The following is a 144,179-nucleotide window of genomic DNA, read 5'->3' on the forward strand; positions in this document are numbered from 1 at the left end:
CAGTGGGTATTTATGTTGCTTCCATGTCTGGGCTGTTGTAAATAGTACTGCAATGAACACTGGGGGTACAACTATCTTTTTGAATTATGGTTTTCTCCAGATATATGCCCAGGAGTGGGATTGCTGGATCATATGGTAGCTCTATTTTAGGGGTTTTTTAAATTTTCTGATTATTTTTGGCTGTGTTGGGTCTTCATTGCTGTGTGCAGGCTTTCTCCAGTTGCGGTGACCAGGGCTGCTCTTTGTTGCGGTACCCAGGCTTCTCATTGTGGTGGCTTCTCTTGTTGCAGAGCATGGGCTCTAGGCATGCAGGCTTCAGTAGTTGGGGCTTGTGGGCTCAGTAGTTGTGGCGCCCAGGCTTAGTTGCTCTGCAGCATGAGGGATCCTCCTGGACCAGGGATTGAACCCATATCTCCTGCATTGGCAGGCAGATTCTTAACCACTGCGCCACCAGGGAAATCCAATATTTTTAGTTTTTTAAGGAACTTCCAAAGTGTTCTCCATAGTGGTTGTACCAATTTACATTCCCACCAACAGTGTAGGAGGGTTCCCTTTTCTCCACACCTTCTCCAGTATTTATTGTTTGTAGACTTTTTTGATGATGGTCATTCTGACTGGCATGAGGGGATACCTCATTGTAGTTTTGATTTTCATTTCTCTAATAATTAGCGATGTTGAGCATATTTTCATGTGCCTTTTGGCTATCTGTATGTCTTCTTTGGAGAAACATCTATTTAGATCTTCTGCCTGTTTGATTGGGTTCTGTTTTTTTTGAGATTGAGCTACATGAGCTGTTTGAATACTTTGGAGATTAATCCCTTGTCAGTAGCATCCTTTGCAAATATTTTCTCCTATCCTCTAGGTTGTCTTTTCATTTTGTTTATGTTTTCCTTGGCTGTGCAAAAGATTTTAAGTTTAATTAGGTCCCATTTGTTTATTTTTGTTTTTATTTTCATTACTCTAGGTGGATCTAAAAAGATATTGCTGCAATTTATGTCAAAGAGCGTTCTGCCCATGTTTTCCTTTAAGAGTTTTATAGTATCCAGTCTTACATTTAGGTCGTTAATCCATTTTTAGTTTATTTTTGTGTATGATGTTAGAGAATGTTCTAATTTCATTCTTTTACATGTAGCTGTCCAGTTTTTCCAGTATCACTTATTGAAGAGACTGTTTTTTCTCCATTGTATACTCTTGCCTTTTTTGTCATAGATTAATTGACCATATGTGCGTGGGTTTATTTCTGGGCTTTCTGTCCTGTTTCATTGATGTATAAGTCTGTCTTGGTGCCAGCCTCATACTGTTTTGATTACTGTAGCTTTATACTATAGTTTGAAGTCAGGGAGTCTGATTCCTCCAGCTCCGTTTTTCTTTCTCAAGACTGCCTTGGCTGTTTGGGGTCTTTTGTGTTCCATAAAAATTGCAAAATGTTTTGTTCTAGTTCTGTGAAAAATGTCATTGGTAATTTGATAGTGATTGAATTGAATCTGTAGATTGCCTTGGGTAGTATAGTCATTTTGACAATATTGATTCTTCCAGTCCAAGAATATGGTATATCTTTCCATCTGTTTGTGTCATCTTCAGTTTCTTTCATCAGCGTCATATAGCTTTCAGAGTACAGGTCTTTTGTCTCCTTAGGTAGGTTTATTCCTACATATTTTATTCTTTTTGATGTGATGGTAAATGGGATTGTTTAATTTCTCTTTCTGATCTTTTGTTGTTAGTATATTTGAATGCAAGAGATTTCTGTGTATTAATTTTTTATCCTGCAACTTTACCAGATTCATTGACTAGCTCCAATAGTTTTCTGGTGGAATCTTTGGGATTTTCTATGTATAGTATCATGTCATCTGTGAACAGTAACAGTTTTACTTCTTCTTTTCCAAGTTATATTTATTTTATTTCTTTTTCTTATCTGATTGCCATGTCTAGGACTTCCAAAACTATGTTGAATAGATGTGGGGAGAGTGGACATCCTTGTCTTGTTCCTGATCTTAGAGGAAATGGTTTCAGCTTTTCACCGTTGAGTATGATGTCAGCTGTGATTTGTCATATATGGCCTTTGTTACGTTGAGGTAGTTTCCCTCTATGCCCACTTTCTGGAGAGGTTTTATCATAAATGGGTGTTGAATTTTGTCAAAAGCTTTTTCTGCATCTATTGAGATGATCATATTTTTTTTTATTCAATTTGTTAATGTGGTGTATCACACTGATTTGCGGATATTGAAAAATCCTTGCATCCCTGGGATAAATCTTACTTGACCATGGTGTATGACCCTTTGAATGTATTGTTGGATTCGGTTTGCTAGTGTTTTGCTGAGGATTTTTGCATCTATTTTCATCAGTGATATTGGCCTGTAATTTTCTTTTTTGTGGTATCTTTGTCAGGCACAGGTGTGCTGCTCCCAGCACTCCAGATCAAAGTGCCAGGTTCTTCACACAGTAAGCTGCTGCCATCTTGAAGTGTCCTGTGCAGTGCTTGTGCACACAGCCCACTGAGCTGAAATGCATGTTACCATTTTGCACTAGAAACTCCAGTCTGAAGCACTGAGTGCAAAGCTTCTGCACACAGTACCCTATGAGCAAGTGAAACTAGACTAAGTGCAGATTCTATTTTCATTTCCCAGGAACTGTTAATGGGCTTTGTTGGTGACATAGCTAGATGAAAATATCCAATGGGCTTCTAAAACAGCACTCTAGAGTTTGGGAGAGGTCACCATTACAATGCTGTGGAAACCATGCTCTGAAACATAGTACTTAAAGATAGGAAAGTCGATGGGATTGCCAAGGGAGAATGTGTCAAGAGAAAAAGGAGAGCTTTGTACATTTTTATGGATTTCAAACAGGGAAAGAGGTCTGAGATAAGGGAGATAAAACCTGCACTATGTAGCAGGCACTATTGTTTGCCTCTCAGGCACATTTTTCCTCTTTCACTTTTGCTGTCCAAGTCCCAGTTTATTCCATGTTGCCGTACTTCACTCAGGGAATGGTGAGCTACTGCCAGCTCCAGGGGTAAATTCTAAGTGATCTATGCTGATCATCATGCTCCATTCCTCTTGCCGTAGATTGATTTAGGCACATACACATACATATATACACATACATGTATACATACACACAAGTCTGGCCAATGCATTATGAGGGGAAACCTTCTGTGGAGGCTGCCAGGAAAGTTATATTTGCTACTAATAAAAAACAATGGAAAATGACGTCCCCTTCTCCTGTGGTTGTTGTGCCTCATTGAACTGCTACAACAACCTTGTAGCGATGAAGGAAACTAGCTCAAGGATGGCAGAGTAGAAAGTGGAAGGAATCTTGGCTCTTGATCACATCACTGAATTGTTGTTTACCCTAGAGACAAAATATTTCAGACCTATGGGAGGTAACTTCTCCCCAGCGTTTTTAAATCAGTTGAGTAAGATTTTCTGTTATTGTATTTGCAGCCAAAAGTGCAAATTAACATATGAATTACAGTCAGAGCCTTCGAATCAAGGTAAGGATCAACAGTGTCAAATGTTTCTGAAAATTCAAGAATAAGGAAAAAAAGTCATTGGTCTAGGTTCAAACTCAAAATGAAAAAATGAAAATCTAATTTTGTAAAATATACATGTGCTATATTAAATGAATGCAGGTTAGAAGTACATTTTAATCATACTTGTGTGAATAAATGAAAAATATATCAGTCAGAGTTTAATTAGAAAAGAAGAATGACTAGGAGGTAGATGATGGATGGATGGATGAATGATGAATAGGTAGGTAGATAGATAAAATAAGGGGATTTGGTACAAGGATTTGACCTTATTGATTGTGAGAGCTGGTTAAGTAGTCTCTATAAGGTTGTTGACTTTGCATCTGATGCTGTAGCTTGAAGTCCACATAGCAGACAGTTGGGAAGGGAAAATGGATATAAAGTGAGGAAGAGCAAAAACAATCTCAAACTCACAAGCATGAGCTAGAGCCCATGAGAACAGTCTGACAAATGTGTCAGTTCTTGTTGCCTCTCACCTTAATGGAATGAGTGTCCTGTGGGAACCAGGGCCCTTCATCAAGTCAAGGAGACAGAGACACTAACTCCAGGGGTGGCAGACTCCAGGGGTGCAGTCCTGGCCACTTCCTCACCCTAGGTGAGCCAGCAGATAAGCAACAAGATGTCTAACACACATATGGCTACTTCTTCACCTCTGCTCTCCAAATCCCCCACAGAAATATCCCTTGTGGCCCACCCTAACTGGCAACAAACAGGTAAAGGAATTTAGGGGAATGTAATGTAGCCTAGCCAAGGTGACACATTACAAAGTCATCAAAACTTGCCTGTTTTTCTTATGAAAGAAAGTGTCAATAATATCATTGTGTTACTTTTTGTAATCTAATAAGATGGCCTTTGGAAAGAACATTTAAATATTAACATGCATCCTTCCAGAGCCTTTTAGTAGCATCTGTTTTGCAAACTACTTGCACCTGCTCAGGTATCCTACTATTTCAATTAGAAGTTATAAATAAGAGAGCATTTACCACCACTGAACTTGGTGAATATGCAGATAGTAAGAATATATATTCTGAAAGCACTTACTTTTACAGACATATATTCCTTGCTCTGATGGCAAGAAATTTCTACCAAACTTCCATCCTCTAGTCTTAATTTTGCCCATATTTATCAAAAGTACTGTTATCCCCACACAGAAGATTTAACCCCATAATGAAGGTCATGTGGGAACAAAGTAAATGTAAAAAAGATATTATTTAATATCTGAAAAACCTATTTTGCCAAACATGTTTTTCTATGTTATAGTCAAACTAAAGTCTCAGTGGCAAATAAATCATAGATATATTCAGAACTATATAAAAGGCAAAGTCAAGAAGTATGTGTTTACTACTGATTTCACAATTAAATAGCCTGTATCCACCTGGGCAGGTCAGCTGACCTCTTTGTGTCTCTCTTATTTATTAATTGAAACACATGAACAAATTCTAAGATTAATCTCTGACTCTAATTCTTTATAAATAAAAACCTGTAGATGTATCCATATATTTCATTCCAAAATATTTAGGGAGTATAGAATAAAACAATTTAAAACATAAAAATACTTCTATTAACTCCTCTGACACTGGCATATATATAGTGTAAGCATATCATTAAAAGAGGTATTAACTATTTTGGTTTATTTGTATAGACCAAAAAACATTAATCCAGCCAGAGAAATTTTGCATCAACTGTATCATACATTTTTCCTTACACATTTTTATTTGTACAAATTAATTAGAAACGTTTAGTCCCCAATAAATAGACAATATGCAAAGAAAATATATATGGCTTAAAGATACATATGTGACCACATCAGCTTTGAGAACAGGAAAGAGGGTAGATTTTCCCTGCTACATAATAACACTTCTGTGATATAATAATGTGGTCAGATAAGTGGATGATGCAAAAAAAATTAGGAAGCACAAACTTAGACTCATGTCATGTATACATAGGAACTTGATATATCGCAAAGTTTACACCACGGATCAATGGGAATAGGAAGGACTGTCACCTGATAGTGTTAGAATGGAGAAAAGTAAAACTATATTCTCACCTAAAACTATGAACAAAGTAGCTTCTAAATGAATTAAAAACTTAAATGTGAAATCTAAAACTATAAGAAGTGAATAGAAGATAATGTAGGAAAACATTTTGTGACCAATGTGCAGATAAGGGACTTTTGTACCAAAAGTACAAACCATAAGGCAAGGAAAAGATAATGGACTTGATTATCATTAAGAATTTTTATTCAATAAAAAATACCATGAAAAAGTTAATGATAATAAATTGGGAGGTGATATTTACAATATTTTAAACCAATAAGGGACTAATATTCTGGCACCCCAAAGGAATTAAGAATCAACAAGAGAAAAGAAAAGCAATAGAAAAAAATGGTCAAAATATATGATCAGGCAATTCACAGAAGAAACATAAATGAATATGAGATATATGAAGGTATGTGAAGAGGATGCTCAAATTCACTGCTAATCCAGAGAAATGCAAAACAAAATTGAGAATTAAAAAAATAACATATGAAAAGATGTTCATCATCATGCATCATTAAGGAATTGCAAATAAAAATAATGATGAGATATTACTACACACTTACTAGTGTGACCAAAATCCAAAACACTGACACTACCAAATGATGGAAAGAATGTAAAGCAGCAGGAACTCTCATTCATTGCTGGTAAGAATACAAAATGGTAGCCACTTTGGAAGACCGTTTGGTAGTTTCTTACAAAACTAAACATACTCTTACTATACAGTCTCTTTGGTATTTACTCAAATGAGTTGAAACTTAGGTCCACACCAAAACCTGCACATGAATGTTTATATGAATGCTTCATTCATAATTGCCCAAACTTGGAAGCAACCAAGTTGTCCTTCAGTCTATCAAAGGATAAGTAAACTCTTACATCTAGAAAATGGATTATACTTCAGTACTAAAAACAAACAAACAAAAAATTATCAAGTCATGAAAAGATGGAGGAAACTTAAATGTATATTACAAAGTGAAAGAAGCCAATGTGAAAAGTCTACCTCCATAAGATTCCAAATGTATGATGCTCTAGAGATAGCGAAACTATGGAGAGAGTAAAAGGATCTATGGTTGCCAGGGGTTGGGGGAAGGGATGAGTTGGCAGAGCATAGGGAATTTTTAGGGCAGTGAAACTATTCTGTATATTATAATGGTGGATACATTTTATTATGCATTTGTCAAAACCCATAGAATGTAAACAACCAAGAGTGAACCCTAATGTGGACTATGGACTTTGGATGATAACAGTTGTGTCAATATAAGTTCATTGATTATAACAAACTTACCACTCTGGTGAGGGATTTTGGTAGTAGGGGAGACTGTGCATATGTAGAGGTAGGGAGTATATGGGAAATCTCTATACCCTCCAATCAGTTTTGCTGTGAAACTAAAATGGCTCTATAAAACAAAATCTTTTTTTTTTTTTTTTTTTTTTTTTTTTGCGGTATGCGGGCCTCTCACTGTTGTGGCCTCTCCCGTTGCGGAGCACAGGCTCCGGACGCGCAGGCCCAGCGGCCATGGCTCACGGGCTCAGTTGCTCCGCGGCATGTGGGATCTTCCTGGACCCGGGCACGAACCCGTGTCTCCTGCATCGGCAGGCGGATTCTCAACCACTGCGCCACCAGGGAAGCCCAAAATCTATTTTTTTAAAGGCAGACGCAAAAAAAAAAAAAAAAAAATCAATAAACCAAAAGCTGATTTTTTATTTTAAAGAGCAACAAAAATGGTAAACCTTTAGCTAGACTGAAGAAGAAAAGAAGCAGCTACAATGTTCCTGATTAATACCAGGAACAAAAGAAAAGGAAAACATTACTGCAGATCCTACAGACATTTAAAAGATAATAACTATAGGCCAAAAAATTTACAACTTAGAGAAAATGTACAAATTCCTTGAAAGACACAAAGTGGCAAAACTGAAAAAGTAGGAAATCTGAATAGTCCTATATCTACTAAAACCAGTCCACATGGCTTCTCTGGTAAAGTTCTATCAAACGTTTAAAGAAGAAATAATATGCCTACACAAACTGTTTTAGAAAACAAAGAAAAGGCACAGCAAAGGAAACCATCAACAAAATGGAAAGACAACCTACTGAATGGCAGAAAATATTTGCAAATGATATGACTGGTAAGGGATTAATATCCAGCATATATAAACAGCTCATACAACTCAACATCAAAAAAACAACCCAATTAAAAAATGGGCAGAAGAACTGAATAGACATTTTTCTAAAGAGGAAATGCAGATGGCCAACAGGCACGTGAAAAGTTGCCCAACACTGCTAATCATCAGGGAAATGCAAATCAAAATCACACTGAGATACCACTTCACATCTGTCAGAATGGCTATGATCAAAAAGAACACAAACAGCAAATGTTGGTGAGAATGTGGAGAAAAGGGAACCCTCGTACACTATAGATGGGAATGTAAATTGGTGCAGCCACTGTGGAAAACAGTATGAAGATTTCTCAAAAAACTAAAGATAGAACTACTATATAACCCAGCAATTCCACTCCTGGGTATAGATCTGAAAAAAAAAACAAAGACATTAATTTGAAAAGATATGTACACACCAGTGTTCATAGAAACAATATTTGTAAATGTAATTGCCAAGATACAGATGCAACCTAAGGGTCCCTCAACAGATGAATGGATAAAGAGGTTGTATATATATGGATGGACTTGGGGTGCATTATGCTAAGTGAAATAAGTCAGAGAAAGACAAATACTGTATGATATCACTCATATGTGGAATCTAAAAAATACAACAAACTAGTGAATAAAACAAAAAAGAAGCAGACTCACAGAGAACACACTAGTGGTTACCAGTGGGGAGAGGGAGGGGTAATACCGGGGTAGGGGATTAAGAGGTACAAACTATTAGATATGAAATAAGCTACAAGGATACATTGTATAACACAGGGAATATAACCCATATTAACTATAAATGATGTAAAACCTTAAAAAATTTAAATCACTATATTATACACCTGTAACTTATATATTGTACAGCAACTATACTTCAATGTTAAAGAAACTAAAAATTACACAACACCATAAACAAAATGACAAACGGTTAATACCCCTAATATGTAAGATCCCTTATAAACCTGTAAGAAAATGACAAAATATTCAAAATCAAAATGGGCAATTAAAAAATTAGCCAACATATTTTTAAAAATTTTCACCTTCACTATTTTCAGTCATCAAAAAAGGAAACAAGGATCTGCTGGTGGGAGTGGAAAATGATCTCTCAGAAAGGCAATTTGGAAATATTTGCCCAAAATCTTAAGACCCACAAATTCCACTTCTAAAAAGTTATAGTAAGGAAATAGTTATGTGCCAGGTACATTAAAGTTTTCTTTATAATAAGGAAAAATAGAGTCTATATGCCCAACAGTGGGGATTGGTTAAACAAATTTGCGTTATGCAGTTATTAAAAAATATATAAAACCCACTTTATCATATTGCTGTTATATCACATTGTAATATCACATTATTAAGTGAAAAGCAGGCTATAAATTAATACACATACACACATCGAACATATAAATACACATACATGTGTGACCACAATATTTTAAACATTATATTTAAAATATTTTAAAAAATATTAACAGCGGTTACCTATAGACAGTGGGGACAGTGCTGGAATTTTTTTACTCTTTGTATTTTCCACATTTTCTACCATGGGAAAAGATACTTTTTTTTCTGGGAGTCTGAACTTTGTCATTTTCACTATGTCTTATTTTCACAATTTTTGCCCTTTATTTTTGATCCCAAATAAACATTAATAGCTCAAAAAAAAAAAAAAAAGAGAAAAGGAATATACTTCTCACCTCAACCTACAAGATCAGTGTTATCCTACTCAAACTAGAAAAAAAAGTTATAAAATAATAGAACAAAACTACTGACAAATACCAACATGAATATAGATGTAAAATTTTAAACAAAATATTAGCAAGTTGAATCCAACAGTATATGAAGAAGGGCAATACACCTTGATAAAATAGGGTTTATCTGAGGAATGCCAGATTGGTTTGACATTTAAAAACCAATGTAATTCATATTAATAAGAAAGAATAAAGAACACATCTCAACAGACATTTATGATAAAATGTCTCCACAAACCAAGAAGAGAAGGTTAACTTACTAAGCCTGATAGAAGGCATCTATGAAAAACTTACAGCTATGATCATACTTAACAGAGCAAGACAAATGCTGAGATAAGGGATAAGCCAAGGATGTCCACTCCCACCCCCTCTCCCATATCAATGCTGTACTGGTGGTAAGGAAAGGAAAAAAGTATACAGTTAGGAATGAAGGTGTTAAAGCTGTTTTTATTTGCAAACAGGATCATGTACATGGAAAGACCTAAGGAAATTATCCTCCCCCTCCCCTGCAGTCTACTGGAATTAATAGTTTAGCACATTGGCAGAATGCAAGGTCAACACAAAAATCAACAGTATAACTATACACTAGAATCAAAAAATTGGTAATTGAAATAAAGTACTTGCAATAGCATCCAAAATACTAAATTTGGGATTTCCCTGGTGGTCCAGTGGTAAAGAATCCGCCTTACAATGCAGGGGATGCGGGTTCCATCCCTGGTCAGGGAACTAAGATCCCACATGCTGCGGGGCAACTAAGCCCGCGCACGACAACTACTGAGCTCAGGCGCGCCTCAACTAGAGCCCGCTCTGGACCCCCCGCACCACAACTACAGAGCCCACGTGCCCTGGAGCCTGTGTGCCACAACTAGAGAAGAGAAAACCCACACACCACAACTAGAGAGAAGCCCGCCCACCTCAACGAAGATCCCGCGTGCTGCAAGTAAGACCTGACGCAGCCAAAAGAAAAAAAAAAAACCCTATAAAAGTCATCTAAAAAGAAATACTAAATTTGTAGAGATAACTTTAACAAAATAAATGTAAATCCAATTCACTGACAACTAAAAAAACACTGCCGAGAGAAATTAAATACATAAATAATTGGAGAGATAAAGCATGTTTGTAAACTAGAAGATTCAGTGTTTTATTAAGATGCCAAGTCTTTCCAAATTAATCTATAGATTCAACACAATTTCAATAAAATCCTAAGATTTTTTTGTTAGAAATTTACAAGCTGACTAAATGTATAAAGAAATACAAAGGACCTAGAGTAGCCAAAACAGTTTGGAAAATATACAAAGTTGGAGTACTACTCTTAGTACCTGACTTCAAGAATTATTTATAAAGCTACAGTAATCAAGATCATTTTAGTTTGACCCAGGGATATTAGATATATAGTCAATAGAAAAGAAGAGAATGTCCAGAAATAGACACACACGTGGTCAATTTTTTTTTTAAATAAAGGAGTCAAAAAATTCAATGAGGAAAGTTTACTCTTTTCAATAAATGATGCTACAGAAACTGGACATCCATATGGAGGGAAAAAAATGAATCTCAACTCTTACTTCACATTGCACAGAAAAAATTAACTTGAACAGAAACAATGACCTAACAGAACAGTGAAAACTCTTCTAGGAAAAAAAAAGCTTTGAGATTTTAGGTTAGACAAAGATTTCTTTCATGGGATACAAAATGTATAAAATATTAAGGAAAAAAATTAGAAAATGGACTTTGTAAAGATTTAAAACTTCTCTTCTTTGCAAATTACTGTTAGGGAAAAAAAAGGCAGACCATAGATTTGGAGGAAATATTTACAATATACATATCTGATAAAGAACTGGTGTTCATAATATATTGAAAGTGCTTATGGAGGATGTTGGTAATGGGAGACGCTATACATGTGTGGGAGCAGAGGTATATGGGAAATCTCTGTAGCTTCTGCTCCATTTTGTTAACCTAAAACTGCTCTAAAAAATAAAATGTATTTAAAACTACAACAGAAAAAAAAGCTTACAACTCACTAGCAAGAAAAACTACAAAACAGGCAAAAGATTTGGCAGGTACTTTACATAAGACATACAAATGGCCAAAAAGCACATGAAAAGAGATCCATATCATCAGTTATCAATAAAATGCAAATTAAAACCATAATATGACTGCATTACACAATTACAATAGCTTAAAAAAGCTGACAATAATTCATGCTGACAAGGTTGCAGAACAACTGGAACTTTCATACATTGCAAAGTGACACAGCTGTTTTATGTAACAGTTTGGTAGTTTCTCTAAAAGTTCACTAAGTACTTACCATATGACTTACCAACTCTTTTCCAAGGTATTTACCCAAGAAATGAAAACATATGCAGAAAACAACTTGTAAAGGAATGTTCAAAGAAGTTTTATTCATATTAGCTAAACACTGGAAACCCATTTGTGAAGTGAGCAGTATATCCATACAATGGAATTTTACAAAGCCATAAAAAGGAACGAACCACGGATATATGCAACAACATGAACTAATCTCAAAAACACTGTGGAGCAAAAGACAAAGTGCATACACTGTATGACTTTTATTAATTTACGTACTAAACTTGTTAGACAAATCTAATATGTAGTATTTTAAAGCAGACCAGTAAGTAGCTTCCTGGGCTACCATTTAAGTATGGAGATTGACTGGAAAGGGGCAATGAAAATTTTTGGAGTGACGAAAATATTCTATGTCATGAGTATGTTATATATTTCTCAAACCTCACCGAACTGTACACTTACAGAGCATGCAACTTATTGTATGTATATTACACCCCAGTAAAGTTGGCTCAAAAAAACTCTCATCTTGAGTTTCTCTTCTCAGGATGTAAATAGCTGCAAGAGAACATTCCTCCTGTCCTAACAAGAAAAAAGATGGTTCAGCTAAAAAAAAAAAATCAGTTTTTCTTGAACCCATTAGAGAGCAGAGGTCACCAGGCAACCAAGTAAGCCAAATTATAAAGAATGACAAGACTCTCCATGAGGAGCTAATATACATTAACTGTATACTATATTTGACATATTATGACAGGAACAGAGAGTTTATAAAGCAGGTAAGAATAAATCAGTTCAGTTTGAATGAATTCTTAAAAGACTGTGTGTGGGCTACTGCTGTGGTTTGCAAATGCAGCAAAAACACAGGGATGCTGCAGGAAATTTTAAATTTTCAAGGGAAACACAGTGACAAATATCTATTGGCCCAAAACAACATTAACTACCAGCTTGAGATGGTTCAGTTTCATCATTATATCCCATTACATTGCAAAGCTGTTTTTTGATGGTTTCTCTGATAAACAAGTACTGGGAGAAAATCAGTATGAAACAGGTGATAAGGGTGGCTGTCTCCAATCTGATTCCATGATCTGAGAAGTTGTACAACAGGTGCACATATCCCATGAAAAAGTACTTAAGGTTATTTTAAGAATAAAAAACAAATATTTTTCTTTTAGTACTCCAAAACTAAGATTAGAAGGGAACTTCCTTAACATGACAAAGGTCATATACAAAAAACCTATGGCTCATACCATACTCAGTGGTGGAAGACTGAATTCTTACCTTTTCCAATCCAGATGGAAATAAAGTAAAGATGCCCATTTTTACCAACATTCTACTAGAGGTCATTGAAAGGACATTAAAGAAAGAAGAAAAGGCATCAAGATTGTGAAGATGCAATTTTTTTCTTTTCACAGATGTGTTTATCTACGTAGAAAATCTCAAAGAATCTGGAATTAGAACTAATTAGTGAGTATAGCAAGGTCACAAAATAAAGGTCAAATCCAAAAAACAATGAACACTTAAAAATTGAAATTAAAAAAACATAATAGTAGAAAAATATGAACTACTAAGGGGTAAATTTAACAATAGATGTGTAAGATTTGTACACTGAAAAGCCACAGCACCTGATAAAATTAAAGACCTAACAACAGACATATATACTGGGTTCATAAGTCAGAAGTCTCAATATTGTTAAATTGTCTATTCTCCAAATTGATTATAGATTTAATATAATCTCAATAAAGATCTCAGCAGGCTTTTTGGTAGAAATTGAGAACTTAATCCTAAAATGTATGTGAAAAAGCAAAGGAATTTAGAATGCCAAAACAATTTTGAAAAAAAACAAAATTTAGAATTCATACCACTTGATTTCATGATTTACTATAAAGTACAGTAATCAAGATAGTGTGGTGTTAGCATAAGGGCAGAAATATAAATAGGCCAGAATAGGGAGCCCAGAAACAGACACACACGTATATGTACAACTGATTTTCAACAAGGTGAAATAAAAATTCAGTGGAAGAGGACAGTCTTTTCAATAAGTGGTGCTGGAAAAGTGGGATATACATATTCCGAAAACAGAATACGAAAAACCCACCCCTACATGCAGTTTTGATCCATATCTCATACTACATATAAAAATCAACTTGAAGTGAATCGTAGACTTCAAAGCAGTTCCTAAAAGTATAATCCTTTTAGAAGAAATAATAGGAGAAAAAATCTTTGTGACCTCACGTTAGGCAAAGATTTCTACACAAAAGAATGAATTGTAAGAGAAAAATATAAACTGGACTTTATCAAAATTTTTTAAATTCTGCATTTCAAAAGAGACTGTTAAGAAAATGAAAACACAAGCCATAGGAGAAAATCTTTGCAGCTTATCTGATAGATGACTTGTATCAACAATTCTGTTTTATAAAGTTGGAAAAAATGTGAACAGATACTTTACCAAAGAGATAAGGATGGCAAATAAATACACTAAAAGATGTTATCACTAGTCACTAGGGAAACGCAAATTAAGTTACCACTGCACACTTATCAGAATGGCTAAAATGCTAAATGCTCACATGAGTAGAGAGTAATAAGAACTCTCATCTATATCTAGTGGGAACATAAAATGGTACATCCACTTTGGAAAATGGTTTCGCAGTTTTTTATAAAGTAAAACATGATTTACCATACCACCCAGCAATCCCACTCCAAGGTATTTACCGAAGAAAAATGAGAATATGTCTATCCAGAGACCCTTACATGAAATGTTTATAGCATCTTTATTCATAACCCAAAGACTGGAAACCCAGCTGGTGAATGGTTAGAAACAAACTGTAGTACATCCAATACAAGAAATGCTACTCAGTAATAAAAAGGAGGGGATTTTTTGATACTTCACTTGAAAAATATTGCAAATGAAACCTATTTCTCTTGCATTATAGTGTCTTTACAAGTTGTGTTCTTTGCTTGAGTAGGAAAAGATAGTGGCATGCCATCTAAAAACATATTTCCTCTCAAAAGATAGACAAATCAAAATGTTTTATATTTTCCTACTACATACCACATCTCTGAATATCTTTTCACAAAGTATCATTAAATTTCTTAAGTAGCCATAAATAACAGAAACCAATTTTTCATTCATATGTAAGCACATGCATATTATTTATAACAGTGGAATTAACCTCTATTATTCAAGTACTTGGGCCCTTCTCTGTCAATTTTAATTTATGGAAATGACAGTTGTTTCTCTATTTCTCAAGTGTCTCAAGTGATTTATTAGTCAGGTTTAAAAACTGGAAGATAGTAAACAGACTCTAGTAATAGAGATGCTGATAAGGCATACAAAAGTTTCCAATAATACTAACAGATCACGTAACAATGACAAGAAAGAAAAGTTTGGTAATGCTAGCCATTTATGGAACATAGCATTTCTGGGAAACATCAAAATAATGAAAAAAACCAGATATGTGAGGCACTGTTTTAGGTGCTGGGGATACAGCAATGAACAAAATAAAGGCCCTGCCCTACTGGAACTACATTCTAGTGAAGAGACAATGACAATTGAAAATAATAAAAGTCAAGTAATGGTTACGCGTTAGAAGAGAAAGCAAGATAAGGAATGTAAAAATAAGGGCAGGGTACTAATTTGGAGACCTGAGATGACATTTAAGCTGAGACCTGAATTAGGTGAGGGAACAAGTTTTCTGCAAATCAGGGATAAAAATATTCTTAATAGAGCAAACAACAATCCAAAGACCCAAGAGTATTCTCGGGTGTATTCTAAAAACAATGGAAGTAACACGAGTGAGCCAAAACACATAGCTAGGGGGAAAGTGTCATAGATTAGAGAGCTGTGAATGCTGAGTCCATTCATCAAAAATTATGGAACATTTGGAAGTTGGGTTTTTTTTTAACTGTCAGTGATGGAGAAGAGTTGAATCAAATTTTATTATTTTAAAATTAGGTATCTATTAGATATCTAAGTGGAGATGACTTCATGGGGAGTGGTTGAAGCTGAAGATACTCAGCACAGAAATGGAAGGAGAAGGAAAAACAGTAAAGCTGTTGAGACAGAGAAAAGAAATTCAAAAGTCGTATGCTAGCAATACCATAGGAATTCCAAAAAGTAAAAAGAACTGGGCAAGAGGCAAGACGTGAGCAAATAAATAATAAAACCACACCTAGACTTAGCACAGTGAAACTGCACAAGACCAGAGACAAAGCAAAGGTTTTAAAAGTAAAAAGAGAAAGCAGTAAGTGCCAATTCAATTCCATAGCTCATTATACAGATTGGAAACCTAATGGCAGCCTACAATAATGAAATTACAATGCAACCCACATTTCTGCATGTGAAGTATGTATGTTATCAATACAATCGATTATTCTTAGCTCATTTAATAGAATCATTATAAGCTAGGGAGCTTCTTGAAACTGTTTATACCTCTTCAATTTAATATTTAGATCAAAACTCGAATGTAGAATAGAATTTGGAATTAAATTAAGCATCTCCTTCATTTGGGAGTTTGAACTACCAATCCCATTTCAGATAAAGGTTGGGTTTTTGTTTTTTTGAAACTTAAGGACAAGATGGCTAAATGGCCTTTTACAATAGAAAATCTGGCACATGAAGTCCCAGTGGATAACTTGTATAGATACTTGAAAAAAAATCTGAAAAGTATTCTAAAAATTCTACTTTACCAAGTAATCTCATCTTTCATTATTTAACATAGGTACTATTTCCTAAATCTAGGTCTTTCTTTATAAAGAATCCAAAGGTTTTCTGTAATAAAATCTACCTATTAGGTAGGTGCTAAAAAAAAAAAAAAAAAAAAAAAAATTAGCATAAAGCATTTTGCAGAATCACTCACTATCAATATATAGTCATTTCCAGGAGAAAATGTAATTTCAATTGAATTATTTTCTTTTAAATGTCTAAAGTAAATGTCTTAAGAATTTAACACGTTAAAAAAAAATTTCACAGAAGTTGACAGTCTCAATATTTTTGTTGTTGCACTATTGCCTAGTTGCTTCCTTTTAAACATGTTACATCAATCTTGCATAAAGTGCTGCAACAATATGTAATAGGTTTTGTTTGTATTTTTGAATTGAGTTTTGAATGTAAATAATCTGATAGAGGTTATCTATGTTAATATGCTTGAATGTATCAATTCAGAAACATTAAAAAAATTTTTTTGCATTATTTGCTAAGTAATGAACTACTCAAAATTTTAACAGTTAAGCCACATTAAGCAGTTTACATTTAACTTTCAGATGAAGCTGGGAAAGTCTAGGAAAAAAATCCTATGTTTAATGTTTAGTTGCTTTTTCAAATACCCCCACCTTAAAAACCCTCATAAAGTTATTTATAGTCCAATGATCATTTTCTAGTCAGAAACAGTAATGTGGTGGAAAGACAGAATTATGCCATTTTACCCTTTATGCATACTCTTGATAAATTTCAAGGAAATGAAATCTGTGTAAACCAGCGTATAATCTACACAAAACTTTCATTACTTAACCTCAAAAACAGATCACAAAAGAGGAATTACATATGTAATCTATGTTTTATGCAACTTTAAGGTTCTAATTTTATTAAGCCCACTCACTGTGAAGTTAATGAATGAATCATTCACCCTCATTTTCCACAGCTTTCCAGTCTGAAAATTATCTTCTAACATACCCTAAGCAAAGAATATTTTCTTTATACGCAAACAGGCCATTGCTTTTAGTAAGAATCATTTATTGTATATTATTAAGGTGGAGGGTTAATTGGTACAGTACTATGCATAATCTCTCATTCTCGAAAAATTAAACATAAATGGATAAAAATGGCAGATCAGAATGAGCATGTAAAAAGACAAAAATTAAGCATATTTTATAGAGAATTTTTCCTGTTATATCTGTGTACTAATGCTCTTCTCCATGTGTCTTTAAAAATTTATGGCTTGTTCCTTTTCTACATAATTGCTGATTCTTAAAAATAATGAACATATTTTCCATCAATTAATAAACATTAGTTTTAGACTTTTCATTCAACTCAGCTATTAGTTGACTGAAATATTCAACTAAACGTAGCATTATTAAGAAAGTTAGAGCCCAGTCCATTGTCTCAAAAATGTAATACTGTTTTATGAAATTTCCACAATAGGATATAATGCAAATGTCCCAGCTACAAAGTGATGAATTAAAAATGCCAACCCTGATATGTTTGCTATGTTATTATGATTTTATTAAGCATTATAATTTTTTATTAATGCTATCTTGTAGAATAAAGTAATCATTTATACTAATAGTGGAAAAAAGTGAAAAAGCTTAAAAAATGTGTACCAGCACTAAACTGTTTTATCAGTTTTATATTTAATTATAATCAGATGTTTAAAAATTTGAGTTATTCCTCTTGTTACCTGACATACCAGGAAAAGACATTCAGGGTGTAACTGGGTCGGGGGTGGGTGGGGGATAAAGAAGCTCTGTTTTGTACACGTAGTGTAAATTTTAGACCTAACTGGATAAAAGGAAAATATTTAAAAATATATCTATGGATAAATTTCTGTACATCACTCCCCCAGCTAATCAACACATACATTTAAGAATATTATAGGAATATATCAATATATTTGTCAAAGCTAAGGTTCAAATTGTTACATCACAGCACACATCCAAGAATGTATGCCACATGATTAAAAAATTCCCACTGAATATAAAATAAAAAATCTGTAAATAAATATAAGGCATTCTAAAATAATATCTGCAGAAAATCAAGAGTCCAACAGAGATTTCTATGATCTAAATTTTACTTCATAGATTCATATATTCTTCAAAATAGATTTAATTGTAGTGCTACACATTAACAATATTCAATTGCTTATCAAAATATCCTTTTCTAGAAGCTAAATGTTACTACTTAAAAAAAAAGTTAAGTGCTTGAGGGAATAAGAATGCAGCAGAAAATTACAGGAGCCCACATATCCTTTTTCTTAAATTTAATTTGTCATATATAAGGTTTTTATATACAATCAGTGTGCATTGTAACAGTTTTTATTAAAAGTCAATCAAGTTTATCTAAAATGTTACCTGGCTGCATAGCACATTTGACATTATTGCCCACATGAAAAGGAAAACAAATGGATTTACAATAACTTTTGGCCATTTGGATTCTGAAAGTGTTCATACACCTACCCTTTTAAACCAAATGCATCTGAAAAAAATGTTTCCAGAGCATGCAGTTTAGATTTTACATTATCATCTCACCATTTTGTTACACAATATTGACTAAAAAAGGGAAAGGAAAGAAATAACATGTATCTAATAAAATAGTCAATATAAAAAGGACTAATGGAATTAAGTGGCCCCTTTCCCCATTTTTTTACATTCTAAACAATGATTCCATCAAGACAAATCATTAAAAAGTATTATTACACTGATATATATATTTTTAAATGATAAGAAGGCCTGAGTTGGTAGGGAAAGGAACAGTCAAAAAAAGCCTGAGAAGGGGAAGGAAGTAAGGAAAGCTCATTTAATCCATTTACAGTAATTTACAGCCATTGTTTGTGTGTGTAAAAAGGCATAATAATAGATCACAAACAGGAAATTCCTGGCTATTTTACAGATATAAGTACAGAATTTAAATATTCAAGCTTGTGATGAAAAGCGGCAAGGTGGTCGCAGTGTACATGTAAACAAGTAGCTTTGGAAAGTGAATAAAGTCCTTGAGTGTGTTTTCTTTATTAAGAAAAGAACTCTCTTTCATTCCTTCCTGAAACATGATCACAGGTCAGAGTAAAGTTCATATACAAACATAATTTAAATGGATGTCAGTCTAAAACCACTGACTTAAAAACAGTTTTATCCAGCCTATATGGAAGGGCAGTGTTGAGGTCCCTGTAATAGTAAACATTTTCCATTTCTTTAAAAAAGAAAAGAAAAAGTACTACAATATTTGTAGTACAGTGCAGCATAATCCTTAAATATAAAAATATTTTCTCTTCTGTTGGGATAATAGACCTTGCATCCTGGAAAGAAGTAACAATACTGCTACTGATAGAAGATCTGTTTATATCTTTCAAGTCATGTAAGGCAATTACTGTGTTGGTTTATGATATATGGCTAAAAGAAAAGTCCAGAAAGACACTATCAGTTTTTGTTATGTTTTCCGACTACTCCAGGTATGCTCAGGTGTACTTCTGTGTTCAATTGAGTGTTCAAATGGAGATCTGGAGCCATAAGGAGACCTCTGATCTAGTGGTGATCTAGAGCCACTACTGGAAGCTCTATGGTCCAATTGCCAATCTGAGTGATACCTATAATCCCTGGAAGATTTATGGTGTGTATATTCAGAACTTGACCGATGGTCTGAATGCAACCGATGATCTGAATGAGAACGATGATCAGAATGAGTTCTGTCTTTTAAACTTCCTTCCAAATTTGACCTGTGGTCTCTACTCCTGTGATCATCCAGTTTTCTGTGTTTCTCTCTATCACTATAGTATCTAACAAAAGAGAAATTAGGAATTTTAGTTAAATTAATAATGCTAATTAAATGTTTCCAAATAAAATCTTTTAAAAATAAAACAAAATTACTTTAAAGCATACTTTTAATTGTATACAAATTCAGTGTTTAATCACAAAACTTTATAAGTGAGCTTAAAAATCACTGGAAATATCTCTGCATGCCTTTGGGAAAACTATTCCATTCATTAAACTAAAGTGCAACCATACAAAGCATTTCGGGTAGCATCTAATTTCTCATGCTCATTTTAGATTGGTTGCTACTTTTTATTCTATGCATCATTTGTCTTAATACATCTTAACTATCTGAAAGGTGGAATTAAGATAACTACATGAATCTAAAATACCCCTGAAATCAGAGCCTTTTATGAGCCTGTAAGCAGGCAAAAAATTAAAAACCTCTAAAACAGTCTATGAAATAAATTTGTAAAAGAGAATTTCTATTGTTTGGTGATGCCTATTAAAAGCTTCCTTAATTTGATTACTTATACAGTAAGATTTGATATATAAGTCATTGTGAAATTTACTCCATACATAAATGCGGCAGTTGGCTAAAAAAAATTATGGCAGTTTAACGAAAAGTAATCTCTAAAATGTTTGCTTTTTCAGATAAAATACACCAAACATAATTTAATGGTTTTTGGTTCACAAAAGGTCCTTATTATAAACAATATAAATTGTTATGTAAATCTGTGAAATTACAAACATTTACCACTACAAATATGGCTTTTCCTTTTCACTGTGTGCCTTTTTCCAATTTTAAGAGCCATTATACAACTGACATGTTTACAAAGTGGCTGTGTATCTCAGAAGAAATTAATGCAGTGAGCACAACTAAAATACAAAAAAACCTAATTTCCTTATTTCTGATCTTTACTTTTACTCTTCTCAGTATTTTTGTTTGGCTTACAGTAATGATCACTATAGTGAAAATATTCCCTTACCAACAAAGGAGTAAAATATATTGTTATTATATTCCAGTTGTTTACTAAAGGCTTCAAAAAAATAATAATATATGGAGAAAACTTCCTGATTTCAGGACTATCTCAGATTGCTTTAAGTTTAACCTCAATGAATTGTTTTCACATAAATTATTCACATAAATATTAGGAGTTTTTTTTTTTAATGGAATAGAATATAGAATTCACCACCACCTCACTTCAGCCACAATCCATCAATCTTTTATTTTACCTTACTTACTGCATTTTGAAGAGTATTTGAGCCAATATTCTCCAAAACCATCAATAATGAATCCCATGACTTACAGAACTCCCTACACTAAACTTTTTCTTATTATATACTTTGATCTTAAGTTTATAATTAAAAATCCATTTTTATAGAGAAATTCAGCTCTTAATATTAACCAAAAGAACTGTATTTCAGTTTTTCTTATTTACAAACAAAACCTTTACCTTACATAAGACTTACTTTGATTACCTGAAGACTGAATTGGCCGATAAAGTCAAATACAGCAAATAAAATAAAGAAGATGTCAATAAGCAAAATTTTAAAACTGTCAAGTTTACCTGCTGTCTTGCTTGTAGTGATCCCAATCACGATGATCTTTACCATTACTAAAAGAAGAATAGGGTCTTTTCCTAGAGTCACTCTTTTTATAAGAATCTCCCTGATGTCGGTCTTTATGATGATCATGATATTGAGATAAGTGCCTATCAGATGAGTAACTGTCCCTGCTGCTATCATCATGATTTGTATTCTCTTTTAATCTTTCCACATCTGTTAGATAGAAGGGTCCAACCTTTGTTAATGACTTAAAAAAATACATGGTACATGGTAAACAAAAGTAACTTCACTGCTAGATTGTAAGAACTCCCATTTCAACTCCAACTAACAAAACCGGTTCTGAAATACAGGCAGTTAAAGCATTTAGAAATGGCTTTACAAAAGCCATACTAAGGCTTACAAATAGGTTACTTTAATCTGAAATATGAAAAATCACAACCGAAAAGTATAAGGCCCTTTTCCTTCTCAGACTATACTTTTGTGACTCTTACACAGAAAGAATACATTATTCCAAATAATTTTTTAAAAATATGTTCATTTCAACAATTATTCTATAATTTCTAGAAACTGGTAATAGGTTGATTTATGGGAAAGTTAATAATAAGCTAAAAAGGATTATTAAGATACTAGATTCGATATAATAACATGGTTATATATCATCTAAAACACCCTCCGCCAAAAAACACCCCAATTTTAAAATTTACTTTCCAAAACAATTAGCAAGACTTACTTACCTGGATTTCTAATCACTTGAGTATTCAAGTTGCTGTTCTGGTCATTATTTTGCTAAAATAAATGCACATATGTAAGAATCTTTTAAGTGGCTTCAAACACCCTTATAAAAAACAGAATACAGAAAATCCTTATGCTAAAAGAAGTTCTCACTTAAGATATTAGAATGTATAAATGTAACATTTGCAGATATTTTTTAAAAGCATAAACTATTTGTCCCATGACTTTTTAAAAAGTTTGACTTTGAAATAATTTTAGACTTATAGAAAAGCTACAAAAATAGTACTGAGGGTCCCCATATGCTTTTTACCAGCTTCTCCTACTGTTAATATCTAATATAACCATGGTATAATGATCAAAACTAAGTAATTAATACTGGTACAATACTATTAACTGAACTACAGACTTTATTCAGATTTCATTTTTCCACTGAGATCCTTTTCCTCCAGAATCCAATCTGGTACTCCATTACACTCAGTTTTCATGTCTTCATAGTTTCCTCCAAACTGGGACAGCTCTTTAGGTTTTTCTTATCTTCCATGACCTTGACACTTTTGAAGAATACTAGACAGCTATTTTATAGATTATTTCTCAATTGGGGTTTATCTGGTATGTTCTCATGACTGGATTGAAGTGATGCTTTTTTGCCAGGAATTCCACAGAAGTGGTGTACCTTTTTCAGTTCACAGTGCAGGGGGTTCATGATGTCAATGTCTTATTACTGGTGACATTAACTTTGATTGCTTGTTTAAGGTGGTGTGAGGCAGGTTTCTCCTCTACAGAGCTATTATTTTTCTCTTTGTAATCAATAAACATCTTGGAGGAGATACTTTTAGACTATACCAATATCTTGTTTTCTTGCCCACTAATTTTAGCTTCCCTTGGAGGATCTTACCTGCAACTATTTTTATTGTGAGATTTTCTATTTCCTTCATTCCTTCTACATTTATTAACTGAATTCTTCTGTAAGGAAAATGTTTCAATAACATAAAGAAAAAATGATTAATTAATTTACCTGACATTCCTGCCGTTTTTTAATAGCATGCTTATATAATTTATGTAATTTTCTTGCATCAAACTCAGTAAACTTAGATACAAAAATCCACAGGTTTCTAGAAGAAGAAAAGGCAAGTTAGTCTGGTGGAAAATATTTAGCTTTTTAATGAAATCCCTTCCCTCTACACAGAAATACACACATCTTAATCCTCTATGGAACAAGGTCTCAGGAGATTATTTCTACCATTTTTTTAAAACTTCATATATGGATAAGATTCCAAAAAAAACTGGACATTGTTAACTTTTACTTCTCTTTCAAATTCATTCATTTTACAATCTTTGGATTTGAAAAGTAGTAATCAATCCCAATTTGAAACCAAAGGGAAGATATCACATTATAAAGACTAATATTAGTGGGCTATTTTAAACTAATGGGACATTTTCATAATATATATGCATAGACTATTTTGTTTCTTAATTTTCAACATCATGAAAATTTTCATACATCAAAGATAAAAGAACTTTACAATGATCACCCATATACCTAATACCTAGATTCTCTTACTAGCATTTTACTGTGCTTGCTTTATCACATATAATTCCATATGTCCATCCCTCTGTCAATTCCTCTAGTTTTTGTTTGATACATTTCAAAGAAAAATTATAGGTATATCTCCCCCCTAAATACTTCAGCATGCATATCATTAACTAGAGTCAATATTATTTAGTTTTTTCTTTTGAAACACTCTTTAGATTTTACATCTAACTTAATTAGCCAAATCCTATTGTTATCCATTGTTTGACATTAAATTAGAACAGCTTATTTAAAAATTGAAATATCAAAACGCTGATTAAAAACGGGCAGAGGACCTGAGTAGGTATTTTTCTAAAGAAGACATACAGATGGCTGACAGGCACATGAAAAGATGCTCAACATCAGGGAAATGCAAATCAGAACCAAAACGAGATATGTCACTTCACACCTGTCAGAATGGCTATCATAAAAAAGGGAAAATAAGTGTTGACCAGGATGTGGAGGACATGGAGCCCTCATGCACTGTTGCTGGAAATGTAAATTGGTGCAGCCACTATGGAAAACAGCATGGAGGTTCCTCAAAAAATTAAAAATAGAGCTACCATATGATCCAGCAATTCCACTCCTCCGTACTTTTCTGAAGGAAATAAAAACACGAATTCGGAAAGATATATGTACCCCCATGTTCACTGTAGCATTACTTTTACAATAGCCAAGACATGGAAGCAACCTAAGTGTCCAACCATAGATGAATGGATAAAGAAGTGGAACACTCTCTCTCTCTCTCTCCCTCCCTCCCACACACACACACACACACACACACACACACACACACACACACACACACACACACACACAAATATTACACTGCCATAAAAAAGAATAAAATCTTGCCATTTGCAACAACACAGATGGACCCAGAGGGTATTATGCTAAATGAAATACGTCAGACAAAGACAAATACTATGTATTTCACTTACACGTGGAATCTAAAAAAACAAAACAAATGAACACATAACAAACAGAAACAGACTCACGGATACAAAGAACAAACTCACGCTTGCCAGAGGGAAGATGCGTAGGTGCATGGGCAAAATAGGTAAAGGGGATTAAGAGGTACAAACTACCAGTAGGAAAATAAATAAGTCACAGTGATGTAACGTATAGCACAGGGAATATAGTCAATAAATATAACAACTCTGTATATTTACAAATCACTATGTTATATACCTGAAATTAATAGTGTAAGTCAACTATATTTTAATAACAATAAAGTAAAATGCAAATTTGATCCTGTTTAAAAATAAATGAAATTAAAATTATGACTAATGTCAATGGGGTTCTATTAATTTATAAAATACTTGAGTTATTTATTAAAGATAAATGAGTGTAATCTGGTTTTCATTTTGTTACTACAACAAAAGGCTAAAAAGAAGTATGTCTTTAAATTGTTAAGAATTACTGTGTTAAGGGCAGTGGTCACCAGAAGATATTAAAACTTTCACTATAGGTATGACATTAACCTTGAAATAAAATTTATAAGCAAACCTAGAGAAAATTAATTAAATGATACCTGAGTGAAGTGAAATCCACAGCAGTTGAGAAAATTCATCACCTTTAAATGAATTTATAGACTATCTCTAGACTATCTACATTCTACAGTTAACTCAAAAGAGTAAAGAGGTAGGAATTAATAAACTGTGTTTTTGTTAGTAATTATATTTCTTTCTTTTTTTTTTTTTGCGTTACGTGGGCCCCTCACTGCTGTGGCCTCTCCCACCGCGGAGCACAGGCTCCGGACGCGCAGGCCCAGTGGCCACGGCTCACGGGTGCAGCCGCCCCGCAGCATGCAGGATCCTCCCGGACCGAGGCACGAACCCGCACCCCCTGCATCAGCAGGCGGACCCCCAAACACTGAGCCACCAGGGAAGGCCCTTAAATTTCTTTTTAAGAATACTTTTTCCCTAGAAAAAATCTAGTTGAAATTAGATTCTGGTCCTAATTATATCACCTGCTGAACTGTGTGATCTTGGGCAAAACTCCAGACCTGGAACTAGTGTAAGAGTGAGTGCCTTGTTAAAGTTCATGCCCTATGTGCCTCCTTGGCCATACCCCAGTCCCAACCCTGCAAAGCTGTTCAACTGAGTCCATTTTTTTCTTCTGTAAAAATGGAAGTATTAACTATTAAGATTTCCTAAATAACAGCATTTTTAAAAGGATCAATTAGAATGAAGCATATGAAATACTCTGATATACAAAAGAAACACAAATACACATTATGGTTATCATTTGATTGTAAGTGATTTTTAAATAAAAACTAGTGTTGCATTTCCTCACCATTTGGCCAAAATATTTATATATAAACATCTATAAGCAAGAAATAAAGCAGATAATTATGGTTACTGTAAAAATTTGCTTAATGTCAACTGCTGTATAATTATGGGTGAAGTACCTATCTTTAAAATTACAGGTAAGGTCTTGATCTTCCTTCCTTTTGTAGAATCAGTAACTGTAGCTGTGTTCTGTGGGGTAGAGTGGAGTAGGGCAGGGTAGTCAGAAGTTCAACCTTAACACAAGGGACTCTCCCTTGCTTCTACATTTTTCCCCAATCTCTAAAGACAGCACTCAGACCAGAGCAAAAACTAATTTGCTTTTGAAATATTTTTCAATTGGGGTCTTTTTGTTCTCCTTTCCCATTTAAAGGAATCTGGTATAACCAGAGACAGTGGCAGCAGGAATAAGTACCAAGGAATATGAAATCAAGGTAGATTGGGAGAAAAACAAAAGCTAATTTGCCCAGCTGTGTAAAAAGAGGAATAAAACCTTGGGAGGTAGGGTGAACACAAAGAAAAATGTCTCCTGGCTATCTGGTCTCTCTTCTTTTAAAGGTTTTTTTACCCCCCGCCCCCATTTCCTAACAACAACCTAAACCTGAAATAACATCCAGTTGTATTAGTTGACATGTAATTTCAACGAGATGCTGCTTATTTCTAATCTAGAAAGCAGGTAAAATAGATATTCTGCCTTCTTCCCAACCTCAAAAATCTAAACTCTAATTATATTAAGGTTTAAAAACTGGTATGTAGTACACAATTAAGTTTTGTCAGAGAGAAAATAAGCTCCTTTACACTAAAAAGTAGTAGAAAATAACCTTAATATAATCCTTTAAATTAACTAAATTTAGCTTTAAAAATAACTCACTGCATTTCCTTTTTTTCCCTAATTTTATCACAGACAAGCAACAATCAAGAATATGTCTGGGAGCCACTGACAGAGAACATTTATTTAACTTTGGATCTTGAATATAAAGAGGAATTTCGCTATATTCTCATTTAATCCTAGTATATATAATTAAACTCTACTGTATTCATGTCCTGTGGTTCTGTACTTTAGGGGTCCCTGTATGAGTTGATAAGAACTTGAGAAGGATGCAGTAATTCTATCTTATGGTATTTAAGGAAAGCATTAAGCTCCGGTGTATATATATATTCCAACCATAAATAAAAGATTCAGCTAGACACTATGAATAGTACTTGAGAATTACTGCCTCTCATTCTGCATAATATATCTTATCATTATCCTTCAATAACTGGAAAATATGCAGTGCCTTATCATTTTACAGATGATAATACTGGGGGGCTCATAGATATTGATAACTGTTTAAGGTCACAAAGCCAAAAATTAGCCAGGATGGAACTAAGCATGCATGTCTTGTGATGCCAACTCCAGTGATCATTCCATGTCATTATAGGCACATGACTTTAGGCTCTTCTTCATGTCCGTGAATGGCTTCAGTTTTAGACATGAGCTCAGTTTCACTTGTTTTCAAAAGCCTAGTGATCACGATCAACTTCTATCTCCTCTTTCTAAAATGGGGGTTCTGGTTGAGTTTAAGAAGAAAAGGGACAAGGATAGAAAGGTTTTTTTAACTTTTGTGTAATCATCATGCCTCCTCCAGAAATGTGTCATTAAAGTTTTTTGTTTTGATATGTAGCTGCACTACATGTAGCAAAGAAATCAGAAGGCTAATAAACAGATGTCAATGACTGGTTTATGCTTTTATTTTTTTCCTATCCTGTCTAGTAGTCTGGCTTAACAGTGTCCTGGATTTGGTAATCATTAAGTGATTAGTATCATAGTATAGCAGTTCAGATTTATAATTTAAAAATCAACTGTAATGGGGCTTCCCTGGTGGCGCAGTGGTTGCGAGTCCGCCTGCCGATGCGGGAGACGCGGGTTCGTGCCCCGGTCCGGGAGGATCCCACATGCCGCGGAGCGGCTGGGCCCGTAAGCCAAGGCCGCTGCGCCTGCGCGTCCGGAGCCTGTGCTCCGCAGTGGGAGAGGCCATAGCGGTGAGAGGCCCGCGTACAGCCAAAAAAAAAAAAAATCAACTGTAATTTTAAAATCAATCAAATTGCTGCCACTTCTAAGATGAAAACAGAAGTCTGAATTTTACATTGCTTGAGGACATTGAGTTTTACAAGGCTTTACAGTCATACTTAGAAGATGAATTGCTAAATTTATGTAACAAATTGGTACACCAACCTCTGAAGATATTACTGAGAATAATTTGGTAAATTGTGGAGATTTTTAAAAATAAAATGCAATTTGAATTTTAGTGAAATGCCTTTCACTATTTATTTAAAGGCAGAGATGCCACCTGTGGTTTATCATGATGCACAATTAAGTAATCAGTTATTTATAAAAAGCTTTAAAGTTACAGGAAAAAGTAAAAGCAATCATCCTCGGGTTACCTTTTAAACTCTTTGTTACCTAAACTTCAGAAGTAGAAAAATAATTGAAATACAAGAGACAAATAGATGGTTACAAAATTATAAATTTAACACTTCCTGATAAATACATCACTTACTTTCTCCACTGCTTGATTTGTTCAGGATTTGTATACTCTTTCAGACATTCCGTGATATGGTCTCCAATTTTTATTAAGCACTGTCTAGTATGTTCCAGTTGTTCTCTTTCTGAAAGGCCTTTCTCGGGCCTATCAAGTTGCTTCAAAGCTGCTTTGACAGGCCTCATTCTTTCTTTACACTTTAAAACAGGAAAATAAGAACACAAATACATGTATTAAAACCATGAATTCAACAAAGATCTACTTCTTTCAATGATACTTACTTACCTGAATAAATATAGCATTGTCTAATGCTAAAATGAGCATTACATCTCACCTCAAAGCTCTTAAACATCATTTTTCCTTCAGACTTTATTCAGAAAGCAAGGCTTTCCATTATCATTTAAAATCAGTCGTTGCCTAAGTAAAAGCCTTGGATTTTACTTACTTTTTATAAAAATGGTTACTTTTTACACTGTAGAACACCATTCTAAACAGACTTAAAGAATGTTAAAAGATAACAAAATATTTCACAGTATAACAATATTATGTATTGACTATAATATAGAATAAAATGTAAAAAAAGATCTTTATACAATATATTGGCAAAGCTATTTTTATATATAAATACATAAATAACAATCTTTATATAATATATTGGCAACACTATTAACATCAATATAGCTACAAGTATAAACTGTCTATTCTTGGGGCCAAAGTAGCTAATGATGAATTTTGCTTCTATCATATTTGGGCAGTCAGGGACGTGGGAGTGGTTGATGGAAACCAACCTCTTCCTTGGCCTACACAGCATTAGCATACTAGTAAAAGGACAACACACCCAAACTGTACCATTCAGTAAAGTCCAATTTGTATAATAAAAACTGTTAAACTTATACCAAAACCAGAATTAAAATATTACTAAAAAAGCAAACTGCAGATAAATTTTATTGTATACAAATGCAAAAACAACTTTATAGTAATTATATCCATGAGTAGCAAGTTGGGTTAGTTTGGGGAATGTAAGGATGGGTCAACTACAGACAATATATTTAGTTGACCCAATGCCACCATTTATTTGAAAAAAGAAATCCTTACATCACTGTTGTGAAGGGCCTTCCTTATTATCAATTAAGTGTCCATATTATATGTGCAAATTTATGAGTACTTTATGCTGTTTTATTGACCTATTTCTCCAGATCAGTTGGGAAACTTTCCAACTTTTGTCAGGAATTATTTAAGTAACACTGGAATCATTTACTCTTTAGTTAAAATTAGAACTCAACCAAGCCTAATGTCTTTTTTTAAAAAGGGAAAATTTTAATTTCCTTTCTAATTTTTAGTGTTACTCATATTTGTTCTCTACATTTTCTGTTTCTTGTCTAATTTTCTAGTTTATATTCTGCTAGAAAATTATTTATTCAACATATGTAGGCTGAATACATACTATATTCTAGGTGTTGTTCTAGACCCAGAAAACAGAATGGTAAATAAAACAGAGACCCTGCTTTTATGGAACCTGTAGTCTAGTAGGAGACTAGAGCCAATAAATAAACAAGACATACTGTTTAAGATGGTGAAAACCATGATAAAAAAAATAAAGCAAGAAAGAACAGGGAGCTTTTTACCTTACTTAAGATTTCAGAGAAGGGTGATGCTTGAGCAGGTATCTAAAGAAAACGAAGGAGTAAGCCATTTCAAGCAGAGGGAAGAGCAAGTAAAAATGTCCTATAACTTGTCTGACATGTTCAAGGGAACAGTATGAATTCCAGTGTCGCTGGAACCAAGTGAGTCAGGCAAACAGCAGGAGATGATGGGAGTAAACCAGATGCTGTATCTTTTAGACTACTGTTATGAATCTTTCATCCTGAACAAGAGGGAAAGCCATTCAAGGGTTTTAAACAGAAAAGTAACATGGGGTGACTTTATTATCCCTATAACAGTTATTGTCAGTCTGGGTTGCTGTGTGGAGTACAAACCGGGCCAGGAGAAGGGTATAGGGTGAGATGGGAAGGGTGAGAGCAGTGAGAACAGCTATGAAGCTACTGAAATAATCTAGGAAAGAGATGGCTGTGGCTTGAACCAGTGTGTTAGAGCCAATATGATTTACTCATTGACTGAATGTTACTGGAGAAAAAAGAGAGGAACTGATGACTCAAATCTATGCTAAGGTCAAGGCCTGAAGATGGGAACTGGAGCAATGATAACTAATATTTATAAAGCACTTATTAGGTACAGAGGCTGTGTGTTCGTTGCTTTAAATTTGATTCTGACAATAGACCTTTGCAATACCATTCACTCTATTTTACAGAAAAAGAAATTGAAGCTTAGAATGAAATGACATCTGTGAAACCCAGTTTTGACCTCAAACACTTTCTTGACTGCTAAATTATACTGCCATCTAGGAAGACAGATCAATAGACACAAGAAAATCCAGAGATGCTAAATGAGGCAAAGATGTCAAGGAAAATGAAGACTGAGAAAAGACCAGTGAATTTCTTAATAATCAGAGCTATTTCCCAAATACAATAAAATGTATATACCAAGAAAATCTTAATCATACAAGCTCAGAAAATCTGTCTCTGGAGTCCATGTTTAAAACTATTCCATTATTCCTTTCCATAATACAAGAGATTTTAAATCATTTATGAAGGTTAATGAAGAAGAAATTCATGCACTGGGCACAAAAGGAAACTTTCCATTTCACTGGTTATATGAATAAGTCAGATGGCTAAGGAGGAACTGTGGGCAAAGAAGAGGCAAGAAGTGCAATTTCACCTACCTCAGTAATGGAGCAGATAGTGTAGGGGAAGCAGTTCAGAAGAGTTCAGTGTTTTCACCTCAGAAAAGCAAAAGCACACCATCACCCATTCCCACCCAATACAGAGGGAGTTAAAAAATAATAAGTAAAAAACCAATAGAAAATGGATAGAGAGGCTAGATTAAGATCTAGGCCATAAATAGAAAGGTTAGCCTTAAAAGTTGCTAAGGAATCACAACATGTGAACCTGGAGAAAAGATAAAAATGAAAGTCAAGAGATAAGATATATGTTCATTCAAGTAAGTAAGATGGAAGACAGGAGCTGGAACAGCTTACTTGGGAATGTCCCCAATATTCTCAGAGATCAGAGGGATATAAACAGCCAAAAGTGAGGAGGACAAGAAAACTGTGGTAGGAACTATGTTATTTAAAGAGCATATCTGGAACTATATTAGGGCATGCAATGGAATCAGTAGGAAATGAATAAATATCTTAATATCATCTAGTCTGAGTACACAATAGGAGAAAATGGGACATGCAGGTGAGCTGGGGATCTAGAAGGATGTAGTAGGTCAAACACAAATATAATATTAGAAGGTGAAAATTTCCATCTTTCAGGTATAGCATTGGATTAGTATCAGTGATAAAACTGACTTAAGGTTACACCCTTAAGATTATTTGGGTTCCTGAATATATACAGTAAATAAACCCTTTGCAGAAAGGCCAAGATAGATTCTCCCTGACTTTGATGAATATAAAAGCATGGTAGCATGTAAAACCAGTACATTTTAGACCAGTGTTACTCGAAGTATGGTCTACGAACCTGTGTTAGTCCAAAGCAGGATAGGTACAGAAATTTTTATCAGTTTGACAGTGCAAATTTATACCTACTGAACCTAGTAATACAACACCAGGGCTTATATTTTATATTCTTTTTTTCCTATTTTCATTTTTATTTTATTTTCTAAAAACACGGGTCTGTAAAAGATTAGAAAAGAAGGGTCCTTCACACTGTAGATAAAAAGCTCTGTTATATGGATAATAGGCTCAGGAATTGAAAAGTTTAAAATTCTAAAGTTGGAGGAAAAAAAGTTTATTCCCTAAATACCTCTTCTTAAAATCTTTAATTTATGAAGAAGTTTTTCTAGGTTGATTCTAAATTTAGGATACCTTTCAAAATTTAAATCCATTGCTTTTGTCAACTTGAACTGCAATGCTACCAAATTCAAACACATTTCTAAAGTTAAAGTTTTAAAAGATGAATATAAATTAAATAAAATGTTATCTGAATTATTCCTAATTACCAGAAACTTTACTACTTACTATGCTGAATGTCTTCTGATCTAGCTCTTCAGATTCTTCAGATATGGGAACTGGTTCACCACTTGCAGTGATATGAACTGGAGCATCTGACACTGAAGATTTCTTAGATCTTTCCTTGTTATCAGACTTGGATTCACTCAACTGATGAAAAAGAGAAAATAAAACAAAAACACAACAACAACAAAGGCAAAAATGATTAACACTTCCAGAAGAATTATGGTCTCATTTCATTCTATAAAGTTTACTCACATTTAACATTCTTATCTATTTTATCTTTCCCCCATTTTATTTGGGGAAACCAAAAATAAAGCTATTCTGTAACATTACTTATTAGGTAAGGCATCTTAAAAAGGATTCAAACCTGTTCTTTTCCTCTACTAGATACCCATATGCATTTTTAAAGAACTCAGTTATTGAGACTAATTGGGCTGACAGGCAATTTATTCTCCTAAACTGTAAATATGCTGTTGTGTCACTTTCTAAATTTTATATTATTATTTGCATACCTTTTCTTCCTTTATGTCTTTTTCTTTCTGTATAGCTTCTTTTACTTTGTTTTCTCTTTTCTCTTTAAAATCTTTTTCCTTTATATCTTTCTTATCCTCTTTTTCTTTTATCTCCCTTTTAAGTTCTCTTTTATTTTCCTTTTCTTTCGCTTCCCTCTTTTCTTCTGGTTCCTTCTTTATACAAACATCTGGCTCAGGTTTTTCTTCACTGTCTCTTTCTGTTTTAACTTTTTTATTTGGATGTTTCACAGAAGTGATCTCATCCTGAAAAGTGCAAGTATGGCCAATGTATTACTAACCAAATCTCGACAAAGACTGATTTCTTTTCTTTGCATGACTATGGATTGCATGTATGTGGATTCTGAGAGAAGTAACTCAGAATCCCATTAGTAATGATACATGCAATATTTACCTTCCTATAAAAATTAAGGTAAGCCAATCCCATTCAAAATTCATAACAAGATTAAAGGAGACAGAATGTCTTCAAATGGCAAATGTTTGAAAAGGAAGGACCTTTGCTCTATCCCTCTAGTGAAATATTCTATTGGATGGGTAGAATTCTGTTCTGTAAATGAGACTACATAACAAACTATAAAAAAGAACTTCATTATCTAAAAGTAAAATTTCAAGCCTTACTTCAAACTTCAAACGTAAAGCATACGAAAAATACGCCATGTTCCCTTTCTATATAACAGGTTGCTTTTCTAAAACACATTCTTACCTTATCATCATCTTCATCAGACTTTTCTGAGGGCAGGGGAGAAGAATCGCTCTTTATTTCCTCTTTCATTTTTATAGACTTCATTGATTTATTCTTCTTAGCTCTTACTTTCCTCCTTTTTGAACCTCCCTAAAAATAATTATTTTTATTCTAACCAACCCCACAGATTCCATTAAAAAAAAATCTTACATACCACATCTATAAAGCTAAAGAACACACACGGCCAATCCAATCCTTAATCTGCTGGCACTAAGCTACACCAATCTTAGAAAGTTATTATCAACGAAAGTGATATAACTTAATGAATCAAGTACAAATTAACGTGAATAAATGCTAACCAACTGTAATTATTTCTTAAAAAAAAAGAGTAGAGAGAAATAGGGTTGTTCACCTTCCTAAATTATTATTATCTTCAACTAAATCCAATGTCACCAGAGATAGCCTTAGAAATTATTTTTAATAGTACATAGGTAGTTACTGACACTGTGGTCACAGGTAAACTTTCAAGGGTTGCTTTAGTTTCCAATCACCTCTCTTTTAGTGTCTTTTTCCTTCTTTTGTGAAACGCCCTCATAAATAAGCTTGGTGATCTTTAATGCTATTCCTTAAGCTGCCCAATGTCTCCAAATGAAACAATAATGGAAGCCTGTCCTCTCAAAAAGCACTCCACTCCACTCCAAAAGTTGCTCCCACTCTCTCTCTAAACACTAGGAAAAAACAGATCCCACTGTGAAAGACAGGACTCACTAGAGTTTTAACATGAATGCTGAGATCATTTAAGGCAAAATATTACCATATTCAAATAAAGCTAAATTACAGATAAACATACTGATGAGCCCATGCTAACCACAGGTGTCTAGGGTGATCAGAAAACTAGATTTATCTTATTCAAAAGTAAACTGCTCTTAAGCATATGTTATAACTTACTGCACCAGAAAGCCTCTGAGCTTCTTTTCTTGCAAGATCTTTACTAAGTAATTTGATGAGGTAGTCCGCACGTGTCTGTAACTGTTTTGCTTGTGGTTTTTTATCAGGATCATCTGGAAGAATCTGAAAAGCAATTAATTTTTTCATCTTGTCTTTAATAAATAACATGAGAAATAATAATCATTGTTTAAAAAAGGCTTACTCATTTAAAAAATATGTATAATTCACTAACAAGTTACAACTCTTAAAATCTGTAGGAATAAACAGCTTAGAATGCAAAATACATTTTTTTTATAGCTAGGCCACAAAGATTCAATTTCTCTGGGAATGAATTCTAAATATACGAGAAAAATATCCCTCTATTCAAAATGAGACTACACAGTATGAGGTTAGAAATTTCTTTCAAATATGTAATGGTGTATTGGCATTCAGTGTTATTAAACATCATAAGTATTCTTAGATTTCCTTCCTTCTCAACAGTATATTTTAAGTATAAAGTATATAAAAAGTCCTAGATTATAAAGTATCATCTATCAGGACTTCCAGGGTGGCGCAGTGGTTAAAAATCCTCCTGCCAGTGCGGGGGACATAGGTTCGATCCCTGGTCCAGGAAGATCCCACATGCTGTGGAGCGACTAAGCCTGTGCACCACAACTATTGAGCCTGCGTGCCACAACTACTGAAGCCCGTGTGCCTAGAGCCCGTGCTCTGCAACAAGAGAAGCCACCACAATGAGAAGCCCGCGCACCACAACAAAGAGTAGCCACCGCTCACCGCAACTAGAGAAAGCCTGCACACAGCAGTGAAGACCCAGCACAGCCAAAAATTAAAAAAAAAAAAAAAAAAAAAAAAAAAAAAAAAAAAAAAAGTATCATTCATGTAGAAGACAACCCAAAGCATGTACTGTGAGGAAACTCTTACAATGAAAATATTAACTAATTTTGTTTCACAGTAGCAAACGACAAATATCTGAAGGTTCCCACTTGTCCATGAAGAAGTAAAATATAAAAAGATAAATGATAAGCATAGGTCAATGCTTCCAATGTTTTCCATTCTAGGCAAAGAAATGATTATAACTAGTGTGGTGGCATCAAATCACCAAAACTCCTAAACATTGTTTGTTATTTTTAAAAAATATATAAACACACACACATAAAAAATCCTTTTTTGCTAGTGACTGAATGACAGACAGGTTTACTTTTAACCTGATACTATGAAGGAAAATATACCTATGCCTTAATAACAAAAATGTAATTTCTGAGGTAAAGCAGAATCTAGAGATCATTTAAATTCAATCCCTTCATGAAAAGCAGATTCCAAAGAAGCCAAGGTCACACAGCTAACTAGAGCCATGGTTTTCTGACTCCCAGTTGAGTTTATTTCTAACATAATTTAAAAGCAAAAAATTCAATTTAACATCAGTAGTCAACAGAATCAAGAAATATTTAAGTACCTTGTGTGTCAGACTGAGGTCAGGATCCATTTTAATCATTTCCCAGCTTCCATATCCGTATTCATAGATACCAATTAACAAATTGGAATCATCTTCTTTGCCCCAGTCTATATCAAAATGAGCTGCCTTCGTATGGCATGGGATGATATACCTATCATTAAAGTTAACAGCCACTGTCAAGTTATAGTTGCCTTATTAAAAATTAATTTTGAAAAACATATGAGTCATTACAACTTCAAAATACTATGCTTTATTTTATTTTTAAAAACATTTTATTCAAATTGGCCAATGGCATAAAAAACATTTTTAACATAAATTCATATCCAAATTATTGAATAACAACAAATATTTTACAATGGAAAAAGTAAACAACTCACTGCTTTCTTTCTTCTGGATCTGAAGGAATGGATTTGTGCAACGGTATTAATTCTTCTTCATGGGAGATGACTAGCTTGGCATTCACCTGTACTCCTGATATTCGGAATGTTGGACCCTTTACTTTTCCAAGTCTACCACCTTAATTTATTTGGAAAAGAATATTAAAAAGTATAAAATATCTACTACGAAACACAAAGCAAAATATGTTATTACTTATATAAAAAAGTACTATTACTTATTTACCTGTATTTTAAAGTATTACTTATTTGTGTTAAGGGGAGGCTTGCTGACAAACCCTAAATTTCACTCGAGATTTTTCAGTACATACTACTGATTATAATATAGCACATGAAGATTCACAAAAAGCATTTAATGTACTTTAGCAAATGCATAAGATACATCAATCTATTAATATGTCAGCTTTTCTAAATAAGAGTTCCAGTATTTTTTTCAGTACATCTAATTACTGAATCTTATCTATTTTTATTTAGATAGATGAATTACAAAATAAGTATAATGAAGTAACTATGCTAAAACCATTATCACATGTGTATACTTATAATATCTCATCTATACTAAAAATATAGTACAACTAACAATAATTCCTGATGTTACCTCCCAGCCAGAAAATATACCAGGCAGATGGATTCTACTGCCTTCAATAATACTACTCTGCTGCCCATTTTCTATTACCCAGAAATGGCCTTGCTTTGTTTTATAAAGCATCTTTTAAGACTAATGGAATAGGTAACTTAAGATATAATACCTAACTAACTCAATAAAAGCATATTCTGAAAATTCCATTTACCTTTCTTTAAATCACTTTCATTTTAGTATTACCTGTTCGTTCTGTTCCTGAAGAATTGTCCTTTAAAGCTTTAATGCAACCATTATGTACCAATTCTCCTAGTCGTCTGAGGTCTGTCTCTGACTTATCAACTAATTCAGCATCTCGAGCAATTGCATCTAATCTGTAATAAAATAATACAATTTTCAGGTAAATATGCAGAATAAAATGGAGCCATTTAAGACAGATATTATAACAGTAAAGTTCTATAATTTTTTTATTACTATACACTGAGAAAATATGAATAAATGTTCAAAACTTTTTTTCATCATCTGAAATAATTATGTAAGTATTTCATTGTAACTTCATGCAAGTCATCTCAAAATAAAACAGAAAATATCTCTATTTTAAGATGGAGTTTTGGGGAGAAAAACAGAATTAAACCAATTTGAGTCTCTGCCACTCTATAATTAAGATAGTGGTTATAACGGTTATTGAGAATAACTTAAACAAAATTGGTCTTTAAGTCAGAGGCTAGGTTAGCAACTTAGCTTCTCTACGGATGAATCTGCTATTTTATAAGCTTGTGATGAAAACGTAACAAAAAGCATATGAAAAGTAGCTTACAATTATAAAAATGCAAATGTTCTACAGGCCATGTATTTTATAGAAAACTTCATTTGTAGACAAAACTTTAGAGACTAGAAAGGATTAAGGATAGTACAAAAAGCTTTCAAAAATCTATCTGAAATTTGCTTTCTATAGGTTAACTTTGTAAAAACCTTTTACAGCAAATTTAACAATAGTATAAATAAAGCTGACAGCATGTGATACATTCTATAATTCTATTGAGAATGACAGATGTATTTACCTTTCCAGAGGGCCACCAAATTTCTTGTAACTCTTGATAAACCTAACAGAAAATAATTGTTTGGTTTAAATGTGGGCTTCACTATTCGTTAAAAAATAGATATAAATATACAGAAATAATACTTGTTAGTGTAAAAATTAACTCAAGGCACTGTTACTAACAAAAATGAATAAACTATGCTAGAATCAAAACATTAAAACATTAAGATAAACCAAGTAAGACAAGATATATCTTTTAACACCCAGGATGATGTTTAGAAACCAATATAAATAAAACAGAAGCTGAATTTTATTTTAGAAATTATTTTTTTCACAAGACAAAAAAGGTTCAAGGCTACCAGAGGAACTGTCTCCAGAATTATCAATCATATTACACCTCCTCACATTTCAAGTGCAGATAAAAGTTTACTGAATATAGCTTTAATTCAGATGTATGGTATTATACCAACAGTGGAAAAATAAACATTACTTAAGAACAAAGCTACCCAAGTGGGTGATGGATGAGGGAAAATATCCAGGAAAAGTAGAAGTTGAAATGCCTCTTCAACTAGAGACAGAAAGTCCAGCAAATCAGGTGGTCATAAAAGTACCCTAAACAGGGGCTTCCCTGGTGGTGCAGTGGTTGAGAGTCCGCCTGCTGATGCAGGGGACACGAGTTTGTGCCCTGGTCCGGGAAGATCCCACATGCCGCGGAGCGGCTGGGCCCATAAGCCATGGCCACTGAGCCTGTGCTCCGCAACAGGAGAGGCCACAACAGTGAGAGGCCCGCGTACCGCAATAAAAAAAAAAAAAAAAAAAAAAAAAAGTACCCTAAACAAAAGCTAACAATATATTTAGTTTTCTGGTAGAAGAAAATGAGGAAGAACTTTATCAGTCAGGTCTATGATTTAAAAGAAAAGAGTTACAATGGCTTGAAAGAAACAACAAACTCTCAAAATATAACAACAAACAACCTTTCACAAATTTCATATGCAAAAATATTACATAAACAAAGTAAGCTGCTATCCCATTCCCCTTAAATAAATCTGTATGTATGAACAAACATATTTTGAAAGAAGACTACAATTTATCCTGCCTGGCCAATCTTACCTCAACTCCTATTTGGACATATCAGAAACACTTTTAACATGGTTAGTTTCAAAAAACCAATCACCTCAGTGTAAAAAAAACTAGAAAAATATGGAACTAAATTACTCCCACGTAAAGAGTAATGTTGGGAATCATAAATACAGTCAGAATTTTTAATAAATAATCTAATGTACTGAAATATGCATTCATTATTCAAAAGGGCCACTATTCTGAATCACATTAATAAAACCAAAATAATTTAGCAGTCTAAATAGAGTACCAATAAATAACACAGCAAAGATTAATGCCAAACTCATTTTTTACCCATAGTCATAAAGAACAACCAAAAGCAGAACTACCCAATCCCTACACAATTATCATATATTTGCCTCCTCTAATACTTTCATCTTAATCTTTAAAATTTATGGAATTTGTTTTAATTTCACCCCCTACTAAAAGCAAGGTGAAGTAAAAGTGGTCTTATGTCATCTTACCGCCGAATTTCTGCATCACTAAATCCTTTAATATTTTCCCGAGGGATAGTTCGTGGTCTTCCACGTTTCTTTGGCCTTTTCCTTTCTGAGACTGAATCACTATCAGACCCAGAGTATCTCCTACTTCTACTGCGCCTCCCTTCACTTCCATTGAAACTAATCTGGAATGTGAAAATAAAATTTTGCCCAAGTTTAGGTAAAGCAGGCTTCTATGTTAAGGTCAAAGAAAACATTATAAAAGATTGACAAAATTAACAAATATGTATCAAAAATATTCTATAAACAAAATTAAAAAGCAAACAAAGCAGAAAAAATATAGTACATTAATGACAAAGAGTTATTAACAGCCTTAACACTTAACTTAAAACATTCTCATAAATCAGCAGGAAAATACCCATTGTCCTTTTGTAAAAATATATGAAAGGTTATTAAAAAGCAATTAATCAAATAACATAAACAGAATTATACAACCTCATTGGTATATTTCTTAAAATGTGAATTAAAGTTACAATGCAATGTAATTCTTTCTTTAATCCATCAACCTGACCAATACTAACTAAGCAATAATAGCCAATACTGGTACTGGTATGGAATAACAGTCAAACACCTCTGATGTGTATTTAAACCGGGACAGAGGGCAATTTGGCAATATTGTCTCAAACGTCTTAAAATTTATCATTCTGCTGACCCAGCAACATCCCTACTAGGCATTTTTCTTGATATCAGAAATGTAAAGGAACACTGGCCAAGTCATTTTTATCATAAAAAAAATTGCAAACAAGCTAAATGTTCATCAAAAATAAGATCAGACAAATTATCTATACAATAGAAAGCTGAGAAGCCATTAAAAATTTTGTAGAATGACTAACATTCATTATATACTGTCAAAAGGAAGAAAGCAAGTCCCAAATTAATGACTCCAATTAAACCTGGCAAATGATATGTATTAAAAAAATACTAGAATTATGTATACTATATACTGTAATAATATTATTACTTTGATATCTCGGAGTGGACAGACATTTTTCCTGCAAGTCTTTGGAGTTCTTCCAAAGCCTCAGGACATATTCTGAATCCCTAATATGCTGAAAGCTAATTGAAAGTCAATGATGGTATTTAGTTCTTATTTGTTCTAACCTTCTCCCATCCTTTCACTAGATCTAACATAATGCTGTGCTTCCCTTGCACTATAAAAAGAAACCACTAAGGGGTTTGCAGAAATAAACACAAACAAGAAACTACAAACAAGAAACTATACAATTACTCTCAGGCCAAATACTTGGCTCCATTTCTGCCTGGGATGTAAAAGTTGGTAGGCTGCTCCCGCCCTAACAACAAATCTAATCTACAAAATCATAACTTTTATTACACACATCAAAATCACAAGGCAATCCAGTAGTCTAAAATATAAGGAAACAAAGCAGATTATAAGCAGAGATGGAACTTGGACACTGGCTCACTTATGAAGAGCATGAATGGAAGACATCAAGTACCATTCAAGCAGGAAAGAGGAAAGTCAGCTAACATTTGCTAAAGACTGAGTGTGAGCTACCATCAGAGCAGAGGATCCCTGGGGACCAAAGACACGGGGAGAACCTATACCCACTCTCAGGCGCTTCTCCACAAACCTCCACCAGCTGCTCATGAGACAGAATGGAAACAGGGCTAGAGATTACAGAAAACTTTCCTTCATGGTGAAGGCCTAGAAAAAGAGAGTAGTCACCTTTGAGGGGACAGGCAGAAAGCCTGGCCAGACCCTTTTCACCTACTGAACCGAGGACACAGAAGACCTAATATGGTTGTAGGAAAAGAAAACGAAAACAAAAAACTAGCAGGGCAAGGATTAGGGTAGGGTGGGTTCCTCATTTCCCTCAGACTCAAAATTTAAGGAGATACCAAAAAATTCAGTAATCAGGACAAATAATCTTGTAATGCAACAGTAGTCTAAAAACAGAAGTTCATGCAAAGAGCTCTAACATTAAAGTTTTTCCTTTTGCCACAGGACCCAATACAGCTTGGCATCATGCTACCATTATTTAAAAATCTACCATTTTGTTCATTTGGGCCATAAAATAAACACCAACAAATTTCTAAAAATTCAAGTCACATAAGGTATGCTCTCTGACCATAAAAGAATTAAACTAGAAATCAATAGCAAAGATACTTGACAAATCTCCCAAATATCTGAAAATTAAACAACACACTTCTAAAAAAAACCCTATGGGTCAGAGAGGAAGTCACAAAAGATATAAGAAAATATTTTGAAATAAATGAAAATGAAAACACAACAAAAATCAGAATTTAGGAGATTCAGAAAAGGCAGTGCTTAGTGGGAAACTTGCAGCATTAAATGCTAATATTAGAAAAGGAAAGTCTTGATTTAATGATCCAAGCTTACACCTTTAGACACTTAAAGGCCTACATGGTTTCCCTAACACTGCCAAACATTTAACGAGAAAGTAATAACCTATCCTACACAAACTCTCCCCAAAAACAGAAGAGGAGGGAACACTTTGCAACTCATTTTATGAGACAGGCATTATTAAATCAGATGAGGTCATTACTATGAAAAAAAAAAAAAGCTAAGAATCAATATTTCTCTAAACAAAAAAGACAGTCCAGATGTAAATACTCTTACAATACAGAAATATCTTTTAAATTAAAAAGTCACCTGTTTTGCACAGTTTCTCATTCTGGGGAGCATATAAATTTCTTCAAGTTCCTTTTGTCTTTCTTCCTCTTCTAATCGTCTTCTTTGATCTTCAGGAATGATTTCTTCCCAATTCTTTGAATTTCTTTCAGGTTCCAACTCAATGTCATCCTCATCCATATTTGAAAAGTTGGCAACCTGATAAATTCCAGAATTTTAGCAGAATAAGATTAAAGAAGAACTCATCCTTAAATTATATTTTTCTTTTTTAGCGGGAAGGAAGAGGCATACCAGAATGAGATAATATAACTTAAATAGGCTCAGGATAATGAATATGACTATGCATTAAACGAAATATGACTGCTAAGTTTGTTTCTTCATGAGGTCAAAGTAGATCAAACCAAATGACTTCTAAAAATTCTCTTCCAGGAATGATTCTCTTTTGCCTTGCTTATCAACAAAATTATTACTAATAACAGAACTAGAGGAAGTTAACAGAGTAACAACAAAGTAATTTATAGAGTAATATGCGAAATCACCTTCTGCAGAAATTACCATACCACTCCATTAACTACAAAGTGCTATAGAACAACACAAAATTCTTATTTTTATGATCATAAACGAAGTACCTAAAGAGATAATGACAAGACACAAGGAGCTCTGAGACCATAGATAGATTTATTTAGGTTCCCTAAGCCCTAGTTTATTCAACTCTGAAAACAGGGGGCTAGTAAGAGCTCACTAACTTTTGTGAAGATTAAGTAAGATAATGCATTTAAAGAACTGTGCAGAGTCTGGTACACAGAAAGCACTCATTAAAGCTAACTGCCAATACTAGTACATTAAAGCTTACAGATAACTGAAAAGACAAGAAAACTATGCTCATGCTATACAAGGAATGGGGCTGAAAAAACAGTGCGTATTCTCTCATGTATGCTATCTAAATGTTGATGATAGCCTTAAAGCCAGCTGTGTATGAGTAGCAACTCACTGGTATAAACATAATCTGTATTTATTCAAGTTAACTTATCAGTGACTTTTTCAAATTGCCAATTAGTCAAATTAAAAGCAAACAGTATAACAATGTTTAAAAAAAACAAAAGTTCATTAGACAATACCCGGAGTGAGTGTCAGTTCCAGAAAACTTTACCTCTCACCAGGATTACTGAAATAGTCTTCTAACTTTTCTTCCTGCTTCAATTTTTGCCGACTACAGTAAAACCTCTGCATTGCAGCTGGAATGATCCTCTGCATTGCAGCCAGGGTGATCCATTAAAATTGCAAAAGTTTCTATTTACTGCTGTGTCTGTGTGTGGCACATTGCAGGTACACAATAAATATGTGTGAAATGAATGAGTGACATTAATTGACCCTTAAAAACCTCAGGTTGCAGGAAATGGCTAGGATATAGAGGAACCTGCTTCTTTATGCTAAACAACTGGCACACACTTTATGAGGCTGGTTGACTTTAGGACTCCTTGCAACCTTTTAGCCCTCACCTAACCAGGGATATTTGTCAGTGTTACTGCTTACTTTGCCTGACTGATTTGAGTCAAACTTGAAAACTTGAGTTTTCTTAGTTGTGATAATGCTTAAACTAATCTGATGTCAAAAACTGCTCCAATAAAGATTAGCTAAAGTCTTCAGTCATGAAAATGTAACTGTTCATAAATGATTTGGTCCCTTTCAAATCAGGTCACTACTGGTTTGTCAGAATAAGAAAGAAAAATTTTTATACACCATAGCAAATTTTAAGACAAAGATGTTTTTAATATTTTTTTAGATTATCATGCTGATCCTGCTTAAAGAAAGAAAAGTTGAATAAAACACTAAATGACAAAAAAAATCATCACTTATCAATTTATATAATTATAAAGAAAAATTTAAAAAGAAAACTACCTTGAACTGAGAAAGTAATTCATCTCCTACAGTTAAAGGTCCTGGTTCATTTTCATGAGTTTCAGCCCTCTTCAAGATTTCATCTATATCCATTTCCTAAAATAAGAAATCTTTATTTTAAATATGCTTTATGTTTTAAAATAAATATACTTTACATTTATAGCTTAAAAAATGACACATTTTGAGACAAGTTTGTTTTTGTTTGTTTTACCTGGGGCTCTTGTTCTTCTCCCTCAGGCTCCTTAAAAAGTTCCTCAGCACCAAACTTTAAAATGGCTGATAACTCTTCTTTATTGAAAGGAGTAGAACTAAAATCAGGAAAAACAAAAATACTTAACACTAACAGTCACAAATTTAACATTTACATAGCACTTCTATGAATTACTGACAAAGTCACCTTTACAATAGTTAATATGACATAGATAAGTGAGGCATTACTAGTATACTTATTTTAAAACTAAAGAACTTGAAGCTTAGGGTTTTCCCCCAAGATTAGAAAATTAGAGTGGTGAAACCATGTACTGAATGTATGCCACTGGCTAGAAATTAGCTCAGTGCTTTAAAAAATAAAATAACAACACTAAATATAGTACTTCAATAACCTGTTTACACTATGTAACATTTCAGAAAAATGAGTATAGTATGATTCTAAAAGGACTTTTTTTTAAGTAAAGTAACTACCTTGAGGGAGCAGAACCTGTGTGTAATACTGTCTTCCCAGTTGTGTCCATTCTTTGAATCACAAGATGATCTAAAACCATCTTCTTTTTGGCCCTTTCAAGAATATCCTCTTCAACTGATCCCTTTGTAACTAGACGATAAATGTTCACCTGTAAAGATACACATGATGAAACTTAAAGCGCAGTAAAAAGGATTCGTTTTGCTAATGTTTAAATGCCCAAATATTGGTACACAGACTGATGTTCATCTGACGTGAAATTTTCACTGGTCAAAAGCAATATGAAAATTTAAAAATATAAAACTAAGTTTCTTCAATTTAAAGACTGAGAATACATCTTTCCTTCTTACATTTTGGTTAACAGACTTTATTTACTTCTTTTTCTTTTTTTTAAAGGAATGACAGTAATTTTAAAATTATCTTTTAGCTAGGAAGGAGGGGGAACAGTAATAAACTTACGACAACCTTATACCAGTTCCCTTAATTCTGATTAATGTTTCATCATTCCAATAATCCAAAATTCCACATATCACTTGCCAAGTTAATAATGAAGCCCTGCCATTAAAAAACAGAAAGTTTTCCAAAATAGACAAAAATTGATGTGTAGTAATTCTGCCCTACTTCTCAAGGTCAGTGGTTCTATATCAAACAATACCACCATACAGGGATATTTTGAAAATTTATGGAAAGATTTTTAGTTTTCAGTAATTAGGTGGGCTTACCAGCATTTAGAGCACAGGGACCTGGGATACCAGGCATTCTTAATTAAACTGGACATTTTGGCTCAATGAAAAATTATCCTGTGCCCTTTGAGTCTTCCAAATGATTTTTAAAAACTGTTCTAGGGCTTCCCTGGTGGCGCAGTGGTTGAGAGTCTGCCTGCCGATGCAGGGGATGCGGGTTCGTGCCCTGGTCCGGGAGGATCCCACATGCCGTGCAGCGGCTGGGCCCGTGAGCCATGGCCGCTGAGCCTGCGCGTCCGGAGCCTGTGCTCCGCAACGGGAGAGGCCACAGCAGTGAGAGGCCCGTGTACCGCAAAAAAAACAAACAAACAAAAAAAAAACAACAAAAAACTGTTCTAAATTATCATGAGCCTAAATTATAACTATTTTAATATAAACATAAAGCGTTTTTACAAAGTTACAATACACACTAATTTTTTCAGGATTGGAACTACTGTGTAAATCAGTAGATAATTGGATATTATATTATTTGGATCCTTATCAAAAGTTATTTCTAAACATTTATAGTATTGGGTCACCAATAAAACTCATCTATATTAGTAACCTACAACTACTCACTTTGTAGTTGCTGCATGCAAGTATTTAAAAGGAGATCTTAGACTCCTTTGATCAGATTTACAACCAACTACTACTAAAATAGCAAGTACATGAAGCACAGGAATCTTATATGTCACTAATAATGAAATAGTAAAGAATTTATCTCATTAATAATAAAAATATATTTCATATATATACCTACGTTTAAAAATTTTTGTTAACACAATGGTAAGAAATCTGTATTGCATTATTTTGTGATCTTATTTAGGTATTCATCCCAGAGTTCTACCACACAGCTTTCTATAGTATCTTGTCTTACTGGTTCTTTTCCTAATATATATCCTCTATTTTCTATCCTGTATTAGAAAATGTGGTAGCCAAGGTCTTTAAGTAGTATAAGTGGAATGTTTAGGCTAGCCATGTGTTGAGGATTTCAATATAGTAGGTATCTGTTCAGTGCAATTAATCACTTTTCTCCATCTCATTCATAATACAGGAATATGCTGTCTTTTCACATATACATTAGGCCCAGCTCACCTGTGAGAATATCCTATTTCCTGACTTTCTCATCCTTGACAGTCTATAATTTGTCTTGGCATGTTGTTATCCCTACTTCAAGTTTCCCTCTCTTTTATAAGAATTATCTGAGTAAAACATTTTTTTAGTTTTATATTATGGATTTATTTTTCAGTAGAAAATATGAATGTTTAAAAAGTAAATAAAATGTGCCTTTTTGTGCTACTTGCTCGTATCTCCTGCTTCGAAGAAGTTTGAGAACACTACTCTATATGGAGGTAAATGAATTAAAATGACAAGGACCAAGACATCAAAAGGATGACAGATGGTTTTTCTCAAGGGCTATTACAACTGTGCCAGACAGTTGTACAAAACGGCTTTTTTGCTTAGAGAATCTTGTGGGCACATGGATAAAACACAGCCTAACAAAAAGGAAGCAATGTACTAAGCAAAACTCTCTCAATTGTTAAAATAAGTATATGAAGACATTTTAAAGTTTATATACTGAATGAAGAACATTGTATTCTATAGTTGTAAACAATTATGATTAAAAGAGAGTGCATGATCTTATTTAGGCATAATTTTCTCAGTTCTGTCAGAATTTACAGGTGATTCTGGTAAATTTGAGTTCCTCAGTACCCTATGTGTTCAATAGCAATATGACTGTTCCAACAATCTTACCAGAAGGAAAAACCAAAATCACTTCTAAACACTGATCATAAAAAAGATTCTAAAAGAGTAAGTAAACACAGGGCTTCCCTGGTGGTGCAAGAATCCACCTGCCACTGCAGGGGAAATGGGTTCAACCACTGGTCCGGGAAGATCCCACATGCCATGGAGCAACTAAGCCTGTGTGCCACAACTACCGAGCCTATGCTCTAGAGCCTGCGAGCCACAACTACTGAACCCACTGTGCCTAGAGCCTGTGCTCCGCAGCAAGAGAAGCCACCGCAATGAAGAGTAGCCCCCGCTTGCCGCAACTAGAGAAAGCCTGCATGCAGCAACGAAGACCCAACACAGCCAAAAGTAAATAAATAAAAAATTTATTTTTAAAAAACTTTAAAAAAAAAAGAGTAAAATAAGGAGAATAAAAAAATACCTGTTTCTTTTGCCCAATTCGATGAGCTCTAGCCTGTGCCTGAAGATCATTCTGTGGATTCCAATCAGAATCAAATATAACAACAGTGTCAGCTGAGGCTAAGTTAATTCCTAAACCTCCAGCTCTTGTGGAAAGCAAAAAGCAGAAATCCTGTAAGGAATTACAAATAGGCACAATTTTAAATTTTTCTAAACTGGGACTGTGAATAATCAATGTGAGAATTTTACAACTGAATTTCTGAATTTAAAAAGTATTTTACCAATAAAACTGAAAGGTAGTTTTAAAAATTGCTAATAAAAACATCTAGCAAAACCAATCAACAAGACTCCAAAATACAAATATATATATGAGAATAATAAACAATTCAAAAAGAATTCTAAATCAAAGTGGGCTAATTTATTTTGAAGCAAATCTAACTGTCCTATTGTAATAGTATTGATACGAAAGGGTAAAATTCCTCAGATTTAACACAGAATACTGATTTAAAAACCTCACTTGCAAATCGAAACTGGCTACCACCAATAAAAAACTACAAGTTATGTATGACTAAAATAATGACTAAAACAATTTATTTACAATTTTGAAAGCATTCATACCTCTGATCCTTCAGCATTAAAATGATCTAGAGCTTGTTTCCTCAGCTCCCCTTTTATTGATCCATCTAATCTCTGGAATAAAACATTAAAATACTACATTGTAACAGAATCAAAACTTTAAAAAGGAATTAATATCAATTATGAAATTAAGTATGAAAATGCAGCATCGCTTTTGCTAACACTAGAAGGTACTTATAGGTAGGAAAGCAACGCCCAGGAATTCTGTCTCCAGAATCTGTGCTCTTACCCACTGGAACTGCTTTCGCTAAGAGTAAATAATAGCACTGGCTGTCATTTTACCTGAGACCCACTGTAAGAATACATTTTACATGTGAATGAAGTATACAGCTATATGCCCAAAGCAAGTTTCATGACACAATGTACTGTGATATACCCTCATTATTTTATGATCTATTAAAAAAAAAAAGTTGGTACAACCCATTAAACTGATTTCCAGATCCATTAATGGGTTACAGCCCACAGTTTAAAAAACACTGAGTCCAGTGTGGTCATGGACCAACAAATTGATGTCGCCTGAGAACTTAGAAATGCAAATTACTGAGACCCATTTCAGATATACTGAATCAAAAACTGTGAGAGAGGGATCCAGCAAAAGCCCTCTGTTTTAAAGTATGAGAATCACTGACTTGGGGCACCATGGGCTCTAGATGAATAGCCCACATTTGAGTATATCGAGTATTCATGCCTTGGGCAAGTAATCTGCCTTTTTCTCCTTGTAAGTTTCCTTCTCAGTTAATGGACATAGGAAGTAGTGTACTTCCTTCATACAGAGGATTCAGTTAGAGAACACAGTAAAACACTTAGCACAGTGTCTGACATATTGAGTGTTTACTAAATATTACCTAAACAAGAATGTCCAAAACCAAAAAATTTATAAAGTATTATGTTTCTTTTTCACTAAAAATTACAATTAGTAAAACCTTTCATTTTTCCTACTTTTTCCCCTAAATGACTACATGTATCTCAATCAAGTTTATATCACCCAACACCTGCTCTTCATAGCACTTACCAGAGTCATAACATTACATTTATTTGTAATTACCTACTTAATGGCTATCTCCCACACCAGACTGTAAGCTCCAACAGAGCAGAGATTATGTGTATTGAGGTTCATCATTATAATTCTACTTCTATTTTACTGCCTGTACTAAATATACGTCATTTATTAGCTGTATATGCTGAGTGTTTGCTATGTTCCAGGTACTGTTCATAAAATTGCTCTAAGGATTAAATAAATTAGATGTAAAGTGCTAAGACTGACTCTAATATTAAACACTCATTCATATTAGCTGTAATTATATTGAATGAATTTCAAAATAAATATTGAATAAATGGAATATAAGCCCATTTTGGTCTTTGGTATATTTTCTAAAGTCATGTAAGTTTTATTCAGCAAACTATGCATTAGAATAACTATGAGTTCATAATCTTCAGAATCTCCAACAGTCCTGGCAACATTCACAAGAACTGCTCTCTCTTGTCCTTCCTAAGACTAAAGCCTACTACATAAGGCTGCCCCTTAGGATTTGAACACAGGAGAGGAATACAAACTTAAAAGAAAGACTGTTTTGCTATAAGGTCAAGAAGAAAAAAAAAAAAGAATGACAAAAATTTTTTTAACAGATCTATTTTCTTAAAAAGAGTATGATTTATATAAAATCTATTCTTCATTTACAAAAGAATTTCAAAGGTAATTTTGTAGAACACACCCAGGAATTAGATGAAATTTAAATCAACAAAAAAGACAAAATGAAATGCTTACTTGAAAGGGGAATTGACGATACTTCAAATATTCTGCAAGTATATCTAACATCCGCACCATTTGAGAAAAAATAAGAACTCTATTGCCTCGCTCTCTTAGGCGAATTAACAGTTTGTCAAGAAGAATTAATTTTCCGCTACTACGGATTAAGTGCTATAAAGAAACAATAAATTACAACTGTTATGACACGTTAAAAGAACTATATCAAATTAAACAAATGCCCCACAACACCTGTTTCTTTAATTATTTTAAATTGAGATTTTAAATCTTCATAATGTTGGAAATAGTTTATTTCAGTTTTTGAAATTTTCTAGAAGCTTTATCAATTTGCTCTATGACTTAAGCTAAATTTTCCTTGCCATTTAGCACCTAGGTTTTTGCTGTATTTTCTGGAGACAAAAAAACAAAAGCACTGTTTCACTCTATTTGCCAGTTATTACACCATTTCTCCAAAAATCTTAGCTGAAAAACAATACACTGAAAGAAGCAACAACTAAGTAATCAAAGGTCTTGAAAGAGTGCAAAAATGTATTCTAATTTATATATATAAGTCACTGATAGCACTTCAAAGCACTACTATGGCTGGATGACAACTGTTCCTTCTTCACACTCTTCATTTGTCTTCCAGAAGTGATAGGAAAGAAGACCTAAGGTCCAGATGCCCTTCTTAAGACTACCATTTGCCATGTCACGAATTCAGCACAATCACTATTAGTGCATTTTTTCCACAATGAAAAATACACTAAGGGGTTTTTGCTGGATAAAGTGTGACAGCCCATGGTTAGAGAGATCTGTTTTTAGAAAAATGATCAAAATGATTAAATGGATAAATTATAATTTTTTTTTTCTGTTTTTTTTTTTTTTTTTTTTTTTTTTTTTTGCGGTACGCGGGCCTTTCACTGTTGTGGCCTCTCCCTCTGCGGAGCATAGGCTCCGGACGCGCAGGCTCAGCGGCCATGGCTCACGGGCCCAGCCGCTCCTCGGCATGTGGGATCTTCCTGGACCGGGGCACGAACCCATGTCCCCTGCATCGGCAGGCAGACTCCCAACCACTGCGCCACCAGGGAAGCCCAATATAATTTTAAAATCTTTTTATAAAGACTAAAAAATAAGCAGCACCATTATTTAAATATACCATTAACCAAAGAGAACTTCTAGCCAATATATTAAAGCATTGTGCCATTTTCAGTTAAAACTGAAATAAACCTTTCTAGAATTTTGCTTTACCACTAAGTAATAAAATTTTTAAATTCTTACTTGTAAGGCCTCCTGTTTATTATAGAATTCATTATTATCTGGTGGTTTAATGAGGTAGCAATGGTTACAACATTTCTTTAGCTCCATCATAATATTCAAAAAGCCTGAGGTACTGCCCTTGGAACCTTTGCTGAGGGCTTTGTAATTCCTAGTTAATATCCATCTGTTTAGAAAAATGATTATGAAAATGATGTAGCAGAACAATTATCAGGATGAATTCTAAAACCATAAAAAAAGTCAATTAAGTACCAAAGCAAAACTGCACCATTAAGAAGTTCAACTGCATATACAATGGACCAAACTTTGTTCACAAGACTAATGAACCTCATTCATAAGACTCATGAAAACACATAACTTGTTATCCGAACCATTAACTATACAAAGTAAAGGCTTAACATAACACAGTGAATATAGTGTATTAATCCCTTACCCCCAAAATTTATTTTTAAAATGGTCAGCTGTATTATCTATCTTAACCTTCCTACAAATTTCACTACACTGGGCACCTAATACCTCATGAGGATATCTGGTTTAGCCCCATTGCCTTCTCTAAATTACAGTTACACAATACACATGCAACTTAGAGAAAAACTGTAAGTGGTTATTTTATTACTGCAAATTATACATAGCATTTCCTCTCACCATGACTAACTTGACTAACACCTTTTATTTTCTTCCCTTTTACATAGTTAGTCTTCAAAGGGACTTGAAACAATTACATCTGATTTGCCTCAAAATGACAGAAAATAGGGGAAGTGGGGGTGGCTAGAGATAAAATAAGACTGGCTATGAGCTGAAAACCAAGCTGAGTGATGGAGTTTAATATATTACCCTATTTTGCATGTTTGAAATTTTCCATAATAAAAATGTAAAATTCATATAATGAATGTATTTTTTAAGTGGATGACACAGATTTGTCATAAAATATGTTTCTAAGAATTCAAATGCATGTAGCAGTGCATTTTATGCAATTAAATGTTTAAACAGATATTAGGACAGATATTTCTTTTTGATTCTTTGAAGTGTTACTATATAGATCCAACATACATAACTTATACAAAATATGATTATTAACATTCTTCGAAAGGCAGGGGAGGCCTAAAATTTTGTTCTAAGTTTGTTTTTCTGGCTTCTACTTCTATCTGTCAATTATATAGTCATCATAATTACATAATAATGCCTTGGTATCATGGCAATCCTAACACTTAAAAAGAAACCCTCCATAATGTAACAATTACGAGAAAAACAATTAATGATGTGTTATAAGATGAATTATTTAGTCTTATATCACCCGTGATCTTGGACACGCCATTAAATCTCTCTGCCTCAATCAATATGCCATAGAATAAACCCATTCTAAAATTCAAGAATTGTTACTGCTCTAAGACCTAAATGAGGCTGGGGGGCACCTGGATGAGACAAGGACAGGGGTTATATACAATTAAATGTTCAGAACATGTGCTCTGTTTACAGCTTACTTGTAATATTGTTTCTGTAAAGCACTCATTTCCATTCTTAAAATCTGCTCAACCTTGGCAGGAAGAGATTTTTCCACATCTTTTTTAACCCTGCGTAACAGAAATGGCTCAAGCTCCTTGTGGAGGCTTGCATAACCATATTCTCTGCCTTTGCCATGTTCCTCTTCAAAATCTTCCCAGGAAGAAAACCTTAAAAATTTAAGCAAATGGAAGAATCACTAAAAGAAGTCAAATTGCATTTGAGATTTTTCAGGATAGTCAGATGTAAACAAAGTACAGATTTTTAGAAAAAAAATTAGCTAAAATTAATCACTTCTAATAACTATCCTTCCAAGAAATCTACTGTATTATCTATATATAGGTAAAATATAAGGAGTTGTTTTATAAATAATTTTTGACTTTCCTTGAGTTAAATAAAGATGAAGTATTTTCAAATACGGGAGTAATTATCACTAAAATATTTCTCAAAGAAAGTTCTGAATCTATTCAAAGAAAATATGTATGTGAACTTGGACAAGTTATTTATCCTTATTTAGCCTGGTTTTCCTCATTTAGAAAATGAAATTTTCTAAGAGCACCTTGTTACTGTTATTGCTACTGTTAAGTACTAAGAATGATACTATTTCCATTTTTTAAGCAAGGTATATTTTGAACCCAGGCAAAAGCAACTGTTGTAATATATTATACCTGGCTCAAGCTTATTTACAAAATTGAAAAATTAAAGTATTATTTCAAACATGAAATATTCCATTCATTTCCATTTCTTTTCTTCTTCATAATCCCTGGTCCAATGTTTGGGACAATAAAACCTCCTTCTGACCTTATTACCTACACAAATTATTTTCCTGCTAAACCTACCACACAAAACTAACACTAACATTGTATATCTCAATTTATCTTACTTTTCTGGCATAATGAAATGTAGCAAAGACCAGAGCTCTTTGAGGGAGTTTTGCAGAGGAGTTCCAGTGATAAGGAGACGGTGATTGGACTTAAAATCTATTAAAGTTTTATACAGAAGAGAATCATCATTCTTTAATCGATGTGCTTCGTCTACACCTATAAATGCCCAATTTAGACCTCCAAGGAATGCCTTAAAATGAACAGAAAAACATAGTTAATATTTCGAGAGAAACATTAAAATGGGAAAAATTTTAAAACAAACCTATGTCTAATATTCAGATAAAAATTATGTATTATTCTAAGATTTATTGGAATCTTCAAATCAAGTAATTCAACATGCAAAATAAAGTTCCTTCCATGACTAACTGAGCCATTAGAAAAACAAAGTATAATATAATAAAATGAAAGTTTTTTTTACCAGCTTACATATTGAAAATAAAAACTATAGCATCATTTAAAAATTTTACAGAAGATTTTTAAGCCTAAGACCAGTAGAAACCTCTATTAATGTTAACTTGCAGAAAATAAATTTGGAACAGTATCTTACTCTAAGTGTAGTTATAATTTACTATAAAATTTTTATGAATTGTATATCTCCAATATACAAACGTGGGTCTCCGACTTAAAACAGAGACAAACCTGATTCTGCTACTTAATAATTGCATGACCTTAAGCAAGTTCATTAAATTCCTTGAGACTTGACTTTTCTTCACAATAGGGACAGCAGTATATTATAAAGTATTTATGAAGAATTAAATAAGACAGTAGCTATAAAGCATTTACCCAGTGGTAGCGTAATCCTGTTAAGTATCTTCCTCCTCTTTAAAGACTTCACAAATCAACAGACACTACACCAAACTAGTTTCGTATTCTTTGGCTTGTGTTTACAACACTTTAAAAATGTAAAAATCATTCTTACTTCAAGGATCATAAAAAAAATAAACAGATAAGCCAGATTTGACTCACAGGCTTTAATTTGCTGACCCTTGATTTAAGTTATCTTCTCATCCTATCCACAACATATGGTAAAAGAAAAACTGATGTATACCAGAGAAACACAGATGATACACACCTTATCCTTCAATAAGATTTCATAAGTTGTTAACAGTATATTAAATTTTAACCGTTTGGTCTGGGGATGCATCCATTCATGAGTTCTTATCTATCAAGAAATTTCAAAGACAATTTTAAGACAAACAGTATAAACAAGTATACTGTTACTTGAATATCTAAAATAAAATCCATTCAAAAGACACAAAAAACTATGTCTATATGTTTATGTAATAAAATAATTTTAATTATTCTTTATATAGTCCAACAAGCTACACTGATCTTACTTATCATAAACAAAATATAAATACTCCAGCATATCAAAACCTTCTATAAAAAAAGACACATTTTTAATATATACTTTTTACTGAAGGAAGTTCTCATATGATGAAACAGAAGTGATTATTTTTTTTTTTTTTGAGGATGAAATATTATGTCTGGGGTTTGCTTCACAATAACTTGGAGGAAAGTACCATGTAGAGGTACAGATGAAACAAAACTGGCAAGAGTTAAAATTGTGAAGTTGGACCTATGCACATGGAAATTTATTATACTCTTCTGTAGGCTTTCATGTATATTTGAAACTTTCAATAAGGCAGGAAAAATATATATATAAAGTAACACTAAACCAAAAATTAATTTTTATTAAGCCAATCAAACACATATTGAATCTTCCTGTGTGGCAAGTTTAATCATAGAAACTAAGACTTTATAAAGACAAATCAAGATGTGTCCTCAAAGACAAGTTTGTCTAAATTTCTAAATTTGTGGCAAAACAACTTACCATGTTTCTGCTGTTGATGTCACCTAAATAAACCACAGCATTCATTTGAGAAGCCCATGTTTGAATTTCCCTTTGCCAGGAAGTGAGAGTGGAGAGTGGTACTACTAATAGAAAAGGTCCATACAATTGGTGTTCATGAAACAAATAGTTCAGAAATGAGATCGTCTGTATTGTTTTTCCAAGGCCCATCTCATCAGCAAGTATGCAACTATTTCCTCTACAAAGTTAAAAACAAAAATCATGTATGCAATAAAGATTCAAATTTACAAGAAACCTTTTTACATAATCCATGTACAAGTTTATATGAAGTTAAATTAAGATGAATCTGACAGTATTATAATATGCCACTTTTATTAACTATAAATAATAAATGTCAAGGCCATTATAATAGTGTAAGAGAAGAGTTCATCATTTTAGACCAGAAGCAGCTAAAAGATTAACAGCATTACCTATAATCAGATATGTAGACAAGAACACAACCCATCTACAAGTGGTAGAGCCCAGATAAAACTACAGCTATGGTAAAGTTTAAAAAAAAATTGCACCTCAGTCACCTATACTGCCAAGAACAGAGTAGGGGACATAGGAGAGAGGAAAGAAAAATAGAGGCCTAAATGGATATTAGAAATAACTGGAAGAGAAATAGTCCAGGACTACTGTGAAACAGAATGTATACATATTCTGATTTCAATGTCAATGAAAACTTATTTAAATACTGCAATGATCAAAAGGTTCTTTCTTCTTAATATGTAGTAAGTACTGTTTATATAATTGGAAATTCACAGACCTGCATATAAACACCAAAGGGTCTTATTCTTTACATTGGTAGAAATCTTTTCCAAACCCTGTATTTGTAAAATTTTTACCCTCTAAAATAGACAATTCAAAATATACTTACTTGCACCAAGAGTGAGCAAGCCAATTTAAGCCATTCAGTTGATAATCTCTTAATTCTAATCCCTCATGTCCTCCAATATAGGATGGCTGCTTCTTTAGGGCTACAAATCTTGGCCTTTGTTTTAAAACCTTTAGTAGAAATAAATGTTAATATGAAGAATTATTAAACATAAGAAATCATATTGAAAGATGAAGATCTTTTATCTTTTACCATAAATTTTTAAATTTCATTTCTGGGCTTCCCTGGTGGCTCAGTGGCTGAGAGTCAGCCTGCCAATGCAGGGGACACGGGTTCATGCCCCGGTCTGGGAGGATCCCACATGCCGCGGAGCGGCTAGGCCCGTGAGCCATGGCCGCTGAGCCTGCGCGTTGGAGCCTGTGCTCCCCAATGGAAGAGATCACAACAGTGAGAGGCCCGCGTACAGCAAAAAAAAAAAAAAAATCATTTCAAATCATCAAGCCCAGAAATTCCATGACTCAAAATATATCTGAGGATTCAGGCAAAGAAGACTGTTTTCTATTACTGTAACAATGTACAGTAAAATATTTTGCTCTCTTTTGTGAATAAAATGATAGATAAGTTCTTACTGAAATATTTGGGTATCACATGTTTCACAAACAAAAGCTATGTTAAATTCATTCATTTAACCATTGCTCCAGCCCTGACCTAGAAATAAACCATAAAACTTGTCTAACTTCCCATTTGATTTCTGATTTCTAAATTACCATTATGAATTTAATTCCACCTTCTAATAAGAAAACAAATTCTAGTAGTACAGACCCAAAACTATTACTAATAGTAATTTTAAGTACAGATATTATATTAGGCAAGGTAGTCCTGGATACTTTCTTATGGGGACATCCCTCTTTTCCTTTCCTACCATCATGGAAAATATTCACTACTTTTTTTAAACAAATAAATGAACAAATAAATAAATAAATTTATTTATTTATGGCTGCATTGGGTCTTCATTGCTGTGTGTGGGCTTTCTCTACTTGTGGTGAGTGGGGACTACTCTTTGTTGCGGTGCACGGGCTTCTCATTGCGGTGGCTTCTCATTGTGGAGCACAGGCTCTAGGCACACAGGCTTCAGTAGTTGTGGCAGCTGGGCTCAGTAGTTGTGGCGCACGGGCTTAGCTGCTCCGCGGCATGTGGGATCTTCCTGGTCCAGGGCTCGAACCCGTGTCCCCTGCACTGGCAGGTGGATTCTTAACCACTGCGCCACCAGGGAAGTCCTTCACTACCTTTTCAATCAAGCATATACATCTAGTTTCCAAGGAATTTTCCCTTTTTGATCTCCCTAATCCACTCCCCACAACTACCACCACCAATTTATTGTCTTTCTGACACAGATTCACTCACCAAGGCTAAAAGACAGTGCCACATGTAAGATGGCATAGCAATTACAGGAACATCATTTCCTGTAAGACCTACCATCCAAGCAGTTCTTTCTTTTAGCCTATGTGAAATCAGGATCCAACTCTCTATGTAGGCTTGTAATATTTATGATGCATAAATATATTTTCAGTAATTTAAAATGGCAAACAATACTCACTTTGCAGTCTTTAAAAGGAGTAGTTTTTGATTGATTTCTGCTGAAATACTCATCTATGCACGCTTGAAACTTTTTGGAAATGAGAGCTCCATCTTCCCAGCTGCACTCTGAGTATGGAAGGCCCTGCCATTTGCAATAATAATCAGGATAGCCAGCAGCTGACTTTTGATTGGAATGAGCTGTGAGATAAATCAGGTATTTATTTTACTTTTTACACTGAATCCTATCCAAGGAATAATTCTTGGTTAAAAACTATACAAGTAAAAATAAGCCATCTGATTTACAATACTCTATTATTATAGTAAGAGCAAGCTACTGTATTTGATGTATAAGCAGTAAATTTAAGATTTTTTTCAGATGACTTCAAGCATGGAAAGATAAATGTTTAATTAGAATCATTTATTACTAACCAATTATTCGCTCCACTATTTGATACTGCTTATGGAGATCATCTGTAAGTTCTTGCTGGCAATTATAATATTCCACATCTTCTGGAGAAGCATTTTTCAACCTGAAAGATTATTAATCCAAGAAAAGACTTAAAAATCTCCCCCAATAACCCATCCCCCAAATACCATCTGTGGCACAAAATCTCCCATTTTGCCACTCATCATGTGAATCAGTTTGAATAATGAAGAAACTGAAAAAGAAATAAAGTTAAGCATCATTAATTTTTAACTCTAATATAAAACATACCATCTTTTTGTTTCCTGATCTTTTTTCTTATAATTATCTAATTTTTTCATTCCTCTAACATTCTGCTGCTTAAGGGTTTCTTCTGTCTCCCAAGTATTGTGGATATGTGACCATCCTTTCCATTTAATTAAATACTGGATCTCTCCTGGTTCCTTGTTTTTTTCAAATCCTGCATTTGGGTCACCATCTGCTTCAACTGCATAGATGGTTGTAGTAGCACCAGTAGCTGAAAAAAAGAAAGCACAATACATTCCATGTAATTCTGTTATAGAAGCATTTCAACTCAAAAATTCAAGAATATAAATAGAAAAATATATGCTCTTTTAAGTAACAGGGTGTAAGAATTTATGGGAAATTATATTACACATTTATAAAAGAAACTGAATTCTAGAACAGAAAGATTATCTAATTTAATTCCCTCAGTTTTAAAATTAGAAAAAAAAAAAGGTCAAAAAGACAGCAGCTCACATGAGATCATACAGCAATTTATGATAACCAATGATTGAAACATTAATAATTGGAAATTAAAATAACTAAAAATCATCTTTAAAAACTACATGTCCAAAATCACTATGTGGAAAAGATATCTGCACCCCCATGTTCACTGCAGCATTACTTATAATAGCTAAGACACTTTGGAAACAGCCTGAGTGTCCACTGACAGATAACTGGATTTAAAAAAAACATGATACATACATATACATGTACATATATAATAGAATACTATTCAGGCATAAAAAAGGAGGAAATCTGCTATTTGTGACAACATAGATGGACCTTGAAGGCATAATGCTAAATGAAATAAGTCGTCAGAAAGATATGCTGTGTGATCACACATATATGGAAAAGGGAGGGAGGAAAGGGAAGAATTCATAGAAGGAGATTTCAGATTCATAGTTACCAGAGGTAGGGCAAGTATGATGAAGGTGGTCAAAAAGTACAAACTTCCAATTATGAGATAAGTAAGTACTGGGTATGTAATGTACAACATAATGACTATAGTAAACACTCCTGTATGGTATATCTGAAAGCTGCTAAGAGAGTAGATTTTAAAAGTTCTCATTACAAGGGAAAATTCTTAAAAAATTCTATCTATACTGAGATGACAGATGTTAACTAAACTTATTATGGTAATCATTTCACAATATATGTAAGTCAAATCATTATACTGCCCACCTTGAAACTTATACAGTTCTGCACTGTCAATTATGTCTTTAAAAAACTGAAAGGAAAAAAATGTATGTCAAGGTAACTAAAAAATAACTTACATATTTGATATGGAAGAAAGAAGTTTTAAAACAAACCATATGTCAAATTGAAAATACTTAAAAACCAACTATTTATTTAGGCATGGTAACAGAAAAACTCAAATGCACAGGTTAAAAATTCCCTATTATCCACAACGTATGATGAGATCAAATGGATACTTCCTGGGAAGAAAATATTCAGGCTAAGCAAAGTATATTTTATAGCAAATAAGTAAAAAGAAAATAATACACCCTCTTGGCTTTCAAAGTTGAAAAATCTTCAAGAAATACTTTACTCTAGTAAATATTACTGAAACAACCAAAAAAAATTTTTTTTAAAAATACCTCCTTTTCTCCCAATGCGACAATCCATAAACCGTTCTATTGTTTCAAATTCCTCTTCCTCGGGTTGAGGAACATCCTCTCCACAGACTTCAAGTAGGTCATCAGAATCTGTTTTCATTTCTTCGTCTTCCTTATAGCTAACATTGACAGTTGCTTGTCGACGAGAGCTTCTTTTATCATTATCATAGTCTTCTTCATCCTCCTCCTCTTCCTCAGATGAGTCAATCTGTCTCTTTTTTTGTCCAATAATCTTTTTTCCATTTTTTGACTTAGATCTAAGGAAGACCAGGGGAGAGAGGTGTTTTACAGAAATACTGGCATAAAACAAGATTTGAGAAACTGAGAAAAAGACCGAATACCTTCTATAACCAACAATTTTCAGAATCAAACCAAGAACATACTATACTTACCTATTTTGAGGTTTTCTACTTTTAACTTTGTTTTTTGGCTCATAATCAGATTCTGTTTCATCACAACTACTTTTATCTCTTTCTTCTTCAGATTCTGAATCTGAACCAGACTGAGATGGAGATCCTGACCCAGACATCTGCCAATCTTCACTGTATGTAAAATATATAAAGTATGTTTATTCATACTTATCATATAGCAAATTATGTCTGATAAGATATAAAAATAATCAGGCTAAATTACATTCCAGCTGATATCAAAAATATTGCTTTCACCCGTTATAAAAATATTCAAATGTCTATAGAATAAGAAAAATGCTAGAAAATATTCTTCATAGATTTCTCCAACTCCATAGTTTTCTGTTAATTATTTAGTTATACCTCAATGAAAGGCAAATTAAGTAGATCTATTTTGATTATTAGTATAGATTAAAACACAGTATGTTAATTTGAAGAGTCACAGTGTTTAATTCTGAAAATCTTGTATAATTATTATACTTGCCATTTCAAAAAGAGATTCTAATCCCTTTCATTTTAATTTTCTGGAGATTGTGATTTTTTAAAACATAGACTTCAAAAATGATTTTTAAAATACAACACGTTCATTAAGAAACTTAAAATAAGGTATCAGAAAATGGAAAAACAAACAAAAAATTCCATCTTAACCAACATTCAATTATTACCTTAACTTTATTACTATTTTTAGTCTATTTAATTCCAATTAACATGTAAAGAAAAAAATATTGGATGCACTGTTAATATTCTGCTATAATATAAACTTCACATGAAAGATACACATTGAGTTCTTACATATACACTACACCCTGTCTCACAGCTGCTGTTGCTACTCCATTGCTCTGCATGGCTTGCATCAATTAAACTATGTTAAGGGTTACACAAGCAAGCACACAAGATTAAATCTGGTTTATCATATAAAACATAATAAAGAAGCTAATTTTTTTATCTTGAGTATTTTTTCAGAGTTTGCACATTAGACAATAGCAATAGGCAGGATATATGAAAAAGTCTCTGTTTTACATTTTTATAATAAATATTATGATTTTTATATCCAACCAAATCTATCCATCATCCCAAATTACTTTTGTTTTAAAAATATTCTTTTGCTTGCACCCATGCTAAGTTCAGAAATTACTAACTCAGTGGAAGAGTTAAACAGTTGATGAGACACAGTAGTTGAAAATACACTTAGTAAAACAGAAGACAGATTTGAAGAAATCAGCCAGAATGTAGCATAGCAATAAAAGGATAAAAAACATGATACAGTAAGATTCATGGATAGGATAGATGATCCAACAAATATATACAACAGATATGATCCAGTAAGACAGATACAATATATATCCATTAACTGTAGTAACAGAGAAGATTTACAGAATGGGAAAGAGAAAATGCCTAGAGATACAATGACTGAATTTTCAGAAACTAGTAAAACTCATGAATCTTCACATTAAAGATGCATAAAATAAAGTGCATAAAGTGGGATAAATAAATAACAAATCCAAAGCTGGATGCACCAAAGTGAAAGTGCAGAATACTCAAGACAAAGAGAAAAGTAAGAGACAAGACAATGGAACAATGAGAAACGAGAGGAAAAAAACCTCAGACCATCTAAAATATCGGAACTGAGATCTGAGGTACTCTTAACACTTCCTGGGTCAAGATCTTTTTTTTTTTTTTTTTTTGCGGTATGAAGGCCTCTTACTGCTGTGGCCTCTCCCGTTGTGGAGCACAGGCTCCGGATGCACAGGCTCAGAGGCCATGGCCCACGGGCCTAGCCACTCCGCGGCATGTGGGATCTTCCCAGACCGGGGCACGAACCTGTGTCCCCTGCATCGGCAGGCGGACTCTCAACCACTGCTCCACCAGGGAAGCCCCCTGGGTCAAGATCTTTAAGAAATTACAGTGAGTTCTAAATGAGTTATACAGAAGAAGTAAATTTCATGTGCAGTTAAATAGTAAGGATAGCTGTGAACATCAGAATCACCTAAAATCTATCATCTGTTGGTCCCCTATACTCCTATATAGGTTTCTCAAGTTATCAAGATTTTCTGATATTGTGACTAAGAAGATCTTTGAAGTTTAAAAATATATAGGGGAGAGGGATTATAGGAGATAAACAAATGGCACAAAAAACTCAGGTTGTCACAGAAAGATAAAAGTTAAAAATTAATGGTTTAAATTAACCTAACAAAATGCCATGAACCAAGAAGTTCACTTTGGGCAACAATTGTTCATAAAGGAAGAAATACAAAATGATTAGGATTTTTTTGATATAAAAGTAATCAGTTGAACAAAACGGCATACTCTTTATGCTTTTTCCTTTTGACCTCACTCGATGAGTCATCGGAATCTTCACTGCTAGAAGAATCCTGTAGAGAAAAATATATAAAGTTAATAATGATTAGAATTTAACCATAATGCATTTTTATTACTTTTATTAACTTTTTATTACTTTACTACTTTTATTACTTTTTATTAACATTCACTTTAATAATAAAGGCTCTTTTTTTCCATGTTATGTTTATACCATTAATTAGCACATAAAGTAATTAATAACATTTTTATTGCAAATATATAACAGCCAGTGAAATTAGGTAAACATCACAATGCCAGCATTTTGTGTAAAATCTTATAATCTACTGTCTCTGGAGACTATTACTGTTGCCTATTATGGCCTCAAAAAGGAATCCTAATTGTTGGTATGTCAAATTTTCATTTAATATTTTTCTTCCTCATCAGGCAGTTTTTGATATACAAATATCCCCCACTCTTTGAAAGTTCAATTTCTATCACTTCACTTTTACAAAAAACCTTCATTAGTAGCCGTTTCACTAACTGAAAAAAATCCAAAGAGAATTTTTACTTTTACAAAAACCAGCAAAAAGCAAAAAACAGCATTCAGCATTTGTTTTGCAGAGAGCTGTTATAGAGGCGGCAAGGATGTGGAGCAGCGAGAACAGCACCTCCAAGCCCCGTCCCTGGGAACTACACTCCTCATCTCAGCACTAGCTGCCATAATTCTGAATTGTGTCTGTGAGCATCTGTGCTTTATCTCCATTTATTTTGCACAACAGTTAGCAAGATGTGTCCTAAGGAAATAGCTTCTCTGCTTTACACCATTTGGCTTAGGAAAGGAACACTCTACTTTCGGATAGTTGGAGGAACCTACAGTTCTTCCTGAATGTATTTGTGCAAACATACCTGCATGTGTGTTCATATGCACACAGGAACTACACTGTTTACAGTTGCAGCCTATTCTTTTAAAAACACATTGAGAATTCTCTTATTAATGTTCTGTATAAATATGATTTAACAGTACAGGATTTCTTCATTCATATATGTGAGTGCATACATGTGTGTGTTTGTGTATTTTCCTAGTATTCATATTTAGTTTATTCTAGTTTTGCTGTGATGAGCAAATGCACAAATTTCTGTTGTTTGTTTTAGAGACAAGAGGAAATTTGGATAAAAATATGTCTACATTTCAAGGCTATTGATACACATATTTAAATGTAGTTATTTTCCTATCCTTTTAAAACCCTGTTTCTAGTAATTTCATAAATAGCTACCTAAATGATTACATATCATGTCTACTTTTCAGATAAGAGTTTTCACAATGAAAACTCACCTCTTCTGATCCACTATTAGATGAAGCTTGATGTTGCTGCTGCTGCTGCTTCTTGAGCATTGCAGATCTCTGAACAGCCAGAATACTAGGGCTAGATTTCCAAAACTATAATAGAAATATAAACAAGTGAAGAACAAAGTTTTGAGAAAACTTGAAAAAGGTTAATTTATTGAAAAGTAGTACCAACATTTTCACTGCCTCCAAATAATAAATTAAGACTATTTTTCTTACTCACATTATATGTAATACAATATTATTGTAATATAATTAAAATAAAATGCTGAGCTTTAGTTGTATATAAATAATTTATGGTGTTTTGAGTTTCACAGACAATCAATATGTTCTTTGATATTAAGACTATTATTTTCGAAAATGATGTTTTAATATATGACACCAGTGCTACTGAAATTGCGGCTGCTATTTTTTTAATTGGTGTGAGGTAAAGATGAAGAGCTTGAGTCAGAATGCAAATCAACCAAGCACAGTTTTAGTTCAACTGACTTTTTGTTTTTGTTTGTGGTAGCAAGACTTCCTGAATGAAGGAAGCTGTATGTATATTCTGGCCCAAGCATCTCATCATGACTGGTATTCTAAGTTAACACTACTGTATACTATTCTGAGGTATAAACAAGTTTTAGTAAATCTTGTAACAGCCTTTTTTAAACAGAATGGCCCTTAGCCGATTCTACCATGTATCTTCAAGGAAGCAGAGTTCTATTAAAGTCTCCTATTAGCAATAAAGTAGCTCCTCTGAAGATCTTGAAAGTAGAGATCACACTGTAAGATTAACAAAAAGACCTCACAAAGCCTTAAATTTTTATCCGAGACAATGAATGTTTATGCAACAATTTCTGCCTCAAAAAGAGAAAGTTTTGTATGTGTTCATTTTTGTATGCGTTACAAAGTTTTGTACAGTTTTGTATAGTTACAAAGTTTTGTATGTGTTCCTATAGTTACACACTGCTTCTCTTCCTAGCCAATCAGTACACAGATACTGAAGCACAAGTTTGAGAATCACTTAAAGTGTATATTTGAAATTAACATTTTCTAAAAGCTAGATTAAGAATGCTCTAAACCAAAGCTATAAATTTTCCCAAAGTAATACAAGAAATCTATCTTTCATTGCATAGTTTATTTATTACCTCAGCTCCATCAACTTTCGGTGGTTTTGCTTGAACTTTATTTTCTCGGGAATTGTCTGACTCAGACTCTGACTGACTGCCCGATTCGGATCCAGAGTCAGAGTCACTGCTACCTGACTGGCTACTGCTTCCATCACTACTGCTTCCAGAACTTGAACCAGATCCAGAGCCTGACGCTGACCCAGAATCATCATCCGACTGGCTACAATTTGAAAATAAACAGATTTCAAACAAAATTCATTAAAAAATTTAGTTTTTCTTAACTCAGCAAAAAGCCCCAAATCATTAAACCTTGTTTAGTTCATATGTCAATTGTCTATAACCAAACAAATAGAAAAAGGAATTAATGTTAATCTCTGGTAATAACTGACAAACTAGATAGATTTAGTATAGTTTGGGATAAAACACAAGCAATCAGATCACAATCTTCCTCCAAGATAATGAACAAAACCTACCAAGTACAGAATCCTGGGCTAGAAAGTTGGGAAAACAAAAAGTTTAAGCTTCAGTCCCTATCTTTAAAAGGCTATTTGATGTTGTAAACATAAAGAATGAATTCTGTGAAGAAAAGGCTAAATGTGTTAAAAATTCTCATAGCAAAAGGTAGAAAACAAATTAATTTATAGTTTCAACTTGTTTTCAAGTTTACACTTTATGTTCTATCATCTCAGGGGAATGAATGTAAATTATTACCACTCAACTATGATAAAATAAAATTTACTAAAAAATAAGATCAGTAATTGCTTCTTTGAGAAAATTACTGAATCTTTTATGGTTCCTTAGTAATAAATCTGAAATAGCAAATTCTCACAATCTTTCCTAGCCTCTATACACACACATGTGAAAGTAATTAATAGTTCAATCAGAAACTATCTCATTCTCCAGTACTTATTTTCAGTCCAAAGTAGTCTACAGATGGTCTGTACTAAATAAATGATTGTATAAATTACTATTATCCAAAAGGCCATTTGTTCACTTGGTGTTTACATTTGAATTGTTGAAAACCAGGGCATTAAATTTTTGAAATACATGGTAGACTCAGCTTTTGATGTAATTTCATCTGGCTTCATGAGAAACAACAGGTAATATAATATACACCAACACACAGCAAAACTCAAGCTTCATGTTCTCTTGCTGTAATTTTCAGAACCACCAGATGGAGGTATTACTCTAAGAAAATCCTGCAATATCAAAAAGTAATCCCCTTCTAAAAGTAATTTCTCCTTTTCGAGAGCAAGACGTTTCTATATGGAAACACAGACATAAAAGTTTTCAAGAAGACTTTTGATTCCAAAAGTTAGATATAAATTAAAATGCTTAAGGTGTGAACAAACATATGCCTATTTTTAAAATCTGGGAATCTAGTGGAATATATGTTTTTCTACATTTCTGCCACAATTTCTACCCTCTAGACACCTGGTTCAAGAACAGCATAGTGTCTTTTAATTAAAAAACAAAAACAAAATTTACCATACTGTATTTTACTTGGGTCCCTTGAAATTTCAACAAGAATATCAGAGAAGATATTTTTCCTGACACACAATTTTATTTTTCCTTTAACCCACTAGGCAAGAGACATTTTTCATTTATTCAATAAACCTTACTGAGAACTTTCATTCGTTAGGCACTGGGAAGACTGAGATGAGACAAAGTCCTTACCATTAAAATAACTTCTAACCTGTTATGGAGAGACAGTCATGTCAACCAATAAATACCACTCTGGGCATATTTAAGATAACTGAACTAGGAGTATGCGGAGCACTGAAGATACAAACAAGTCAGGTACAGTAATCGGGGAACATTTAGAAGAAAGTGAAGATGAACTAATCCCTTAGGAAAGAAGAATTAAGCAGAGGAGTATCATTTTAATTGCTTACAAGCTTCTTGAGGGTACTGTTTATTTTTCCCAGCATACCTTACACAGGTGGGCACTCAGTAAATACCTGAAAAGTAAATGGACGGATGATTGAATTTGGGAACTATCATGAGCCTATATTGTTAATTATATCTTGATTAGTCATAAAGTAGCTAGTCAAAATTCCTTGTTAATAAATCAAAATTCTTAAGTGAATGTAGGAATCTTCCTTTCATACTCTCCAGGCAAAAGTTGGCTGGAGATAAAAGCTAACAGCCTGAGCCTAGACTACTCTAAAGGCATAGGTTTATTATTAGAATGTCTTCACCTTAGGTATTAAAAGTATAAAGTATTTATTTTATTTAGTTGTTTATAGCAGGATTAAGAATAGACAAAGAATTAACAAGGAATGTTTTACATACTGCCATAGAATGAACTACAGGATATAGTTAGGTAAAAAGAGCAAGATACAGAAGTGTTTATAGTATGCTTCCTTTGTATATGAAGGGGGAAATGTTTACACATAATTGCTTATGCTTCTGAAAAAAGCAATAATGGCAGCATAAAACAACAATTAAATTAAAAATGGTAACCTACAAAGGGAGGGAAGGGAAGAAGGAAGAGGGAACAAGGATTGAAATGAGTTGTCAGTTTCTGAATTATGTACATGCTTTACATAATTTATTTTAAAAGGAAATCCTAACAATTGAGAGAAAATATATATAGGTTCGGGGGGGGGGGGATCTATATTCAGACATAAAATTCTGAGCGAAAATAGGTAAAAAGCCTCTCCCTAATGAAGTAATTCTATTTCAGCCCACAGCTGCATATGCTCTTTCTAGAATAAAAATTAAACATGGCCTAACTTGATAAGTTTTCAGTGTTTCTGTAACAAAGGTCAAACACCTATGAGGTGCAGGAATTTGTCTCTGCCAACCTATCTCCAGCCACTTTCCCACTTAAACCCTTAGTTTTAGTGATGGCAAACTACTTGTAATTCTCTGTGAGTTTCTCTTCCCACTTTCTGCTCTTGCATAATTACTTCCCTTTTTTTCCCCACTATATAATTTCTACTTGAGCCTCACTTCATGGGTACTTCTCCAACAAATCTCTCTTGACTCCAACATTAAATCACCTGAACGTTAAATCAGGAATACTTACCTCAGCATTCCCACAGCATCCTTACCTATTACTATCTTGCCCATACACACATTATATAATAATCACTGTAGTTTTCTGTTTTCTTTTGTTTTTTTGGTATCCTAACCTTTGGTATTCTACCATATGTTCCTGGAGTGCTGGAATTCTTACTTGTTCTTTGTATAAATGAAGGGCTCAATATGTTTGGTGGGTGGATAGATGTATACATAAGCAAACAAATCAAAGATACATACGGATACAATGTCTTACATAAAATTCACAAATCGAGTTTGACTATAAAAAATATTTCTAAGCTCCAATTAACATTTTATTTATTTAGGTAATAATCAATAGCACTGATTTTTTAATACAACATAAGTATCTGTATACCACTTAAGAGTTATTACTTATATTAAATCTCACTAGCCCAACAGTAATAAGGTGGTAGATTATTAAAAACACTGAATTCTTTTCCTCATCTTTCTCAATTTACCAAAAAAATAAAACCCACCATCATATTTATGGGTACTTTGATAAACTTATAGTTTTCTTAGGGTAAATTAAGTAGAAATACAACATTTAAACATAAAATAGCAATTCAAATTAAAGTTTCTTTTCAAGCTTGTTTCTATGCTCAATTTCAAATATAAACAACAGAGCAATATAATGAATTACCATTTATCTAACAACCAGCTTCGCAATTAACAACTCATACCAATCTTGTTTCAAATAATTCAGCTTCCCACAAACACACAATCTCAAACATGTTAAAATTTCATCCATAAATACTTTAGTACTCATATGTAAAAACAAACAACAAAAAAACTCCTACTATTTTTAAACATCCACAAAATGAGTATCATTTTTACAACAAAATCACTTATACCTTAATGTTAAATATGATATTATTATTAAATAGTATTAAATATCCAGTTTAGTTTATCTCTTTAGTTGATTTTGTTTCTTCATGGACTAAATCCAAACACAATTCATACACTGCAACTGAATCACGTGTTTCTTAAGTCTCTTTCATTAACCTAACAGTTCCCTTTCCCTCTTTTTTTTTTCCCCTTGTAATTTATTTTGTGGAATAAATTAGGCAGTTTTTCCTGCAGACATTTCCTGCTTTACAGATTTTACTGACTGCATCTCTGTGGTATTATTTGACAGATTTTTCTGTCCCTTGTGTTTCTCGTAAACTGTTAAGATCTAGAGGCTCAGATTTAAATTCAGTTCTTGGCAAGAATGTATTTTAAGAGTTGTTGTGGCCTTCTATTAGAAAAAACAATGTTTGGTTGTCTCTTTTTGTATGAGGTTGTTTGATCTGTGTGTTCAGGTTTTTTTCAGCCTTATCCTTCCATTATACAGTTCCTCATAACCCCTACAGGGACTTCATCCACTATTTATTTAGAGGCAGTAAAATGGTGATATTATATCATTCTTTATTTACCCATTATATCATTTCTTCACTAGTAGGTGGAATACTTCTTCTATAAGGAGAAAATTTCCCTTACCATATTTGTTAACTTTGAGGTACAGTTCATACAGGAAATGCTCTTACATTTCTTTTCCTTCTTTTCCAGCTTTCAAAATGAGTTAAATTGCTAGCATCCTTTCAAAGTAAGTAGACCAGTAATTTTCTAAGTCTCATTATGAACTCATGGATTTGAAGTTATTTGATGAGTTTTAACAATCCATTATCATTGTTAATGCCCAAATTGTCCCCTCTTTAGTGAACAGGAAACCCTTTGCTACTTCCTGAATCCTTTTCACAAGACCTCAAGTCATCTTTGATAGCTTTCTCACTTTCTGGTCTGATGAGAGGAACCACGCTCATCTTGTATATTTCTTGCCTCAGACTGTAACTCAGGCATTTCATCAAAAAGCCCTGCTTCTGTTTAAGCTGGAAATTAATTGAAATCTGAGTACTAGGTGAGCCTATTACTACTGGATTGGTCATTGTTTTTAAGATTTTTTTTTAATAAGATGAGCTAGGATACGTGTATTTTTAGAGACAATGCATGAAGGATTTACACTGTATTTCCAAGTCAAATTTGTAGGTTTTTTACTTCTGATTTTATATTTATACCATCACTTGGGTTGAGTTTCTTGGTTCCAAATGACACTAATAAAATTACTTACTTGCTTTATCTTAGAATATACATGACAGTTTCAAAATAGCAATAACATTGATTAACAATGTTAACTAAAAGTTAAGATGTCTTAAATTTTAGTTAAGACGTCTTAACTAAAAGTTAAGATTTCTTCATATTCTTCTTGGCCTTCAGGAATACTCACCTCTATTATCAAATTATTGCTTTGAAGCCAACTAAAATAGTGATATTTTATTAGTGATATTAGTTTTGATCACCAAACTTCTGTATGGTCACTAATTTTGCTTAATTAGGGTCATTTGCTGTTTTTTCTTTTTTTCATTTTTAGGAACTGCTTTTTATTCACTTTGATCTAATGTTGCTTTATTATTTACTTGGATCCAACTTGAGAGCTACCAAAGTTATCATCAAAATCCAGCTTCCATCCTTCTCTCCTCTATACCATGACCTCTCTCCCCCTTCAGAAATTATTTTTTTAAGTTTTTCACCTTTTTCCCTTTTTCAGTATAAGCAAATTATAAGAGCATATTTATATTCCCTTTTCACAAATGATTATTAACATATTTACAATCTTATATAAATGTCAGATTATACACACATTGTATCCTGGAGGTCATTCCATAGCAGTGTAGGGGTATAGTCCCTTTTCCTTTATGCAACTGCATATACTCCATTTTGTAGATACACCATAGTTTCAACCTGTCCCTCAAAGATGAACCAGTCTTTTGATACCACAAACAATGATACAAAAAAATGACCCTCTGCATATATCTTTTTTGTATTTACGGCAGTGTATCTTCTTATTTGCTATTTATCAACCAATGTAAATATATCCCCTTTGAAGTTTTAAATTTACAATCACCTAGCACCCAGGTCTTGATTCCTAAATACAAATCCACACTTAAGTAAACTAGAAGTCCTTTGAGAAATGGCAGATTCTAAGGCTGGGACAGGGAAGGCACCAGATGAACCTAAACAAGCTTGCTGTGCCAAAAAGCAAAATACTAAAGATAAAAGAAGAAACAACAGGATATGGGAGGCAACTTGAAGGGGCTTCCATCAGCTCAATCTGATTTGAGCAACAAAACAGACAGTAAAGGATTATTACCTAGTAAATAAAACAGGAATCCTCAAGTCCATGCTGATGATAGGTAGGTAGGCAGAAAGACAGACAGACAGACAGATGGCAGATGACAGGCTGAAAGAATTCTGAATGCCAACTGGTACATGTGGACAGGATGGCAGTGTTAGAAAATTACCATTTTACAATCATCATAGAAAACACTGGTTCAGGCAAAAACCATTAAAAGATGCTAAATCTAGGGGGAGAGTTTGATGAGTAAGATTTTACACAGTCTCAAAGTATCTTCTCACAAATTGCTTATTAGCTGTATTAATGGATAAATTAGAAACTACAGTGGAAAAACCAGGTATCACCCTGTCCTGCTGATCAAAACGAATACCACCAATAGGGACAGACAGACATTATGAGCCTCCAGATTTGATACCTTTGTGAAAGACATATCATCTCTCACACAGTCCTCCAGCCAGGGGATGCAGAGTGCAGGGGATGTATAAATTGCATCAAATCATAAGTAAACATAAGATAAACCTAAATTGAGAAATATATTCTATAAAATAACTAGCCTATAACCTTCAAAATGCTAATGTCATGAAAGACAAAGAAAGAGGAACTGTTTCAGATTAAAGGAGATTAAAGAGACATGACAGCCAAATCCAATTTAGACTGAACCCTGTACTGAAAGATGACTGGGATGATTGACCAAACTGGAATACAGAATAAAGATTAAAGTATTATATTAATGTAAATTTTCCTGAATATAATAACTATACAGGGCATATATAAGGGAATTCCTTGGTTCTTAAATATATATATACTGAAGTTTTAAAAGCATAAATGGATATGACTTTTGCAACCTACTCTCAAATTATTCAGGAAAAATAAATACATATTACATAAATATCATGTATATAAACATACATGTATAAAAAGAAAGAATAAGGGCTTCCCTGGTGGCGCAGTGGTTGAGAATCCGCCTGCTGATGCAGAGGACACGGGCTCGTGCCCCGGTCCGGGAAGATCCCACATGCCGCGGAGTGGCTGGGCCCGTGAGCCATGGCCACTGAGTCTGCACGTCCGGAGTCTGTGCTCCGCAACGGGAGAGACCACAACAGTGAGAGGCCCGCGTACCACAAAAAAAAAAAAAAAAAAAAAAAAAAAAAAAAAAAAAAAAAAAAAAGAAAAGAAAAGAAAAGAAAAGAAAGAATAAAAGGGAAATGTGGCAAAAAGCTAAAAATCAGTGCATCCAGGCAGAAGCATATTACAGGAACTATTCTTGCAACTTTTCTATAATTTGAAATTCTTACAACTTTTCTGTAATTTGAAATTAATTCAAAATCAAAATGTTAATAAACAAAAATAATTTTTTACAATACCACAAGATTTTGTCACTAATATTCAATATTGTGGTATCTCATATTCAAGTAGTAGAAGGTACAAAGATGAGGAAATTTTAAAGTTGCAGAAGTCAAATGCATATGAAACAGGCAAGTAAGTAAACATTCAGTGGCATGAAAAATAAAAGTATCTAATATTCAGCCAATAAAATGGCCAAGCTGAATAGGTAAAAATATAAGAACTACATAAAGCTTCTCCTTAAGAGATATGGAAAGATAAAAACACTAAGGAAGGGAAATTAAAGACCAGCTGTATACAACAGCTGCCTCAGAAACTGCTAGTCACCCAACTCAGCATGTCTTCTTTTCCTTAGTAACAGAAATCCCAATGTTATGGTCTACACAGTGTAAAAAAGTGTACAGCAAAAACTCCTTGCAGCTAAGTATGGCTATTAGCTAAAAGTTCTGACAAATGAAACATAAGCAGAAATGTTGGGCTGTACTTCCCAGAAGGCTACTCAACCAGGCTGACTCAGCTAGGAGATGCTCCCTTTTTTGGCCCTTCTGATTTGCCTTCAAAATTTCCAGCTCTCTGACAGTAGGAAAAGTGCTCAAAATTCACATCTGCACAGATTCTTTTAGTATAAAAGCCAATATTCTTTTACAATATTCACAAGGTTATGGTAAGTGAATGTTCTTAATAACTTGAGTGACCATGAAAAATTAATATTCTGTTCAGTAAGACATTAAATCCATTTTTAAATTGTTTGATTCAAGTTAAGTTTTTAGGAGCTTTAGTGCAGCTACTGTCAATGGTTTACTTCCTCATGAGTTCCACATAACTAAAATGTAATGATTCTTTATCTGTGGATTGGCTCTGAGAAATGCTTTTCAAACTCTAACAAACATGAAGATGACCATCCCTCTCCAAGTTTTCAATTACATATGCCTTGGCCCCATCTCACAGCCTCTGGTAAAGCTAGCATCTTGAGGAGTTTTAATGACTCACTTTTGTTCTTGGGATAAAATGACTAAAATCTGATCTCTGCCTACCTCTCCAATTTATCTTAAATATCTCTATTCTGCACCCTAGTCTCACTAACCTCCTTTAGCCCTTGAATTTGCCATGCTTTCTCACCTCATAGCCTTGGTATAAAGCAATTCTCCATACCTGGAAAACTTGTTAATCTTCATCCCACCTTCTTCCCTAGTTCTAGACCTCTTCCCCCAGACTACATTAGACATCTAGCATGGTATCTGGCACTTAGTGTATGCTTAACATAAACTAGTATAAGCACAGGGGTGTTTTACTTAACAACTGTATCCTTACTTTCTAGCACTCTACCTGACATATTCTGAAAATATATTTGTGAATTAATAAATGGCTAATACTACCTCCTCATTACTTTTATTCAAAAACACCATAAGCCTAAGCCTTCCACAGAGATTTTCTTGTTCTTACTCCTGGTTTCTCTGCCTCTACTTTTCTCTTTCCGGTTTTTTCTTCCTCCAAGTCATCTAACTTAAAACTGTTTTGGAAAAAAAAAAAAAAAAAAACTGTTTCGGAGAAAATAATTTTAAAAGAAATTTTTTCTTCCTTTTTTTTATTTTGAAGAATCAGACGATCTGAAAACACCAGGTCCACTTCCCACATGGTCACAATTGTCTATATCTAAGTAGCACTGGTTCCTTTTGAAGAAGGATATGACCTCCAATTCACCAGTCGCCTCCTCTTAACAAATGTCTTATACCTGGACTGCTTCATTCATTTATGTTATCTGTTTAGCCCTTATGGCTCCTTTTATCATTTATACTCCAATTAAGACAAAATTTTTAATATCTCTTTATAGCTTTCAAAATATTTTGGTAAAACGAATTCCATTTTATCCTCACCACCAAAAAATGTCCTTGAAGGCACATATAGGGAGACTTTATAAACTGTTTTCAGAGAAGACAACCCTTCTAAGGTCCCAGCTTTAAGGAGACTTAATTCTGTAGTCAAATACTAAGTTCCAGTCCCAATCCCAGCACCCTGTCCAGAGGGCCTGTATCCTTCCAAATATCCTGCATTGCCCCGTTTGCTCAGAGCTTACTGCTCTGACTTTGAGTTCCATTCTGTTCCTGGCACATCAAAGTTTTCTCTAAAGTTCAGCTGCACATCTACTTTTTTTTCCCTTTGCTCTATATTATTTAGCATTTTCACGTGTTTGTGGGTAGGAAGTGCTTCAGAGTGAGAGTCTATGTTAGCTCAGCCCAGCCTATAACAGAATTGCATGACCTCCTTTCTCTATACTCAACTTTCCACTCTTATCAGTCCTTTGAACTAAAGAAAACACTACTACCTATACTGAGTACTTGAAAATGATGTATTCTCAAGTGAATAAACAAAGATTCTTCTATGTTACAAGGAAAAACATGCTTTTTTATCACAGGAATTGGAAACTAGCCTGCAATGGAACATAAAGAAAGAATGAATAAAATAATGACCTTCTAAGAAAGTGGTAGCAATGGACAGCTGCTTTCCTTACCACCAGATCGCCAACAGAAGAAACTGGCCCTGATAAATCTTGGACTAGATTGAAAAGTCAAAAGAAAGTAATACTGAAGTGGGTGTAGAAGTACTGAGGAGGAATGAAAAGAACATCTCAAAACAGTAGCACTAACGAAGAAGAAAAAAACACTGTGTATTTAAACATCATATGTAAATTAGACTACCTGTATCAAAGGCTTAAATCGACAATTTCATTTTTAAAACATATCCATTTGTTTACTTCTTTCCTTCCTAATATGTAAAGATTTTCTTTCTAATATATCACATTTCCATAATTTTTCTTTCCTTTTTTTAAACTGGTAGAATTTAGATGAATTAGACTCTGGGGAGGAGGAGGGGAAGAGAAGTTATAGTATACATTGATAAAAGGTAAACTGATTTTACACAGATATTATAATAGAGGCTTGTGTGCCTGACAATTACGGTAATAATTTATTTATTATATTACAATAAATAGAACTCTATTTGCAATCAAAAAACTGTATTTATTGTTCTAAAGAACAAGCATACTGCGCTAAATTCTCACTTTACGCCTTGCTCCCTTCCTCCTTAACTACTGCTTAATTGTCAATGCCATTCAAAAGGACTTCTTTGAGGGAGTTTTTGGAAGAATTTTTTGACAGACATTTGTGGGGAAATTCCGGACTAACTTGATGGTGTTCTGAAATTCAACTGACTTATTTTCTCCTCGCCTCCTAGCCCTTTTGTCTCATTATATGCATATATTTACACCCATTAGATAAGCCTCAGGTTTCTACCACATGGAAATAATAAACATACTTAAGGATTACTGTGAAGATTTAAAAAAATGTAAAGCATATTATCTTACATATACTAGGAGCTCAATATTAATAGCTATTAGAATTTTAAAAATTGATTTTTTTCCCCTGAGTTCAAGATCAGAATCATTACTTCAAACTTTCTGTTAGGTGTTCTTTGGACTGTCATAATTGTAAGTATAAATATATAAAATGTCTATGAATAAAACCTGTAGAAATACTAACATTTTCAAAACAAACTAATAAAAAAAGGAAGACATGGTGATTACTAACTGGTGCTATGTGCCAAACACTGGGTTCTCGTCTAATCCTTTCATTTTCATATAATAAACAAATAAACAAACAGGTTCAGAGAAGGCTAAGTGAAGAAAACAAATACTAATATTATGAAGAATTGAAAGAAAATTCAGAAAAATGAAAGCCACTAATTTCTTAGAATAGGAGTGATTTATTTTTAATATCCCTTTATGTTGTGCCATATGAATGCTGTCTACTTGCCCCTCCGCACTCACCCAGTACCCACTGTGCTTGCCCTTTGGTGTTACATAACTGGCACTCCAGTTTTAAATGGCACATGCCCACCCAGCTAAAGATTAGATTTCCCAGCATCTCTTTCAGCTAGGTGTGGCCATGTGAACAGGTTTTGGCCAATGGATTATGGCTAGATGTGATGTGAAATTTCTACATCTTAGCCTTAAACATTAACTGGCTTGCCTTAAATCCTCCCCATTCCCATTTTCTTCCTGTTGACTGAAGATGGCAATCACTGGAGCAATATTAGCCACATGTTACAGATAACAAAGCTGTCCTACTAGCCAGAGTACCTGGATAACCTCAAGAGGCAGAGCTCACTTACCTGATAATGAAAAGAAGTAACTATTTTTGAGTCCCTGTGTTTTGAGGACTTTAGTATATATGGCACCTTAATTGGTTCTCTAACTGATATGCTATGTTTTTGCAATAAACACTTTTGAAATAACAAGTTTTATACATATGTAATTTGAATTCGTTTGAACAAGAGTTTCTAGCAGGGACAAAATGCCACGGGAAAAGCAAAACTTGCGAGAAGCAAAGATATAAGGATGATGATTAAAAAAAGGAAAAAAAGATATAAGGATGGATCAGTTGTTGATTGAGGAACCGGAGGTAGGGCAAATGAAATTAGGTGCAAGGCTTCATGGAGGGAGTAATTTTAGAGCTGGGTATTGGTGTATTCCCCACACTTTCCCTCTAGAAAACACTTCTTCTCTGAAGCAACTGATAAAACTTCTCACTCTTTAAGATTACTCAAAAATATCCTATCCTTCACGTAACTTTCTTCAATTTATCTAGGGACAGGTCATTGTTCCAGCCCATGTGTTCACAAAATTTTGCTCATATGTTACTAATAATTCCTTCACAATATTACAAATTATGCTTATACATGTATCTCTCTTCTAACTACATCCTGGAATTCATTACGTTGGGGCCTTTAGTTATTTTTACAGACCATTATCCACTTCAACAGGGCTAGAGAAACAATATGGAAATTAGCAGGTATTGACCACTTACAATTTAAAAAAATACAAATTAGTGGTCAAAGGCAATGGCTTTTAAACTTTTTGGATCACGACTTAAATAATAAATACATTTTATATCATGATGTAGTATACACATGCACACATGTAACATAATAAAAGTTAGATGAAGTAATACTCAACAAAAGGAACACTTAGTTTACATTATTCTCTTTCATTAAAAAAAAATTCAGTTATGGTCCTCTAAGGTGGTGCAACTCACTATTCAAAATATATTAGCCTAGAAGCAGTCACTTAGCCAATGAGAAGGGTTCAGCTAGATGATAACTAAGATCAGATCACCTTCAAATTCTATAAAATTACATTGTATTAAAATTTGTTATCCTTATCTTTCACTACAGGCTATAAAATAACTATCAAAGGTTTGAGAAAATCTTAAAAGTATTCATCCTCATGGGTCTGAAAACCAGTTACTGCCTTTGTTAGGAACTAAAGAACACACACAACAGCTCCTTTTAGCATTCTGAATTACCAAACCAATGCAAAATTCTATCATAAACTCTTCTTAAAGTACAGTATTATTCTTAAAGTCTCTAACTGAATAAATGAGAATAAAACTGCTAGAAATAGATGCTAAGAAAGGTAACATTTAGCAAGACTAATTTCAAAGATGACTGGGTTTAGTCATGCTGAATCTGAGGTAAAGACAGTAAACTCAAAAGTTTCTCTAATAAGCATTCAGGGAATCAGATGAGAAATAAGGACTATGTATACATACACTTCAAAGTCACTTAACAAGTTTCATAAAACATGTATGAAATGTTATAATATCAGTGATATGTAAAACCCTCTAATTCTATTAGTGAAATTTGTTATAATATCAATGATATGATAAAACCCTCTAATTCTATTATTTATAATTATAACAAGTAGGCAAAACTTAACGTTTATATTTTTTCCCCATTAGTATTACCTATCATGCGGAAATCTAACACATGTAGAAATTATATGTTTCCAAACAATCCACAAAGTAATTGAGGGGAAGAGTAGTAGGCAGGATTAACAGATTAAACTAGATTGACCATGAGATGAAATATGTTGAAACTAGATGATGTATACACGAGGGTTCATTTTATTACTGTCACTACTTTTGCATATGTTTGAAATTATCCACAATTTTAAAATTAGCACAAAGAATAAAATAAATGTCTACATTTAAAAGTTCAATCTTTAAAAGATTAATCATTTGATTAATTTGTTTTAAAAAGGTTTTTAAAATACTTATATGCTTTTAAATTACTTTAATGAATACTCTCACAAGAAAACAAAGTTCCCAGCACTATATATTTTACTTTCTAACAAAATTATTTGTAATTTGGTATTTCATCACAGTCTGCAGATACCCATGAAAGTGTGCTGCACATAAGAACCTCCATCTACTGTGTCATTTAGTGAAAAAAAAAAGTGAAATGATCAATGTAGTACAGTATGACTGAGATAACCTACTGCACACTAGGTCAAACTTTTGGTATAAAATACATGCTAAAACTGGAATAAGGAGATTATTTACATTTTCAGCTCTCATGTACCCCTAATTGTAATCCTTTTCTTATAAAATTTCCTTTCAGATCAAACTTCTTCCTTTTATTAATGTAATTCAGGATTTAGTAATTTAGAACTGGAAATACTGTAGTATTTGCATCAGATGGCAATCATCATATTATAATCTACCTCAAGCACAAAAACAACAGCCTTCTTTGAGGGAATTTAGACTAACTCCATGCTTTTCCAATGGCCCCAATCCTTTACATAAAAACTCTTCAGCATAATGTATTGCCTTCTAACATCATTTTTCCTCAATATAAAAAATTATTCTTGGGCTTCCCTGGTGGCGCAGTGGTTGAGAATCCGCCTGCCGATGCAGGAGGCGCGGGTTCGTGCCCCGGTCCGGGAGGATCCCACGTGCCGCGGAGCGGCTGGACCCGTGAGCCATGGCCACTGCGCCTGCGCGTCCGGAGCCTGTGCTCTGCAACGGGAGAGGCCACAGCGGTGAGAGGCCCGCAAAAAAAAACAAAAACAACAACAACAACAAAAAAAAAAAAAAAAAAAAAAAAAAAATTATTCTTTGCTTTTTGTCTAAGCCTGTCAAACCACCTCACCACCGTAAAAGCCACATTACAAGGACTTTTAACATGAGTAAAATTTAAGGCTACCAGAGGTTTTAAATGATCTCTCAAAAACAAACAAAAAAAAGCACAACATTTCATTCTGATATTGGGTTTGATACAGAGATTAACCATCTGTCTTATGATCAAACTTCCTTGTCTCCTACCTTTGAACTGCTGTAGACTGTATCTCTATTTACCATACCCACCTGATACTCAGACATTTAAGGTTTAGGTCTGTCTCTTTCTTGATTTTAAGTTTTAGAGAATAATCTCAAATTTTAACATCTTATGATATTCATCACATAGTAGTTGCTCAATCATCTAAAATAAATAACTATCTGAGGACAGAGAACTGTATTTCTAAAAGCAGTAACAGGAGAGATGTGAAATAGCTAATGGGAATGGTTTTCATTTAGAAAACTGCTCCCCACTATTTTTGTGCCTTAAGCCACAGCTCTGATAGATACTGTAGACAGTAGATCCCATAAGCCAATACTGTTTAGCCAGAACTTTGTGTGTCTCTGTATTTTAACCTCAATAACTGAAATCTCAATCTATCCACACCAAAGAAACTTTCAAATTCAGTTTAACATTTATTTAAAGTTGACTTCTAAGTAGTCACCTCATATCACAATGACAGATAATATACTCCTAACTATAAACAGCAATTTTCTCAGTCATTAATACGTAAGAACTTGATTCTGGTACAAGAGATTCCTAGAGTCTCTCTCTGAAAACAGTGGGTCTGACCAGTCCATTCACATGGGTAATATACTCTCCCATGGGTATCTCTTAGTACACGTAGTGTTTATTCAGCTATGCTTCCTTTTTTTCCTCCTTCCTCCACCTGGGACTAAACCATACAAAAACTTCAATATGACACTAAACAAACCTCAGGGTAAAGAACTGCGAAACTAAGATGTCCAACACATTCTCTGCACTAGGGAACTTGTACTTCTTTTACTGGGGGACTATGAATCCTGTGAAAACCTTCCTCTCCATCATGTTTCTCGATATACACCATTTGTTCCTTTTCTTTCCAAACCACATCATTTCTGATCATTAAGATTACAAAAGTTCAAAAGCTCCATGAAGACTTCCCATATAGCCCATTACCTCACTCCAGTAATCTGCCCAATTCCATTTTCTTTCACCTCACCTGAAAGCCTATACGACCCCATGAGTTTGAGTATAGTCACTTGATTATGTATTTAAACTTGGCTATTCCATTATCACCTCTAGATCAAAATAATCTTTCTGCAACTTAATTTATAATTTCAAAACATGGCAAGATACTGAATGACTCCAGGTAAATAGTTTCATATATATGCATATAAATTTAACATGCCTATATATTTCGTTAGGAATTTTGTTAAAATGAAAATTCTGATTCAGTAGATCTGGGACACAGAGGGCAACTTTTAGGGTAAAGGAATCATTCTGTACAGTACTGGGGTGGAGGATAAATGATTCTATACATTTGTCAAAACCCATGAAACTGTATATCACAGAGTAAATGTAATATATGCAAGTTTAAAACATAAACCCATATGACTGAGGATCCCAGGATAGAATGAAAACTGATAAATGAATCTATCACAAATTTATGACATAACCACACTGAAGGGGATGAGGGGAAGAAAGCTACCTTGAGTAATTTTGGAAATCAGTGTTCTGACTAGAAACCATAAGGCTAAATATAATAGGAACTGTACACTGTACATAAACACTATTTTAGTTGGTAAATCTGTTTCTTCTGGGAGTATAGCCTAAAAATTCTGAAACTACTTTACTTGTATACTGAGGTTGGAGTGCGTGCATGGTGGATGGCAGATGGTGGGAGCCAGGTTTCTCTTTATTAGAGATGGAAGTTATGAAGGTACAAGAAAGGAAGATTAGGATGAATCCGGTAGTACAGGATTAGAATTGGAGACAACGGTACTAACTCATGTTTACCCTAATATGCACACAGATGGGGGCTTCCCTGGTGGCACAGTGGTTAAGAATCCACCTGCCAATGCAGGGGATATGGGTTTGAGCCCTGGTCCGGGAAGATCCCACATGCCGTGGAGCAACTAAGCCCGTGAGCCATAACTACTGAGCCTGTGATGTAGAGCCCACGAGCTACAACTACTGAGACCATGCGCCTCAACTATTGAAGCCCGCATGCCTAGAGCCCGTGCATTGCAATGAGAAGCCCGCGCACCACAACGAAGAGTAGCCCCTGGTCACCACAGCTAAAGAAAGCCCAAGTGCAGCAACGAGGACCCAATGCAGCCAAAAATAAACAAACAAACAAATAAAGAAAATTTTTTAAAATGCACACAGATGGACAGACACAGAAACAACTATAGATACACATGGTTTAGTATATATAAACATCTATAGATTGATATAACTCTGTCTGCTCTGTCTACTGAGAGGGCCTCAAAGCAGTGACACCTGAGTAGCAACCCAGTACCCAAATCTTGGTTTCTAATACCCTTTTCTCCAATAAAAGAAACCAGCCAGGGCTCTTTGGAGAAATGGTTGATTCTAGGGCAAAAGAATGGGAGGGTGTAAAAAGAACACAGAAGCCAACTTGAAAGAGTTCCCAATGGGCAAGGCTAAAACAATTTGAACAGTAAAATTAACCTACTGGATTATAACCCAAAGAATAAAATATACATACGCTTATATAAGTGAATGACGGAATTAATAAGGGAGAAATTATTTCTTTATAGAAGAATTCCATTTAATATTATGTAGTTACTCCCTCCCAGCAGGAGATAGAACTTAATTCCCACCCACGACACCACTCACCACATCCCTTGAGAGTGGGCTAGATATAGTGACTTACTTCCAAAGAATACAGTATGGAAAGAGAAAAACAGTAACTTTATAGTGGATAAACCTGGCCAATACTATCTTGGTCAAATGATAAAGGTTAACATCATCAGTAATGTCAAGTGGATATTCTGCTCCCCATATGATGTGACTAGTAGAGCACTTCATCTCTGTGATACTCTTTCTAAAAACTGGTAACTGATAACCCTAGTTTATCCTAGCAAAAAAAAGCAGACAAATCCAAATTGGGGGACGTTTTATAGGACTTCTCAAGACTGTTAAAGAAATTAAGGAAAGACTTAGAAACTCTCACAGATCAGAAGACACTGGGGAGAGTTAACAACTGAATGCAACATGGTACCCTGGACTGAATTCTGGAATAGAAAGAGGGCATTAATGGAAAAACAATAAAACCTAAGTAAAATCTGAAATTTGGTTAATAGTTGTTGGTTTTTTTAAAGACATTTAAAAAGGCTATAAATCTAGTTTCCCCTTCTGGAGAATGGGAAACATAGTACTAAATACATCATAGGAATTTTGGAAGGAATAGCTACAATAAATTAATGTAATGTACCATGTACACCATGGCTCAGTCAGAGTAAGAGCTCAATAATTACTGGTTGCCATTATTATTGAGAAATGAAAAGTACCCAGCTTCTTGCTTGCATGGCCTATGATGCAGTTCTCTGGGGGGTTCCCAGAAAATAAAAAGCATGTGTAATAACATCAATAACAACAAGTAGCAAGGTGGTGAATGACTCCATGCAAATAGCTTCATATATATGCATATGAATTTATTATGAATACATATCACTTGAGAATCTTGTTAAAAAGAAGATTCTGATTCAGGAGGTCTGGGGTGAGGTCCAAGGTTGAACATTACAAACAAGCTCCCAGGTGATGCCAATGCTGCTAGACCAAGTACCACAACTGGAGCTATAACTTTTCTACTTCTGTAATGTTTTAAAATTTTTCATAAAAAATACACACAAAAAAGTTTTCTCCATCAAACTTTATGTCTTCCCCACAAATACTGGTATTTTTAAACACAGAACTGTGCCAGCTATAACCCACAAGTCATCAATATCTTAAATAAACAATGACTTAATCAGTATAAAAAAGAAGCAACTACACATTAATATTTGCCCCCACATTATCTCACGCCTGTGAAGATAAAAGTAATGTCTTTGAAAGTCAAATCACATACAATTCTCTTATCTTTACCAATTAAAAATTAGTCTAAATACATTACAATAATCTAGATTAACCACAATTTTCAGAAGTTCCAGGAAAATTTTAATTCCGTGAATTGTTTGGAGAGAGTAACCTATTACCAAAGCTCCTGATTAACAGTTTATTGAGTTTTCAAAGCATAAAAAATGATCTTCATAAATGATCTGAGATTCAGTAGCATGTACAAGATATTTGAGGAAAGAAAAAACTAGTAGGAAAAGATGAAGAAAGTACATACTGAATCAAGAAATAGGGATTAACAAAAAGATGAGATGTAAAACAGTCATACTTTCCTACAATTAATGACATCAAGTTAATTTTAAAAACCAATTTCTTTAACTCAATGATTTCTAGCCATTCTGGCTTTGTGATTTCACATTTTCCTGTCTTCCTTAAAATGCTTCTTCGCAAAAACTTTTGAAATTTAAGAATAAATTGAACCTTTTTAAAAACACTCTGAGGACTTCTCTGGTGGCGCAGTGGTTAAGAATCCGCCTGCCAATGCAGGGGACATAGGTTCAAACCCTGGTCTGGGAAGATCCCACATGCCACAGATCAACTAAGCCCGTGCACCACAACTATTGAGCCTGCGCTCTAGAGCCCGCACTCCACAACTACTGAGCCCACGTGCCACAACTACTGAAGCCTGCACGCCTACAGTCTGTGCTCCGCAACAAGAGAAGACACCGCAATGAGAATCCCACACACCGTAACGAAGAGTAGTCCCCGCTCACCGCAACTAGAGAAAGCCCGTGCGCAGCAACGAAGACCCAATGCAGCCAAAAATAAAAATTAATTAATTTTTAAAACTCTGAGATAACATCAAAGTAAGCTCAGGAAATACCATTCTATCGCCTTTAAAAAATGTTCAAATTCATTTATTAGAAGAAACTGATTTTGATGGCAAGAAATCTTGCTGGTATGTGTATACATAAAAGCAATGTTTCCAAAAATGGTATACCATAGAAGTCTTTGATAGGATACTAACAGATATAAGGTGAAATATGCAGCCCTGTCTTCAAATTAACTTTGACTTGGTGTTCCTTAAATTTAACAGGTCATTTCGACTATCTGGCTTTTTTCTCAAAGCCTTTAAAAAGTGTTTTAGTGACTCTGAATTTCTAAAAATGAGATTTTCATTTAGAACATTTCCATTGATATTTCCTACTCACTGCCTACTCAAAACACTTCAAAAGTTGAGACCCAAAGATTCTTGAAGCATAAAACAATTAAAATATTTTCAGTAAGTCAAGGAAATTTAACTGCAACAGAGTTCCTCTAAGTAAATATAAAATTCACACACATATATATTTAAAACATATTTATATTAGGTCAAGCACTGTTAATGCTATAAAAAGCTATACCATATCAAGGAAAAGAATCCTTTCAGGGACTTCCCTGGTGGTCCAGTGGTTAACAGTCCACCTTCCAGTGCAGGGGACATGGGTTCGATATGTGTCAGGGAACTAGGGTCCCACATGCCACAGGGCAACTAAGCCTGTGTGCCACAACTACTGAGCCTGTGCACCACAACTAGAGAGCCTGTGCCAGAACTACTGAGTCCATGCACTCTAGAGCCCGCATGCCACAACCAGAGAGAAGCCCTCGTGCTGCAATGAAGATCCCGCGTACCGCAACTAAGACCTGATGCAGCCAAATAAATAAATAATTAATTAAAAAAAAATTCTTTTAGAATCAGGTCAATATAGCTCAGTTGCCAGCTCTAGATCAATTCTAAGTAGGTAAGACTGTTATAACACATCACCAAAATTTCCTTCACTCTGTGATAATTTTTCATAAGCATACTATATAGACTAATTAAACCAATTAAAATAAATTCTCAAATTTACATGGACAAATTTACATTATTGAAAATTTAATCTACAGGCAAGCAGAGAAATTACTTCTGAGTATTAAGCATTTATCAATCGTCCAAAAATTAGTAAAATGTAACCATGTATTTCTGGTCTTTACCCACAAATCTATTTCTGGAGCAAATCATCATTCAAGTTAACTTTAAAATAAAAAATGTCTAACCAGGCTTTGAAAAACTTCATTACAAATAACAACAGAAATCTACACAGCTGGGAACTGATGCTTTGAAATATTCCAATAGTATCTTCAGAAAGCTTAACTTCAGTTATATAATAAACTTTGTGCTAATTTGAAACTGAGGTACAGGTGCATCCTGATACATGTTTCTTAGTAAATAAGTTTCAAAATTGTCAGTTATAACATAGCCAGAGAGTCATTCTCCTGTGTATTCTTCTTCCTTTCTGTCAATGGTTATGGAAAGGCTTTCACATCAAAAGAATCAAAAAAGACACTTTTGAGTAGAAAGCTAATCATACCAACTAAAAATGCCAAATTGACTTCTTGCTTAATTCTACTTCATTTCATAAATTTCCATGAAGGAAAAAAAGGAAATCTGAAAATACATGTAAAAATTCTAGCCAATAACAATCAAATTTTACAGCATATATCAATTTTAAAAACAAGCATAGGGCTTCCCTGGGGGCCCAGTGGTTAAGAATCCACCTGCCAATGCAGGTGACACGGGTTCAATCCCTGGCCTGGGAAGATCCCACATGCCACGGAGCAACTAAGCCTGTGCACCACAACTACTGAGCCCACGCTCTAGAGCACGCTAGCAACAACTACTGAGCCCACGCGCCACAACTACTGAAGCCCTGGCGCCTAGAGCCCACGCTCCGCAACAAGAGAAGCCACGGCTGTGAGAAGCCTGTGCACTGCAAGGAAGAGCAGCCCCCGCTTGCCGCAAATAGAGAAAGCCCGTGCACAGTAACGAAGACCCAACACAGCAAAAAATAAATTAATTAATTTTTTAAAAACATGTGTGCTTTATTTTTTAAAAAAGCATATTTCTCCCCTCATCACTCTATATTAATATTCATAGTTATGGTGACTTTTGGTTTTTGCAAGAAAATTCCTGTATCTATAAAGTTCACCTCACTCTTAACTAGGCACAATCTCCCTTCTCTGTACTGCCTTGTTATGAAAGCTTTCGGTATGGGGGCACTGAGGATTAGTAACTACGGTAGAGCAAAGGAAAAGGACAGTGTAACAGCAGAAAGGAAGAAAATGAAAGGAAAACAGAAGCAGGTCTCCCTTCTTCAGATAAACACCAAGGCAGTTGCAAGAACTAGATAACCTGACAGCCACAATTCTAAGATGTACATAAAACCTATATGGTAGAAATAATGACTCAGAATAATTAGCGAATATACTTTGCAATTATTTAAAATGAGTATGCATTGTAAAAGAGTCAAGTAAATTTGATTTCACGGGGTTTAATTTTTTTCATCTCTACTATATCAAATTTGATTTACGACTCCCCCTTTGCTTTATATATGGCAGCAAAATACATAAAAGATTAATGAAAAAGGTAAGGGGTCAGAATATAACAGCATGTGATATCTCTACATGCTCAACCAGAAGATTTACTCTCAAGAGTCTTATTTCCTATTTTGTGGGTAGTTAGGCTCCTGCGTTTCCCCTAGATATTTCTACCTATTAACCATTTCATTGTTCACTAATGAACAAGAGAATGTGGACAATGTGACTCTCCTATTCACTTACTCCAGTCAATATACCTGTAGAGACTGGAATCAAAGCTGAAATTCAAAGGTCTTCTAGTTTAGCCCTTCAACTTTGGCGCTTCCAGTTAAACTCTGTTGTTAAATACTTTGTATATTAAGTAGTAGGATGAAACTTCAAAATCATTTAATTCAACTCTCCTTATTTTACAGTTCAGAAGTCATTCAGAGAACTAGTTAGTGCAGAGACAGGTCAACTCAGGTTTTGTAACTCCTAAACCAATACTTGTTCTACTAAATCATTCTACTTCCCATAACTGCTCCTTGTTTTCTACGATGTTCTTGTTATCCAAACAGTCTGCCTGTGAAACTGATAAACTAAAGTATACCTAGCATAACCAGAAAATCCCAAGCCTCAGGTCAGATACATATCCCACTGCTTCATTTTCTATCCAACATTTTCCTGAAGCCCTCTTAACTGCCAAAACTTTCCTGTTCCTTGTCCTTCACATTTCTCCATCACTGTAATTAATGTTTCAGTTATGTATTATTCTATGTTATATAAGATATGCTAATTATAATATAGAGTGCTCATTATATCAGGAACTATTTTAAGACCTTTACAGGTAGCACTTCATTTACTCCTCAACTTTAAATAAGATAAATAACACTACAATCCCCATTTTATAAATACAAAAATCAAAGTCTGAGAGGTTAAAAAATTTGCCCTAATTCACACAGCTAATAAGTACAACTGGGTAAGTAATCAGGCAGTCTGACCCCAATGTCCATATTCCTGACCTCTCTATATGATAAGTGGATATGATAAGCGTATATAACTACATGAGATTGCATTATTAACGTGGCTGGTAACTTAAAACTGGGGAGCTACAGAAGAATTTTAAAAGTCTTTGTATTTGAAGAGGTTTCTTACACGTTAAAATAGCTTAACATGGCTTACTCCCATAAACGATATCATCTTTGCAAAGACATGGCCCACGTAAGAACTCTTAACTCAGTCATATATAATTAAAACTCAAATTTGAAAAGGTAATGGGGGAAAAAGTGTTGCAGCAATACTCTAACAAATGTCCAGATCAGCAGTGTCCAAAAGAACCTTTGCCATGATAGAAATGTTTTCTATTTTTCTATATTCATCACGGTAGTCACTAGCCCCATGTGACTATTTGGCACTTGAAATGTCTAATGTGACTGAGTACTGAATTTTGAATATTTTGTAATTTTAACTAATTTAAATTTAAATAGCCACATGTGGCTACTGACTACTACATTGGACAGCACAGGTATAGAAGACAAAATGACAGAAAAAAATGAGTAAAGAAATTCTTATTGCCTTTATTTGGAGAGTGCAGTAACAGTCAAATCAATTTAAATGTCTTCCTTTACTTGCTCTAGTTTCAATTATTAACCCAAACAATATAAACCTCCAAAGAGATTTAAGTATCCCAAACTTTCTATATTTCAATTTCTCTTTGTGCATCTCAATGGAAAAAAATAATTAAAGTCTGTATTTTCAACAAAGCTTTATTAATTAGAAACTTTTTAATGTTTGGAGAGCTAACAGTGAATCTGAATCCTCTGCCACCTATTAGAAAAACTAAAAAGAGTCACGTAAATTTTCAATTGTTTTCATAATAAAAACTTGATAATAAAGTACTTACCTTGACTCTCCACTACTGTTTCTAACACTTTCTTCATCACTGTGTCCATTCATTGTAAATATCAAGAAGTTTTAAAATAAAATATAAATCTTCCCAGTTTAAAAGATGAATATAAATACTGACTCCTCTTTGAATATCAAAAATTCACAGATGAATTTTCTTCAACATTCACAGGTTTCCTGGGACCCTTTTGACTCACCTAAAAAAAAAAATTAAGAAAGTGAGAAAATTTCCTGTAGACAAAAAGATAAATAAGTCTATTTGGAACTTATCCAAATCCATCTAGGCCAATTAGATTAGAGGTGGTAAGGAAGGGGTAGGGGTCTTTATCTCAAAATACCTAGGCTTCTATTAACTACATTCTTGACTACTTACTAGAATTCAGCACACCACTGCTTATTTTTGACAGAAAAAATTAAAATATTTGTGGAGTGAGAACTTTTAGACTAACTGCAACCGTGTGTATATACCACACATTATAGACAAAAAACTAAAGCAAAATGGTAGTATATAACATATACATACGTTCCAAGAATAGAAAATAGAGTTTTATTAGATACTTGGCCAAACAAATGAAATAAGGGGGAAAAAGGTTACCTTAATCAAGCACTAATTCCTATCACGAAGGACTTGGTATACCAGAGCGAGGGGAAGTGTTGAAAATGCTCACATGAGAACAGGAGAGTAAAAGTTTATCATATAATCTTAGCCAAAAAAATGTACAGGTCAAAATAAATGTGTCCTTTCACAGGTAAACCGATAGCTCAGTTTTAAGTTTAAGTAATACAGTATATATCCAGTTTGTACATGCAGAGATTCCTCTGGGGGAAAAAGGTAACAGAATATACACTATGATTTTTTAAGCAAGGGGTTTGGGGCAGAAATTATGGACCAAGACACATTTCCATGAAACATTCCATTTCAACATATCAGCACAACACTGGAGAGTCACCTACAAGCCACCCACTAATAAACAAAGGAGATCTCTGGCAGGGGAGGGAGAGGAAGAAGCGGGGGAAGGAGACGTCAGATCCTTCCCCAGCCAGAAAGTACCGAGACAGACGACTGAGAGCAGAGCTGTCCTCCGACCTCAGCAAAGAGAATTTACTCCTACGATTATTTCCATTCCACAAAAAAAGAGGGGGGAAATAGGCTGCTGCCAACTTAATCATAGCAAACTCTGCATCTAGATCGGGATTTTAATTCTCCAGAAACTACAGGCCAGTAGACATAGCAAGAACTGTTATCTAAAAATTATTTCACGCAACATTTATTCCTAATGTTAAATATTAATTCCAACTAGCCAAAGAGATTAACTATTAAACAATTAGATCTTAAAAATCTAGGTACTCTAACTGCCTCTTTCCCGAAAGTCTCTCTTCATTGAGAAAGTTCACTCCTCTTTTCGTTCTTTCCTTTTCACCTCCCTTTCGCCCCTCAAAATGGCTTTCTCTGTACTTTGTAACTTCCTTTCTCCTCCTCATTTTCCTTCTCAGAGTTAAATCCTCTTTCTGAGCCCCTTCTTACAACCGTTAAGTTCTGAAGCTCCAAGCACCCGCAGCTCTCTCCTGCCTTTCACGCGTCTTAACAATGATTCTTCCCTAAATCGTTAAACCCCTTCAATTCGCCTTTTCTTTGCCCCGTCTTTTATCAGTCGCTTTCCTCCTACTAAGTTTTCAAGCGGTTCCCGAAAGGAGGTTGGAAACCTTCCTCCCCCGTCCGTCGCAGCTTCGCTCCAATCAGCCTGCCACCCGGACGCACCCGCCCCCCACCCCCATCCCTCCCAGGGCCTCCATCCCGGTCCCGGAGTCTCCCTTCCCGCCTCAAACTTCCTACAGACCCACCCCGCGCCCTCCCGGGCTCGCCCGGGCTGCTGCCCCCTCCCCCTCCCCGCCGCTCCCCACGTGCTGGGAGCCCGGGTGGCGGCGGGACCCACGCACCGGCCAAGCGCACCGCTCGCGTCTCGCAGCTTTCCCCTCGCGGCCCGGCCGGCCCCAGGCCGAGGAAGCTCGGGCTCGACCGCCAGCTGCACGTCCGTCCGGAGAGAGGATGCGCTCCGCGGCGCCGGCCTGTTCTAGCCACTCACACGCCCCCTGAGCGGCGAGCCCATACCGCCGCCGCCGGCCCTCTCAGACCGCCCCGGCCTATGCCCGGCGCCCGGCCGCTGGGCCGCCGCCCGGGCACCGCGCCGCCCCCGCCCTCCGCCTGGCCAGCTCCCGTCCTCCCCGCCACATCCTGACCCGCCCGCCGACCCCTTTCTTACCGGCGGGCGTGCAGGCTTCGCGGGGCGGAGAGAGCCAACTCGATCGGCGGCCTCCCCTGTGCCCGGGCCCGCAGTCTCCGCCGCCGAGAGTCCTCGGGCTCCGGGCGTTTCGGGGTAAGCAGGAGTCCGTGAGGGCGAGGGGGAAGGGGAAGGACGCGGAGGAGAAGGGGAAGCCCCGGCCCGCAGCTCCAACGCGCGATCCCCTGCGGAGCTGATCCAACAATCAATTCATTATTAAAGCACCAACGGCGAGGTCAGCAAAAGCAAGAAGTAACGAGTCGTCGTCTTCACCGCGGCCGCGCGCGCGCTCCCGCTCCCGCCGCTTATCGGCTCCCGGCAGCCGCCATGACGCCGAGAGAGCGAGCGCAACCGTCTCCGTCGTAGGCGCCGCCGCCGCCGCCGCCGCCGCCGCCGCCGCCGCCGCCGCCGCCGCCGCCGCCGCCACAGAGGTAGCCGTCGCCTCCGCCTCCCGCGCGACGTAAGCTTCTCGGCTCACTCCCCTTCCCCACTGGGCGCGAGGCGGGCAAGCGGGCGCGCGCACGCCGAACTCCACCAACTGGCGCGCGGACAGTGGGAGGGGCTACGTTGTGGAATCGTGGGGCGTAGGAAGAAAACGATTGGTGCTGTGGCAGGGCGGAGGGCGAGTGCGCGCACGCGCACTGATGGGCACGCGCACGCCGGCCGCGCAGAGGCTGACGGACTCTGGCCACCGAGGTGGGCCGTTGAGCATTGCTCGGGCTCTCTGTCTTAGCGGTCCGGAGTTGAATTCCGGGAAGTGGGAGCTGCAGGCTCGCTTCTTGCGGGTATGGACGCTACTGTCACTCGGGACGGTTGCGTAAGGACGTCACGACCGAGAGCCCGAGAAGGAACTAGGGAAACAGGGTGGTGGGGAGATATTGAAGACTGATGGGGCTTGGGGAGCCGCGGAAGGGCTGTGTTGGATAAGCCGAGGGGGCGGGGTCGAACGTGGGGTCGGTGGCCCTGGCCTCGGCCCCTTGCCGGGTCTGAGCGCCTGTCTGGAGAGGCGGGGAGGGGGTTGCTGCGTCACACCAGGCAGCCTGGGAGCCCAACTGTTGGGCCACTGTGGTCACCTCCCGCCGCCTCCTACGCTTAGGCGACCTGAGACAAAGGCTTCCTAAGGGAGGTGTGAGCCGGGCACCTGAGGAGGCGGAGAGAAAACACAGACCGAGTTATTGACACCCTGTGACCCTTCTTGATTCATTTGTGGGTCGCCCGTGCCCAGTTCAGGAAAAAAACGTGTAGAACGTTTCCAGGTTGCTCCCTGGGGGGCTGGTGGAGGGTGCGGTGCCGAATCACTACAAAAAATGCAATGCGAGAGACGTTAGTAACTGTCGCAGGTTAACGTACTGCAATTTAGTTGACGGTTTGTTTTATAACTAACTGCGGGCCTCAGTTACAACCTTTTAGGTCTGTCCAAAGAAACACTGAGTGTTCCGCTTCTCTCCTTTAAGCCATTTTTTAAAATCAGAATTATGTTACACTTCATTATTTTTCTCGTCCACAGATCAGTCTTGAGTCAGCCCAGGTTAATGATAATTTATGAAACTTTCTAATCCCAGTCTTCAGTTATTTGATCTAATGTAAAGGACTGCCTTCCAAGTCAAATGAGTTTGAATGCGGTAGCTTCATTCCCAAAATAATTATTTTCACATGTGGGAAATATTCAAGTTTTAGTCTACTGTCTGTTTAAACAGTTTGTTCCGAGCCCTCAAAAAGATCTCCAAACATAACACCAAATACGCTATTATATGGAAAGGTATGCTCACCCTTGGGGAGTAGGGGAAGGCAAACAGGTAGACACAGCCTCTCGAAAAAAAATTTATATGTCTGTGGTCAATGAATAGAGAAACAAAATGAAACACCACCATAGTTTGCAAAATGATCTATGCTCTGCCTCTTTTTTTATCCTAGTTATTAAATAGCTATAATTCTGGATTGTGAGGAATAAAAAGATCATACAAATACCCATCTCTGAAGTCCTTAGAAACTAAGTGCTAATTTTTAATACTGTGCTTTAAAATTATGATAAGGTGCCTTGATAATAGGAACTTCCTGTTCCTCGGACTCATTTATTTCTTGGATTACTAGAGTGGTAAGTAAAAAATAAAAACCTGAGGAAAACATGGCAGGTAAAGAATTTTGTAATCAGAAGTGTGATTTAGATAATAAAGTCTTCAATTATAACCATATTGCATTTTGTTACCTCACCAAAAAATGATTAGTGTATTCACTTATATGTTTTATATGTTTTTTGAAAGCACCTTTTTAAACTGAGTTGCTATTTGGATGTGATATGCTACGTATAATTTTGAGACCCTTTTTTTGCAGCCAAAAATAATAAAACCTTGCCAAATTTGTAATAATATATTGAACCTTGGAGACTTATATTTCTGGTAAAATTATAATATACTTTATGACTTCACAGAATTTTAGAATGACTATTGAGACTGGAGAAATACAAGGTAAGTGGAAAATTGAAAAATCTTACCAGTTCAGTTTTTTAAAAGTCAATTGATAAATAAGACAAAAATATTTTTGACCATATTTTATCTGCATAGTTAAATTCTCAGTTTCACTTTGTTTAAACAAACTGTATGTCTACTTTTTGAAAAGTCTACTAAAAACGATAGACAAACAGTAAATAATCTGAACACATGAATAGCAAAAATCCCTGAAAATTAACATCAACCAGGAGGTCTTTATTACTGTCTGATTTTCCATTTGGGAGATTTCATATTCTTTGGAAAGAATATTACTTTTACAAAATCTAGGACAGCACTTTATAGGTTCTTAATTCTGACATGCTCTACTAGGACTAGTTACCAGTGGGTATCCTTAGGTGGGAATAGATTGAAAACCACTTACCCAGAATTGTGAGATGTGCAGCATAAAGACAATAACAACTCTTGCTTTTCTGTTAACATTTTGGATGCCAAGATAGGATTTTAATTCCATAATTATGTTCTTGTTGCCTAGAGGATTTGTATACAAAAAGCTGCTAAAACAATCAGGACAGTATTAAAATACTCTAGAATCTCAATCTATGACATCATTTCCCAGGTTTTTGCAAAACAGAGAAAGAGTCCTCCAAATATGATACTTAAATTTACAAAGTCTGCTGTAAACAGAACCCATGAAATCCCAAGTCACCTTATAGTGAAAATTTACTGTACGTTTTCTATTTTCTTGATCTTAAAAAGTATAGGAGAGTAGCTGTGGTTCCTAGTGTTGGGCAGGGACAGGAGTCAGTCACCTTGGAAAGTTTTTCCTAATTACACATGCTGGACACTCCCTTTCTGAAATGCGCAATTTCTAGGTTATAAGTAGTGTTTGGAAAAACTAGATTGTTCTGATAACCACCAACAGCTCATTCACCTTGTTATGGCCACTGTATTTGGAGATTTTTACTGATAAATTCTTTTTTTTTTTTTTACTGATAAATTCTTAAATCAGTAAGTAAAATTTCAAATGTAAAGCTCTTCGAGATGATAGTAAGAAGCAACTGTGTATAAAATCTAATAGGTATTGAAGTGGATACAAAGATTCTACTTAAAAATTAAGTGTGCAGATGGGGAAAAATGTTGTTTAAGTAGCTAACCCCAAAATATCAGATTGGTACCTTGATGCTGTATCATTCCTTCCTCTCCCCCAAATCCTTTGTTTACTGTCCATTTTACCTCATGTATGTTGTCTTCAGCCTTTCTCCTTAATCCCCACTACTTTGTTTACTTAGGTTCTTTTCCCTACACTTTTCCCTCCAGGTCACCCTATAGGCTTCCTTCAGATTTGAAATCTAGTGATATTACTCCTCTGTTTCAAATACATATGTTTAAGTGTACCACATATATTTGCATGCATAATTTAATTACTTCGTTCACAATCTGATTCCAACATTGCATCCCATCATTCCTACCAGACACTTGACACTCCAGTCATACATTTCTCCAGGTCATTGGGAACGTATCAGTATCACTGTAAATGGATATAGTCCATCTGTCTTATGAATCATTTTATTTTAGGTGTAAGTAAATCAATAGCTGTTGAGTACACTGGCAAATTGTGCCAAAACCCTTACGAGACATGTCATGCAGCTCTCTCATTTCCCTTTTAGGAAATTTTGTATTCTGCAAATGTAGCATATCGTTACATTGTAATAAAGCATTTGTTTCCATATTACATCGTGAGCTCCTTGAGCTGACTCTGTTTCCCATTGCATTATATCCACATTTATTCAATACGTTGCATACCAGGCATTCTACAGGGGTGGGGAAGGGAGGGTTATAATAGAGCAAACATAGACACTTTCAAGAGTTAAAGTCTAGTTCAAGAAATAATCACACTTGGAAATCATAACTGAGAAAAATGGTATGAAGAAACATATAGTGCCATGAGAATTCATAGTTCAGAACCCTAGTTCCAAAAGTCTCCCTAAAAGAAGTGACATCTGAGAACTGAGAATTTTTTTTTAATTTTTTTTTTTAATACAGCAGGTTCTCAATCCCAATCTCCCAATTCATCCCACCGCACCCCCCACCAGCACTTTCCCCCCTTGGTGTCCATACGTTTGTTCTCTACATCTGTGTCTCTATTTCTGCCTTGCAAACCATGAGAACTAAGAATTTAATGTGGATTAGATAAAAGGGAAGTGAAGAGCTTCGTAACACGTAAACAGTAACAACATGGCAGAAATTCGGGGGCCAGAGAGATGATATCAACTTATATCCCAGTTTGCCAAGGATAGGCCTTTTTTTTTACTTTCAGAAGTGTTCTGGTTTGGATGATAAATTACATTGTCACTCTATAAGGGACTAAAAGAAGTACAGTACTGCTGGAGCAAAAACTGAGGAAGGTGAAGCTGCATGATGGCCAGACCATTCAGGGCCCAAAGGCCAGGTAAAAAAGTAGGTTCTTTGCCTGGAATAAAGGGAAACCTTTGACAGATTTTAAATTGGGTGGTAATGATGAGATTTACAAATTGAAAATTTTAACTGTAAATTCCAAAAATGGATTAAAGGTGGGTCAAAGTCAACACAAAATTCTTGAATTAGGAGGCTAAAAGATTAGAAATAACTTTAATGAACCAGGGTAGTAGTATGGAAGTAGAGTAGATTTGGAAGGAAATGTCCATAGGATTTGTTGATGCGGTTGGATTCAGGGTTAGGAGAAGGAGGGAAGCTGTACATACAATGGAATGGAACTGAATGGTAATATGTTTGGAAATGGGTAGGTGTGAAGATTATAGATTTAGTTTAGAATTTAGTTGAGTTTCTCATGTCATTGAGTCATCCAAGAAGCTTTTGGATAGAAGTCTGGACCTGAGAAGGGAGATCTAGACTGAAAAAAACTGTTAAGTGTGTAGGGGGAAATTAAAATCTTGAGTATATGTGACATAGGCTTGGAAGACAGCCTAGGAGTGTACAGTGAAGAACTTCAATTAATTTTTGGTTAGGTAGAGGAAGATTAGCTGGATAAGGAGTTATGATGTCAGAAGGGTGTTGTGCAATAGAGGACATAGGTCTGAGTGCTTCAGGGAAGGAGTGAATAGTGTCCAGTGCTATGGTGAAATAAGGCCTGAATAATAGCCACTGGATTTAGTAACATGATGGTCATCAGTTACCTTAGCAAGAACTATTTTGTTGGAATAATAGGGCTAGAAGCCAGACTGGAGTAGAAGGTAATAAATGAAAAAGTGGAATCTGAGTCTAAATTTCTCATTTAGGTGATCTGACTTTGACTTGGGAGGGAACATGAATTTTTTTTTTTTTTTTGCTGGCTTTTGTGGATTTTTATTTAGGTGAAAGATTTAGAGTGTTTCAAAGACAATGGAAAATGTCATTATGAGAGAGAGAGTAAATATATGAGTTAGCTACAAGAATTGGCTGGAAGGATTACCACATAATAATCACTCAAAAAGAAAATACATGAACATTTCAAAGTGATTTGGGGAAAATATAGAATTTTTTTTTTCAATCAGAAACTGAACACTAGATAACCACTGTTTATAGTTATGGGCTATAGGTGGCCACTTAATTGCTGTGATTTGAGAGTTTCTGTGAACCTTCTACTCTCCAAATACATGCCTCATGCTCTACTAATGTTTGAAAAGTTGTTGGTAGAAATCTATTTTAAAGCATATATTCATGGGAAAAGTAATCTGTTAAGAAAGTAGTTCTGAACTGAGCCAAAATTTAGAAATACCTGAGGAACTTCACGATAAAAATGCTGAAGCCCTACTTCAAGGGATTCCATTCCATTGTTCTGAGAAGGGGCCTGGGCATATGCATTCTTTAAAAGCTTTTTAAATGATTATTCTAATGTGCCACTGACGTTTAAAAACTATGGACATCATCATGTTAACACTGCATTGACTCAACATTTAGTTTAGATGAAGTAGAGAGAAGCCAGGTCACTTATTTTGAAAACGGTGGTTATTAACGGGGAGATTTTGCCTCTTGGGACATTTGACAAAATATGGAAAGGGGGTTGGAGCTGCTGACATACAGTGGGTAAAGGCCAGGGATAATGCTAAAGATACTACAATGCACTGGACAACCCCCCACATCAAAGAATTATCTGGCCCAAAATGACAAAAATGTCATTGTTGAGAAACTCTGCTATAAAATAGGATGGCAAGCTAAGTACTATTTTTTAGTAAAGTCTTAATGGGTGGGGCTTACAGTTTAGTAAGAGTGCTGATGAATGAGGATCTACCTAACAACTTAGCTCCACCTAACAACTTAGCCTTGCTTATTACCAGCAACAAAAGAACCTCAAATAAATTTGTAGAACTACAAAGTGTGACTAGCACAATAGACTGATTACATTATTTTCCTAGTTTAAAAAATATAGTGCAGCTGAAACATTGCTGGCGGGGGGGGGGGGGGGGGGGGGTTATACATTGATTGCAGTCACTTTGGGAAATTGATAGACAGTATGCATTACAGCTGAATTTAGGCCTGTAATTCAGCAGTTTCTCTCCTGAGTGTATATCCAAGAAAATGAGTGCAGGTGTCTTCTAAAAGTCTTGTATACAAATATCCATAGTAGTTTCATTCATTATGGCCTCAAATAGGAACAAAGTGAAATATATTCTTACAATGGAATATTACCCAGCAATAAAAATGAATAAACTGCTACACACAATAATATGGATGGATCTCATAGGTATTTGTTGAAAACCAATTCATATTGTATTGGGTAGGCCAAATTTGGGTTTTTCCATAAGATGTGATGGAAAAACTCGAACAAACTTTTTGGCCAACCCAATGTTATTCCATTTATATGAAATTCAAGAAAAAAACTAATTCATGATGATAGAAGTCAAGGTAGTAGTTACCTCTCTGGGCATGGGTATTGACTTAGAAGGGGCACAAGGGAGCCTTATGAAATGATGGAAATGTTTTGGATCTTGATCTCTTTGGTTGTTATGAATGCATACATGTGAAAAAGTTCATCAAGCTGAACATTTAAATTTTGTGAACTTTACATATGCCATACCCCAATTTTTAAAAGTTAAAAATCAGGAAACCTAATTTTGAACTACTTGAAATCTTGTATCTTAAGTACTTGGTTAAATAAAGGGTTGGCTACCTAACATGTTCTCAACAGATAAAAACAACTCTAGTGCATTGTATAGTGAAAGTAAATTTTGGATTTGGAGTCACACCTAGTTTTGAACCACACCTTCATCCATTATTACCATATGACTTTGGGCAAGTCCTTAAATTGGGACCTTATGTTTGTGATTAAAAAATTCAGCCTTGATTCATGATCCCCCACCACTGAGGAATATCCAGAGACATTTAGGGTGGGCCCCAGCAGCTGTTTATATATAGGTATCCCCTTTTCAAAAGTTCATTTTATGCCACTTCACTTTTATGAAAAACATACCTTAGTACCTGTTTTCACTGAAAAGAAATCCGAAGAGGATTTTTGCTTTTACAAAATAAGACGAAAAGCGAAAATAGCATTCAGCATTTGTTTTGCAGTGAGCCGGTGGCGTGCACCCTGAGCAGCAAGAGTGGCACTTCCAAGCTCCTTCCCTGGGGTACTACACTCAGCCTCTCAGCATCAAGCCATCATGCTTTGAACTGTGTCTGTGAGCATCAGTGCTTTATCTCCATTTATTTTGTGCATCCATTAGCAAGATGTGTCCTAAGGTAATTGCTTCTTTGTTTTACCTCATTTAGGTTTGCGAAAGGTTTCATAGGAACACTATCCTAGCTTTAGCCAGGGTAAACAACTGAACCCTATCTGGACCAATCAGATTGTTCTGAGAATTTAAAATTGGAAAGTTTATCAGACAGCTGATCTTTTCCTGAGAAACATAAAGTTAGGCCAGGGTACTTTGTTTGGAAGCAGCACATGGGGAGTCAGAGTTGTGTTGCAAAAACAAGAATAATCTCAGATTACTTACTGTATCACTCAGTGTTATAAATGTTATAACTCTGTGAGGTTGGTACTGTTATCTCTACAGGTAAGTAAACTGAGAAGCTTGACTAAAAATAAGTGCTGAAGCGCTGAAGCTAAATTTTTTTTTTTCTTTCTCTCTCTTTTTCTTTTTGGAAGCTAAAATAAAACCTGGTTAGTTTGAATCCAGTCTGTGTTTTCATGAAGTGCTGATATATCAGACACGTGTATAATAGCTGCCTTGGTTCCTGATAGCTTTCCAGTTCCTGAGTTCAGTCCCTTGAGAAGGGCAGTCTGCTCCCTATCTTTGAATTATTTATCATAATTTATCCTTATAATAAAATTTCATGTCTTTGCCTAAGTGGATCAGCCAATTGCAACTGAAAGTGTCCTGCTCTAGTCTGACTGTGAATGGGAATGCAAATAACAAAGCTCAGAGAAACTAAAACTGACTGAATCGAGGTGGGGCTGCTGGCAATAAAGACTTTCCTACCTTAAGATGGGAACCTGTTAGCTTCTGTTGTGCAATAGTGAATCTTTTACCCAGGCTTTCTCCAATATTGTCTCAGAACTCAGACTAATGTAGTCACTGAGGTAGGGCCTAGAGATCTTGGTAGCCAAATATAAAAAATATTGAGTGCATTGGTTTCTATGTGTGGAGTTATGAAAAGTATGTTGGAAAAGAGGAATTCTAAACAGAGTTCCTAGGTGAAAGTAGATTGGAATGGGTTGTGCCAGATTTAGCAAATTTGATTTAGCAATTATTGGAAGCCAATTTGCCTTTGGGCTGAGAATATACAACTAGATCAAGAGATTACTCAAGGGGCTCATTGAATGGCAACATAATATTTTTTTTGCCACCTGTTTCTAATTCTAAAGTTTTGACATTGAATACCAAAAAGTGAAATTTTAGTAATAGGAATAGGACTCTCAAGTAAGAACAAATTGTATTAAGGACTCTTAATTCCTCAGCTTCTTCCAAAACATTTTCCACTTCCCATCCCCTCTAATGCTTCCCAAAAGTGTGATGATCCTTCACATTGTCAATCAATAGCCACTAGGATTGGAATGCAGTATGTGTCTGGGAATATTACTAAATGGCAAACTGCAAACTGCCTTGCCTACTTTTTCTCTTGTTTGCTTTGAGGCTAAAGCAGAGAACAACGGGGATGGACAGAGTCTCAACTGTTGCTCAGAAACAAGTCCAGATTGACAACTTAAGGAGAAACCAGACCCACTAAAGTCTTCAGCGTTAGCTAAATAGAAAAGGAATCTGCCTAAAAGAAAATTAGTAGGCTCTCCTCCACGGTAGAGCAGTTGCCTCCCATAAAATCCCAACGTAGACTCAGACCACAGACTATCTCAACCCCTCAAGCACCTCCTGTTTTCCAGTACAAAAGAATGCACCAGCTAGAAGTGTATATCCTTTCCCGAAATGAAGAACCTTAGTGTCCCTTGTCAAGAGTGGCCCTGGAGGACTCTGTACAAGAGAATCCAAACTGGATATAGACAGATTTTCTGATAACTCACTGGGAAGTTGGTCACTTAACTCATGCCTTATGAGATTTCAAGGGCCATTATTTACTATCCCACTCCTGCTGGGTACAATATATACTTTAGCGAGCTGGTTAAATTTATATTTAGTCCACAGATTGCAGAATTAATCCAAGTGTTTCTTTTATGGCCTTTATATACCTATCCTAGGGCTAGTTACATTCAAAATAGTGTTAAGATGGACAAGGCGTTTTCTTACTTGGAATTGACATTCTAGTTTGGGGAAGGAGGAGAAGAGAGAGAGATGAATGAGGAAATAAGCTTACAAGCTGGGATGGGCTCTATAAAGGAGAGATAGATAGTGTAATGTCAGAGTAAAGAGAGACATACTCAGATGGGAAGAGCAGTGGGGTGGTCAGAGGAGGCCTCTGAGCTATAACTGGAAGTGTGAGGTAGAGCCTACTGTGGCAAGAACCACAAGAAGAGTAGGAAGGAGAACAAGTGCAAAGACCCTAAGGTAAGAAAGGGTTTGTTACGTGTGAAGAACTGAAGGCAACAAATATAGCTGAAGCATAGCAAGGGGGAAGCTGGGTTGACATGAGATTGAAGAGATGGCCAAGGAACCTCCTTTGATCTAGAGCCTTGAGGGCTATGGAAAGCATTTGGGGTTTAATTCCAAACACAGCAGGATGCCATTGGAAGTTTTTACACCAGAGAATTGTGTAATCTGATTTGCCTTCCATAAGATTGTTCTAGCTGCTGTGTAGAAAATGGATAGTAGTAGTAGCAAGAGTGGCTCTCCACTCTCTAGCTCTCCACTTAGGGACCTACTTTAGTGTATAAATGGCCTGTTAGGATTAAAGGAGTAGCTTTAGAGATGTAGACGAGATGGAATCAAGATAAATTGGGGATGTTAAAGTAACATTTGAGTTGAGGTCCTCATTTGCCATTCATTAGTATCTAAATATGTTAAATGATAAAAAGCAACACAAACATTTGGAAATGTGGAGACATAATCAAGAGCTAGAAATCCTGAAGATAGGTGGGAGTGGAGAGGGGTGGGGGAGAGAATGCTATTTTTTTGTTATAAATATTCAATATCATTTTCTTAAAAAAATTGTATATATGTGTGTAAATGTGTTTATGTGTAACCTTTGCTGTGAAAAGTTCAGAGAGGTGTAGTGATGGAGGAAGTCAGAGGATTTTTTTTTTAAGTAGGAAATACTAATGTATGGGGGCAGAATAATAACATGTAGCATGAATAATAACTAATGTATGTTGCATGAATAATAAGCAGAGAATGAAAATTTGATGAAGTGCAGTAGACAAATGGAATAACTGAAGAAGCAAAATACTGAGAAGAAAAGAAACTATACGTGTTAAGAGTTAGAATTGACCATGATAGGAAAAATGACACTTTCAATTTTTTACAGAAAAGAGGCTGAGAAGGTGAGTACAGATGCAGAGAGGTGTGAATATTTGTTGGAATGAAAATGAAGTAAATTCTCTCTGATGGTTTCTGTATTCACAGTGAATTATGGAGTAGGATCACCAGCTGAAAATGGGTAGAGTGAAGGAGTTTGACATAACAGGAAAAAAATATGACATTTTTACCTCAGAGAACGTGAACATGAACTTCCTAGGGAAGCATAGTAGGACTGCCAGGTTGTCTTGAGTGTTCATTTGCAGTCTGTGGTCAGAATTTCAAAAAAAATCAGTCAGCTAATTGTATTATTTCTTTATTAAGTTGCTTCGTTCTCTGCACAAGGAACCAAACTGAGTTCAAGCAGGTCTAGGATTTTGTTAAGTGAGTTCAACAGAGAGAGATGGGAGCCAAGGCAGTTGATTGTGCTTAAAAAGGAATATAATGATGAACCATGAAATTCAAGCTGGGTAAACATTGGAGTAAATACAGATCATTAAAAAGTAGTGGGGTGAGGGTGGGAGTCAATGGACTGGACATCTCTAAGAGGCCAAACACTTATTGCCAACCTAAAGTGAGATGGTGGACTGAATAAGATGCCCAGAATTGACGTTTCACAAGTAGTGCAGTTATTAGGGCTTACGTGGTCTGGGGTTAGTCTAAGATATGAGTTTAGGTTGTGTAATAGTCTTCGGAGGTGATGAAGTTAGAGAATTAAGTTTTTTCTGGTTCTGCGTGTAAGGAGCTTACAAGTTCCCACTCCATCCTAACTGAGTGAAAAGTCAACAACTCTTTGGATCCGCAAGAGGGGGGAGAACACAGGACAAACCTCTATCCTCAAGACTGGAGAGACAGGAAAATATTGGGAGTCACAGTTTACCTAAGCAGAGGTGAGCATAAACCACTGTGGGAACCAGTCTAGGGTAAGAAAATCTGAACTATATGAATTGCTGGAAGCCCAGTGCAGACAACTCTAAGAGTTAAAAACTTCAGGGGACTCAGCCATGGGCGGGTAAGGAGGACAAAATCGTAAGGTTTACCTCCAGGAGCTCGACTAGGTTCCCACAGTAAATATCTGACAAAAAATGTTCTTGGGCTTCCATCAGGAGGAAGGGAAAAGGACCCATTTTGAAATATCTAAGAGCACTCTGTTCTAAAGAAAGCCTGCTCTCGGGGGGAAAATAGTTAACCAGAGCCCAATCTGCTGGGATATTATCAGAGCCTAACTAACCTAGGGGAAGGGAAATACCCAACTCCAGCCCACTTTAGCCATCCTGTCCCACTTAGGAGGGCAGAAAGAAAACTGAGGAACACTTGTGAAGTACACAGTCCATAGGCATAGGCTCACTAAAAGACTGAGACATAATCATAGGACTAGAGAATGCTTCCTCTGCCCCCACACATCACTGCCACATTGCTGAAGACCATTTCCAGCAGTTTCTTTTACCCGATACAACATATCTAACTATCAATAAAAAAATTATCAGTTATATCAAGAGGCAAAAAACATAATTTGAAGAGAAAGAGAAAGCATCAGACCCAGACATTGCAAGATTATTGGAATTATCAGACTGGGAATTTAAAACAATTATTAGTAGTATCCTAAAGGTTCTAGGGATAAAGTAGACATCATGGAAGAACACATGGGTAATGTAAGCAGAGAGATGGAAAACCTAAGAACCAAAAAGAAGTGCAAGGGATAAACAGCCAAACCAAAAAAACAAAAACAAAAACAGTTTAACAGGAAAGAATTGAGGGCTTCCCTGGTGGTGCAGTGGTTAAGAATCCGCCTGCCAATGCAGGGGACACAGGTTCAAGCCCTGGTCCGGGAAGATCCCACATGCCGTGGAGCAACTAAGCCCGTGCCCACAACTGCTGAAGCCCACGAGCCACAACTACTGAAGCCCGTGTGCCTAGAGCCCGTGCTCCGCAACAAGAGAAGCCACCTCAATGAGAAGCCTGCTCACAACTAGAGAAAGCCCGCATGTAGCAACAAAGACCCAGTGCAGCCAAAAATAATAAATAAATTTTTTTAAAAAGAAAAGAGACTGTGCTGTTGGATGGGCCATCTGCATATATATTTGAAAGTCACTGGGAATGACTGTAGTCTTGGAAAGGGAAAATATGATAGTAAACCAGGAACTAAAGTTGATGATAAATAAGAGAGTAACTAGAATGGACAGCTACAGAGGACTGATCAATGGTAGAGCTGATAACATTAGCTTCAAGGGAGCATATATTCTTGGAGAAAGAATAGTGGCCCCAGATCCTAACCCTGAGATTCATAATACAGGAGCAAAGAAAGTCTTCACTTGGAAAGGATATAGTTGAATCATGAGTTTAAGACAGCCTAGACTCAGTTAATGTTAAGAATATAGGTCTTAATTTGAAAAGGATACACTATTATTCAACAACTATGTGTTGAACATCTGTGTATTGTGCTTTTTGTTTTAAGTGTTTGAGATACAGCAATCAACAACAACCAAAGATAGTCCCTGCATTGTTTGAGGCTTATATTCCTGTGAGGGGAGCCAGAAAATAAACATGTTATACCTATAGTGGTAAGTGCTATGAAGAAAAAAATCGTGTGTGTGTGTGTGTGTGGTGTGGGGAGATATCACAGAGAGCTTCCCTGAAAAGGTAATAGATATGTGAGCCAACACTTGAATAAAGTAAAGAGAGACTGACAGATATATTGCAGGGGCAGGGGCAAGGGCAGGGGCATTCCACCATGTAGAAGAGTGAGAGAAAGCCATAGACTAGAGTGGGCTTATTATGTTTATGGAACAGCAAGGAATCTAATGTGATTTCAGTAACATGAGCACTCACATACTAATTTTTTAAAATTGTTTGCATTTATGCTAATTTTTGTGTTAAGACTTTAAGGAAGAATGCTTATTTAGCTAGAAGCTTCTCTCTTCATATTTTAAATTATCCATAGATTTTAATTTTTCAACCTGATATATGAAGTATTTGGAGACTAGGTATAACAGTTATAATAAAGCATAAATGCTTTATTTTTTTAAACATCTTTATTGGAGTATAATTGCTTTATAATGGTGTGTTTCTGCTTTACAACAAAGTGAATCAGTTATACATATACATATGTTCCCATATCTCTTCCCTCTTGCATCTCCCTCCCTCCCACCCTCCCTATCCCACCCCTCTATGTGGTCACAAACCACCTAGCTGATCTCCCTGTGCCATGCGGCTGCTTCCCACTAGCTATCCACCCTACGTTTGGCAGTGTATATATGTCCATGCCACGCTCTCACTTCATCACAGCTTACCCTTCCCCCTCCCCATATCCTCAAGTCCATGCTCTAGTAGGTCTGTGTTTTATTCCCATCCTGCCCCTAGTCTCTTCATGACATTTTTTTTTCTTAGATTCCATATATATGTGTTAGCATATGGTATTTGTTTTTCTCCTTCTGACTTACTTCACTCTGTATGACAGACTCCAGGTCCATCCACCTCACTACAGATAACTCAGTTTCATTTCTTTTTATGACTGAGTAATATTCCATTGTATATATGTGCCACATCTTCTTTATCCATTCATCTGTCGATGGACACTTAGGTTGCTTCCATGTCCTGGCTATTGTAAATAGAGCTGCAATGAACATTTTGGTACATGACTTTTTTTGAATTATAGTTTTCTCAGGGTGTATGCCCAGTAGTGGGATTGCTGGGTCGTATGGTAGTTCTATTTGTAGTTTTTTAAGGAACCTCCATACTGTTTTCCATAGTGACTGTATCAATTTACATTCCCACCAGCAGTGCTCCACACCCTCTCCAGCATTTATTGTTTCTAGATTTTTTGATGATGGCCATTCTGACCGGTGTTAGATGATATCTCATTGTAGTTTTGATTTGCATTTCTCTAATTATTAATGATGTTGAGCATTCTTTCATGTATTTGTTAGCAATCTGTATATCTTCTTTGGAGAAATGTCTATTTAGGTCTTCTGCCCATTTTTGGATTGGGTTGTTTGTTTTTGGTTATTGAGCTGCATGAGTTGCTTATAAATTTTGGAGATTAATCCTTTGTCAAATGCTTTATTTTTTAAAAAAATAGAAATCAATTTGATTCTTTGGTTTCTTAGTATTATTTGTAACTATGGATCACCTATTTTTTTCTCTGTTCAGTTACTATCACTTTAATTAGAGAAATGTAGGTAAAAATTACATGAAACTATCAATTCATATGTATCACTAGCAAAACTTTCAGAGGAAGTGAGCCTACATGATTCATCTGAAATAATTAGCCAAGACAAATAGACATATTTGAATGGAAGGAAAAATAAGTGTGAGTACCTTGTTTAAGTTTGATGTCCCATGGGTCTTCATAGTTAAAATTAACATTTAATTTAAAGTGACAATACATTATTAAATAAAGCTGACTAGACATTTTCAGAACTGCTCAAGACCATAATTCAAAAAGAGTCATGTACCACAAAGTTCATTGCAGCTCTATTTACTACAATAGCCAGGACATGGAAGCAACTTAAGTGTCCATCGACAAATGAATGGATAAAGATATATACAATGGAATGGAATATTAGCCTTAAAAAGAAACGAAATTGAGTTATTTGTAGTGAGGTGGATGAACCTAGAGACTGTCATACAGAGTGAAGTAAGTCAGAAAGAGAAAAATAAATATGCTAACACATATATATGGAATCTAAAAAAAAAAAGTTCTGAAGAACCTAGGGGCAGGACGGGAATAAAGATGCAGACGTAGAGAATGGACTTGAGGACACGGGGGGAGGGGGGGAAGGGTAAGCTGAGACGAAGTGAGAGAGTGGCATGGACTTATATACACTACCAAACGTAAAATAGCTAGCTAGTGGGAAGCAGCCACATAGCACAGGGAGATCAGCTCGGTGCTTTGTGACCACCTAGAGGGGTGGGATAGGGAGGGTGGGAGAGAGATGCAAGAGGGAGGAGATATGGGGATGTATGTATATGTATAGCTGATTCACTTTGTTATAAAGCAGAAACTAACACACCATTGTAAAGCAATTATACTCCAATAAAGACGTTAAAAAAAAACCCTCTTTTTTAAAAACTGCATTTATAGGACAAAAAGTACAGTCCAGTAGAATTGCTATGAGGAAGAGAGTGGCAGTAGTACCCTGCTTGTTTTTCATACTTCCATTTCTGCCTTACCCTGCCCCCTACCTTCCATCCACTCTCAATATAGAAACCAGAGGGGTGTTTTAAAAACATAAAGCAAATCATATCACTCTACTGTTTAACACCCTTTCAGAAAAAGCCAAACTCCTTTCCATGGTCTTCCAAGAGCCTGCATGATCTCACTTCAGTCTAGCTCTCCAAAGTCTTACCCCCATGATTCTCCCCCCTACTCATTATGTTCCAGCTACTTGGCCTCCTTTCTATCCTCATGCCTGCCAAATTGTTTTCCACTCACTGTCTTTCGCTTTGGTTGTTTCTAGGCGTGGAATGCTTCTTTCAGCTCTTGTCATGCAGGCTATTCGTTATCGTTTGGGTCTCAGGCCAGATGTCACTTCCTTACAGAGGTCTTCTAAACAACATACTCTAAAGGGGGCTTCCTCCGTGACTTTTCTAGTTACTTTTTTTCTTCATAGTAATGATCATGATTTACGATGACTTCATTTTACTTGTCTTACTTGCCCATTGCTTTTTCCCCTTCTTACCAAGAAGGTAAGTGCCTTGATAGACTGCTACAGTGAAACATTTGGAAAAGTAAAGGATATGTGGAAAGTAAATTTTGTAGGATTTTTTTTAAAGCAATTAAAAAGTTATAGGTAAAGTGTAAAAGTTCTACAGAAAGGAAATAAAATCCTAGTACCCTATGGCCATCTTTTCCATGGTCATCATAAAGTTAACACTGTTACTGTTTTAGATAAATATGATGATGTAATTCTCTGTGTGGTTGGGGTGGGAGGGGTGTGTGAGTGCTAGATGCCCACAGTGGAAGTCAGCATTGCCATTCAACATCCCTTCCACCTTTCCCCCCTGCATAGTGGCCATGTACTTCAGCTTTAGAAGTGGGCCTGATTAATCCTAAATGACTCATGTAATCTAATACCCCGTGCCACTCTAATAAATTTATAGGTGAACCAGGTGTAAGCCAAAAAATTCATGACATTCCTTAGGCCATAGGGGATGATTCAGGAATGAGCTGTGACCCATTTTGTAGTATAAAGCTGTCTAGGAATTCAGAAAAAAAGAGATTTCCTTATTGCAGTGTGAAAGATCAGAGAATGGCCCTCTTTCTTCCACTGGATTTTGGGTGTGTCAGTGTGAAACCAGGAGCTGTTATAGGTCTTTGCCCCCACAGGAGAAGCAGTCTAAGGATGGGACGTCACCCAGAGGAGAATAGAACTGAGGAAATGACAGAGAACTGGAGCTAGAGCCACTGAATGAAGCGGACTCAGGTTCATTGCAAACTCTGGGCTTCTAATTGTGGAAATCAGTGCATTTCTTAATTTCTTAAACCAGGTGGGATTGGGATTACTAGAAATTGAGGTATCCTAACTGACAAAATCCAACTCTTTCTTAACAAGTCAAGAGATATTTAAATATGTAAGTTATATGTATATATGTTAATATGCATTATTTAGAAAAGTGGAGCTTGCTAACAGAAGAAATAGCTTTAAATAGTTGAAGTGTTTTCTTCTTGGAAACAGGGTCGAGAGATGGAGGGAAGGGAGATGAGCCCCAGGTTATTCTTTTTCATTGTTCGCCTTACAAAACTTTGATTTCTTAAACATGTACCTTAATTATTTAGATTTTTCAAAAAGAACCTAATGAAGTTTAGAATTTTAAATTGAGTCTATTTTAAAAATTATTTCTTTAATTACTTTTTTTTTGGTCCTGCCGTGTGGCTTGTGGCATCTAGTCAGGGAACTAGGGATTGAACCCAGGCCCTCGGCAGTGAAAGCGTGGAGTCCTAACCACTGGACCACCAGAGAATTCCCTTTAATTACTATTTTAATAATGCAGTTTAAAGATTAAAATATTTGGTGTCTAGATGTAAAAAGGATAAGACGTTTGAAGATGTCTCTGTTTAAGTGCCTAATGGCCAATATCTTTAAATGTATGCACTATGCTGTGAAAGTGTCGAACAACCGAAAAAGTACTGACTGCTTCCTTATTAAGATGGATTTCTTAAAATGAAATGGACATTTTATATATATGGTTATCATAGCCTGTTTCTGATTGGTAAGAATATCAGCTTTTCTTTTTCTTAGAGTGATATTGATAATACACTTTCCCTACATAATATTATGGCCCATGTTCCTCTTGTAAAATACTTTTTCTATTAATCCCCAGTAGATGTGCACAGGTGCCCTCGTGTTCGCTCTACATAAAATTTCAGATAATGTTTGATACTTTCCTCCTCCTACTACAAATTCACTTTGTGTCTATTCTCATCCAGATTTCAAATGTCATCTGACATATATTTTAGTGGAGTGTTTCAGTATCTTCCACAACCACTTAATTTTTATACAGTCTAAATAGTTGGAGACACATTGAGTCATTTTTTTCAGTACACACAGAAGTGTCCACAAATCCAGCCTGTGTCCACACACTGTGTAGTCTGGATTTTGCTTCCAGGAAGAAAGGGCACATTTTGTCATTCATACAAAGTTTCTGTATGTATTAGTGGTGAACAAAGTTGGAGAGGGAAATAAAAACAACAATAGGAGAAGGTCATAGAATATATAATCGATTTCAACTAAGCTTTTTGGAGCACAAGCTGAGTGTTAGGCACTGAGATCACATTAATGAAGCAATTGGTGAGCCCATAAAGAGTAGGGGAACCACAGACCTGTCTGCATAGGGCTACCCCAGTTCATACCTGTTTTCTCATTGTCCCATCTGATTAATGTCCCCTTTCACTCTCAAATGTGTACCAGTTTGGACAGTAAATTATGTAGTCACCCTCAAAAAAGGAAAAAAGTCATTCTAGACTGAGCAGCAAAGTCATGAGTAAGTGAAAAAGCATGATCTTTTCTGGTTTGGCATGACAGGGAGGTTGGGGGGGGGGGGAATGACATGAGGTAGAAATATGACTGAAATGATAGGGAGTCTAAGCCGGTGATTGGCCTGATACACTACTTTTAAGGAGTTTATTTTTCTTGAAGGCATTGGGGACTGATGGTGGTTTGGGAGCAGGCAAATGATAAGATCAGATCTTTTTAGCATTGGAAAAGAGCAAAAGTACATTCCCCTACCACTATTCTCCACGCTCCTCCCACACACATGGGGGGAGAGAGAAAGAGATGAGAATCATGTCCTTTCTGAATGTAAACACACTCATAACTGAGCTCCACTTAATCTTTAAATCTACTCTAACTCCTTGGAATGAATAACAGATCCTCTCCTTTCCATCTGTAAAACACACTGCTGTCACTGGAATGCTGAATTTCTAAATGCTTACAGGTGGTAAACTACTCTAGTACCACATACATTTCTGCTCCTATAAGTTGAATTGTGTATTTTAAGAGATTATGTTTTTGTTCTTAAGCCTATTGTTGCTACTTGTACTTGTTATTGCAATTATGTAATTGAAAAAAATTATGTAAACTGATGAACTAAGAAGGCAAATGGTTCTTTCCATGAAATTTTTGTGGAATGCTTTTTAAAAACCAAAGGCAAGTGACTAAAAATATTCAGATAAGTGAAGTGTGGATGAAACAACTGTAAAAACAAACAACAACAGGAAAATAGCATAAACATTCAGAATGTTCTGTGCTCAGTTTGCTTTTTCACATACTGTATACCTGAAGCCATGTTAATATGCTTGAGTAAAGAGACAATTCAAGGCTGCCGCCTAAGATTAGGGCTGCTACTTGGTTGGGCTTGCTGTTGTCTATGGTCATTCTCCAGGATTCATCCAGTTTTCGTTGGAGACAGACAGGTGAATTAAATACAGATATGATAGGGACTTCCCTGCTGACACAGTGGTTAAGAATCTGCCTGCCAACGCAGGGGACATGGGTTTGAGAGCCCTGGTCCAGGAAGATCCCACATGCCGTGGAGCAACAAAGCCTGTGTGCCACAACTACTGAGCCTGAGCTCTAGAGCCCACGAGCCACAACTACTGAAGCCCATGTGCCTAGAGCCCGTGCTCCACAACAAGTGAAGCCAACGCAATGAGAAGCCTGCGCACTGCAACGAAGAGTAGCCCCATTCACCACAGCAAGAGAAAGCCCGTGCACAGGAACAAAGACCCAACGTAGCCAAAAATAAATAAATTTATTTTTAAAAAATAGAGATATGATAGGGACCATATTAGTCAGGAATCTCCAGAGAAAGAAACAATAGGATATCTATAAATAGAGATTTATTGTAAGGAATTGGCTCATGCAATTGTATAGACTGAGGTGTCTCAAGATCTTCAGTTGGCAACCTGGAGACCCAGGAGAGCCCATGGTATAGTTCCAGTCCAAGTCCCAAGATGAGAACCAGGAACGCTGATGGGGTAAGTTCTAGTTAGAGTCTGAGTCTGAAGGCAGGAGAAGACTGATGTCCCAGTTCAAAGACAGTCTGGCAGAGAGAGCAAATTCTCCCTTACTCAGCCTTTTTGCTCTATTCAGGCCTTCAACAGATTACATAAGGCTCACCCACACTGGGGAGGGCATTTTGCTCAGTCAAACAATTCAAATGTTAATCTCATTCAGAAACACCCTCATAAACACACCCAGAATGTTTAAGCAAATATTTGGCACCCTGTGACCCACTCAAGTTGACACACAAAATTAACCATCACAGACGACCCTTGTGATTTTTAGAGTGGCACTGATCTCCACTATCCTCACCTAAAATATGATATGTTGCTTTTGGTTTATTTTGTCTGAAGTGGGCTGGGTATAAGTTTCCCAGACTTCTGCTTGGCCTTCCCCACTATGATAGCTTTTACTTCAGGAGCTAAAACCCAGTGTGGGGATTACTCCAACTGCCAAGTGTGTCGATCACAATTGTAACCTTCAGGGACTGAGGAAATGACCACTAGCTGTTTCCATGGACCCAGTACCCACTGTGAGCCAGAATTTAGCCAGGACTACATTTATTACCTGGCCTCTGAATGTTTCTACCCTTAATGGGGAGGCCAAGATGATGATACTCCAGATCTCTTAAGTATCAGTGTCAACTCAGACCCTGTGTCTGATTTTCCATGAACTGTCTGGATATTCCCTGTTTCTCAGTATGCAGTCACCTGAGAAAATGGCCTAGATGCCTTTAGGGAAGGACTAGAAGAATTATTACCATATACACTTACTGTAGTGTTTTGGGGTACTTTCCTCTGGCCACTTGTACAGTCAGCACGTTCTGGGTCTGAACGTTGGCTCAGATCTGGGAACGGGGCAAGAGATCATGACATTCTCTTATTGTAGTAACTACCCTCAGTCTCCTCGTCTACTCTTGCTTTCTTTGGTTATGAATGGTAGGCAGTACTCTTGTTGCCTGCCCATCTGTTTTTCTCCTGTAACACTGGGTTCTATAAAACATCTCAACTAGTTCCAGGTCAAGCTCCCTTAACTGTCAGTCCAGTTTTGCTAGTCATGAAAATTGTGACTGTCCTGATTTTTGGCATTAAGTTCTGCCTCCTGGATCTACTATGCTTCTAGGTTCCATCATTTCCATTGCAATTTAATACATCAAGCCTATGATAGCATCTCCTACTGTGAGCCTTGACCCTCAGAGGTGAGCTGTCACTTGAGTTTCTTAGTGAGGATAGTTATCTGTCTTAGCAGGGCACTCCTGATGACCTTGGTGAAGGGTGTACCCTCTGGCCCCTCCCATGGAACATAATCTTCCCTGTGGGCTTCTGGCCTCCAATAATATATTCAGTCCAGCCTGCCCACTTCTCTGAGCTTTCTAATCCCAACTCTCCACTGTCTGCGATTCAAGCATTTCAGCATCTCAGCACAGACGATTACTTTGTGCAGACTTAGGAACCATCCCCTAGTGTCAGGGTATTAAATCCCATATTCCAAAAATGCCTCCAACTCAATACCCTTGTCCAGTCTCACCTTCTAGCTCTCTTGATCAAGCACCCTCAAAATCCAGTCCCCAATATTCCCGTTTCCTGCCAGTATATGCTGACTAATTCTTGCAGCTTCTTTGGGGTATAGATCAGACCTTGCACATTCCCATGTGGGTTATGCTGTGATTTGCCACTAGTTGTTGGAGTGGCAGCCCTGAGAGGAGGTGGGGTATTTTTTTGAGAGGGCTTCCGTTGTCTTGCTCAGAAGCACTCACTGCAGTGGCTTTTCTGCTTAGGGGGAGTACTAGCGTTTAATAAGGAAGGTGGGTGACCTCTGTAGGCTCTGAGTGTTCAGAGGAGTCTCAGGACCCAGAATCTTTGGGGGCATCCACCCAGCTGTCCCCATTCTGTGTGTCAGGGTGCCAAGTTTTCCAACAAGTTATCTATCCTTGGCTTTAATGACCTTTAAAGCATCTTGACGATTAAGTTCTGAGTTTGATGTTCAAGTTTCTGTTTTTCCAGAGAGAAGGCCTTCTTTGGAAGCTACAAAAGAAGCCATCTGGCAATGAGTTTTCACTTGTTAACTGCTTTCAGGTTTTTTATTAACTTCCTGTAGGCTTCAATGCAAGTTATAATGGCTAGCCAATAATAGCCTGTATCCATTGTTTCATACACATACACAAAGTTTTGAACTGCCTGCATTTTTCCCCAGCCAGGGCATTCCTCCAAATCAGAATGATCTTCCAGGTCATAACTGGTGAGAGTTTTAGTAATCAGGCCACCACATTCTGCCAGGGACTATGTGCCCCAAACACCATATGGAATGAGTTTTATTGATAATGGGACAGTTCTGATCTAGCCCAACCCCTATCTTACTGCCTGCTTTCCTGGACTGTTCCTTTTACCCACTGTGTCACTCTGGGTGTTCCAAGAAACAGAAGATGACATGAAGTTAGGAGTGCAAGAAGTCTACTGTAAAAAAGAAAAGGGAGAAGGCAGGAATGGGAAAAATCTTCAGATTGTGCTACAGATATGACAAAAGCTCAGTCAACACAATGTGGAGCTCTGGAGCAAATATTGCCTGTCGTGGAAATCCTACAGTGGGCAGAAATGGCTCGACCCTAGTACCATCACATGCTCAGTCATTGGCTGAGGGCTGCTAGGGAAGAGATGGCCTCAACTGGAAGTCTGTAGCATATCTTAAAATTGCTGCAGATGGAGGCACTTAGCTTACTAGCATTCATGGCAGCTGAATGGCAAAGTTATATCTTGAAGGGAGATCTACGAAGTGCACTTTCATGGCTGCCCTATTGGTCTAGCCTGAGAAGGTTCAGGGGTTACAAGCAACTGGAGCAGGAGAACTTGATCGGAAGAATGGACCTTCATGAAGGCTGGTTGCAAGCTGCTAAAGAAACAAGAATGCTAGATATCCCCAACTTCTTATCACTGGGCAAAGGCCAACTGCAAACTAGTTTCATTGGAAAATAGCCGTGCCCATCTATTTACATATTGTTTATGGCTGCTTTCTTGCTACAACACAGAGTTGAGCAAATCGGAAACACTTGGTACCTGGCCATATTACAGAAAAGTTTGCTGACTCCTGACCTCTGTTCTTAAGTTTTTTACGTCTGTGTTATTTCTGTGGTAGAAATACTATAAAATGCTGTGCTGCAGCCTATCTCTTCCCAACTCTGCACTGAGAGGAATCACATTGGTAGCCTGACATTGGCTGAAATAGGAGACTTATTGCCAAAGAAATAAGTAAACGCTAAAATTCAGGGCATTTTCTTTTTGGAGAGCTCCTTATTAAACATTTACCAGCAGCATGCTGCAGCAGCATTGCTGCATGGTGAGCACTGTGGACTGAATTGTGTCTTCTCAAAATTCATTTATTGAAGTCATAACCCCCAGGACCTCAGAATGTGACTGCATTTGGAGATAAGGTCTTTAAAGAGGTAATTCAGTTAAAATGAGATCATTAGGGTAGGCCCTACTCCAATATAATTGGTGTCCTTATAAGAAGGAATTTGGAAACAGGTACAGAGGCAAGACCATGTGAAGATTTGGGGAGAAGATGGCCATCAGCAAGCCTAGGAGAGAGGCTTCAGAAGTCTACGCTGCTGACACCCTGATCTCAGGCTTCTAGCATCACAGGATTCTGAGAAAATAAATTTCTTTTGTCTAAGCCACCCAGTCTGTGGCACTTTGTAATGGCAGCCCTAGAATATAGTGAGTGACACAAGAAAGCATTAAAGTTTCTACAGAAGTAAATTTATTGAGATGACTTTCAAAGAGCTTTGATCTATTGAGTGTCTACACCCCACTCTTTTTACTCCAACACATTTTGGTGACACTTAGTACACATGTTGGGTACTCCAGGTGCCAAGTCAGCCTTTCATACTCCTTGAAGGCCAGTTGCCTTAGGAAATAAAAAAATTCTTGCTATCCTAGTAGTAGAACTATGCTAGTACTAGAATATGTATTTGAATAGACTTTTTAGCAAAGCATCTTTGTTACTTCTTTAGGCATAATTTGACTTCAAACACTTTATAAATACTTTGTTTTTAAAAATGAAGTACTCTAGGGAAGATGCTATTCTATTTTCAATTCAGATTAATATTACAGAAGCTATAGTCATAAATACATTTTTGAATGTGGATAGATTTGCATTCAGTTAATAAATATAGTCATCTACCTGTGTGTGGGATTTTTGTTTTTTGTTTTTTCTCTGTAATTTCAGAACCTGAACTTGAGGTCAGTAAATGAAAAATGCTTTCTTCAGGGGGCTTTCAAACATGGACAATATATTTTAAAAAATCTTCTTGCATGAAAAAAGAGCAATTCCTAAAACATATACTGTGTACTAAGAAACCAGTTTAGTGTTTAGGTGGTGTTGAGAAGTTTTCTAGGCAGGATATTTAAACTGTGTGTGCAGTACTAGGTATGTACCTCCTCTGGACACTGTGGAGTAGTTTAGCAAATGCCAAAAATTTTAAATGTGTGTGTGTGGTTTTTTTTTTTAGCAGTGAAGCTATTTTAAAACAAAAGCTTGCTTAGAATCTTATGAAGTCAAAGCTGTTAGAGTAAGTTAGGGAGAGGTGAGATGCAGAGGCTCTTCTGCTTAGCCACGCCTCCATCATCCTAGAAGCCCTGTAGGTTTCACCAAGAATCCTGGGTCCCTGAGAAATATAGTTTGCAAACTATTCTAGAGGAACAAGCATTAGGTAAGAATATGAAAGCATTAGGTAAGAATTGAGCTGAACACTAACTCTCTTATGGTCTTTGCTTTCCTGATCTGTACAGTGGAGATATAGGATATAAATTATCTCTAAGGCATCACCCAGTTCTAAAATTCTATGATCTCCTGTTCTACCTGGTGACAAACCATTCCTCATCTGTCCAGCTAATACCAGAGATTAAATCTATGCTCACGAGCAGGCCAGGCTATGCAAAGGGGAAACAGTTCTTGACTCTGCACATTGTATTGTTTTTAACTTCGGAAGCTTATTCTATTTTTCACATTGGCTAAATTAATCTCTGGTCAGGAACCAATGATTATTCCAACATTGCCTGGTTTATCTGGCATAGCTATGAAATGTTCATATTGTAATTAGAAAATTCTGACTTCTAGTACATGAATATCAAATTGAACAGAAACCTAGTACATAGTAGGCCTTCAATAAATAGTTGCTGTCCCTTGCGGCTAAAAACCACTGAATTGTACACTTTTAAAGAGTGAATTTTATGATATGTGAGTTATACCTCAATTTTTTTTAAAGTTATTGAATGAATAAAATAGTTGTATTTTGAATGTAGAAGTAAGGGAATTCATTGCAGTTTTAAAATGCTGATTTATGATACTTGGAATAAAATGATATCAACAACCAAAACAAAAAAACAACACAAGATAAAAGCGAAGGAAATTTAAATCAAATATCTAAACAGCACAGTTAGTTGTCAGGAGACATTAAAGGTACGTGGGATACATCCTTGAACTTTGAGATTTGGCAAGCATATATAAAATAGAAATTTCTTTGCTACCTTTTCAGAGGCAAAATTGTGACTAGATCAACTCTGCTCCTTTGTTGGCATAAAAACGTTTTTATGCTTTGTAAGTATTACACTTATATTTAATGACATGAATTCATGATGTCTAACATGTTGCATATTATTTTCTTGGGTAAATTTCTTAATGCAATGATAGCCATGGGCTTTCTCATTCACTGTAAAATTTTACAATCAAACCCACATGAATGTAGTATTTTAACATATTTCCTCCTTTCTGAGTAAATGAGTATTTGTCAGGAGGGGTGGTAGGAATCTTATAAGTTAGTTTAGAATAAAGCACTGTGTATTTGGTTTGTTATCTTCACCATATAATTAACAGAAGAGGGCAGTCATAGACTTCTTTCAAGAATTCTATAACATATATTTCAGAGGCAAAATCCTGTAATTCTGCTTTAAAAACACTTGCTTCAGTAACAGGTGCTTCATGCTATCTAAACTCATTGCTGGTGAATCGTTTATACATTGGTTGCCTTTCTTAGACATGAGGGGTCCTTAGTAATTGTCTAACTGTCTCAGTTTTTTAAATTGAAATATAGGTGATTTACAATATTGTATCAGTTTCAGGTATACAGCAAAGCAATTCAGTTATACACTCAAATACATATATATATATATTTTTTCAGGTTCTTTTTCATTATAGTCTATTATAAGAAACAATGTAGTTCCCTGTGCTCTACAGTAAATTCTTTTTGGTTATCTATTTTATATATAGTGGTATGCATGTATTAATCCCATACTCCTAATTTATCCCTCCCTCCCCTGCCTCTCCCACCCCCCACCACTATCCCCTTTGGTAAGCACAAATTTGTTTTCCATGTCTGTGAGTCTGCTTCTGTTCTGTAAATAAAGTCATTTGTATTCTTTTTTAAATTCTACATATAAGTGGTATTGTATAAGATTTATCTTTCTCCATCTGACTTACTTCACTCAGTGTGATAGTCTGTAGGTCTGTCCATATTGCTGCAAATGGCAAAATTTCATTTTTTTATGGCTGAGTAATATTCCATTATATATGTATATATACATACCACGTCTTCTTTATCCATTCATCTGTTGATGGACACTTAGGTTGCTTCCATGTCTTGGCTGTTGTAAATAGTGCTGCTATGAACACTGAGGTGCATGTATCTTTTCAAATGAGAGATTTTGTCTTTTCTGTATATATGCCTAGTAGTGGGATTGCTGGATCATATAATAATTCTATTTTTAGTTTTTTAAGGAAGCTCCATACTGTTCTCCATAGTGGCTGCACCAATTTACATTCCCACCAACAGTGTAGGAGGGTTCCCTTTTCTCCACACTCTCTCCAGCATTTATTATTTGTAGACCTTTTGATGATGGCAGTTCGGACTGGTGTGATACCTCACTGTAGTTTTTTTTTTTTTTTTTTTTTTTTTTTTTTTTTTTGGTATGCAGGCCTCACACTGTTGTGGCCCCTCCCGTTGCGGAGCACAGGCTCCGGAAGCACAGGCTCCGCGGCCATGGCTCACGGGCCCAGCCACTCCGCGGCACGTGGGATCCTCCCAGACCGGGGCCCGAACCCGTGTCCCCTGCATTGGCAGGCGGATTCTCAACCACTGCACCACCAGGGAAGCCCCTCACTGTAGTTTTGATTTGCATTTCTCTGATCATTAGTGATGTTGATGTACCTGTTGGCCTTTTCATGTGGCCATCTGTGTATCTTCTTCAGAAAAATGCCTATCAAGTCTTCTGCCCATGTTTTAATTGGGCTTTTTTTTTATATTGAGTTGTATGAGCTGTTTTTATATTTTGGATGTTAACCCCTTATCACTCAGATCATTTGCAAGTATTTTCTCCCATTCAGTAGGTTGACTTTTCATTTTGTCAGTGGTTTCCTTTGCTGAGCAGAAGCTTTTAAGTTCAATTAGGTCCCATTTATTTATTTTTGCTATTATTTCCTTTGCCTTAGGAGACAGGTCAAAAAAATATTGCTATGATATATGACAAAGTGTGTCTGCCTATGTTCTCTTCTATGATTTTTATGGTTTCCGGTCTTACATTTAGGTCTTTAATCCATTTTGAGCTTATTTTTGTATATGGTGTTAGGGTGTGTTCTAACTTCATTCTTTTACATGTAGCTGTCCAGTTTTCCCAGCACCACTTATTGAAGAGACTGTCTTTTCTCCATTGAATATCCTTGCCTCTTATGTCATAGATTAGTTGACCATATGTGAGTGGCTTTATCTCTGGGCTTTCTATCCTGTTCCATTGATCTGTATTTCTGTTTTTGTGCCAGTACCATATTGTCTTGATTACTATAGTTTTGTAGTATAGTCTAAAGTCAGGGAGCCTGATACCTTCAGCTCTGTTCTTCCTTCTCAGGATTGTTTTGGCCAACTCTAACCTTTGTTCTGAGATCTAGATGAAAATTTCCAAAGGCCTTTTTGACCTCTCAACTTGAATTTTCTACAGGCACTTCAAATTCATCATGTTCAAAATTAAACTCATAAAGGTACTGAGTTTATGGAGGAACAAAACTGCTCCCTCACAGAGTCTCCATCTCTTTTTATACAGTCACTACCTTCCCAAGTTCCCAAGTAAATTACCTTAATCATTGTTATTCTTCCTTTATGTCATACTAACAATTGGTCACCAAGTGTTCTTTTTTTAATTGAAGTACAGTTGTACGATATTATGTAAGTTACAGATGTACAAATATAGTGATTCACAATTTTTAAAGGTTTTACTCCATTTGTAGTTATTATAAAATTTTGTTTATATTCCCTGTATTGTACAGGTCACCAAGTCTTGAAAATTCTAATCAGAAGAGTATCTAAAATCTGTTTTTCCCTCTGCTTTATTCAGGCCCTCATTATTTTTTCTTTTATTGCCCCAAACCATGCCTACATATCTTATTTCTTTAATCTTATTTCTTTAATCATCCTCCATTTTCTCTTTCAACCTTGCATCTCTTAAGCAGTGTTACCATGCCACTTACCTGTAGGCTATAAAAGAAACTACCCATTGGTGTTTGCAGAAACCATTCTGGCCTCCACTTCCTTGGTTCTGGTGCATTTCTTACACATATTGTGATCCCTCATTCCATCTCTTCTACTTCCTAACCTTGGCATTTATGTGTAAGTTCTGGCCCTTAAATCTTGAATTTGGGACTGTGAGTTGGCTTTCTCTGTTCTGGACCTTTGCAGGTAATTTAGTCACCGTAGTCATGCTCATGCCCAGTGGTCTGCAGCCCAGGCAAGCCTAATTCCCAGTCCTTGTGTGGAGACAATGGATATTTTGCTGCTAACTGTTGATTCTAGGAACATAGTCTTTTAAAAGATATATGCAAAAAATACACTTTAAATCAGCAATTTTTTCAACAAATATTTTTTGAGCCCACACTGTATGCTAAATGCTATTCTGATTACTAATGATAGAGCAGTCAACAAAAATCCTTACATTCTAATGGGATAAGTGCATCTGTTGAAGCTCAGATATGAGGGAGGGAAATGCTGACCATAATAGTTATACATACCCACTTGGCTTAAAAAGAGAAACTGCTTGTCCTGCAGGTATCAGCAGCTCCTCCCACAGCTGTCTAAGGGATCTGCAAGCCATCACTGCTTCATCTCCTCAAATATGTCTTGGGGTCACTAAGAAAAACTGCCTTTTTTTTGACCGTGCTGAGCAGCTTGTGGGATCTTAGTTCCCCGACCAGCATGGAGTCCTAACCAATAGACTGCCATGGAATTCCCAAAACTGCCTTTCTTACTTAAGCAGTTGCAAATCCATATGCTAAGCCAAGACTTATAATTGGCATGTTTAATAGGGTGATATTTTATAATATTATACTGATACAACTTAGTGCTTCTTTGCAGCCTTCCTCCTCCTGGGTTTGGGGCTTATTACACAAAAGGAGCCCAAGGCTATTACACAAAGGAAGCTATACCAAAAAAGACATAGATGAGCTTTAGACTCAAAAGCTGACTTTCCTGACCTCTCTAGGAAGATAATTGTCTTGCAAACCTGGAGGGTGAAAAGGTTTTCCCAATCTTTTTTTTACTTGCATTTAACATATCAAAAGCTAGGCCTGATAGCTACCAGACTTTCAAAGCACCACTAACCATAATAGGAAACATTGTGTTATGACCCAGTTCACATATATGTATAATATTCAGTGTATATATATGTTACAGAAACAACAGTTTCATATAAAAACCTTACTTTTATTACTTGCAGTGCATTTTGATATAGTCTATGTCTGTTATAAATTACAATTTCATTTCTTTTTAATCCACTATTCATGGTACATTAAAAAAAAAAAGAACTTGCCTAGGGTTTTTTGAAAGGGAGGATTCAAAGAGTCAGAAAAAGGAGAGAGGTTAAGTCGGCTTCTGGAAGGGATGTTGGGGTTGGGGGCTAGCGCTGAGGGAGAGAATCTGAAGGATCTGGATTGTTCAAATTCCTGGTGTTGAGTAGAATTGATCAGAGGGAAAACACCTTATATTAGAGAATGGAATTGTAGTAATGTAGGTTATAAAAAGCAGAATGTATGAAGTCCCTGAATTCAGAGAGAATTGTAAGGTCATCAAGACACTGAGAAAAACAGATAAGGATGATGCAGCTGCAGAATGTTTCCATTCTTATGATGATAAGACAGGAGTTTGACCAAAAGAAGGACAGACTGTAACTGATGTTACACTGTATAGACCCTACTGCTGATGGCCTGGGCAATCAAACCCCTCTTCTTGATACTGACATTTTAATAAGAAAATGAATTGTTAAACCTGTGGTCTAGTTAGTGTTTCCTTAAGGAAAAACTAGGGAGCATTTGAGGGGGTAAGGTGGAGGGAAGTTGTCCAAGAAAGATGAGAAAGTAAAAATTATAAACTTGGGTTAGACATAAAAATGTACAGACTTGCATACTTAGAATATACTTGGGTGCCTTAGACCTGTTATAATTAAGTGACAAGGTTGCATTCACTATAGGTGGTAGAAGTTTGTGTCTCTATATTGCCTTATCGGTGTGCCCCATCCTACACATTTGAGGCAACAAGTAGATTAGGGTGAGATTTTCCTGGGTTGGATTAAATTTAATCTTTTTTCTTCCTTCCTTCCCAAAATGGTAGGGTCTCACAAGGAGGATCAGATAAGTTATAGAAAATGCAAAGACCTCATTGTCCTACATCTGAGTGTAGTGAGTAAATGTGTAAACCTATCCTTACGATCTTTGTTCAAATATCACCTTTCAGCAGGCCTTCCCTGACCACTCTGTTGATAATTGTACCCCGACTACTCATTCTCCTATTCTGCTTTACTTTTTTATATAGCATTTATCACAAATGAACATTTGTGTGTGTGCACGTAGACATGTGTGAATGGTATAATAATGAATGCCATGTTCCCAATACCAAGCTTCAATAATTATCAATATTTTACCAATTTTATTTAAGCTATACTCCAACTACTTTTTTTCTCCTGTATTTTAAAGCAAACCTCAGATATTTTGGCATTTCCTTCCTGTGTTTTGCTTATTTTGTTTACTGTCTGTCTTATCTTACTAGCATGTACACTAGATGAGGGCAGTGATTTTTATCTGCTACATTTACAGAAACATTCCCAGCTATTAAAAAGTTTCCTGACATGTAGTAAGTACTCAATAAATAATTTTAAATAAATAAATATGGAATCTACAAAAGCAACATCTTTATTCTCTTGCTAATGAGGTATAGCTGAATGGTTAATTTTATTTAGATAACCTGGCAGTTCCCCTTTGGGGAATTATGGGGGTTGGTTTCTGGCCATCTCCTAGTCTGTGTTTGAAGTATCCAACCTACCCTAACAGAACAAGTTAGCACATCTCTTTTGGACAGTATGGATGTAGAATTAAGGTTCTTCTAGCAGCAGGTGATCTGAAACTGGCCCATGCTTATGGCTTAGATCAGGAGGACCACAAGAGAGCACTGACTGAGAAGCTGGCCCAAACCGTGAGTCCACTAGTTAGCCACAATTGGCAATAACTGAGATAATTAGGCAGAAACAACAAGTGGAGATGATACCTTTAAGTGTCTGGTAGTGAGCCAGACACAGCCCTGATCAGGTCCTAGACTAGATAGACAAAAACACCTTGCCCCATGTTTCAAATGAGGAAACATAAACATGAATCTTAATTATGTCCTCCTGCAATGTTGCTCGTAGAAATTTCACATGCTCCTTCTTCCAACACAATGCCCTACACTATTGCACCACCCAGTCATGTACTTCTTTGGGATCAGGAAATCCTGGAAGACTTTCTTCATTCACTCCAAGTCCCTAGCACCTCTGAAAAACCATCACCATGGATTTCATAAAATACTTGCATCTTTCCAAAGATCACATCACAGTCTCGGTAATTGCACTCACCAAAATTCCAGACTTCATTCTCTTTACTGAACTCTAATCCCCTGTCATTGTCATATGACTTAAGAAAAATTGTCTAGCACTGATATCTTACCATTGAGCCCTTTTCTCCTCATGCTTCCAGTTGTCAGTGCTCACAGTTTTAAATCCTCATATCCACTTGTCCAACACCCACCATCTTAGAACAATTAACTCACCAAACATGTTCTAAAAGATCATTTATAGAAGATCACTTCCACGTACATACCATACAGGCCCAAGGAATTATTCACTACAGTGGAAATTTCAAAGAGTATATTGCTGTACCCATTCAGCTCATCACAACATTCATTTTCATCACAGCTTCCATCCCTACTTCCCATTTTTTGCCCCTCCATTAACAAGCCTCTGATTAATACCTGGATGAGCTGCTGGATGAGCTGCTCAAGGAAACCTACAGGATCCCCTCTGCTCTTGGACATTTGTTGTTTTAGCTTAGCCAGAACAGCACATTCTCCTTTCTTATAATAAAGGCATCAGCTTTTTTTTTTTTTTTTTTTAGGGCATTGCTTTTCTTCTATTGTCAATCCACATTGTTAGGTTGGGACTGATGCCACCAATTTGATCCAGGAGTGATTATGTGATCCAGTCAGAGAATCACATTATCCTAGCCACAGTGCTTGGGTCATGGATAACTACACAATAGAAGACAGGAAGATAATTTCTGATCTATATGTTGGAATCGGGGTACAGAAAAGCTTCCTTTACAACCGATTTAAACCTAATAATAAAAATCTTGAGCTGATGATAGCAGTTTTGTTACCATTTGTGGAGAGCCTGTCTGAGGAGAGCCTATCTGAGATTGAAGTTAGTGCAAAGAAAAAGAGAATCAAGGTATGGTTAGAATCAAAATTAGTTGAGCAATTACTATGTATTAATTAACCATGCATTTAATCATTTAGTCCTACAATAGCCCTTAGAGACAGGGTTGACTTTTTTTTTTTTGCGGTACACGGGCCTGTCACTGTTGTGGCCTCTCCCATTGCGGAGCACAGGCTCCGGACGCGCAGGCTCAGCGGCCATGGCTCACGGGCCCAGCCGCTCTGCGGCATGTGGGATCCTCCCGGACCGGGGCACGAACCCATATCCCCTGCATCGGTAGGCGGACTCTCAACCACTGCGCCACCAGGGAAGCCCTGGGTTGACATTTTTCATCCCCACTCTAGAGATGATGTAAATGAAGCCAACTGTTTTGCCCTAAGTTATACAGCCAATGGTAATGCTGAATTTCAACCTACGCAGTCTGGATGTAGAACCTGTGTTTATTACCAGTATGTTACACTACCTCAATATATGCTGTTGGGAATAAATACACAAACTTCAGAGAGAGAGAGATTGAGAGAGAAGGACTGAGATCCACTTTTTTTTGAGTCCCTGGATGTAGTCATGCCTGAAATCATGAACTTCAGGATATTTTTTCAAATAAACAAATTTCTCTCCACTTCCTGTCTTTTTTTCAGAAGCCAGTTTGACTCTTAAAAATGGGAAAACTGAGTAATATACTCTCCCAACATGCAAGGAGCAATATAAGGTACATAGAAACCTATACTAAACATCACGGCAGTCAGGCCATATGGGAAACACTGGAGGGTTCTCCGTATTTTATAGACATTTACACTTACACCTGTTAGAGGACAACTGATAAGGTTCTTTAAGATAATTCACTGAATTAACCAACCCTTTAGGATTTCCTCCTGTATTTACCCCTGCTCATCTATGCTATATTTAATTCCTTCATGCCAAGCCTGTCTGACATACACACTGCTCCACATCTAGGGCCTGCAGCTTCAAGTAGGGATCAGAGTACACAGTGGAAGCAGTGCCCTGGTGACCTTGTGTGCTGCAACCCAGCCTCCCATACCAAGGCAACCCTGAATGCATGCCAGCTTTTCCTTAGGTCATTCCAAAGAAAGAAAATATGGTGTGTGTGTATATATATATATGAATACTCTTCAACCTTAAAAAGAGAAGGAGATTCTGCAGTATGTGACAACATGGATGGATTTTGAGGACATTATGCTAAATGACATAAATCAGATATAGAAGTGATTCCACCTATATGAAGCATCTTAAGTCGTAGAATTCATAAAGTCAAAGGTTGGAATGATAGTTACCAGTGGCTGGGTAGAGGGGAAACGGTAGTTATTAATCAATAGGCATAAAGTTTCAGTTAAGTAAGATGAATAAGCTCTAGAGATCTGCTGTACAACATTGTATCTATAGTCAACAATACTACACTGTCCACTTAAAATTGGTTAAGAGGGTGGATCTCATGTTAAATGTTCTTACCAATAAAATAATAATAATAAGTGAATAAATAGTGTGTGGCATAGTCATAAAATAGAACACCATTCAGCAGTGAAAGTGACCAGATGCTATAGCTACATACACAGTGTGGATGTATCTCACAAATATGCTGACTGAAAGAAAAAACCAGACATCAAATAATAAAACTGCATGATTCTATTAATATAAACTTCAGAAACTAAATTTTAGAAGTCAGAATAGCGGTTAGTTTTGAGGATGGGAGAGCAGATAGCTCCATCTTGATCTAGAATACCTCTAGTAATACACATTCTATCATGGCTAACTGTTTAGTGAGTGATTCTACCTTCTACCCCAAGTCTTGCTCCAGACCACTGGCAGGTTCTCCATTCTGCCTACAGAACCTGGCAATGGAAGTGGTGGTGAAACTGTGCTCCAACAATTGTTGACAACTCTAATTTTCCTGAATGTCCCACGTATATAAATATCTATTTGTTCATACTGTTTCCTCTGCCTATCATAGAATTCGCCCTTCTATTCCAGCTGTGAAACCAGTACTCGTGATTCAAAACATAGATGGCACCCACCTGAGGCCAAAGAAAGAGGCAAAAAGGTCAGACTTGTTATTAACTCTTGACTTGCCACTTTCGAGCTGTGTATGCTTGGTCATCACTTAACTTTTTAGCCTTAGTTTCTCATCTGTGAAATGAGAATAATGATATCGAACTCACAGGCTGTTGGGGGAATACATAAGATGATGTGGTAAGAGTTCGTCACATATTTCTTTGCTTTCCTTTTTCCTTGTAGTATTACTTGTTTTCTTTTATGTACTCCTATAGCACCCACTTGGAATAATTTTGTAGCCTTTATTCTATTTTATTTTATTTTATTTCATTTCATTTTATTATTTTTCCCCACTGTGCAGCATGCAGGATCTTAGTTCCCGGGCCAGGGATTGAACCCATGCCCTCTGCAGTGGAGGCACTAAGTCTTAACCACTAGACCACCAGGGAAGTCCCTGAAGCCATTAATTTAAAAAAATGATTTAGTATAGGAGCAGGGGTTACAAAAATGAGGAAGATATAATTGAAAAATTACTATCAATATTTTGGCCAACAATAGCAGGTTATTGAATAAGAGAATGATATAATGGAATAACTTTAGGAAAAGTAGTAAGACCAGTATGTACAGAAGATATTAGAGATTTTGAGAGAGAGAGAGAGAGAGAATAATTTGGAATCGACTTCAGTCATACTGATCTAAAGGTAACAGTACCTAGCCCACTAGAATGTGTCAATAGAAAGAGGAAAAGAAGAATAATACATGAGACATTAAGAAGGAAGAAGCATTAGAAGCATTTTTTTTCCTAATGGATATTGTACATAAAGAATAATATAATGGGAAGTTAGTTTGAAGCTACACAGCTAGGAATAGTATTCATTCTGAAAACAAAAACGTGTTATTTTGTCTCATCCAAGATATAGAACTCAGATCCTTCACATAAAAATTAACTCACACTGAAGTGTTAGTGAGAAATATAGATTTTGAGCTATTGCAGGGGAAAAGGAGGAATAGTTTATATGCTATGGTTCATATGCTTATGACATCATTGATTTCTTAAGTTCTTTCTCATATAACATGCCATAGGGATTTTCTCTTTCTGGCCCTTCCCTCTTTTATACATTAACTTTGCTTACTTTTCTTCCTCCCTCTGATATATTCCCTAGAAGCTCAAATTCCTCTGCTTCTTTTTCAAGAGTTACTTTTCCCTTCCTCTTAAGTTTTCATGCCAGCTAATACCCAGACTTCAGGACCTCAGCTCCAACTCTCAGCTTAAAAGTATTTTCCCAATAAAAATAGCTCTTTCTCTATAAAAAGAATTCTCACATTTGTTCCTAAGATAATAAAAACTCTCCATCTTTACAGTGAGTTTATATTTTCCAGAAACTGAACTTGAACTGAGTATGTTTTTGTGTACCATGGAGAACCAAAGGATTGTAATGTCTGGGGCTGAGCTCAGCCTTGAAGAAAAGATAAATTGTTGATCAGAATTAACCTGTCCACCACCACTTAGTGTTGCAACATGACTCTGGTACAATTAACATAGAGGGATGCCCTTCAAAGAGGTTAGGGGGTCAAAAGGGGTTTTAACAGCCCCTTGGACTTCTAGGTTTGTATTTTGGATGAACACTTGTGTTTTGGCCCGCAATGAGTGATGTGATGGAAATAAGAGGCAACATAATACAGACACTTGGCCTAAATTCAGTCCTGGGTATAGGAATCTTTATTGCATATGGTGCCATGATGGGTGCCCTGGATTTCTTTCAGTCCTGCTAGGTATAAAAGTTAACTGCTATCGGCAGGGAGTAGCAGTGATGAAGTTGAAGGGTGCCGCAGGGTAGGGCTATCTTCCAGACACTTTGGTAATTAATCTTTTCAGACATAGCATCAATTTCCCGAGACTTGAAATTTGGCATCCAAAAACTGGAAGAACAGAGTTCATGAATGTTTATGCCTAAGCATGGATTCTGCTGAGAGCCATGGCTTGTTTGTGTGGACTTGTCTTTAGTTAGTATCATAATCCCATCCCCAGAGTATGCTATTACTCACAGATAAAAGTGGAAACTGGCAGACATAATCCCTGTTTCCTTATTACATGTACATATCTGGGAATAATTGGATTTTCCCAAAGCATTTCTAAATCCTGATCATGGTGGATTCCCAAGCATTAGAAATAATTTCTGTTAGGGTCTAAGACAATGAGCCCAGGCTGTGCTATTCCAATCAATGTAGAAACTATTGAGAACATATCACTGGGAGTCTTTATTTGTGGGTCATAGTACACATAGCCTGTGACATTGAAAATGCTATATAATGTTAGCTATGGTAGTTGACAAAGCTAGCTTTTAGTAATATACATTCTTTTCCCCTTCCTGATACATGGAAGACCACTCCTCAGCTCCATTGATGTTGAGTAGAGCTGTGGCACTAGATATCTGAGTGAAATGTGAGCAGAAATGATGCATATCACTTTTAGGCAGAGGTACGGAAAAGCCCATTCACACTTTTTTTTTTTAATTTAAAAAAAAAATTTTTTTTGGCCGCATGGCATGTGGGATCTTAGTTCCCCAACCAGGGGTTGAACCCATGCCCCCTGCACTGGAAGCATGGAATCTTAACCACTGGACCGCCAGGGAAGTCCCCCCCCCTTTTTTTTTTCACATTTCTTTATCTTTCTTTTCCTGCTGGCCATGGAGGAGGCCTCAAGTTGAGATGAAAGAGCCAACACATTGAAGCAATCTAGATCACTGGAAAGTCTATGGAACACAGCTGCCCTAAAACAGTTCCTAAACCTGCAACAAACTTTGCATAAAGGAAGAAACTGACTTTTATCTGAGATTTTTCTTTTTTTCTTATAGTAACATAACCTAGATTCTCCTGACTAATACAGCTACTATTGTTGTTATCGTTATTTTTAAAGATGCTCTTATTTAACTGCTGAATTTAATTTTTTGGAGTGCTGTTTTACAATAAGGAATTTGTAATTGGGAATAGTCATTAATTCTTATTTTCTTCTATACTCACATTCAATCCAATACTAATTCTTTTAGAATTCACCTTCAAAAGATATCCCAATTCCAAAAACTTTTCACTATTTTAAAACCTTTTTGATCTTTTATCTGGATCACTACAATAACCTCTGAACTCATCCTTTGCATTCTCCCTACTTGCCCTCCAAACCCCTTTTCCTCTCCAGTCTGTGCTCAACGCGGCAGCTAGAGATCGTTTGAAAGTGTAAGTCAGATCATGCCACATCTCTTTTCCAAACTTCTTTTTTTTTCTTTTAATTGAAGTATAGTTGATTTACAATGTTGTGGTAATTTCTGCTGTACAGCAAAGTGACCCATTTATACACATGTACACATTATTTTTTCATATTCTTTTCCATTATGGTTTATCCCAGGAGATTGGATATAGTTCCCTGTGCTATGCAGTAGGATCTTATTGTTTATCCATTCTAAATGTAATAGTTTGCATCTACTAACCTCAAACTCCCAGTCCATCCCTCTCCCTCCCCACCTCCCCCTTGGCAGCCACAAGTCTGTTCTCTATATCTATAAGTCTGTTTCTGTTTTGTAGATAGATTCATTTGTGCCATATTTTAGATTCCACTTATAAGTGATATCATATGGTATTTGTCTTTCTCTTTCTGACTTACTTCACTTAGGAATGATAATCTTCACTTAGTATGATAATCTCTAGTTGCATCCATGTTGCTGCAAATGGCATTATTTTGTTCTTTTTTATTGCTGAGTAGTATTTCATTGTATATATGTACCACATCTTCTTTATCCATTCATCTGTCGATGGACATTTAGGTTGTTTCCATTTCTTGGCTATTGTAGATAGTGCTGCAATGAATATTGGGGTGCATGTATGTGTCTTTTTGAATTATAGTTTTGTCTGGGTATATGCCCAGGAGTGGGATTGCTGGATCATATGGTAAAATAGGCAGAAGACCGTAATAGCCATTTCTCCAAAGAAATACAGATGGCCAGTAGGCACATGAAAAGATGCCCAACATCACTAATTGTTAGAGAAATGCAGATCAAAACTACCATGAGATGCCACCTCACACCAGTCAGAATGGCCATGACTAAAAAGTCTACAAATAACAAATGCTGGAGAGAGTGTGGAGAAAAGGGAACCCTCTTACACTGTTGGTAGGAATGTAAATTGGTGCAGCTACTATGGAAGACAGTATGGAGGTTCCTCAGAAAACTAAAAATAGAACTACCATATGATCCAGCAATTGAAACTTCTAAAAGCTTCCCATTTCACTTAACATACAAATCAAAGTCTTTATTAATGTCTTCAGGCCCTACCAATGTCTTTTTAGTGAGGTCTTTCTTGACCATCCTGTTAAAGATTTACACTGCCTTCTGTGTTCCTCCCTATCCCCCAAGCTTTCTATCTCCATTCCCTGCTTTATTTTTAGGCCTTGTCACTAGTTGAAAACCTTAGTCATTAATTACTTATTAATTATATTATTATCTGTCTCCTTCTGCTATAATATAAACTCTCTAAGGGTTATTTTGTTTACTACCATATCTCTAGTATCTAGAATAGTGTCAGGCATATTTAATACTCAAAAAATATTTTCTAAATGAAGAAATAAAGATTTCTATTCAGTTAGGGCAGAGTAGGTTCATTCTCATATTCATGAAGGTGAGGTCATTTCAAATATGAATTTCTGGACCCCTGAAATCATAATCTATGGGAGGGACTCTAGAATATGTATTTAAATATACATTTCAGCTGGTTACTATTGGCAGGCAAATTTAGACGCACTATCATTTTATAGATAAAGAAACTGAGTCAAAATGACCAAATTTATTTTTAAAAATAGCATATACTATCTTTGATAGATATTAACTTCTGGGATATAATCTAGAATAAAAAACAATTATGTAAACAACTGTATTGCATACTTTATTAGGAGACTAAACGAAGCTGAATACAACTCATTCTTCCTTGGGAGAGGGAGGATTAAGAAAACCTCCAGAGACTTTTGTTACTGTGCCTTGTGGATAGATAGCAGAGGACACATTTCAAGAAGAAAGTACGATATGCAGAGACACATAGATGTGCATGGCATTTTCAGGAATTAGGAGTGGCACAGGGACCTGGAATGTGGTATGCAGCAGTGTAATGGTGAAAGATGAAATAAGAAAGGCAGACTGGGGTCAGATTTTGAAAGCCTGAGATACCTTGCTAAAAGGTTTGCTCTTATATGACACCAAAAGCACAGGCAACCAAAGGAAATCAGATAAATGAGACGGCATCAAACTAAAAAGTTTCTGTGTAACAAAGGAAACCATCAACAGAATGGAATGGAAAACTACAGAATGGGAGAAAATATTTGCAAACCATTTATTCAATAAGGGATTGATATCTAAAAAATATAAGAAACTCAAAACTCAATAGTAAAAAAAAACCCCAAAACAAATAAATAATTAAAAAATGGGCCAAGAACTTGAATATACAGTTCTTCAAAGAAGACATACAAATGGCCAACAGATATAAGAAAAACGCATTGAATCATTACATTGTACACCTGAAGCTAGTATAATGTTATGTGACAATTATACCTCAATTTCTGAGAAGACTTGCATTCAGACTATAAAGAATTCACAAAATTCAACAAGAAATAACTCAAAAGAAAAAGTCAAAGTTTTGAACAGACACTTTACTCAAAAAGACATATTGATGGTAAATAACCATATGACAAGACACCAGTATTCATGATGAAAAATGCAAATTAAAATCACAATGAAATATATACTATACATATATATGTATAAATCAATATACATCTGTTATAATAGGAAAAAAATTCCTGACACTACCAAGTGTTAGCAAGGATGTGGAACAACTAGAATCCTCGTACTTTGCTGGTAAGAATGTAAAATGGCGTGACCACTGTGAAAAATGGTTTCATAATTTTGTTAACTTAAACAAATCTAAACATATGCTCATATGTTTACTTATATTCCCAAATATTTATCCAAGACAACTAAAAACTTGTATATACATAAAAATCTGTACATGAATGTTTATTTCAGCTTTAAAATTGTCAAAACTTGGAAGCAACTCAAGTGAATAAATGAATAAACAGTTTATAGTATATCTATACACTGGAATACTATTTAGCAATAAAAGGGGGAAAGAAACCATGAGGGATTCATGCAACAACATGAGTGAATGTCAAATGTATTTTGTTAAGTGAAAGAAGCTAGAACCAAAAGGCATCTTATTGTATGATTCCACTTATATGACAATTCTGGAAAAGGCAAAATTATGAGATTGAAGACAGTGGTTTGCAGGAGTGGGGCACAGGAAAGGGTTGATTACAAAGAGGCAGCACACAGGAAGTTTTCTGTGATGGAACTTTTTGGATCATGACTGTGATGGTATATACAGCTCTTTGCATTTATTAAAACCCGTACAAATATACATTACAAAGAGTGAAATATGTAATTTAAAATATGTAAAGTTTTATTACAGATTTCTAGTTTAATTCCTTTGTGGTTTGAAAACAGGCATTGTATGATTTCTATTTTTAAAAATTTATTAAGGTGTGTTTTATGACCCAGAATGTGATCTATCTTAGTGAATGTTTCATGTGAGTTTGAGAATTTGTATTCTGATATTGTTGGATGAAGGTGTCAATTATATCTAGTTGATTGATGGTGGTGTTGGGTTAACTGTATCCCTACTGATTTTCTGCCTACTAGTTCTGTCCATTTCTGAGAGGGAGTGTTGAAGTCTCTAACTATGATAGTGGATTCATCTATGTCTCCTTGCAGTTCTATCAGTTTTTGCCTCATGTAGTTTGATGCTCTGTTGTTAGGTGCATACACGTTCATGTTTTTTATGTCTTCTTGGAGAATTGACCCCTTTTTCATATGTAATGTGCTTATCTCTGATAACTTTTCTCATCTTGAAGTCTCTTCTGTCTGAGATTAATATAGCCATTCCTGCTTTCTTTTGATTAGTTAACATAATATATTTTTCTCTATCCATTTACTTTTTTTTTTTTTTTTTTTTTTTTTTGCGGTATGCGGGCCTCTCACTGCTGTGGCCTCTCCCGTTGTGGAGCACAGGCTCCGGACACGCAGGCTCAGCGGCCATGGCTCATGGGCACAGCCACCCTGCGGCATGCAGGATCTTCCCGGACCGGGGCACGAACCTGCGTCCCCTGCATGGGCAGGAGGACTCTCAACCACTGCGCCACCAGGGAAGCCCCTATCCATTTACTTTTAATCTAATATTCTTTGTATTGAAAGTACGTTTCCTGTAGACAACATGTAGTTGGGTCGTGTTTTTTGATCCCCTCTGACAATCTCTGTTTTTTTTTTTTTTTTTTTTTTTTTTTTTTTTTTTTTGCGGTATGCGGGCCTCTCACTGCCGCGGCCTCTCCCGTTGCGGAGCGCAGGCTCCGGACGCGCAGGCCCAGCGGCCATGGCTCACGGGCCCAGTCACTCCGCGGCATGTGGGATCCTCCCGGACCAGGGCACGAACCCGTGTCCCCTGCATCGGCAGGCGGATTCCCAACCACTGCGCCACCAGGGAAGCCCTCTCTGTTTTTTAATTGGTGCATTTAGATCATTGACATTCAAAGTGATTTTTGTTATAGTTGGATTAACATTTACCACATTCATTACTATTTTGGGTTGTTTACAAGTTTTGACAATTATAAAGCTAAAATAAACATTCATGTACAGGTTTTTGTGTGCACATAAGTTTTTAGTTCTCTTGGGTAAATTTTGGGGAATAGGATTGCTACTACCACATAATTATAACTTTTGTCACATATTTACTGTGAGAATGTAGTCAAACTCCTGGAGGGAAATCTCACAATATTGTAAATATTATAAATTAATTGCCTTGGAATTTTCAATTCTCAGAGTTGATTGCTCTCAGCTGCTAGCAATTTGTCAATTACAGTTCAGGCTTTGTACCCCAGTACTAGTTCCTGAGGCAGTTTCCACTCACCAGGCTCTGCTCTGGTAAGCCACTGCTCACTATATTCACCTGTCTATCTCTCAGATCATGGGGTTATCAGTTTCCCTGTGTCCTCCCCTCTTTTATGGATCCAAGAAGAGTTGTTGAGTTTTCAGTGTGTTCAGCTTTTTACTTGTTATTGAATAGAGTGGCAACTTCCAAGTTCCTTACACACAGAACTGGAAACTGGAACTAAAAACATGTAAATTTATTAAAAGTCAAGCAAGATAAGGATCTAGAAAAAACTTTTGGATTTTTTAAGTAATGTATGTCATTGGTGACTGAGCTATTTTGATGAACTGGGGTTCACTGAAACCTAACAGCATTATGTTTAAGAGGAAGTGAGGTGTGTAAGTGAAAACACGTAGTGTAGATAACTCTTTCAAGAAGTTTAACTATAAGTGGGAGAAGGGAAATAGCTGGATGAGAATGTAAGTCCATAAAAATTTTAGGGCTTTCCTGGTGGCACAGTGGTTGAGAATCCACCTGCCGATGCAGGGATACGGGTTCGTGCCCTGGTCTGGGAAGATCCCACATGCTGCGGAGTGGCTAGGCCCATGAGCCATGGCTGCTGAGCTTGTGCATCCGGAGCCTGTGCTCCACAATAGGTGAGGCCACAACAGTGAGAGGCCCATGTAATGCAAAAAAAAAAAAAAATTGTTTTTTTATTGGAAATCAATTAGAAATAAAACTAATAAAATATGCAAATTATAGAGAAAATATGAGAAAATTATAGAATTTAATAAAAGACATAAAATATCCAAATAAGTAGATACATCATGTTCATTGATGGGATAGCTTAATGTTATAAAAATTTTCAATGCTCTCTGAATTTATAAAACCAAACAATCTCAAAAATAATGCTAATAGATTGTTTTTGTGGACTTTACCAAATAGATTCCAAAATTCATTAGGACAAGAAAATGTATAAGAATGTCAAAAAAATCTTTTGACAACAAATGGTATGACAGATGGATGGATAAAGAAGATGTGGTACATATATACAATGGAATATTACTCAGCCATAAAAAAGAATGAAATAATGCCATTTGCAGCAACATGAATGGACCTGGAGATTGTCATACTAAGTGAAGTAAGTCAGACAGAGAAAGACAAATATCATATGATATCACTTAATGATACAAATGAACTTATCTACAAAACAGAAACAGACTCACAGACTTAGAGAGAGAACTTATGGTTACCAGGGGGGAAGGATGGGGGGAAGGGATAGTCAGGGAGTTTGGGATCAACATGTACACATGGCTATATTTAAAATGGATAACCAACAAAGACCTACTGTATAGCAAAAAAAAAAAAAAAGTAATTATCATTTTTTGTGGCTGCTTTCAAGATTATTAAATATTTTTGTCTTTGGTTTTCAAAATAAATAAATAAATACATTATAAAAGAAAGAATGTCAAAAGAATCTTTGATGTTGGGAATTGCCTTATCAGTTTTGAAGACACATTATAAAGCTGTATTAATAGAAACAGTTTGGTACTAGTGCAGGAATAGATATCCAAAATTGAGATATAAGTGGAGTCCTTTCAGGAAGAATGCTAAAACTCTGCCAATAGGGTATATTGTAAATCCTTCTCTTTGCCTTCCTGGAAGTGACTTGGGGTTGTTTACCCAGGTATCTGTGTACTGAAATGAGGGAAACATTCAGGTTTTTTCTAAACATTATATTCATTTATTTTTTGTTTATTTTTTATTTTTTTGGCTGCATTGGGTCTTTGTTGCTGTGTGCGGGCTTTCTCTCATTGCGGTGAGCGGGGGCTACTCTTCATTGCATGTGCGGGTTTCTCATTGCAGTGGCTTCTCTTGTTGCGGAGCATGGGCTCTAGGCGCCCAGGCTTCAGTAGATGCAGCACGTGGGTTCAGTAGTTGCGGCATGCGGGCTTCAGTAGTTGTGGCTCACCGGCTCTAAAATGCAGGCTCTGTAGTTGTGGCGCACAGGCTTAGCTGCTCTGCAGCATGTGGGATCTTCCTGGACCAGGGATCAAACCATGTCCCCTGTGTTGGCAGGCAGATTCTTAACCACTGTGCCACCAGGGAAGTCCTTCCTTATTTATTTATTTATTTTTTGGCTGCATCAGGTCTTAGTTGTGGCTTGCAGGCTTAGTTGCCCCGCGGCATGTGGCATCTTAGTTCCCTGACCAAGGATCGAACTGGCTTCCATTGCATTGCAAGACAGATTCTTAACCACTGGACCACCAGCAAAGTCCTCATTCAGATTTTTTGAAATTACTAGGATAGGCTTGGAGTTGATGCTAATTCCTGGGGATCCCAAATATTCTTTGGTCAAATAGGCAAAGTGAGGATTTATAGAGATTAGATGAAAAATGGAGCTTTGATCTGATTCCTTCTAACAGTAGGCCCAGTGGGTCCACACGTACAGCCATAGAGTGATTCTCTCTGTACCTAAATTTTACTTGAATTTATATTTCCTAACAAAACATTTGCAAACCAGCAGACTCTTCATGCCGGCTCCCTGAACTGTGGAACAAGGGCTTATATGATAGAAAGGGCCAAGTGGAAACCACTGTAATTGCCCTGCTCAACCAAAATATTAAATCAAATTCAGTACTGCATCCCTGAGGAGATCTGTGGAAATTAATGTCACCCTGAAAGTCTTGAGAGATGCAAAAGTGTTGACTTGGCCTGTCCACATGGTGGTGGGGTTTTGGAGAGTGGTAGAGTATTTCCTTAAACTTAATCAGTCGGTGATCCTAAATGCTGCAGCTTTTATAGATGAAGTCTCCTTACTGGAGCAAAACCACAGTCTCTGACAACTGGTACACAACTATTGCTCTGGCAAATACTTTATTCTCTCTATATCAACCAAGAAGCAATTGGCTTTCACATGGTTAGGCCAACAAAACATATCCACTGTTGCTTTCAGCTCTAGGGCCCTCTGTCATGATCTAGGGTACAGAATCTATGAAATCATGCTAGTAGACCTGTGAGGCAGGAAGTAGTAAAAACCTGGAAGTTTTAATAAGATATATACGTGCCAGAATGTAGGAGATAAACGCTATGAAAATTTGGTAGGTTTCTAGGGCTCCAGGGGCCTGGGATATACTGAGATCTCTTCAAAGTAAAAGTTGAGTTAATGTATCTTCCACCTGCTAATGTTAAAAAAGAGATCCAGTGCTTTGTGGGGCTCTTTAGGTTCTGAAGTCAATATATGCCTCGTTTCAGTGATTTACTTTGTACATTTACTGAGTTTCAAATGGGGTTCAGAGCAAAAGAAGGCTCTGAAGCTGGTTCAGGATACAGTACAAGCTATTCTACCATTTAGGCCATATGAAGCAGCAGGTCTGTGGCTTTTTTAGGGCTATTCTAAGGAGCTTCTGCCAGCCCCCCATAAGAGAATGACAATGCATTGCACTTAGGATTTTAAAGCCAAGCCATGCAGAGATCTATTCTCCTTTTGCAAAATGGCACCTTTCTTGCTACTTAATGCCGGTTGGGACTAAATACCTAATTATGGGGCAGCAAATGACCAGACAATCTGGGATGACTGTAATGAATGGGTGTTATATGATCCACAAAGCTCTAAAGTTGGTTATGAACAGCAGCACTCCATCATAAAGTGATAGTGGTGTGAGATTGAACTCAAAGATATATTGAATATATAATTTGCATGAGTTGAAGTTCAGACTCTTATGACACCTACTACCATTGAATTGTTGCCTCTCCTTCAACTCACATTTATGACCTCATGGGAAGTTCCCTCTGACCAGATGACTGAGGAAAAGAAATTCAGGCCCAGTTTACACATGATTCTTTATGATATGCTGCCACAGATGTAAGTGAATTGCTTCATTATTATAGCCAAACTAAGGGGTGTTCTGATTGATAGTAAGGAGATGAAATACTTCCACTGAGTAGAACTTCAAGCGGCATATCTGCTTGCCCACTCTGTCTGAAAGGAGAGATGACCAGAGATATAGATCACATGGACAGTGGCTAGTGCTCGATACTGGATATTCAGGGACTTGGAAGATACAATATTGGAGGATTAGAGACAAGGAAATCTAGGAAGAGGCAGGTAGATGTAACCCTTAGAATGAGGACAGAATATGAACATTTGTCTCATGTGAATTCCTATCAAAAGTCACCAACTGGAATCTTGCAATTGCCAGCTAGAAAATATGACAAATTATGTGGATAACTCTCAGCCTCTCTCTCTAGCCACCCAGTGCTTACCTAAGGGCTTATAAACAAAGTGACATGAGAGCAGAGATTGAGGTTATGCATGGGCTCAAAATCATGAACTTACTCTCATCAAAGCTGATCTGATTACCACCACTGCTGAGTGCTTGACTGGCCAATAGGGTAAATCAGGGCCAAATCTCTGAAATGGCAACAATCCCCTGGGATACCAGCTAGCAATCTGGTGGCAGGTTGATTTCCTTGCGTATATCCTTATTTTGGATAAATGTCCAAAATGTCTTCCTTGCCTGAAATGTCGCTATCAGCACCACCATCAGTGAACTTACTAATACTCTGTTCACTGTTGTGGTATCCCATATAACAGTGTGGGGAACAAGTGTGACCCTAGGGCTCTTTAAAATTCTCAGGGAGTCTATGAGGTCAAAACTGTGTTGTTGTTGTTTTTTAAATTTTAATTTTATTGGAGTATAGTTGATTTACAATGTGTTAGGTTCAGGTGTACAGCAAGGTAATTCAGTTATACATATACATATATTCATTCTTTTTTAGATTCTTTTCTCATATAGGTTATCACAGAATATTGAGTAGAGTTTCCTGTGCTATACAATAGGTCTTTGTTGATTATTTATCTATCTTATATCTATCTTTATCTATTTATCTATCTTTATCTATCTTATATATAGTAGTATGTGTATGTTCATCCCAAGCTCCTGGTTTATCACTCCTCCCCACCATGTTTCCCCTTTGGTAACCATAAGTTTGTTTTCAATATCCGTAAGTCTGTTTCTGTTTTGTAAATAAGCTCATTTGTATCATTTTTTAAAAATTAGATTCCACATATGAGTGATATCATATGACATTTGTCTTTCTCTTTCTGACTTACTTCACTTAGTATCATAATCTCTAGGTCCATTCATGTGGCTGTAAATAGCATTATTTCTTTCATTTTTATGGCTAATATTCCATTGTACATATGTACCACATCTTTTTTATCCATTCCTCTGTGTACCACATCTTTTTTATCCATTCCTCTGTTGATGAACATTTAGGTTGCTTCCATATCCTGGCTATTGTGAATAGTGCTGCAGTGAACATTGGGGTGCATGTGTCTTTTTGAATTATGGTTTTCTCAGGGTATATGCCCAGGAGTGGGATTGCTGGGTCATATGATGGCTCTATTTTTAGTTTCTTAATGAACTTCTATACTGTTCTCCATAGTGGCTGTACCAATTTACATTCACACAAACAGTGTAGGAGGATTCCCTTTTCTCCACACCCTCTTCAGCATTTATTGTTTGTAGACTTTTTGATGAAGGCCATTCTGACTGGTGTGAGATGATACCTCATTGTAGTTTTGATTTGCATTTCTCTGATAATTAGTGATGTTGAGCATCTTTTCATGTGCTTTTTGGCCATCTTTATATATTCTTTGGAGAAACTTATTTATATCTCCTGCCCATTTTTGATTGGCTTGTTTTTTTTTTTGACATAGAGCTGCATGAGCTATTTGTATATTTTGGAGATTAATCCCTTGTCAGTCACTCTGTAAGTATTTTCTCCCATTCTGTGGGTTGTCTTTTCATTTTATTTATGGTTTCCTTTGCTGAGCAGAAGCTTTTAAGTTTAATTGGGTCCCATTTTTTAATTTTCATTACTCTAGAAGGTGGATCTAAAAAGATAATGCTACAGTTTATGTCAAAGAATGTTCTCCCTATGTTTTCCTCTAAGAGTTTTATAGTGTCCAGCCTTACATTTCGGTCTTTGATCTGTTTTGAGTTTATTTTTGTGTATGGTGTAAGAGAGTGTTCTAATTTCATTCTTTTACATGTAGCTGTCCAGTTTTTCCCAGCACCACTTATTGAAGAGACTTTCTTTTCTCCATTGTATATTCTTGCCTCCTTTTTCATAGATTAATTGACCATAGGTATGTGGTTTTATTTCTGGACTTTTTATTCTGTTCCATTGATCTATATTTCTGTTTCTGTGTCAGTATCATACTGTTTTGATTACTGTAGCTTTGTAGAATAGTCTGAAGTCAAGGAGTCTGATTCCTCTAGCTCCATTTTTTTTCTCAGGATTGCTTTGGCTATTCAGGGTCTTTTGTGTTTCCATACAAATTAAAAAATTTCTTGTTCTAGTTATGTGAAAAATGCCATTGGTGGGCTTCCCTGGTGGCGCAGTGGTTGAGAGTCTGCCTGCCGATGCAGCAGACACGGGTTCGTGCCCCAGTCTGGGAAGATCCCACATGCCGCAGAACGGCTGCGCCCGTGAGCCATGGCCACTGAGCCAGCACGTCCACAGCCTGTGCTCCGCAACAGGAGAGGCCACAACAGTGAGAGGCCTGCGTACTGCAAAAAAAAAAAAAAAAAAAAAAATGCCATTGGTAATTTGATAGGGAATGCAATGAATCCGTAGATTGCCTTGGGTAGGATAGTCATTTTGACAATATTGATTCTTCCAATCCAAAAACATGGTATATCTCTCCACTGTTTGTGTCATCTTTGATTTCTTTCTTCAGTGTCTTATGGTTTTCAGAGTATAGATCTTTTGTCAAAAATGTGTTTTAATAGAACTAAGACCTTGTTTGCCATTTTCTTTGTGTTCATTTATACTGATGGTACAAAAGCAATGGTAGGTAACACCTCTGACCCTTAGCATGAATCAAGGAAGGGACACCAAACTGGACTAAAAATCATAGGATTCTTCACCACAAGGCACTCACAGAAAAAATTTTACATCAAGAATATGTAAATATTCAAGATGACATAGTAAAAATGTTTAATTTTATTAAAGTTTGACCCTCTAGGATATGTCTTCTTAATAGTCTGTGTAACAAATGAGAAGTCATGCATATAGCATTTTTTTTTTTTTACATACCAAGATATAATGTTTGTCTTGTGGCAAAGCACTTGTATGACTGTGTAAACTGCAAGCTGAACTAGCTGCTTTTTTACTTGAAAGAACAGTTGACAGACAAATTACAATTATTTAGATTTTTGTACTTGGCTGATATTTTCTCAAAAATAAATGAAGTGAGCAGGTCACTTCAAGGGAAATAATTGACAGTATTTTGTTTTCAGTGAAAAAATTCAAGCTTTCAAATAAAATTTAGAATTTTTGAAAGCTATCCACCTCTGTGAGCTTGGAAGCTTTGCAATAAAAACTTTAAATACTATAATGGTGATATTAATTAATGTGATTTATTTTTGATATTGTATAATGAAATGTGTCATCATTTGGAAGGTCTGAATCACTCAGTGAACCAATATTTTTGAAATGATAGAAGCATGATGTTACAAAATCATGCATGCTAAAAGGTTCATTTAAAGTATAAGATAGACCAGTAGTTTTAATGTAACACAGTACATTAAATAACAAATGTAAACAAAAGGCAAAAAACAAATTGAGAAAACTATCTCTAGCACATAGTAACACTTTGTCAGAAATAAAAAGCACTTTATGTTAATAAGTATAACAGATCATTGAGCTGTTTCTACTTGTTGAGGTGTAAAAATGAAATAGTTTTTTTAAAAAAAATCATTCCTTGAAAATGTGCTGTGTTGAATTTTCTTTTTTTATCCCTTAACACTTTCTTGCACAGATTCCAAAACCTTATAATCACTTTGTTATTAAAGAGTCCTGAATAGTTTAAAACCACAACCTCATATCCCCAACCTTAGTACCCCTGAAAGATGTGTCTCTGGCTAGTGGGAGTGACTTCAGGGAATGGGTGTAGGGAATTGAGGAAATACTCCAAAAACTGTAAAGTGTTTCAATAACAACAGCAACAACAAAAATTACTCTGATTCCTAGTGTCTCTGCTCCCCAGTCTGGTGCTTTATCTGGGGTGGCAGATAGGGCGTGGGAGGAGACTGGAAGAAATAGGGTTGTTTCTATAGCCTCTTTGTACCTTAGAGGGAGGGAGAATTGTCTGGTCAAAACTTCTGGTGACATTTTGGCATGGTGCATCTCTTTATCATGTAGGATACTTTGTACTTATGAACTTCAACTTTAAACCTGAACCTAGATTCCAGATAGTAGACATCCTATTTTATGAGAAAAATACTAATACTACAGTAGAAAAATGACCAAAGAGCTTAAACAGAAAATTCCCAGGAATATGGAAGACTTAACATTTACCATTTCAGATAATTAAAAAATTATTAGACTA

At 35.9% G+C, this 144,179-nt stretch overlaps 2 protein-coding genes and 1 long non-coding RNA gene across 6 annotated transcripts; 2 read left to right on the forward strand and 1 right to left on the reverse strand.

Moving 5' to 3' along the window:
- Nucleotides 1–17,468: 17,468 nt before the first annotated feature.
- Nucleotides 17,469–92,716, reverse strand: CHD1 (chromodomain helicase DNA binding protein 1). 3 transcript variants are annotated; one of them, XM_059063491.2, is made up of 37 exons: nt 92,193–92,716; nt 89,930–90,128; nt 66,090–66,291; nt 64,948–65,052; nt 63,624–63,688; nt 61,302–61,451; nt 60,892–61,166; nt 59,300–59,525; nt 59,014–59,114; nt 58,604–58,782; nt 57,049–57,176; nt 56,151–56,367; nt 55,389–55,478; nt 54,316–54,506; nt 53,414–53,602; nt 51,936–52,098; nt 50,679–50,831; nt 48,896–48,967; nt 48,300–48,449; nt 45,407–45,555; nt 44,937–45,033; nt 44,726–44,821; nt 42,848–43,024; nt 40,177–40,337; nt 38,616–38,657; nt 37,798–37,928; nt 36,957–37,095; nt 36,580–36,730; nt 35,127–35,249; nt 34,200–34,328; nt 33,479–33,742; nt 32,973–33,113; nt 28,910–29,088; nt 23,524–23,620; nt 22,511–22,562; nt 21,779–21,989; nt 17,470–20,233 (listed from the first exon to the last, which is right to left on the reverse strand). In XM_059063491.2, the coding sequence occupies exons 2-37, from the start codon at nt 89,980–89,982 to the stop codon at nt 19,888–19,890; spliced, it is 5,394 nt and encodes a 1,797-aa protein (XP_058919474.1). In that variant the 5' UTR covers nt 89,983–90,128; nt 92,193–92,716; the 3' UTR covers nt 17,470–19,887. The 3 variants fall into 3 exon arrangements, with proteins under 3 accessions (XP_058919475.1, XP_058919474.1, XP_066887485.1); XM_067031384.1 differs by having other exon boundaries at nt 18,727–20,233; nt 21,779–21,826; XM_059063492.2 differs by lacking the exon at nt 33,479–33,742 and having other exon boundaries at nt 17,469–20,233.
- Nucleotides 90,665–92,674, forward strand: LOC136794132 (uncharacterized). The gene is made up of 4 exons (XM_067033299.1): nt 90,665–90,680; nt 91,584–91,961; nt 92,063–92,306; nt 92,446–92,674. The coding sequence occupies exons 1-4, from the start codon at nt 90,665–90,667 to the stop codon at nt 92,672–92,674; spliced, it is 867 nt and encodes a 288-aa protein (XP_066889400.1).
- A 144-nt stretch (nt 92,717–92,860) lies between the features above and the next one.
- Nucleotides 92,861–112,367, forward strand: LOC131756394 (uncharacterized). 2 transcript variants are annotated; one of them, XR_010840196.1, is made up of 5 exons: nt 92,882–92,995; nt 96,975–97,106; nt 100,202–100,372; nt 105,995–106,100; nt 109,868–112,154. It is a non-coding gene; the product is annotated as an uncharacterized lncRNA (long non-coding RNA). The 2 variants fall into 2 exon arrangements; XR_010840195.1 differs by lacking the exon at nt 96,975–97,106 and having other exon boundaries at nt 92,861–92,995; nt 109,868–112,367.
- The last annotated feature ends 31,812 nt before the right edge of the window (nt 112,368–144,179 follow it).

This window comes from Kogia breviceps, chromosome 4 (assembly GCF_026419965.1).
Source record: "Kogia breviceps isolate mKogBre1 chromosome 4, mKogBre1 haplotype 1, whole genome shotgun sequence".
Lineage (NCBI taxonomy): Eukaryota > Metazoa > Chordata > Mammalia > Artiodactyla > Physeteridae > Kogia > Kogia breviceps.

Excerpts from the sequence above, each read along its gene's own strand:
- CHD1 (XM_059063491.2), bottom strand. The coding sequence starts at position 89,982 with ATGAATGGACACAGTGATGAAGAAAGTGTTAGAAACAGTAGTGGAGAG. Across the intron at positions 66,292-89,929 it reads AACAGTAGTGGAGAGTCAAG|CCAGTCGGATGATGATTCTG; the intron begins GTAAGTACTTTA and ends TTCAAATTGTAG. Across the intron at positions 48,968-50,678 it reads ATCGTCAATTCCCCTTTCAA|AGATTAGATGGATCAATAAA; the intron begins GTAAGCATTTCA and ends GTTTTATTCCAG.
- LOC136794132 (XM_067033299.1), top strand. Across the intron at positions 91,962-92,062 it reads GGCTCGACCGCCAGCTGCAC|ACCGCCCCGGCCTATGCCCG; the intron begins GTCCGTCCGGAG and ends CGGCCCTCTCAG. Across the intron at positions 92,307-92,445 it reads CGGGCTCCGGGCGTTTCGGG|GTCAGCAAAAGCAAGAAGTA; the intron begins GTAAGCAGGAGT and ends ACCAACGGCGAG.